General features: G+C 34.6%; 1 protein-coding gene and 1 pseudogene across 4 annotated transcripts; both read right to left on the reverse strand.

Annotated features, from left to right (window-relative positions):
* Positions 1 to 17,110: 17,110 nt before the first annotated feature.
* LOC145283657 (ectonucleoside triphosphate diphosphohydrolase 1-like) lies at positions 17,111 to 118,537 on the reverse strand. 4 transcript variants are annotated; one of them, XM_080132656.1, is made up of 11 exons: positions 118,406 to 118,537; positions 80,763 to 80,896; positions 56,610 to 56,727; positions 50,617 to 50,767; positions 48,906 to 49,077; positions 45,596 to 45,829; positions 38,498 to 38,614; positions 37,168 to 37,317; positions 26,596 to 26,715; positions 21,897 to 22,031; positions 17,111 to 18,268 (listed from the first exon to the last, which is right to left on the reverse strand). In XM_080132656.1, exons 2-11 carry the CDS (start codon positions 80,892 to 80,894, stop codon positions 18,035 to 18,037), a joined length of 1,563 nt encoding a protein of 520 aa, XP_079988782.1. In that variant the 5' UTR covers positions 80,895 to 80,896; positions 118,406 to 118,537; the 3' UTR covers positions 17,111 to 18,034. The 4 variants fall into 4 exon arrangements, with proteins under 4 accessions (XP_079988782.1, XP_079988781.1, XP_079988780.1 ...); XM_080132655.1 differs by having other exon boundaries at positions 37,168 to 37,320; XM_080132654.1 differs by lacking the exon at positions 118,406 to 118,537 and adding an exon at positions 84,788 to 85,026.
* Positions 94,645 to 94,817, reverse strand: LOC145284322 (U2 spliceosomal RNA; annotated as a pseudogene).
* Positions 118,538 to 125,432: the final 6,895 nt, after the last annotated feature.

Here is a 125,432-nt window from a genome sequence, read left to right on the forward strand (position 1 = left end):
GGGTCAAAAACCTAGGGTGATGCCAACCAATATAATGTGATCTACATTCCAGAGTCGACTATGGGAATTTGTGACACAATCATGTGGTATTGTGGTTGGGAATATGTTTAGAAGTGAGGCTTGCTGATCTTCATGATCTGAGAGACTGGTTGGGAATGTGGCTGACTATGTTAGGGAATGCAATACTGCAAAGCTATGTGTGCTGCCATCAACTGCATTTGTGTAGCTCAGAAAACCAAGCTAACTACTGTAGTGGACATTAAAATCCCCAACTACATGTATCTAAGAAGAGTGCTGCATTTATACTGTCAGAAACATAGTCAATTAGGGTACAGTCCTAATTATAGGGAGAACTGTAAAGAAAATAAGTAACTAACAGTGTTGTAAGGCTCATTTAAAGCACATGAAGGCTGGTTACTTGATTCTAGACTGTGCTCTGTAGTTAAGGAGAAGGTGTTACGAATATAGACGCAAAGTCTGTGCATATATCTGTAGTTTTTAAAGCAAAGAAGGCAGAAAGCAGTATATATTTTTATTTTTTTTTATTATTACATTTTCACCCCAAACAAGGCAAATTGCCACTTTGGTGTAGGGGGCTACTATCAGGGGCAACAACTACTGGGGTACTATGTAGGGATTTGGGCAGCAAGATGTCGGTTCACGTTACACTTGAACTTCTGCACGTCAGTACTGTTGGGGAAGCAGGGACCTGGAATGGAATTCCAGAGTCTAGCGGTTCTGGAGAAGAAACTATTGGAGTAAAAAGATCTTTTACATCTAGGGATCTCTACAGTGTGGGGTGGGATTTAGCAGCCTGTCGGGTTTGTCGAGGGTGCTTACGTCGTGGAGGCACAAGTGATTGCAGTTCGTCAGAGCATTCACCACTAAAATACTTGTAGAAAAGGCAGAGGGATGCAACATTTCGTCGATGGGACAGAGGCTGAAGCTTAGATGCCAGTTCAGGGCCTATCAGGTTTGCGACTCTCTTTTGAACCTTGTCAAGGAGCGAGAGACTATTAGCAAATGCACCAACCCAGATGTGACAGCAATACTCCATACATGGGCGAATGGTGGCCTTATAGAGGTACAGGATACTTTCGGGTGTTAGTAGTTTTCTAGCACGGTAGAGAGAGCCCACCTTTCTTGCAGCGGCCCTGGCAATGCCTTCAATGTAATTGTTCCAACTCATGTTTCCTGTGAACGTTAGGCCAAGCAGTTTGAAAGATGTACTCTCAGATAAAGAGTCGTTGGCCATTGCTATAGGTGGTAGAGAGGGTTTCTTGTAATTATTGAATGAAACTAGTTTAGTCTTGGCAGCATTGAACGCGACCTACCATTTTTGTCCCCATTCCACCACAGATTGGAGGTCTTCTTCTAGTGTTTCTGCCATTTCTGTCATATTAAAGCAGTTAGAGGATTTAGGAGTATTCACTTAATATTAGGATATCCCTAGGGTTTACTAAGAGAACAGATTCTACATCACCTAGGTTACTTTTTAGCCCACATATTTGTGAATGCGAGCCTCAAAGGAGTAGGTGAATTGGTTTTGTTTGGATTGGTGTCTGGTTTTAATGTGTTTTTTGCTTTGAATATCAGTTCATTTTTTTTTAATTTTTTTTTTTTTTTTTTTTTTAGTGGGTTGGGTTAAGTGGGTCGGTTTGATGCTAAATATACACATGCAAATAGACTATTAGCCATGTCTTGTCAAAATAGTTTTGGCCCTGAGAAGCTCCACTAAAGATAATTGTAGGGTCCCTGTCTATTTGTGACATATTATTGCAACCATTTCAATAATATACAACTGGTGATAGATGCTGCTCCAAGTGTTACCAAAGAGTTAGGATCCTGTACTGTCAGTCGGAATCAGCAGCCAGACAAGCTGTCAATTCCGTACTCTTAGCCTATCAGACAAGAGCAGTCCAGACTAGTTCCATAGTCATGAGTGGCAAGCAAACCTCACAGAGTTGCTTGGGTTAAGAACAATGGGAAAGAAAAGCAATGGGAGGAAGAAGGGGTTGGTGGACAGCGTTTGTTGTCCTAATCAAGAAACAAGGCCAAGCACTGGGTGGCTGATGAGTCACTGGATTGTACCTCTGCACCTGACTAATGAACAAAGGAGTGTGAAAGCTGAGCGATAGGCAGTCTACCTATTCCTTAAGTAATGTAGGTTTGCAAAATTCATAATTTGTTCAAGTCACCAGCTCTAGGAAGGTTGTCAACCAGGTCTAAGTAGTTTCGTGCAATGACTAGTGAGGTCAGTAACAAGTTTTAGATCAGTTTTCTTTCTCTTAGATGATGACCTGACAAGATTTGCAAGTCCATCACACTGGGTTCTAAATCTATTTCTACGCCTCCACCCCAAGAAAATATAAGTATTTACTTATTATTAGGCCTAAGACAAGAGAATATTCTTTTCATTATTTTGACTCTTGAGAATATATCAGTTAATATCTTATGTTTTTAGATAAAGTGATGTGGTTCTCAATTGATTAACTTTGTCGAATATATACTTGTAAGTTAAAACAATAAGAATATTCTCTTGTCATAGCCCTACTTATTATAGAGATAATTTTAAAATATAGATATAACTTATAGATAAGTATCTATTTAATACAGATATGTATAACTTATAGATAAATATCTACTTAAATGAAGTTTTTCGCTATCTAAAAAAAGTTGAAAATAGATAGAAAACTCCTTCTCATAATTATATAACATGGGAAGCAAACTAATTAGATTTTATTAATTTGGATCAGAAATGATTTGAACTGCAGGACTTATTCATATGTAATATATTGATGTTGGCATTCCGTAGATGCTCATTGTAAATGGAGACACTGATATTATTGTAGCTTTTTTCTTAAAACTGCAAAACTATTTATCTAAGCTAGCAGGAACACCTGGTAAAGCCTGGTCGTAAAGTATGCTTAAATGTGATATTTTAATTCTTGCAGATTTCGTATATATTATTATAGAGTTAATGTTCTATTGATTTTTATGTTAAGAAGTTGCGATTTCAAAAATAAAAAAATATATCCATACTAGCGGGGGTACCCGGCGTTGCCTTTCTGTGAGAAAGAAGTTGCAGGAAAAGAGAAAAGGATATCTCCTATGAGGCTACAAAGTCTATTTTGAACTCTATCCAGGCAGGATAAGTCCTTTCTCGCAGCTCCTGCCCAGATGTGGCAACAGCACTCGATCCTTGGATGTACCTGATAGATAGAGAACTGCATCAGCGGTGATATATCTACTCGATCGATAGAAGGATCCCACCATTTTTCCAGTGGCCTTGGCAACATATTTGATGTACGTGTTCCATTTCAGATCAGGAGTAAAGGCCAAGCCCAGAAGCTTGTTAAAACATGAGGCCTCCCCAAGACGAGCCATTCATTTCAATTGATGCCAGATGGGGATCAGAGTGTTGATGATGTAAAGATAAAAGCTTGGTTTTAGATGCATTAGAAGTAACAAGCCACTCCTTTCCCCCATTGTACCATGTGCTCAAGATCAGAAGAGAGAGAATCCATGAGAACTTTGTCGTTTACGGTCTTAGATGTGCTAACATTGATGGTAGTGTCATCAGCATAAATGTCTACGAGTGATGTAAGGATGTAATTTGGAAGATCATTAATGTAGATCAGGAAGAGAGTTGGGCCCAGGATGGACCCCTGAGGGACTCCAGCATTAATACTGTGAGCTTCTGATTTTTGCCCATCAACTACTACTATTATGAACCTATCAGAAAGAAATGATTTAATAATTGAGAAAACATTTCCAGCTATACCATAGTTGGAGATCTTGTGAAGTAAACCTTTATGCCATACCCTATCAAAGGCCTTTGATATGTCAAGTAGTTTCACTTAACTGCAATTTGTAAGCAAATCAGATTGGGTTTAAATTGACACATGCTATTTGAAACTTAGTAGTTTATGAACATTTTTTTTTTTTTAGTGGTGCCATTTATATCAGGTGTGGGGGGTTTTTAGTGATGTGTAAAATTAAAGCTGAGAAGCATCTCGAAGTTGAAAATGTCAACTGTGTTGTATCCAATATGTTGACATGGATTGTGTTAGGACCATAATATGAACAAGGGAAACTTACTCTTTTTTTTGTATAACGCAATTACCTCCCCTTTTTGGCTGTCCTGGCAATTTTCATGTCTTCACGTGAGAATGGATTAGAGCAACCATTTTTTTATAGCAGTGGCAGATTTCGATTACATGCTACATAGTGTCCTACAGGACTGAAATTAAGTTATAAAGAATAGAATTAGAGAAAAAACTTCAAATTATAATAAAGGACTATTCATAACAACTGATGAATATTTCTAACTTAAAAAAATAAATAAATAATAACCCAAAGCAAGAAAAGTCAGTTTCTGCAGAAGTACTTAAATCCTCGTACAACAGTAAGAAAAATTCAAAAGAGCCCAACTAAATTTAATAAGGAATATTTATAAACATATTTTAATATTTTCTGTTATTTTGTGCTTGAGGTATATTCGATTATGGCATGTGTAGTTTATATAAAAATTCATTTAAGTAGTTATCGCCTCAAATTTCGTTTTAATTTCGGTTCGCTGAAATTATTTCAAATAGAGAGCATTAAAAACTATTTCAAAACAAAAAAAAACATCAACTGAACTTTTATTGACTATGGTAACATTTATTTCTTGTATATTTATTTTTTCGGGTAGTCATTTGTTGGCTTTTCTGCTAAACAATCTTACTAAATAATATCGACGAAATATCGAAAAACAAAGAAACAAAAAGTTTTGTAAAATAATGAAGCTTTACTTACTTTAGTAAAATAATCCGAAACAGCAAAATGGGATATTAAAAAAGTAAACACGTAATTACTTTAGTTTTTTAAAGCAAAGAATCGATATAAATATGAATAAGAAGAAAATGGCGCCCTTTTCGAGCAGAACAGCTTCGTTTCAGTTTTACAGTATTGAACGGTGTAGTATTGCGCCGTCGGATTCAGGGTTGTACTATTGCAATGTAAAGAACAGGAGGAAAGGGTTGTAATCAACTGAATTCCTTCTAGTACACTGACAAAAAAAGCTTAAACAGATATATAAATAAAAAGTTTATGTGAATGTTTTTAAAAAGACACATAATCACATGAGCAGGATTTTTTCCTTCTTTTGACACGATAACAAGTAACGGTCTTATTTTTTATTATTTATCTATTTTCGAAAGAGTGCCACGTCCAAGTGGAGAAGGAAAAAAACAGAGTTATGCAAAATTTGTGTCAAGAATTGTGTAAAGTTCCAACTTTTTTTTGGCTTTCACTTTAATAAGAACGTGAATTTATTCGACACAATATGATTCAACTAAAAAAAATAAGTAAAAGTTAGCGTGAATTAAGATTAAAGTTAAGGTGTTATTGTGGACCCTCACCCCTTTTAAAAAACCTTGTTAAACTTTGTTACATATTTACATTCTATAGAGGTCAGGCGCGAACGAACATCCCATAATTTTATTATACCATATTTCTTCAAACTGAAACATAATTATCAAAGTATACCTACGTAAATAGATATGAAAAGTATTTGTTAAAGTTTGTGTCATATTTCCATGGAGTACAGGCGTGAACGCAGACCCCAGAATTTTATTATACCATCCCTACTTAAGTTGAAACATACTTATCAAAGTATTATGTATATCTATATCAAAAACCCTTGTAAACGTTTTTTTTTTTTTCATTTTTTATTTCCATACTTTGGGGGCCAGGCGCAAACATAGACCCCACAATTTTTAAATACAAATACTTTAAGCATGAACACATTTGCTTGAACACCCATTTGGCATACAGGCATGTGTTAGCTTAATTGACTTCCAAACTAACCAACTTTTCTCTCAAATCCATCTTTATGCTTTCCTTACATGTTGTGCTTGGCCTTCCTCCCACCAACATCTCGGCCATGTTTGTTCTACTCACCTAACGATGACTGACGGATTGGTCACACCAGGCAAATGAATGATACTAAAAGATACTCTTTAGGATGAGCTTGCAACAAGCCCCAGATGTATCCCACACTATAAGGATGCCTGCAAGTGAGACATTAGGGCAAGTGGCATTGACCGAACAGGCTGGGAATCTGTGGTTGAAGAGAGCAGCTACTGGAGAAGAGCTTTTAGGTGTAATACTTAGCACCCTTAATAAAATAATAATAGTCAAACACAAAGCATGAAATAAATAACAAAACCTCTTCTAAAAAGAAAATGAAAAGGTTTATTTGAGCAGCAAAAAGTCGAACTGTGTCCATTTGAGAGAGAGAATGAATAAACAGTTCTTTGAATGTGTAGGTCAGACAGCAGTTCTTTGTGGAGTCCCAGGTTGGCAGCAGTTATTGTCTATGCTGAGGTATCCAGTGGACAGGGATGAAAGAAGAGTCTATCTTTGTTGCTTGCCAGGTTCTCTCTGCTGGCTGACTGAAGTTCCCAAAGGGGCTAAAATAGTTCTTTAGAAGACAGAAATAATCAATGCGCCCTACCAGCTGACTGGTCTTTGTGGGGTCGAATTACTTCCAGGTCAGTAGCAATTATCTTCAGTGAAATTCGTCTATATTGGAGTGTCCAGTGGACAGGTACAACAGGACATGAGAGAGAGGTGTGTTTTTGCTGCTTGTTGAGTTCTCTCTGCCAATTTAGTGAGGTTCGCAAAGGGGCTAAAATGTTTCTTAGGAGAAAGATGGAATTAATGCACTCTGCCAGCTGATTGGTTAGTGTGTGGCTGAATCACTTGGCAGGGGCAGGGTATTGATTCGCAATAGAAAATAAAATCTCTATTGTATTTGTGACTGCAAAAGTTATAAAGAAATGCTCCGTGAGGAGAGGAGAGACTAGTAATGGAATATGAGGAAAGAGTACAGATAAAACAAGACTATAACAGAACTCTTGCAATCAGATACCATCTATGTCAGTGGCAACTGTAACATAGCCTTGCATGGTCAAAGCAGATGTTGCAATTCGGCAATAAACTAATTTGAGGCAAATAACTTCATTATCTCCCAAGATAAACAATACGGTTGTTGGCATTTGTCTATCTCCATGCAACACATATCCTCAACCCTCACGTTAGGTCTTACTTCCATACATTATCACACTTCTTATATAAGCCTGATATACTCTTCTCTTAGTTGAAAGAATGATAATAAAAAATATCCCACGAGGTTTATATATATTAAAAAAGAATCAAAAAGATAATATAGATAAAATATATTTTATTGATTTATATACATAAATCTAAGTTGAAAAAAAAATTATAAAAAAAATCAGACAAAATCAAATTGAAAAAAAAATCATGAAAAGTTACATGAAAGACTTTTGTATCAACCATGTTTCACATTAACTCAATTTTCAAAATTGTTTTGTATTACAATTTTCCTTTCAAGGTTGTTTATGAAGAAAACATATTTGACGAACTTCATGATTCTACTGAAATAGTAATTTTGGTCTTTAATTGCTTGGTACTGCATTGAAAAATACAAAACAAAAGTAGAACAAACGTGATGAAAAAAAACAATGAGAATATGGGTGCTAAGTGATAAAAATGACAACCGGAGAATGTCATTGGTATTATGTAAAAAGGAATGGTCACAGAGTTAAGCTGATTCATATTTGCTGAAACTATTCTCAATCTATATAAAAAAAAACAGACACTGATTAAAAATTAGAATCTTGGCTTTCGTTTTAGCCTCTGAACCAGTTTTATGTATATCATTAAACTAGTTAGCATGTTTGATTTCTTAAGACAAAAAAAAAATCTATTCAAAAAAATATTATTCAGCTAACACACCTAATAGTATTCCTGCTAAACTTTTTTCTTTTTTAAATTCTTAAATTACCTGATGATATTGTCCTATCTTATTAACATTTAATAATCTATTGATATTCATTATTTTGAATAAAATCTGCATAATATGTTGAGTTCAAACTTTATTTGAATTCAGCTTTGAACAATTCTAGGTAGTTCGGTCTTAATGAAAACAAAACTGACATCAAATATTAAATTCCAAGCTTTTACTATAATTTAAGGAATTGAAATTTTTCATCTGAGATTTAAAAAAACTTGTACTTTTAATACTAGCAGTCAAATTTGTATAAACATAAATCCAGTTCAATGGAAAATGTCTATCAATTTTTATTTTATTTTTTCTAATACATGAATTGTATATTTTAACTTTATTTGAAACACAATATGGTCTCTCATTTTTATTACACTAAAACATGTTTACTATTTTATTAAAATGAAAAATTTTAAATTCCAATAAGCATTTCTTTTGTTTTATAGATAATTTTAATTTTTTCATCAATTTATCATAGATTGTTACTTGAAATAATAACCAGTCCAAAGTATACTGTAATAATATTGATGAATTGGAACATTAAAATTTTTACTTTCATAAAAAAAAAAAAAAAAATGGGAATGGGGTGGTGAAGCTAGGAGTATCATATTTTGTGTTAACTTTTGTAATATCATATGCTAACAATCAAGATTTGTTCAAGCATGTGGTTTTAAAATCAACTTACCCGATTGGTTAACACAGTTTAGAACATGTGTATCAAAAAAATTTTTTTCTAAACATTTGTTTTAAAAACTGGAATGTTTAAAGTATTTTATTTTCATATGTGACAAAGAATAAACACAGCAATTGAAAGAAATATAGCTTCATACTTTGAATAAAAGCAAAATAAACACACAATAAAAAAATCTAACTGTAGCAACAAAAAAATCTAATGTAACAACAAAAACAAAAGACTAACTTTTTAGCCCGTTAAAAAACGGGCAGAAGTTGTGTACCATTGACTTAGAATGGGTTCTTTATGCCAAATTGATATCTGAATATGATTAAATTTGTGTTCATTTTTGCATTAAATACCTATTAACCCCTAACTGTGCATGGAAAAGGTACCATAATACTTAATTCGGTACACCCTATCATAACATACAAAGGTCCATAAAAAATTTCAACCAGATTGGCTCAATAGTTTACAAGAAAAAGTAGAATGGACAGGAAGAAAATAGACAAACTAAGAGAAGTATAATATAAAGTAAGGATTTATCAGATTATATTATAGTGTCCTGGACAAAGACACTAGTTTTTTTCTTACTTGCCCTCCCCCAAAAAACAGCATAACATTAAATGTTACATTGAAAGTTTGCAAGGCAAAATAGGTCATAGTCTTTCATGAACAAAAAAAAAATAAATAGATAAATAAGACACTGCACTTGATTGTTTATAAAATTACCAATATTGTCAATCTTTTCAGAAAATTCTTTTTGTCTTGGCCAGTTATCATTCTCTGCACAGTCGAAACAACAATGGTTTATATTTACAAAATTTTCTGACCCAGATTCACCAGGCAGTTGATATGAGTAAAAAGCATAAACAGCTTTTATTAGCACCACAGGTTGAGCCTATTCAAATAGCAGGGGAGACATGCTATTCCAAACAAGCATTGTCTTCTATAAAAGATTTAATTTCTGTACAAGGAAGCAGTAATATAAAAATATATTTATGGAAAGTAAGCTAGTTTGATTACTGTAAATATATTTGTTATCAATACATTTTCATACTACTACTAAACTCTACTCACATATTGAATAATGTTAAACTAAATACTTATATAAGATTGAAGAAAAAGAATGTTTGCAATGTAAAAAGAAAACAATCTCTCATGCATCAATTTATTAAGAAATTGATTATTTAATTTTATTATACAGAAATCACTCTAGACATGGCATGAAGCCACTTGATATAAGGAGCTTAAAAAGAAAAAAAAATACTGTTCAAGGTCAAAAACTAATCAATAAGATGAATAAATACATCTTATTGAATAGATTCCAATGTATAAACAAAGATTCTTCTTCTTTTGTCAGAAACATTTCTCAAGGAACGCGACGATTAAAGGACACAATAAGAGAAGATTAAATTATGAGATAAACCCAGGGCACACTTTCTACTTTACTATTTTTTTTTTCTTTGCCTAATACAAAAAATCCAAAAAAAACAAAACAAAAAAATGACAAAGTCTTTCAAAGTTGGCATCAAATCAAAAATTAAAACACCATTATCCATGACCTTCAAGTTTTCAAATTTGGTCAAAATATCAATTCTTCAGATTTGAATATAAAAATTCTTGACAAGTTTTTTTCAACTTTATTGAATGACTCAAATCGACAATTCTTCAAAGTGCTGCGATGATTTGAAGAAATTGTAGATGGCAATAGCTTCCTTGTAAAAAATTTACTCTGTGGAAATCTTCAAACTACTACCATGCTAATTTCTATAATGGACAAACAAACTTTTTCATTTATATGTAGAAACTAACAAAAGTATTTTGCTAGGGTGATAGATCTAATTGATGCCCCTGTTCAGTCTCAAGAGATAATAGACACCCCTGTAAGGGTAACTGCACATGAAATTGTGAAATTCCAACCACACCTCTCCTGAATTTGCACTGCTTGAGTCCAGTGGCAAGGAAAAGTGCTAGATGATTGGAAACAATACCGAGATAAGCGGAGAGCACATATAGCACTTGGAAGTCCCAAATGGTAACTCATTTTGGTACTGATTATACTCAACATTGCTTAACTGTGGTGATCTAACAGGAACTGGTGTGTCAATGTGATTATGCTGTATATCTGATAAATTCACTCATGATATAAGGGTCATTTTTAACAATAACATTTATACAAATTATTTATTTTAAAACTATATGTTGATACATTATTTATATACACCGCATAATTATGTTGACATACCGATTCCTATTAGATCATTTAAGTTAAATAACTTTGAGCCTGGGCAGTAACAAATGGGCGACTATTTGGAAATAACAGGTGCTGTATGCAGGAGGATGTCAACATATCTTTGCAAGAACTGCAAAAACCAAACATTATCATGACCGGGATATATGTGAGACAGGAGATCGCTTGTGAACTTCATATTTCCTAGAAAGTTTCTCCTTAAGAAGAAGCTGGTTCAATTTGTCTAGGGTGAATTCTGCATTATATTTATAGAGGTTTTGAAACATGACAGAAATCAGAAATCTATGATGCCACATCTAAACTATAATTATTTTGTTAAGGTAATATTTTAAGATAGATTTATAAGCAAATCTAAATAGCTCAGTTTGTAGGACATGAGACTAAAGATCTCAAGATTCAGGTTTGGTTTTCTGGTCATGACTTCTGCTTTATTTCTTTTTTAAATTTATTATTTAGTATTTATACAATATTTTTAAAAGAAATTACGATATTCGCTTTAAAAAATTGTGGTTAACAGATAGACATATAGAAAACACCTATCAAATTATGAGTAGATTTTGGGTATTATCAGATTATCATTAAATTGTCTGTGTATTTGGAATAAAAAATGTCTATGAAAATTGTTAAAAAAAAAAATAAATATCAAAATTAATGTAAAATATATTTATCAAAATATCAATATATAAAAAATTTTCACAAATTTGTTTATGAAAATAGAAAACATTTCCAAGCATAAAATTACTTGTCTGTGCACATGTGAGATCCAATAAAAAGTTGAAGTTTCAGTCTGGGAATCAGAGAGAAGTACTGCTTCCACCTTTAAGAGTGAATATATTGGGAATAAAAACCCCTAAAAAATGATTATTTAGTATCATTAACTTGTTATATTATTAAATTTTAAATGCCTACTTTAGGAATTCTTGCACAAGGTTAGTGATATAAAAGACATTTAAAATAAGAATATTAAAATTATTTTAGAATAAAATTGATTACTTTGAAAAGCAAAATTCAATAAATTTTTTTGTAAAGTAAAATAGACTTAGCTATGTCTAAGGTTGATTCAGTATAGTCTTTGAGGCTATAGAATTTTATTATTCAATTTGAAAATTGAAATGGTATAAAAAAAACTTGAAAAATTTATTTTCCTTTCCATTAGGAAAGAAAAATAACAAAATCTTTCAAAATTAGCATAAAATAAAAAAAGAAAAAAAAAACAAACAATTATTTACATATTTGAACTGTTGTTCTCATCCTGGTTATGTTCATAATGTTTAAAATATTGTACCTATTTCATTTTCTTTCACATTGAAGGAACTCAAGAATAAAAAAAATGTCAACAATATTGGAATGGTCTTCTGCAAGTGATCAAATTCACCAAGAATTAAACTCACAACCTATAAATAGAATTCACACAAAAAAAGAAAGAAAAAAGGAAAAAGAAAGAAAGAAAAAAGGAAAAAGAAAGAAAGAAAAGCAACTTACACATATACTCAGTGGAAACATAACCAAGATGAAGACAACAGTCTTACAACAATACTTTATGTGTCGGAATTTTTTAGATGAAGATTGATAATTTGGATTATTTACTATTCTCATCTTGGTTATTTCAAACTTTAACTTCGGAACCTCTTTATGAGCATTTTTTTTTTTTTAATTTTAAAACCTATACAAAATTCCAAACTTAATCCTATATTTAATTCATGAGGATAGATTGTTCTCATTCTGTCAGCCATGACCAGGTAGAGGTGTTAATGTTTTTAGGTTATTCCTAGTTATTACCTGTAGAAAGGATTGAACATTTAATCTCTAGAAAACTATTCTTTACAATAAGTTGTTAATTAATGTCTTTAATCATTGCATAAGGGGTCCACATTGACTAAAACAAAAGGTTCAGTTTGAAATTTTGTATAAGTTCTCGAGTTTGACATAATAACCAAGTTTAGAAAAATGGACCTGAAAAAAAGGTTGGACGATAAATTGGTTAAATGTTGCAAAAATAACAACCAAGATAAGAAAAGTGGTCTAAATAATCCAAACAATACAAGAATAAAATCATCAAATAGAAAACATGTCAACAATATTTGATCTGAGAACCAGCAAACATAAAAACAATATCCGACATTATTTCTTTGGAAAGTTGTCTGGGGGTGAAAAAAAAAATGGCTCTTCAAGAATACATTTTGATTTTTAAATATTTTTCTCAATAAGATGGAAAAAAAAAAAAAAAAAAAAGGGAATGTTTTTATTTAGCTGACACGAGCATAATATTTTTTTTAAATATAAAAGAACAAATCAAAATATTTAGGTTACCCTCAACTCATCATGAACAAAGTCCAACCCTTCTTTACCATGGTGGGAGAGGGAGGACAATGTGGTAGTGTCAAAACTATGTTGCCTTGAACCACAAACTGACAAGTCTGGCACTAAGTGGTATTAAAGCTAAATGTTCAACTGGGTTCTGGTGAAAATCTAGGCGAAGTTGGCATCATTGTTCATCTTCTGGTCATCTCTGCTTGTGTATGGTGCAGCAAAGATGCATCAGTTGCTGAATCATCAATCAATGGATCTAAGTGGCAACATTGCCTCTCAGAGTTTAGGACATGCAATGACTTCTGTGCCGTGAGCAAGCCATGTTTTGTTGGATATACCATATGAAGGTGACAGAACATGTCAAAAACTTCATTCTTTGTAGGAAAACTCCAAATCCCATCTCTGGATGTAGCACTATGTGAAAAGCGTCTCAGCTGGTTCCAGTATGCCAAGCACAAATAGTTGGTTGATAAACGGAGCCTGTGTCATGGAAGTTGATGGCTTGTCTGATATTAGCTGCTTATACAAGACTCAAGCTGCAACTATCAAGCAGTGTTATGTTATTGACTCCTGGAAAATACTAGCCAGCCTACTGCATAGCTGATTGTCATTCTTAAGGTTAAAAATATTTTAATAACAAAGAAAAGAATGTTTACATAACAGAAACAATGTTATCAAAGCGAAAAAAAAATATTTAAAGATAAAATATTTACATTAAAATTGTTCCTAGGAATTTTAACTGGGGAAAAGAAATTTGAGAAACAAAAATAAACACAGATGACTATGTGACAGAGATCAAATGATGATAGTGTGGTGATACATGTTGATGATGTCATTTGTGGGGGGGGGAGAGTGAGAAACATATAGAAATGAGTCAAGAGTGGGCACTCAGAGGGGCAGAGATAGTCCACTGACCACAATGGCTCCAAGCAAGGGAAACTGTTGGAAAATGTTGATAATAAAAATCCAAGATCAGTGTGCAATGAGGAAACGTCGGTAAATAAAGTTGCTGTAAATACAACCAAGACTTCAGGTCATACGAATCTTAATTTGCAGCTTTTCCAGATCAAGATCAACCCAGATGGATAAAGTATGTCTCTCTATTGTCTGATCCTATCCCGCCCCCAAAGAACTGTATCCATCCCCTATTATGGTAAAGACCGTTTATCATAAATGTTATGTGTCCTGTTTATACATTCATCATCTAGACGATCACATATACACTTCAAATATATATATATATATATATATATATATATATACACACACACACACACACACCCAACATCTTAGATACAATTAAGCATGTCTCACACATCAACCAGAAAATAGACACATTCATATATCCTCTAAATATATGAACACATTATACAGACTATATTACAGTAGGACTTCTAAACAAATGTTAACTAAGACTTGACTAGTTTTACACTTAAAACAAAGATGGCACTTAAATAAACATACAATGCTAGGTCTTCTATTGAATTTCTTTTTCCAACATTATATTGTCATGCATACTTCTTTTTAAGCAAAAATATTTCTATTTATCTGAAGAGTATATGCATGAAATGTTTCGATATTGACATAATAGTAATTGATTGTTTCTGCATAATGAAACAGATCTATAAAAGAAATGTACCAAAGTTTTGATATGCTGAAAGAACTCTTTGTGGTAAGAAAAATAAATATTTAAAACTTGGAATGTAGCTATATTTTTATTCTTTGTATATTATATATATATATATATATATATATATATATATATATATATATATACACACACACTCTTTATTTGTTTTTACAGTCATGAGCAGGATTTGGTCAACTGGTAACTAGCTAACTGAAACATGCTCATGACTGTGTAGCAATGCTTATGTACAAACAAATAAAGAGTATACCCTGCTCTACTTCAGTATTGAGCACTTGTATTAACTTCATTTGGTTACTTAACTTATGGAAAACAATAACCTCAGATTATCTATAAATATAAAAGCGAAAATGTATGTATGTGTGTATGTGCGTTCGCTTTTTCTGTAGGCCTACAAAAGATTTTTTGAGAAGCGGTCGGTCGCCTAACAACTTTTTAAAACTTTTTATATCACATGTAAATCGTAATATCTCAGAGTTAACAATGGAGCTCACCTGTCTATTTAATTTGCTCGACTTCGGGAAGATAAATATTCAACATTTGTCGCTCGCCGCATGTAGATTAGTCTTTTTCCTATAATAAAAGCGACACTAATTCTGGCAGTATTTTCCGTCTATCGGCGGAAATGTCTGAAAGCAATCAGCTTTGATCAATGTGGAAATATTTTCCATATATCAAACAATTGCTATTCAATTTGGACAAGGGGAGCTGTCCCCCCCCCAACATCTTGGGAAAATAAAAATAAAAAAAAGCATTCCCGCAGTAAATGAAATACTATACCGCAGTCAAACTTGACCTCGTTAAGTCATTAAAACTTCCAAATCCAAGTAATTAAATAAATTCAAACGTGTTTCCGTTAGCATCTCGCGGTGGCCCAATGGTTAAAACCATCGCACTCCTTTTTTTCACACTTTAATTTCCAACTTTGCCTCAACGGTTCGGGTTCGATCCTCATACTTACCTACCAAAACATTTTTTTAAAAAAATTTAACCCCCCCCCCCCCCGGGAGTTTTGATTTACCCAAAACCACACACACCTCCAAACACTCGGGCAACGCCGGGTACCCCTCGCTAGTATATATATACAGTTGCCATATTCTTTGCTATATATATATATATATATATATAAGATAAAAGATGGGGACCAAAAGTTACATATATCTTTATTATATGATCAGAACAATAAGGAAAAGTAAATGGGAAAATTAAAAAACTTTTTAGGCCCTGGTATTAGAAAGCTAAATGCTTCTCATCAGAAGAGGGGAAGGTGCAGAATTATAAAAAAAATGCAAATATAGAAAAACTGGCTTAAGAACATTTAGATTTGAAATTAGAATGACGGAATAGAATATGGTAAAAAGTAATTAAAAGTAGATACAACATATAAAGTAAATCAGACAGGTGGTATATATGTAGATAATAGTAAAAAAAAAATAAATAAAAAATAATAATATAGGCCACTATGAAATCATGGGGATTATTATAAAAGAGCCAATAATTACTTCTCATTTTAAAATTTTTCTCTGCTATTTTTTTTCATTATTTAATCGACCTTTAAATTTGAAAGCTGGATCACTCATTTCCAGTTCTATTACTATATATCTTCATATATTATTTTTCTATCTTTAATTCCAGTTCTCGATTTTCGATTGCTTTTGAAATTTCTCTTGAATTTCAAATTCAATTTTCTAAAGGTTTTTTCTCTAATATCGAATCTAAAATCTGGATTTTTGTATTTTGAATGTGTTTAATCTTCGTTCTGATTACAGATTTTCCATTTTGGATTTTATTTAATAAGAACGTGACCTTGCCGGCTTTTGGAATTATTTTACTGACCTCCCTTTTTTCGAAGTGGTATGATATATGCCTCGTCTGATCCACCAAATTTTATATTCCAATATAAATTTTTACCATGACAGGATTGAAACCTACTAATTCTTAGAATTACATTAATTACTTTCCCCTTTCAAGAATTCCTACCTGGATATTACTATTTTCACATCATTTCACAGGATTATACCAGAATTCTAAGGATTTTACTACACTATACAAATATTTTCTGGATTTACGAGGATTGTATTAAGACTTGATGCTCCACACATTTTAACTTTGTTGTATTTGTAAACAGTTGTCATATTCTTTGCTTTCCTGAACCTTAAACCAAACACTTCACCAGAACATCTATCTTTTTATTTTATATCATATTTTATTTTTGAAGTTATTTTGAACACTTTATTTGAACATTTTTCTAATCCCATTTTCTTCACTTTCAGACTGTTTTCTTTTATCTATTTATATATGTATTTCCGTATCACCTATTTACTGTTTCTATCTCCTCTTCTTTCTCCACTTTCTCATCTATCTTCCCTATTTTTTTCTTTCTTCTTTTATTATTGGCTCTTATTTAATGATCCCCATTATTTCAAAGTGACCTTTATATATTTTTTTTGTTATTACCTACATATATACTACCCTTCTGATTTACCCTTATATGTTATACCCACTTTTAATTACTATTTACCATATTATCCTATTCCTCCATTCTCATTTATATCTAAATGTTATTAAGCCAGTTTTTTATATTTTTGCATTTTGTATAATTCTTCCCCCTTTTCTTCTGAGAAGTTTTTAGCTTTGAAATGCCATGGCCACGTTTTTTTTTTCTTTATTTTCACATTGATTTTTCCTTATTGTTCTAATTATATTTATTTATAACTTCTATTCTTCATCTTTCATTTAATATTATTGTTTGTTCCTCTTAATAGTGCTAAGCTTTCTTTATTTTGATAAGTTTTGCTTTGTTAAAGATTTACTCTTTGATAACGCACACACACATATATGTGTGTGTGTTTTGTTCATAAAGGTTATTGTGTTTATGTAATAGTGGTCAATAACAATTAGAATAATATTTTAGTATAAATTTTATTTATACAAACATTTTGGCTACATATGTGCATACATGTTTTGCTTATGATCTTATTTTGAATAAAATTGTAGTCAAAACATATTGACATATGTAGCCAAAATGTTTGTATAAATAAAATTTTATCTATATATCTACATATAATTAATTCTTAACATGCATCTGTATATGAAGGCAATTTTTTAAATTGGTATAGAACAAAAAAAAAAAAAATGGATAATAACTCGATCGATTTTTAACTGTTTGCAACTCAAATTTTTTCTTGGAACAAAACTCAATGACTTTTTTTCTAAAGAAAAAAAAAACAAAAACAGAAAGAAAAATTTCCAAAAAAATAGAAAGGAAGCAAAGTCAGTGAGAGGATTATCACATTAAACTGTATCATTTGACCCATAACTCGGTGCTGGTACATAAAAAGAAGTCTCCTTGCGTTCTTTCTTGGCAACGACAGCGAAGCCAATAGCCAACAAAATGAAGATCACAAATAAAATTCCCAACAACACATAAGTTGTGAGAGAGAAGATCTTTTTAGGACTTTCGGCTGCAATACTGTTGCTGGTGTAGATCATGAAACCAAGGGCCCAACCAAGGTCACTTCCTGATACCTAAAGAAAAATTGAATACTATAAATTTCGTTGAAATATGATAAAAAACAAAACAAAAACAAAAAAAACAAAAAAAAAACAAAAAAAAGAACAAAACAAAAGAACAAAACAAAAGAAAACAAAAGAACAAAACAAAACAAAAACATTCAAATTTTGTTGTTCCAGGTAAGTAGAAGAGTAATTTATCTCGCCTTTAGTAATATCTTCATCCTTATTAACACCACTGATCCCAACATTGTTTCTGTGGTTTTCTTCTCCATCTTCTCTTCTGACCATGTCATCGTTTTTCACATTGGTGAATGTTAAGAGGGGTGCACATAGATTAACAATTATAAAAAATAAAATAAATCTAAACAACAACAACTAAAAAAACACAAACTCAAACACATTCTGTAAATATTGGTTGCACTATGGATGTGTGTATGACACCAACCTTCTCCATACTAAGGTTCATAGTCGTCTGCCGATGCTGTGTTCATCAGTTGATGTTAGTTCATTTTGGTCTCCTCCGAGCCACAACGTGCATTCAACTGGATCAAACTTGCAACTCTTCTCAACTGGACTGTCGTTGACCATCCCAAACCCAAGACTGTCCATAACTGTATCTAACTCACTGCCACAATAAATCGTCCGATCCTTTGTTTCCATTCACTGCCATACCTTGATTAACTATCCTATTTTAGCTTTCTTTTGTGTTACTTTGTGAACACTTATCTATTGCTCTGCTGCTAAACTCATTTCTTCTTTTTTTGTTATTTTTTCTTTTACTTACTAACACTTGTGCGGGGGGAGGTATGTTGATAGTATCACATCATTTATTTGTTGTATATTTACATTCTTTTTATCTCTTTTTTTTTTTGTTTACTGACAATCACAAAAGTATCCAATACATACTTACAGCTTTTTAATAATGAGTTTAGTAATAGTTATAAATGTTTAATATTAAACAATATTCAGAAAAAGAAACATTAAGCTTATATTAAATTATATTAAACATTCCATTAAAATAAAACTATACATACATGCAGAACATTTAGCTATTTAGTAATTTGTACCTACATTCCTACAACTGCGATGTACAGAGTAACAATAATTTTCAGCAGCCCAAATAAATATCAATAGGTATGAAAAGAAAAAAGAAACTGTTTTCCTTCTTTTATTAATTAAATACCATTAAAACAGAAGTAATCAAACATCTCAACAAAAATAACCTTCTTAGTGACACTCAATATGGTTTCCGTTCTGCTAGATCTACAGCAGATGTGCTTACAGTTATATCGCATAGGATTAGCAAATCTCTCGACGGAGGCAACTTTTCTAGGGCAGTTGCTCTTGACGTATCTGAGGCCTTTGATAGAGTGTGGCATAAAGGTTTACTTCACAAGATGGTATAGCTGGAAATGTCTTCTCAATTATTAAATCATTTCTTTCTGATTTTTTTTTTTTTTTTTACAAAGGCATCACCACTTATCAAGGCCGATAGGCCACTCAAGGATAAGGGTTAAAGAGTGTACAGTAGTCAAAAGGACAATATAGTAATCGATAGTAATAGAAGTTCAGTAAATTTGTTAACTTAAGTGGAACGGCTCATCAGAAACTTGTTCACGTTGGACTTGAAGACAACCATATTATAGACAGCTGGAAAGCAGGAAAACGGAAGACAATTCCACAGGCGTGCAGTTCTAAGAAAGAAGCTTTGATCATGGAATCTATGTTTAGGTTTAGGCACAGATAAAGAGTGGGGAGAATTATTGATAGTGTTTTCAGCTAGTCGAGTGTTTCTTGTGAAAGTTTGGTGAGGGGGGACCATAGATTGAAGCTCAGTCGAACACTTTCCATGAAAATAACGATAAAGCAGAGACAAACTCGCAACATCTCTTCTGTGAGATAGAGGTTGCAGCAAAGAGAAAAGGACATCTCCCACCAGGCCATGAAGTCTATTTTGAACCCTATCAAGGCAGGACAAGTCTTAAGAGTAGTAGTTGAGGGGCAAAAATCAGAAGCTCACAGTATTAATGCTGGAGTCCCTCAGGGATCCATCCTGGGCCCAACTCTTTTCCTGATCTACATTAATGATCTTCCAAATCACATCCTTGTAGACATTTATGCTGATGACACGACCATTCATGGTAGCACATCTAAAACAGTAAACGACCAAGTTCTCTCCGATTCTCTCTCCTCTGATCTTGAGCACGTAGTACAATGGGGGAAAGGAGTGGCTGGTTACTTTTAATGCATCTAAAACCAAGCTTCTCTCTTTACATCATCAACATTCTGATCCACATCTGGCATCAATTGAAATGAATGACTCTCGTCTTCAGGAGGCCTCAAGTTTTGACAAGCTTCTAGGCTTGACCGTTACTCCTGATCTTAAATGGAACGCGTACATCAAATCTGTTGCCAAGGCCGCTGGGAAAATGGTGGGATCTTTCTATCAATCCGGTAGATATCTCACTGCTGATGCAATTCTCTATCTATATAAGAGCCGGGTACGTCCAGAGGTAGAATACTGTTGCCACATCTGGGCAGGAACTGCTAGAAAGGACTTGTCCTGCCTTGATAGAGTTCAAAATAGAATTCGTAGCCTCATAGGAGATGTGCTTTTCTCTTCCCTGCAACCTCTATCTCACAGAAGAGATGTTGCGAGTTTTCTCTGATGTATCGTTATCGTCTAGCTGAAAACACTATCAATAATTCCCCCCATTCTTTATCTGTGCCTAAACCTAAACGTAGATTCCATGAACAAAGCTTCTTTCTTAGAACTGCACGCCTGTGGAGTTGTCTTCTGGCCGACTACAATATGGTTGTCTTCAAGTCTAACGTAAACAAGTTCTTGATGAGCCGTTCCATATAAGTTAACAAATTTACCGAATTTCCATTACTAATGATTACTATATTGTCCAATTTCTACTGTACACTTTTTAACCCTTATCCTCGAGTGGCCTCTTGGCCTTGATAATGTGGTGATGCCTGTGTATAAAAAAAAAAAAAAAAAAAAAAAAAAAAACTACTTTTATCCGTTACGCCATGATTCCTCGTGGACAATTCTAGCACAAATTTTGGAACCCATTCTTGTTTTTAGATGTGCAATCTCTCATGTACTTTATCTCATATATGTATTCTTTTGTTTTTTTTTATTAAGTTAAACATTATTATTTAAATCGACTGAAACATTGTGAAAATAACAGTCAAAATGAAAACAGTAGTTTGAATAATCGAAATAATACAAAATATCAATCTTCATCTAAAAAATTCAGAAGTAATGACATTCAAATCTTACTGTTCAATCAAATTAGAAAAAATGAATGCACTATCTTCAGAACAATTCAGAATTTTACTTTTTAACTCAGTTAATAAATAATTTGCATTGTTTTCATCTTTTCGAGATGAGGATTGATAATTTGGATTTGAAATTGTATTTTGCCTGTCTGTCACACCTAAACTTAAAATAGTATTTTTGCCTATCTGTTATACCTAAGTTTGGAACAGCATTTTTATAAATAAATGTACCGGTAGAATAGATACATTGTTAGAATGGCTGTGTTCTTATTCTGGTGTCTCAAAACATAGCTAAATCCAATTCCTATCTTTTTCGTCTGAAAGATTTTATGTAACAAATTTTACTTACTGAATTATTAAAATGAAGTGAGTTCCATGTCTGTTGATCAAAGTGCAAACCTTGAGTTAGAAGTTCCTTTATATACATCGCTTCAATGCACAATTGTTTTTTAATGGAAATTGGTAATCCAGGAACAAGAAGAGCCTGTAAAAAAGAAAGGAAATTGAAATATTAATAATGATTTTTTTTTTTTTTTTTTTTTTTTTACAAATCTGATATATTTTATCCTTTTTATCTTTAAAAAGCCAACATTTCTTCACTGGTTAAAAAAAAAAAAAAAAAAAAAAAAAAGGAAAAAGAAAAAGAGAAAACAAAATTTATTTTTATTTTTAGCATTAAAAAAAAAAAAGTCATGGCATGCAGCATTTTACGATTCCATACTATTATCTTGGCCTAATTAAGCTGACACATCAGTTCTTGTTGGATCACTGAAGTTAAACGACATTGAGCCTGGTCAGTACTAGATGGGTGACTATTTGGGAATACCAAATGCTGAATGTGCTCTTCGCTTATCTTGGCATTATTTCCAGTTGTACTAGACTTCTTGCCACTGGAATCATATAGTCCTGATTCAAAGAAGGTGTGGTTGGAGAATGCACAACCTTTGCTTCACAATTACATCCTTACAGGACATATTCATTGTCTCTCAAGCCTGAATGGACATCATGATTGTTGGTATATATTTTTAAGGTCACAAACATTATTTGGATTATTCCGACTACTATTCTCATCAGATGTTATTTTTATGTTTCAGCCAACGTAACTGCTGATCATAATAATACACATCTAAACAAGATTAGTTGTATTATGGGAGTTGATTGTGGTCAAGTGGTTAACGACATGGACTGATGACTGGGTGTTTCAAGTTTGAATCCACTTCATTCCACAACAATCACTTTCACTTAGTATGCTGGCAATCTTCTCGTGGTCCTTCACATAAGTAACTAATATCTTTCTTGAAAGAATTCTGACTAAAAAATTATTGGGGAAACCAATGCCAATGATAGAAATGTATTCTTGATATTGCCTGCACCGAAGAACGTACAACTTTCAGAAGAGTGTCACTTAGTACAGAATTTTACCTAGTACTTTATCCGTTACACTAGAAGACACTGACTAACACTCAAGATGGGATTAGTAGTCTGAATGATGCAAATTATCAATCCTCATCTCAAAAATTCAGAAATATAAACCAGTAGTTGTTAAAAAATAATCAGGAATTTTTTTTGCAAATTAATAAAGATGTCACAGACTATCAGATATTTACCAATTATTACCAGCAGAAAAACTGTCTATACCAGCACCTGTATGGAATTTTGCGCTAAACCCTTTATGTAATCCATGGAGGTTGACTGTTCTTGTTCAGTCAGCCATGACCGGATATAAATTTTAAGCAACTTTTTTTTTTATGTTCTTAGTATCATTTGAACCGAGGATTGAATCTTCCAGAAGAGCCACTTAGAATTGACTATTATTTAGTACTTAATTGTGTCAGAGGTCCATGATTGAAATGCGAGAATGACAACCAAGATGAGAATAAAATACCAGAAAAATATCAGCATCATTTCTCTAAATTTTTTAATTACATTTTCACCCCAAACAAGGCACAATGCCACTTTGATGTAGGGGGCTACTATAAGGACCATGAGTTGCAAGTATACTATGTAAGGAGTTGAGAAGCAAGATGTCCATTTACATTACACTTAAACTTCTGCATGTCAGTACAGTGGGGAAGCAGGAGCCTAGAAGTCAAGCAGTTCTGAGAAAGAAACTATTAGAGTAGAAGGCTTTCTTACATCTAGGTATCTCTACTGTGTAGGGGTGGGATTTTGCTGCTTGTCGGGTGTATTAACGTCGATGAGGCATAAGTGCTTGTAGTTCATCAGAACATTCACCATTAAAATACTTGTAAAACAGGAAGAGGGATGCAACATTTTGTTGATGGGACAGAGGTTGAAGCTTAGATGACAGTTCATAATCTATCAGGTTGGCAACTCTTTTGACCCCTGTCCAGGAGAGAAGAGACTAGTAGCAGATACACCAGCCTAGATGTGACAACAATACTTCAATCATGAGCAAATGGTGGCCTTGTAGAGGTACAAGATACTTTCAGGCGTAAGTAACTTCCTAGCATGGTAGAGAGAGCCCACCTTCTTTGCAGCTGCCTTGGTAATGCTCTTGATGTATCTGTTCCAACTCATGTTCCCTGTGAACGTTAAGCCGAGGAGTTTGAACAAAGTACTTTCAGTTAATGTATCTTTAGCCATAGCTATTGGTGATTGAGGAGCTTTTTTCCATTACAGACTTCCTCTAGGGTTTCTGCCATTATCTTGGATATATGTTCATCCGTTTTCCCCTCGTGCCTGTTATAGAGCATGGTGTCGTCAGCAAATATGCCTATCTCAGAGACTATTTTATCAGGGAGGTCATTTATGAATATCAGGAATAATAAAGATTCAAAGATCGACCCCTGAGGTACACCCGCATTTATATCATATTGTTTAGATGTACGACCATCAAAGATAACCTGGATTCTTCTTATTTAAGGAGAATTTAATTATGTTAAGTATTCGTTTAGTAATACCATAAGATATGATTTTCATAAGAAGATCATCATGCCATACTCTGTCAAAAGTGTTAGATATATCTTGGGCTACTTCCCTCTCTTCCCTTGCCTTATCCGTTCAAAGATTACAGTTAGGATATCTGCAGTAGAACGGGCTTCCCTAAATCTATATTGATGATTGGACAGAAGTTTATCAACTCTTAATCCTTTGATTTTAACTATACTTTTAGCAGTGCTGTGAAGGTCTCCTTATTAACATTACATTATTATATTTATTTATTGATTGAGGAATGAGTAGTGTGTAGCAAAAACTTTTGTTTTACTTAGCATTGTCTGGGAGCAAATGAATTGTCATTATCAATATTGTTCTCTTTTAACAGTTTGATTTTAACCATACTTTAGGCAGTGTTGTGGACGCCTCCTTACTAACATTACAGTATAATATTTGGTAAGTGAGGCAGGGGAGATAAGTAATATAAAATTTTGTTCTACTCTGCATTATCAGGGATGAATTGTTATTAACATTACTGTACTATATTTTGTAAGTGAGTAGAAGGGGGAACAGAAACTTTTGTATTACTTGGAGTTGTCCGGGAACAATAAATGTAAATTAAGGTATTACCTTTTTATATGTTTGGACTATTTTCATTATCAACATAATTTTTATTCAGATTATTGTGAAAGTAGGTTGAAAGAACAGAATTACCCAAGATCAAGAATGCTATTGCTCCGTTTTACTCTATGTTGTCCAGGAGCAATAAATATAAGATTATAGTCTTACACTTACAAAGGATAGCTATGGTAAATAAATTACATTATTATTTTTTTCAGCATATTAAAACAAGAGAGAGGAATGGATTGAGTTAAAGGGAGGGTTATGAAGAAAGAGAGGACAGAAAAAGGTAGAGGTGGCAAGATAAAGAGAGAAGTTTTAACCCTTTATGACCTAGTTGAACTAATTTGGTCAGTTGTAAATAAACAAATATAAAAGAATAAATAAAGTGGGAATTGATTCAAACATGACTTATACGTACAAGTGACTTATTTATATATAAGTAGTAAGTCCAGTGCTAAGTTATCAATTCAGGACACTTTTGATGATAATCTCCCCTTCCATATTAATGGGTGGAAGTTTGTCGTTATCGATCTCGAGTTTGAATAATGGAGCTTCACCTTTATAATTAAAATCCAATAATTAACTTTTATCAATTCGTAAAGTCGGCTTAATATTAATTTACATTCGAGTTTAGATAATTATTCAAGGTTTTAATTTAAGAGGTTTGTTTTCATAGGTGACTTTTTCTTTGCTAATGTCACTGTATTATATTTCGAATATAATAGAAAATAAGACTAACTATATTAGATGGTTTGATTGGCTAGCCAGGAAGCAAGCATTTTCAATATAGGCAAGCTTGCAGTAATAGTATATATTAAGTATATTACTTAAATAAAGTCCTAACTTTATCTACTCTAATAGAGAAAAATAATTCTAGGCATTTTGTTTTGTTTTTTATCGCTAGTTTCCTTTGTAGCATGGAGGGGGGGGGGTGACGAATAAGACAGGAAAGTAGATACAAATAAATACAAATACATAAAACAAGAAAAACAAATCAAAACGTGGATTCCATGAACAAAGCTTCTTTCTTAGAACTGCACGCCTGTGGAACTCTGTTCCGTCTGCCTGCTTCCCACCTGACTACAACTTGGATGAGTTCAAGTCCAACGTTAACAAATTCCTAATGAACCGCCCCCTTAAGTAAACACTTCATTAAATCTCCACACTAACGTAATGTACTTGCAATAACCCTTATCCCTGAGTGGCTTCCGGGCCTTGATAAGTGGTGACCACTGTGTAAAAAAAAAAAACGTATTAGTTCAATATCTGAGTAGATGCTAGATATCTCCAAATTGCAACTGTCCATTGCTTACATTCAGTATGCCACCATCTAAAATTAACAATAAATATTTTTTTCATCATCTACATCATAATTCAGGTCATAATGGGTTAATATAAAGATGTTATACACTACTTAACTTTTATTTAGGTATTAATAGCCCAGGGCAATGGCGGGTAGCTCTGCTAGGATGAAATATAAAAAAAAATAAAAAATTAAAAAAAAACAAAACAAAAAACAAACAAACCTCTTGCCAAGTTTTATTGCACCAAGTTTCAGCGGCAGATGAGAAGGCTTCAAGACTGAAAGTGTCTGTTTTCTGAGTCAGATTGAGGGAGTGCATCGTCCAATAATAACCAGAAAAAGCCTAGAAATTAAAAAAAAAAAAAAAAAAAAATAATAAAGCTAAAATCAATTTTGCAAATATTTTTAATTCCATTGACTAAAATAATTTTAAATGCTTAGATCATCACCTTAAGTTTTTTCAAAGTTTCAGAAACAAAACTATTCTCATCCCTATAGAAAAACATTCAGTTATTAGAACTCACTTACAAAATAAAAAAAATAAAGCATATTATTTTGGTTATTTAGACTATTTTCATCAAGATAAGTTACAAATTATTGATCCTCATGTAAAAAATTCTGAAACAATATCAATTCTGTACAAACCTGAAATTTATAAAATAAGGGAAACAAATGGAAGAAACAATATGAAAAAACTAGCAAGAATGACCAGCATTACTATACAGATGCTGTGATCTAAAGCTTGCTCCACTTAAAGAAATTACCAGTTAGTTCTAGAACATGAGAGGATGCAAGAAAGTAGGACACGTTCATCTGAAATAGAATCCACATAGAAGAAACATCAATCACGGATCAAATTGACAAGCAAGCTCACCCCTTACTGGAAGGCAACACATCACTGAGCCTAACTAATAAAACAGTTAGTAGACAAAATTTCAACATTTTTCATCAACATTGTGTCCGAGTGTATCATTCTAGGGTAATACACTGATTTCAACACTTCTTTAACAATTCAATGTCATTTTTTTTCCAATATCACTTCTTAACTGAAGTCAAATATCTTTCCTTGGGGACCAGATCTGAACAATGGCTGCAAAAGTAATTCATGCAGTTTTATTACTTTTGGGATCGATTTGTAACACGGTTCATTGTCTTAGTGAAATAGTACTTTCTTCTTCATTTGTAGGTGTTTTTTTTTTTTTTTTTAAATATTTTTTTTTAAATGCATGCATAATATTTACTATTGATTCTTTCTTTCTCAAGGTAATCGATGAACAAATAACCTTGCATATCCCAAAATATGAAGGCCCAAACCTTGCTTTCTAATGTTGTCATCTTTGGATGGCTTTCACTTGTCAAATCAAAAACTAGGTCCCTTATTCACGAAACTACCTGAGTTTTGTGATAAAGGGGCATAACTCTTGTATCCATAATACTATACAATTTCAGAACAATGTATTTCGATTTTATTTTCAAATTTAAAAAAGTATTTTAATGGTATACTTAATACCATTTTAATATTTTAATGGTTTAATACTTAAAAAATAATTTAATAATTTTATTTTTATTATTTCAACAAATTTTTACTGGACATAAATTATACAATTTTCAAGGTCCTTTCAAGAAATTTTCCACAAATTTTTCTATATTTTCAATAATAATAATAGAAATTTTAAGGCAAAAGTCAAAATTCAAGGACTTTTCAAATCTGTGCGAACCCTGGACACAAATCATTTTGATTGTATTGAAATAGTTGCAAACAATGTGCTGAATAGTCAACATGTTGTTTTAATCAATTTTGAGCAAATTCGGCATCAACTTTGAACACAGCTTTCTCATTGATAAATGCTTATGCAAAATGGTGACTACATTCCTTTCCGATATCTTCAGCTCCTCACACAGCTTCAATTTCCAATTGGTTACTAATTGTGGACATTTTTTTATATTTGCCAGAACAATTGCCAAATTTGGATGAATTGAGCTTTCAGCATCATTTGTATCTGTACAACAATGTTTAAAGTCAATAGACTATCCCTTAACCATTGTCACCGACAGAATAGAGTTTGAACAACACATATCAAATTACTTTGCTTGAACTGTATCCTTCCACCCCACCAATCAAAAAACAATGCTTTATCAACATGTGAAATTCCATTTTGTAAATTTGCAAAATTTGCTTCACTTAAAATAACTGCAATTTGTAAACTAATTAATTGATTAAACTCAAATTTTGGCACGTACCATTTGAACGTTAATATTTTAGTGGCATTATCCATATGTCAGGTTTGTGACTTATTAAGTGATCTGTTATTTCACTCAATCATTATCCTAGTCACACAACCGGCATTAAATTCAAAGGACACACTGAATGTTATTGCATATATTTCTTTAATATTCACTTCTTTTAATCAAAATTAATTTTCTTTCCTTTGTCAAAATTTGATTATCGTATTTTTGTACTTCTTTGTTGTCTTGTATATAACACACACGCACATCATTAGTTATCATTCCAAAACCAGATAGATTTACTTCACATTCATAAATTTTATTCATATTTTTTATGAAGTACTTGTTAAATAGTGGAAGCCCACCAAACAACTTTATATGTTACTCAAATGCATGTTTATGCAACTTTATATATATATTAGCGGCGGTACCCGGCGTTGCCCGGGTGTTTGGAGGTGTGTGTGGTGTTAAATAAAAAAGAAACCCTGGGGGGGAGGATCAAACCCGAAGCTCTGAGGCGAAGTTTGAAAATAAAATCGGTCAGCCAGAATGAATTACTGAAAGATGTTTGAATTTATTTAAGAACCAAATTGACAGGTGCGCGCACGGAAGTCGTCGAGTGTTACGACGATGGAAGCTATTCAGCAAATGAGGTCAATGACCAGGTTTGTTTGTTATAAGCGAAGTAAAAAAGGAAAACATAAAAACGAACATTAAAACTTGGGTAGGGGTGGGTAATCAAAACATCGAAAAAAAAACACAAAAAAGAAAACTAACGTAAAAAAGAAAACAGAAAAATGAACACGTGAAAAATGGCTTAAATAAGCCTGTTTCGATATAAAAATTTAAAAAATCGGTGGGTACTCGGGGTGTTTTTAGGTGTGTGGTCGGAGGTGGATAAGCGAAGTAAAAAAAAACAGAAAAACGAACGTTACGTGAAAAATGGCTTAAAGAACACTGGTTCAATATTTAAATTTAAAAAATCGAAAAAAAAAAAGAAAGAAAAAAACATCTCACACCACGATTCGAACCCAAAACGTTTAGATAACGAACCAACGCGTTAACCAACTGACCTAACATGACGTAGATGAAATTTGTTCAGTTTTTCAACTATTTAAAGTAAATCAGGTCATGATGTCATCTGACGCGTGCGTAGAACCGGTCGTCGTCGCGAGAGGACCGTTTTTGTTAACATTATCATATACATGTGTATTATATAATGTACTGTATTTTGTTACTAATTTTCAATATATACTGTATACAATTTTGTTTAGGCCTCACCATATGGCGATTTTACCTTCCCAGAACGGATTAATGCTGTATCCCGGGGTTCTACTGTATATATTTCCTTATAATCATAAGTATATATACATATGTGTGTGTGCTTCAGTTAAAATTTAATATGTTTTATTAATAATAATTTTAATAGTTATTCCCACAATAACTGACAGGTTGCGAATTCACACTAAACCTTTTACTGTAATAGTATTTTTCTCTTTGAAAGTCATCCTGATGTGTGGAACATTGAGATGGTTTCAGCACGTGAAGGAAATGATTGACCACCTTTGGCAACACAGAATGTCAGAGGTAAATACCGCAGCTGACCAAAGATGGATGGCTGGACAACATCAAGGCTGACCTACACGTTCTAAACATCACATAGTATCTGGTCAATGATCATGATGTCAGGAGAGCAGCGATCAACACCAACAGGTAACACGACAAGAAGGTGTTCAATCCTAGGAGCTTGGAACAGAAAACGTCAAACCTTGCAGTAGTAGTAGTAATATTAATGCACCACTTATTTTTGCAAAAAAATTGTTGACTTGAGTATTATGAACTTTTTTTTGTACATTGTCATTCTGTTTTCAAACAAAACTGGAGCATTAATATTTTTGAAACGTTCGCAGCATAATTAAAATAATGAAATTTTGGAAATTGTTTATATTTAAAATTGATTTTTTTTTTTTCTGAAACATTAAATTATTTATTCCATTTTGAATATATTTAAAAATTCATAAACTGTGACACATTTGTTAAAATGCAATTCCAACAGTTACGTACCTTGAAAACAGAGCTATTAAATTTGACATAGTGATATAAGACAAGGAGAGAGAGAAGCAACCTTAGTAAGCAGAGATGAGAGGGAAAAGATAACGAAATACCAATGTCTTATGTACGACATAAAAAGAAATTGGAATTTTAGAAAGATCTTCATCATTCCAGTAATTATAGGAGCAACTGAACTCATGAAAAAGAATTTCAAAAATTATCTGGCAAATATACCCGGTGAACAAAGTGCAAGAGAGATTCAAACAATTGCACTTAAAGGGATGGTTAGAATCTTAAAAACATCCCTCAGTTGGAATGCAGGTGAATGTCTGGCATCCAGTACAATGCCCAATTCACAGCTTAAACAAACTGATATAAAAATTGGGGATAAAAAAAAAAAATTATAATCTTTAATTAAAACATTCTTGCATAACTAAAAACAGAACCATAAGTCAGTCATGAGATTGCATTCCTCTGTCTGGCAATGTAAGGATGGACCAAAGTCTGATCTGGACATTACTTCTCCATATTGTATGAAGTATTATACTATGGAAATATTGATTACTGTTATCAAAAAGCATCATAGCCATACATAGAAACATAATATGGAAACATCGGAAATTGAAATAAGATGCAGAACTTAATTAGCTACGATATAGGGCAAGTTGCAAGTCTATGCTGAACAATACCAAAATTATCAGCATAAGTGCAACTTCCATTTTTTTTTTTTTTAGATAGGAGTCACCACTTATCAAGGCTTGGAGGCCATTTAAGGATAAGGGTTAATGAGTGTACAGTAGTCAATGGGACAATATCATAGTAATCGTTAGTAGTGAAAGTTTGGTAAATTGGATTACTTAAGGCGACGGCTCATCAAGAACTTGTTTACGTTGGACTTGAAGGTGGCTAAATTGTAGTAGCTGGAAAACAAGCAAATAGAACAGAGTTGTTACGGCTTTACCTTATGTGCTACAAAAAAAAAAAAAATTTGTCTTTTTCTGTCTTACTTTCCCTCTCTGTCCTGCTCCAACCAAGTCTACCGACCTGCTCCACTAATCCCAAAACCTCAACATGACAAATCTCTCCACCCCCCAAAAAACACGAATAAACCTAGAACCCCATCCTCCAACGTAGACCCCTACTACCAGGTCTCCTTCTCCAACATCAGGGGTCTACGTTCCAACCTTCCAGAGGTTGAAACCCAATTACAGGAGACGAAACCGGACATAATCTATCTTAGTGAAACTGGCATAGGGCCAACCACTTCCCTAGACGAATTCATAATTAAAGGATACTCTAACTTAACATCTAAATCTGACCACCAAGATCGCATGGAATATGTGCCTACATTAAAGATGGCTTTCCATGTGGTAGGGATATCTCCAGAAAGACCCTAATTTACCTTATATGTGCTTCCGGGTTGCACTTGCTTACACCACCGCATTTATATTTGCCCTCTATCACCTCCACAACAGTGGGGTTACTATCTTTAAGAGCATATCTGAGAAAATTGACCACATTCCGTCTGCTCATCCTTCGGCTAACATTCACATTTGTGGTGACTTCAATATCCATAATGTGGAATGGCTGACCCACTCAAATAAGACAGATGATGAGGGGAGGTTCTGTCATGATTTTGCCATTGCCTATGACCTCACTCAGATTGTTCACGAACCCACCCGTGTGCCTGATACTACTGGTCAGTATGCAAGCCTTCTAGACCTAGGCTATGTTCATGTTCCGTTCTATCTCCTCTGGGATCCTCCGACGACTCTGTTGTAGCAGTTAAGATAAAAATTAAATGTAATAAGTCTTTAAACGTACCTCTCCATCGTACTGTATATCGATACTCTATGGCTGACTGGGATAGCTTCCGAACATTCATATCTGACCTACCTCTGCATTCCATGTTTAAAAAGGATGTGTCCTCTATAGTATCAGACCTGACCAAATGGTTAATTGTAGGCATAGACCGATTCATACCATCTAAAAAATTTCAACAAAACCTAACAGTCAGCCATGGTTCTTCCCTGAATGTGCTGCTGCCATAGTGCACAAAAATCACTTTTTCCATAGCTACCAATGTAATAAATGTACTGAGACTAAAGCTGCTTTCAGGACTGCCAGCAACCACTGTAAAAGAGTAATAAAAAATGCAAGAGAGCTATATTCTCAGTCCGTTAAATCTAAAGCAGCTGAGCAGTGGCTTGGTTCCCACCAGTTCTGGCAAATAGCAAACAGGATCCTGAACAGATGCGTGCGTTCTATCCCAACCATCATCAATGGACCTGAGGTCATCTTGTCAGGATCAGACAAGGCCAAACTATTTGCCAAGAACTTTGCAGCTAATTCTACCCTATGCGGCAAAGGCCATCAACTCCCCGTATTTCCTCCTATAACAAACAACACACTATCCAACATACAAATATCTGTGCGTGAGGTCGCAAGCTAATCAAGAACCTTGATTCCAGTAAAGTAACTGGTCATGACGGCATTTCAGTTATAGTGCTGAAAAAGCTCCAACCAGAACTTGCCCGCATACTTACAAAACAGTTTAACCATTGCTTTAAGGAGAAGTGCTTTCCAACACCCTGGAAAACCTCAACAGTATACCCTGTATTAAAGAATTCAGGTGATAAGTCATCTCCCTCTCAGTACAGACCAATAAGTCTCCTGTGTGTCATGAGTAAGTTGTTGGAATCCATATTAAATAAAGAAGTAGTCAACCACCTCAGCAGAAACAACCTTCTTAGTGACATGCAATATGGTTTTCGCTTTGCAAGATCTACAGCAGATGTGCTAACGGTTATATCTCATAGGATTAGTGAATCTCTTGACAAAGGCTTCCTTTCTAAGGCAATTGCTCGACATATCAAAGGCCTTCGATAAGGTATGGCATAAAAGCCTACTTCACAAGATTTCCAGTTACGGTATAACTGGAAATGTTTTCTCAATCATTAAATCATTTCTCTCCGATAGGTTCATAAGAGTAGTAGTTGATGGCAGAAATCAGAGGCCCACAGTATTAATGTTAGGGGCCCATCCTGGGCCCAACTCTCTTCCTGATCTACATCAATGATCTTCCAAAACACATACTTTAATCATTCATTGACATCTATGCTGACAACACAACCATCTATGGAAACACATCAAAGGCCGTAAATGACAAAATTTTTCTCTAATTCTCTCTCCTCTGATCTTGAGCGCGTGGTACAGTGGGGGAAGAGGTGGCTGGTCACTTTCAATGCATCCAAAACCAAGCTTATATCTTTACATCATCAACGCTCTGATCCCCATCTGGCATCAATTGAAATGGATGGCTCTCATTTTGGGGAGGCTCCATGTTTTGACAAGCTTCTGGGTTTGATCTTTACTCCTGATCTGAAATGGAACACGTACATCAGGTCTGTTGCCAAGGACGCTGGGAAAATGATGGGATCCTTCTACCGCTCCAGAAAATATCTCACTACTGATGCAATTCTCTATCCGTATAAAAGCCAAGTACGTCCAAGGATGGAGTACTGCTGCCACATCTGGGCTTCAGCTGCTAAAAACAGCCTATCCTGCCTAGACAGAGTACAAAATAGACTTCGTCGTTTAGTAGGGAATGCCCTTTTCTCTTCCCTGCAGCCTCTCTCCCACAGAAGAGACGTCGCGAGCCTGTCTTTATTTTATCGTTATTTTCATGGCAAGTGCTCGTCTGAGCTCCAATTTCTCGTCCCCCCTCACCAATCTTTCACGAGAAACACCCGTCTGGCTGAAACTACTGTCAGTAACTTTCCCCACTCTTTATCTGTGCCTAAATCAAAACGTAGATTCCATAAGCAGAGCTTATTTCTCAGAAGTGCATGACTGGAACTCTCTTCCATTTGCCTGTTTCCCATCTGACTACAACTTGGATGTCTTCAAATCCAACATAAACAAATTCCTGACAAACTGCCCCCTTAAGTAAGACATTCTATCAAATCTCCAATACTAATGATTACTACAATACTATCTCATTGATTACTGTACACGCAATAACCCTTATCCCTGAGTGGCCTCCGGGTCTTGATAAGTGATGACCCCCATGTAGAAAAAAAAAAAAAAAAAAAGAAAAGAAAAAGAGCAATTCTCCTAGAAAGGAAGCCTCTGTCAGATATTCGCTAAACCTATGAGATATAACCATTAGCACATCTGCTGTAGATCTAGCAGAACGGAAACCATATTACATGTCACTAAGGTTATTTTTGCTGAGGTGGTTGACTACTTCTGTTACCTTGACCTTTGACCTAGATATTCTAACATTAAATTAGTTTTTCAGTTGGACCATGATTCATCTCTTCTCTATCTTTTCTCTATATATAAAATGAAGTCATTTTTTCTATATATAAAATGAAGTCATTTTTCCCCTCCGATTTTGACCTTAATAGGATTAAAAATCAAACCATTTCATGCAAATGTAATATGCACAAGCTGCAGCACAGTATCTGAGGTGTGTTATAGGCCTATTACATCTCCACTTCCTTGATTAGCGTACATTCCTATATTTTTTCTGGTGAGAGTTCACTGCCAAAATCAGTTAGAATTAATGGAAGTTGTAAAATATTTTCTCTCTAATAAATTCCTCCTTCCACCGCTCCCCATTTACACCGCTGCTAGATCGTTCACAAGGGCCTCTTACGAACGAACACTGATTTCTGGTTTAGTAGTTGCTTACAAAAAACTGAAATGCTTCCTATCGGGTGAAACGCACCACGCTTATTGTACGTTCCTTATTTACCATTTATTTCCCAACATTTTTACGCTGAGGAAAAAAAAAACAAGAATTCTTTCCATTTATTATTATTATTTTTTTTTATTCTTAAACATACATATTTACTGACGAGGATCGAAATAAACGTCCGATTCGTAAACACAAACATTACGGAGGAAAGGGGGGGAGGCATCATATGATTAACTCATATGATGCCTCCTCCTCCTCTCCTTGCTCCGTAATGTTTGTGTTTACAAATCGGACGTTTATTACGATCCTCGTCAGTAAATATGTATGTTTAAGAATAAAAAAAATATTAAATAATAAATGTTAAATATTTATGTTCAATAAAAAAAATATGATTCTTTCCATTTTTATTTATTTATTTTTTTCCATATACGCATAATACACCATTTCCGTTTTCGATTCAATTTTTCCCGTTCCCGTTTTTCAGATTGCTTTAATTTAACAGCGTTATTTTCTTTTTTAACCCAGACTTAAATAATCACTTTCCCATTCTAAGTAATTATACCATCATGATTATCGAATTTATAAATGTAAAATATCAAATTTACACGTAAATCGATTAGGAACAATTCATTTTATTACTGATTTAAAATATTTACTGACAAAGACCGAAATTACTCTATTTTAAAATGTAAACAACTTCTATATGCAACTCTTACCGTTCGATTCGTAAACCCAAACATTAAGGAGGAATGGGGAAAGGCATCATATGAGTCAATCAACGATTGTTTCTCTGTAGACTTACAGATTTTAATATTATACAAAGTGAATGGATTTGGTGAGTTTTTAATTAGAACCCAGGCATAACCTCCTCCTCATTTTTGAGTAGAGGCTGATGATAGTCGGACGTGTTCATTTCAGATGATGACGTCATTATCTTCTGTTATTATAAGGAAGGGGGGGATAGTATTTTACTATTATGGAATAGGGACTGTGCTGTGTGTGATATCAAATCTTTTTCCATCTTTCTTCCCTAATGAAGCCACACGTTTATGGTATGTACGAACACACTACGCAAATCTGCTCACAGAGATACTGAAAATTATTAAGGAGTGGTTGAATCAACATACAGTAAGAGAAGGAAAGAAAAATACATGTTAGTTAAATGAAAGATGGGTGATTTGTTGAGTTAATCACTGATTAGAGCTAATTAGAATAATTAAAACAGAATTTTTTCAAACATAACTCAATCCAAAACCAAGTAATATTTTAGCATGTATTTTGTGTTTATTGAAGTATCTAGGAAAAGAGCCGTATGGAAACAAACATTAATTGATTTAGCTTTAGTATAATAAAAGATAACAATTTAAAAATACCAATTTAGCATAATGGTTAAAGTGTGTGCTAATGGATTGGGAAGCAATGGTTCAATCCTTGATTAAGTCATATTAAAGACTGAAAAAAAAAATATGCCCCTTTGCTTAAATACTCATCATTATGTGGATCTAGAATAAGTGGAGTAATTGTAGAAAAATAATGGCACAATTCCCTACATTTCAGTGAAGTAGTTAACAAAAAGAGTCTTTGGATCAGTTTTGATTATGATCATCCACTATTTTTTACTTTTTTTATGGAAAACACATGCCATAATAGTATTTATAGAAAAGACAGACTAGAAATATCATGTCTGTGGGAGAGAGAGTGCAAAGGAAATAGAGTGAGGCCAATCAAATTACTTCATTAAAAAAAAAAAAATGTAATTTTATCTTTAAAAAAAATTTCTAAAAAGATCAAACAAATACAAAAATTATTTACCAAAAATGTCATGTTTTTGATTGAAGGCTGGAAAACATTATTGAAAGAACAATGACTGTAAGAACAATTGTGAAAGTCAAACAGTGATTTAATGTTCTTTTGGCATTCTTGCAGATTTCCTGTTCCGACAAATTGATATTCTTCCTGCATCTGCTGTAAAAACCCCAAAGAAAAAAAAAATTTATTACAAGGAAACAATGGTGCTTGTTAAGATAGAGTTATAGATCGATTTTTTTCAAACATGTCATTTTAAACAAAGACAATATGACATACTTAATTGCCATGTTGAAAACAGTAATATACTTTCAAATTATGAAAATTCATTGAGTAGAAAGTTATTTATAGCTCAAAGTAATTTTTATATTTTTCTTAGATGGTGAAGAGTTTACACACAGGGGACATAACTCTGAACACACAATTTAGATTACATCATTTTTTTTTTTTACTAAAAACACAATAGCAGTTGTTCTACTCGATGAATTTTCATAATTTTTGGACATATTACTATTTTCGACATAAGTATGTAATATTGTTTTTGCTTAAAATGATATAAAAAAATCGATCTGTTAACTATCTCAACAAGCACTGAAACAATTATATAAAAAAAAATGACAATTAAAAATGTACTAAAACTACAAGGGATAAAACAAACATGCAAACAAAGTTATGAGAAAACAAACATCAAATATTAAAAAATATTTGTTAATCCAACTGTTTTCATGTTTTTAAAAGGTACTTATGCAGAATATGGACTGTGCTTAAATAATAACGTTATTTAAAAATTTACTCTTAACATGAGGATATTATGTAACTATTCTGTACTTTCACTTAACAATTTAATAAGTAAATATATAATGAAAATTAAATTTAACTTGAAAATCCTATTTCAAAAAGTAGCATGATTTGTATTATGCATAGTTTTAATATTCAAAATTTATTTCCAACAATACACAGTATGCTATGCATTAAGCTGCTTTTTTTTTTTAGAGCTATTATTTGCACGTATAATATTACTAAAGAGATAATTCTTTTAGTCTACAGTAAAGAATACCACAAATTTTTTTTGTTTTTTCTTTACTTGGGAGTCAATTCACCTTGTCCTTGTCTTCAACTGTTAGTAGAAGGAATAAGCCAAGATTTAACGACTTGTTGCAACACAATTGTTCATCTAATTCAAATTCAAACTCTTTGATTACTCAAACCAACCACAGACACAAAAATCACACGCATATTGTCATTCCTCTTATTTGTCCAAGATTTTGAATGAAAGAAAAAAATTTTTTTCAAATAAAAGTTGAGAGAAATTTATAGGGAGACAGATAACACTTACAAAAGTATGCGTATCTTTCGTACAGGGAGCCATAAATATATCTGTGGATGAATCATTATGATTAGCGTCCTTTAACCAACAGGGGCTGTTAATATTCACAGATTTTCCGTCATGGTTCTGCAATAAAAATAACTTTTAAATTAAATTTTTCCTTCTCTCATATACAGTGACCACAATTTAAAATTCACAATCATACTGAAACAAAGTTTCAAAATTATTATCATCACTTCCAATGAAGGTCACTTTGACGTATAAAGATGTTACCAATACAAAGATAAAGAAAAGCAACAAAAAAAAAAAAGAAAAGAAAAGGCTTAGTGGATAGAAACAAACAAACAATTTTATTAGGAAAAGAAAAAAAGAAAGTTAGAGCCAAAAAAATATTCACGAGCTGTCTGCTGCTAAGATTTTTCTCTCGGCTACAAAGAAAGAACATTTTGCTCTCAGCTACAAAGAAAGTTCTTTGTGTGGCAACAATTATGAAAGATAGAAAGACAGATTGAGAAGGCCTTTTTTGGGTTTTTTTACTTACTGCTGTAATATGAGATTTCAACCAACTTAGGATTTTATTTTGTAAAGGTCAAAATACTTGCGCAAAGTCGAAAAGTGTTCGCTCCCTTTGTTTGCAATTTAAGCTTACATTTTGTAATGTCTATATTTAAAACTAGCGGGGGTACCCGGCGTTGCCCGAGTGTTTGTTTCCGGGACGGGGGGGGGGGGGGGAGTTTTAAAAAATGTTATGGTAGGATCAAACCTGGAGTCATGAGTAAAAGTAGGAAAATAAAGTGTGAAAAAAAAAAGAAAAACCATCTGCAACGTTAACAGTTCGGCCACCAAGAAAAGTCCATTCCAGTTGTTTAGGAAAAAAAAAAAACGACTACGGTAGGTCGGCGCGAACGTGAAAATATGTGAATTGTCCAGCACGCTAACCACTACGCCACAGAGCACTGCAGCTTAGTTTAGTGATTTTAAATAACTTCACATGAAAGAACTACGAAGCCAAACCGGTGTTCTCTTCTCAACTGTTCCTTGTGAACGATCCCCAAACGGTGTTAAGTGGTGGCAGGGGGAGGAGGAATTTATTAGAGAGAAAATATTTTACCACTTCCATTGATCTTAATCGATTTTGGCCGTGACTTCTCAGCAGAAAAAGTATAGAAATCTAAGATTATCGAGGAATTTGAGAAATAATAAGCCTATAACACACCTCAGATATTGTTCTGCCGTTTGTGCATGTTATATTTGCATGAAATATCTTGATTTTTAATCCTATTAATGTCAAAATCAGACGTGAAAAAATGAGTTCATTTTATTTATATAGAGATAAAAGTCCTCTTGAATAGATTAATTGAAATATCTGCAGACAAAAATAACTTATCTGAAATAATGTTCCCAGAGTGTTCTTTTATAGCAAGGAATTTATTTCATTACCCTGCAGGAACGACCTGAAAAAGCAAAACAAAAAAAAACAAAAAAAACACACAGTTCTTTGTATAATAATGTTCTCTGAAGAGGCACGAAGTCTGGAAAAAAAACAAACTTCCTTGTTCCTTCTTCGAGTCTAGTAAGAATAGAAATGTTCTTTTCTTTTGACTTAGAAAAACTGCAGCTTGAGACGTATCCATTTTCTTCAGTCCTTAGATTTTTTTTTTTTTTTACATGGAGGTCACCACTTATCAAGGCCCGGAAGCCACTTGGGGATAAGGGTTATTGCGTGTACAGTAATCAATGGGATAATATTGTAATAATCATTAGTATTGGAGATTTGATAAAGTGTCTTTCTTAAGGGGGCGATTCATCAGGAATTTGTTTATGTTGGACTTGAAGACATCCAAGTTGTAGTCAGGTGGGAAACAGGCAAACCGAAGAGAGCTCCACAGGCGTGCACTTCGAAGAAGCTTTGTTCATGGAATCTACGTTTTGATTCAGGCACAGATAAAGAGTGGGGAAAATTACTGACAGTGGTTTCAGCTAGATGGGTGTTTTTTGTGAAAGATTGGCGAGGGGGGGACCAGAAATGGGAGCTCGGATGAGCACTTGCCATGGAAATAACGATAAAATAAAGACAGGCTCGCAACGTCACTTCTGTGGAAGAGAGGCTGCAGGGAAGAGAAAAGGGCATCCCCCACTAAGTCACAAAGTCTATTTTGTACTCTGTCTAGGAAGGATAGACTGTTTTTAGCAGCTCCAGCCCAGATGTGGCAGCAGTACTCCATCCTTGGATGTACTTGGCTTTTATACATATAGATAATAGCACCAGTAGTGAGATATTTTCTGGAGCGGTAGAAGGATTCCATCATTTTCCCAGCGACCTGGGCAACAGACTTGATGTACATGTTCCATTTCAGATCAGGAGTAAAGGTCAAACCCAGAAGCTTGTCAAAACATGGAGCCTCCCCAAGACGAGAGCCAACCATTTCAATTGATGCCAGATGAGGATCAGAGCGTTGATGATGTAAAGATAGGAGCTTGGTTTTAGATGTGTTAAGAGTAACCAGCCACCTCTTCCCCCACTGTACCACGTGCTCAAGATAAGAGGAGAGAGAATCAGAGAGAACTTTGTCATTTACAGCCTTTGATGTGTTGCCGTAGATGGTCGTGTTGTCAGCATAGATGTCAACGAATGATTTAAGCATGTGTTTTGGGAGATCATTGATGTAGATCAGGAAGAGAGTTGGGCCCAGGATGAACCCCTGAGGGACTCCAGCATTAATACTCTGGGCCTCTGATTTCTGCCCATCAATCACTACTCTTATGAGCCTATCAGAGAGAAATGATTTAATAATTGAGAAAACATTTCCAGTTATACAGTAGCTGGAAATTTTGTGAAGTAGGCCTCTATGCCATACCTTATCGAAGGCCTTTGATATGTCAAGAGCAATTGCCTTAGAGAGGAAGCCTTTGTCAAGAGATTCACTAATCCTATGAGATATAACCGTTAGCACATCTGCTTTAGATCTAGCAGAACGGAAACCATATTGCATGTCACTAAGGTCATTTCTGCTGAGGTGGTTGACTACTACTCTATTTAATATGGATTCCAGCAGCTTACCCATGACACACAAGAGACTTATTGGTCTGCACTGAGAGGGAGATGACTTATCACCTGAATTCTTAAATACAGGGCATACTGACGAGGTTTTCCAGGGTATTGGGAAGTACTCTTAAAGCAATGCTTAAACAGTTTTGTAAGTATGGGGGCAAGTTCTGGTTGAAGCTTTTTCAACACTATAATTGGAATGCTGTCTGGGCCAGTTGTTTTACTGGAATCAAGGTTCTTGATTAGCTTGGCAACCTCATGCACAGATATTTGTATGTTGGATAGTGTGTTGTTCGTTATAGGAGGAAATATGGGGAGTTGATGACCTTCGTTGCATAGGGTAGAATTAGCTGCAAAGTTCTTGGCAAATAGTTTGGCCTTGTCTGATGCTGACGAGATGACCTCAGGTCCATTGATGATGGTTGGGATAGAACGCACGCATCTGTTCAGGATCCTGTTTGCTATTTGCCAAAACTGGTGGGAACCAAGCCGCTGATCAGCTACTTTGGATTTAACAGACTGGGCATATAGCTCTCTTGCATTTTTTATTACTCTTTTACAGTGTTTGCTGAAAACAGCTTTAGTCTCAGTAAATCTATTACGTTGGTAGCTATGGAAAAGGTGATTTCTGTGCACGAGGGCAGCAACACATTCAGGGGAGAACCATGGCTGACTGTTAGGTTTTTGTTGAAATTTTTTGGATGGTATAAATCGGTCTACGCCTACAATTAACCATTCGGTCAGGTCTGATACTATAGAGGACATATTCTTTTTAAACATGGAATTCAGAGGTAGATCAGATATAAATGTACGGAAGCTATCCCAGTCAGCTATAGAATATCAATATACAGTACGGTGGAGAGGTACGTCTGAAGACTTATTACATTTCATTTTTATCTTAACTGATACAACGGAGTGGTCGGAGAATCCCAGGGGATATAGAACGGAACATGAACATAGTTCAGGAGAAGTTGTGAGGAAAAGGTATTGAAGGCTTACATACTGACTGGTAGTATCGGGCACACAGGTGGGTTCGTGGACAATCTAAGTGAGGTCATAGACAATGGCAAAATCATGACAGAACCTCCTCTCATATTTGTCTTGTTTGAGTGGGTCAGCCATTCCACATTATGGATATTGAAGTCACCACAAATGTGAATGTTAGCCGAAGGATGAGCAGATGGGATGTGGTCAATTTTCTCAGATATGCGCTTAAAGATAGTAACCTCGCTGTTGTGGGGGCAATAGAGGGCAAATATAAATGCGGTGGTGTAAGTGCAACCCGGAAGCACATATAAGGTAAATTATGGTCTTTGGAGATATCCCTACCCACGGAAAGCCATCTTTAATGTAGGCACATATTCTATACCCATGGCGATCTTGGGGGTCAGATTTAGATGTTAAGTTAGAGTATCCTTTAATTATGAACTCATCTAGGGAAGTGGTCGGCCCTATGCCAGTTTCACTTAGAAAGAATATGTCTGGTTTCGTCTTCTGTAATTGTGTTTCAACCTCTGGAAGGTTGGAAAGATAAATTCAGTCTTTCCTAGCGAGAATATTTCCCACATGTGTTTTCTCTCCTGCATGCTGGTATTCTTCCGACATATTTAACTGCCAAGTTCTTGAAAAATTTCTTGGGTTTCCTTAAAGTATATTTCTCTCAGCTAGATATGAATTCTTAAACTTAGACGCAATCACTTCAACATTTTAACATCCTGTTTAGACCGAGAGAAGATAGCATGTCAACACATTTTAACTGTCCAGTCTGAATTGCCAACTTCAGCTTGAATTTTATCACCAAACACAGAAATGCACAGATCAATCAACAGGCAGAAATTAGTTATATGACCAACAACATCAGCAGCAGTGAAGGAAACTTAAGAGGAAGTTATATATACTTGCCCTGGTGTATTAATCGATAAGCATGCCATACTTAGTGAAAGAAATTTTGAATTCAAACCTCATCCCGGCTATAATTATTTTTATTCTGACTTCGTTCCAGAATTAACTGAAACATTTTAAATTACAATATTAAGCAGATTGTTTGGGTTTTTTCTTTTAAACATTTTTCTGTAATTTACAGAAATTATAGCCCCCTGGCAATGTTTGGTAATCATACTAGTTGAACAAAGTTTCACTATAATTGAGAAGAGATGCATATTTATTTTAATTTAATTTCATTTGAAAAATACTTTATCCAGCTAGGAATATTTAATAGATTCCATCACAAATCGTTTATAAATAGTACATTTTCTTTTATATCTACCCGTTTTAAGGCATCAAACTTGGTGCCAACATTTTTTTCTGTCTTCAAAGTTTTTGTTAACTATTTGTTGATGATTCAATGCATGGTTATTCCTACAGGATAATGAGGAAATAAATCCTTTGCTATAAAAGAACACTCTTGGAACATTATTTCAGATAATAAGTTATCTTTGCAGAGATTTCAATTACATGCATAAGCCCGACTGTTCTTTTTTCCTTTTTCTCGAGTCACATGTAAGTTAACTACTTACCAAAAAAGGAGAGTCATAACAGAATGGTGAATATGAAAAATTTGTATCTTAAATATTTGCCTGCTGTTAATGAAGATAGTCAAAGTACATGAAAGTGAAAAGATAAAACTCATTCCTAGTTACTTTGTATATATTGATGAACATTAAATGAAATCAATTGAAATTTTAATTTTTAACACAGAACAATGTTTAATGTTGAAGCAAGACATTTTTATGTAGCTTGTGGTAAAAAAAAAGAAAGCTATAAATAACAAAAGTTAAACAGGGAATCATCTATTATGTAAAGGGTAAATGTTGGTTTGTATATCTAGCTAAAACTTAAAAAATATACACCAAACACCCACAAAGTTGGTATTTATCTATTATGTACAATATCTAAAATGTAAAAAAAAAAACCCAAAAAACTTATTATTTGAGGGTCAAAGGGACATTTATATTATTTGATGTTATTAAAAGATATACACATCTTTTAATGTTATCATGTAAAGGGAAGTTTTTTTTTTTTCAGAGTTATTTCCCTTATGCTGACTTCAGTTCTATGTGTGTATGTCTGAAGAGAGCAATAGGCTTGGCAAAGAAGAAAGAGAGAGGAGAGGGGGGAAACAGGGGAGTGGGAAAGAGTGAGGGATAGAAGTTATGTCACACTTTTGCCCTAGGGAATGCCAGATAGCCCTGTCAGTCTTCATATATATAAGAGATTAGATTCTCTAAAAAAAGACTTATTTGCTTCATGATATTTTTGGTCCCTCAACAAAAGGAGGGTGGACTTGTAAATTCCCCCTTGTCGGTTCGTCTGTCTGCACTTTTCTCAATAACTACGCCTTGGAATGTTTTGAAATTTTGCACAAACATTAGACATGCTATGAGTAAAAAAGTGACAGAACAGATTTTCCGGGAAAACTCCAGTTGCTCCCCTAGTGGTGCCTTTCAGGTTAAAATGGCTAAAATTGACAATTTTGTGCTTATCAAAAAAATAATTCCTTGGATTTTTATAAAACTTTCTGAAAAGTTGTAACTAACTGATTTCTATATAATTTTGTTTGTCTATACTTTGCGATAACTCTTGGGTGTGCCACAGGGGCTATTTTAGGGCTAATAAAAACACTCCATTTTTGGGACTATTTTACCATATTTGTCCAAAATTTTCTGTGTATGTCTATTTAGCAGTTTTGAATGGTACTGAACTCAAAGTTAAATATGTTAAGACTTTGGGGACTTTTGGGGCTAAATAGGGGGGAGGGCAAATGATGGACTTAGTCATTTCTTTTCTTTTTTGCATGGTGCAGAATCCAAATTTACATATATTAAGGCCTAAATCTGCACCGTTTGTTCATTTCATCAGAATTTGACATCCCCTGGCAACTTTTGGGGCTAAAGAGGGGAGAGGCAAATGCTGAACTTAGTAATTTTTTTTTTATACCTCATTCACTGTGCACTCACGAGGGACCATGCATGCTTCACTTGTTCTTTCTTTTAGATGAGTTATACAATGATATTCGAATAAAGTTAGGTATTTTTGTTGGATTCTAGAGATATGCTCACCTTGACAAGATTTGCTTTGTATCTTCGAATTATTTCATTGACACCGTAACATAAAAAGCTGTGTGTATAAACTTCAACGTTTTTACCATAGAGAGGAAAATCCAAAGAAAATTTGTCTGGAATCTTTGTGCCTGACGGAGGCACAAATGTGATTTGAGTGGATGCTCCACCAAGATCCAAGGCGCCAATTGTCAAGTTGCTATTCATAACATGAAGCATTTCAGAATCGGGTTTCTGAAAAATAAAATAAAATAAATGAAGACATTAATGTCTATGATTTCTATTTACATGAATTGATAAAAGCATGCTTATATGTTTGTATGTAGAGAATTCACCCCTGAATTATCATAATGTGGGCTATATTTAGTTTAATTTAGTTTTATGCAAAGGAGCTTAAACGGAAGTGGAATCTTTTTATGAAAATGCAGACAACTTTTACGTACTTCTTTGGGTTTTAAAACAAACCCCAATTTAATTATTTTATTTTAACAAACAATAAAAATGTAACAATGTATTAAAAAACAAAAAACAACAAAAAAAACAACTTAAGGTGTTTCATTATATCCAATAATTGTTTGAGAATTTAACACTGAAACCATTATTTAATTCACTGTAATGCGAGTCTAAAAGACAGGCTTAAATCTGATAGCCTCATCTTTGTTGGCTTGATTACAATGAAAGAATGGATGAAAATGGTTTGGTTAGTAGATGTAGAATAGTTGACGTAATTCCTAACTTCCAGTATAGTGCTACCAGAAGCAGTGATAAGACAAATCAGTTCCTTTGCTTTTTTTCTCTCAGACCTAGATCTCCTCTGTACATGTACTCTTTTTTTGGTACTTGTGGAGTTTAATCAAGATATCAAAAACTGAAATATTGAAAAAAGGCTAAATTGTATGGGATGAAGTTCCCGGAAAAAAATTTTCACTTTATGTCATCAAGTAGATTTTTTTCCCCCCCCAGCGAAAAAACAATTTGTTATGATACCGAGCGAAAGGTTTGATTTTTAGGAAGAAAAGCTAGTATTAAAGATGGGGAGGGAGTGTCAGTTCTTTAAACGGAGTTATCTCCTCATGGCATATTCAAAAAATTCAAAGATGGCTACCTTCAACGCGCAATTTTTTTCCGGAGATCTTCAGTCCAAAACATATGTACAATATAACCTTTTTTTTTTTTTCCCGATATTTTCATTTTTTAATGCCTTCATTTAACTGTACAAGTATCCCTTTTTTTTTTATGTTTTTCTTATATTTTTATACTTTGATTAACATATATTTATTATATAAGTTCAAATAAAAATTTTTTTTTTTTTAAATTTAAAAAAAAAAATACAAAAAAAAACATTTCATTTTTATAATTTCATAAATATATTTCTTATAAAATTTCAAATAAAACAAAAACTTTTGTTTTCTTTTGTTATTAAAAGTGCAAATAAGAACCAATAGTGTTACTTTTATCTGTGTAATTTTGTTAATTTTTATTGTATACTTTTCAATAATGTCCTTTTTGTATATTTTATTTCAATGAATAGCTTAATAATAGAAATACTGAAGAACAATAAAAGCAAGGGAACTGATTTGCTTTGTCATTGCTTCCAGTAGCGCTATACTGGAAAATAGAAGTATGTTAGCTGACTATAACCCAGTTGAGGTAACCAGGTCAGTTGGTACAAGAAGGCCAAGGAAAACGTGAGAAAATGATAAGGCTAGAGGAGAGAAAAAGAGACAATGACCTAGCTATAGATAGGTTACTTTGGAAGTCAATTTCCAAAAACTGTCTAGCACATATCAGTATATAAAATATGCATTAAACCAAATATGACTGGAGTAGATTGCTCTTATTCTGCATTCCATACTTTTTTTTTTTTTTTAGACATTTTGCATCAGTTAGTTTTTCTTAGGTTCCTTCACCAGGCAGATAGGACATCCTTTGGCAGACCCCTTAATAAAAGAAGACGCCACAGAAAAATCTAAGTTTTTGCTTCTTGCTTTGAGCATTCCCTTCTTACTGTTTTATAGAAATAGTTTGTACATCCTTTTTTCGTATGAGAACAATGTATTTTATATGCTTAATCTATGTCTTTGTGGCACAATAAGTTCCTTTTTGGGAAGGTTGGGGGATTCTGCATTAATCAACCTTGTACCAGGCTTCTTCCGTACGCATGGGCAGATGCGCAGATATAGGCAAATGCAGTTATTTCAAAATGTCAGCGCATAACAGCTTGGCTCAGTTTGATAGGTAACGTATACCACTTGTTTATCTAATCAGATTAACAATTTTTTTTTATAGAAATAATTTGTAAATCCTTTTTGCTGTATGAGAACAATGGGTTATAGTCAGCTAACATACTTCCTATCTTCCGGTGTAGCATTACCGGAAGTAGTGACAAGGCAGTTCCTTCACTTTTATTGTTCTTCAGTATTTCTATTGTGAAGCAATTTATTGAAATAAAATGTAAGGAAAGGACATAATTGAAAAGTATACAATAAAAATTAACAAAATTACACAGATAAAAATAACATTATTAGACTTTATTTGCTCTTGTAATAACAAAATTGAAAAATAAGTTTTTATTTTATTTGAAATTTTATAAGAAATATGTTTATGAAATTATAAAAATAAAATTTTTTTCTTTAATTTTAAAAATAAAGTTTTTTATTTGAATTTATATAATATGCTTATGAAAGTATAAAAATAAGAAAAGTAAAACTGGCAAAGCGTAATAAAAATAAAAAAAAGTACATGCACTGGGAAGATATAGGCATGACAGAAAAAAAGTGAAGGAACTGATTTGCCTTGTCATTACTTCCAGTAGTGCTACACTGGAAATTAGGAAGTACATTAGCCAATTATAACGAACAATGTATTCTGTATGTTTAAGCTATGTTTTTATTATCTCATTTACTGCCTTTATAGTTTACTAAAGACAAACTATTAATAAATGAAATGTCTGTCTCCCATGGCTGTTTTAACCGTTTCATTACTTGCTGATACGTGCCTGTATTGTCAACAGATATACAGTGAATTTTAACTACCCTCACGTGCATTAAAAATTAATTTAATTTCTCTACACATGCATTGCTAACTTTATCAAATATTTAAATTTTACAAAAGAACTAGTTAAGACAGACTAGGTTGCTGTGGGTCCTATAAAGGACGGTCAACCTCACAAACGCCCAAAAAATAACTAGAAATGTTTCACAAAAGCCAAAATAAATAAATAACACAGTTGGTAAGGTTTATGTAAAAATCACTTCATCACAATATTTTTGTAAATGTGAAAATAAAAGCAAGAAAACATTTTTCATACCAGACCAAACCTTTCAGATAAGTAATTGGCAGTTATCCAAGAAAATGTTCCTTCCTCGGATCCATTAAGAATACGGACTTGCTGGTTTGGTTTTGGGATATGAAAACTGGATTTCTTGAAGGTGTCTTCGATTGCAGTTATGATTGCTCCTGCAGCAGTTGCATTTGATTGGCTGAAAAGAACAATGACATTTTATAGAATCAGTCACATGGCAAAACAATAATAAAAAAAATATTTTTAATCCAATATAATAAAAGATTGCTTGTCTTTGTAGGTTTCTATATTTTCCCCTCTAAGCTGAATAATGCGTTTTGCATCTCATTTAAGGAAAAAGAAACCCCAATAACATCAATGTTTGGCACATTTTAGGTAAGGAAGACACTATCTTCAGACAGCCTGTTTTGATAGCACATGGGAACAGTGTACAAGATATCCGAGTCAAAAATAATGTTTTAAGTAAGCCATGTTTTAGAATTGCTGTCTAAATGTAATTCTATTAAATAATGAGTTACATTTTTTGGGAGGGTCTGGGAAGGGCATTAAGCAACATAAAGGTTGTCTGAGTTTAAAATACTTCTAATCCAAGTGTGTTGTTACAAGGCAAAGAATCTGGAAAATAGGACAGTGAAAGAAAAGGCATGAAGAAAAGAAAAAAATAAATATGGGTACTTGTACAGTTTAATCAAGACATTAAAAAATGAAAATATCAAAAAAAAAAAAAAAAAAAAAAAAAAAGGCTATATTGTATGTATCCGTTATGGAATGAAATTCTCTGGAAAAAAAAAAAATTTAACTTAATTTCATCAAGTAGTTTTTCTTTTTAACAGCAAAAAAAAAAACAATTTGTTATGATACCGAGCAAAAGATTTGATTTTTTAGGAAGAAAAGCTGATATTAAAGATGGGGAGGGAGTGTCGGCGCTTTACATTGAGTTATCTCCTCGTGGCTTTTTCAAAAAATTCCAAGATGTCTATTTTCAATGTGTTGTCATAAAAACGTGTTTTTCCGCTGTAAAAAGCAACAACAAAAAAAACTACTTGATCAAATTAAGTTAAAAATTTTTTTTTGAGATATCCAGTCCAAAATGGATACGTACCATATAACCTTTTTTTTTTTTCTCTCAATATTTTCATTTTTAATGTCTTGATTAAAACTGTACAAGTGCTGAAATATGGACTCAATAGAACCATAATAATGTATGTCTTTCTTGTTAAGTATAGAAAAAAAAAAAATCTGTATAATGTACGTACCCATGATGAAACAATATATTCTAAAAATCATGTAAATTGATCAAGTAGTTTCATTTTTAAGCAATTAATGGGACTTCATAAGCATTACATTAAATCTAATATGAACTATTGTTGAGTTATTTCCGTTGTTTTTTAAAGATTTTTTATAATCAAAAGGCAGATGAGAGTCAATACTCTGATACTCATTAAATTTGATTCTCTTATTTAAAACTAGTACTTGATCAGTTTATGTAATTTTTGGAATGCAATATTTTCTTTCCACTACAGGTATGTACATCAAACAGATTTTTCTTTATTTTTGTTTTTTAACATAGGGAGAATGCTGGACAAGAACTGAAAAATCAACAATTATATTCACTGTAAAAGATGTTTTAATTCTGAGTGCACTTAAACCTCTTCCACACATTCTATGTATATCAATATTAGTGAAAACCATGTTCAATCAAACAAAGTATACATACTTGAGGAGACGCATGCCTGCACTTGCTCCCAAATATATAGGAGTATCTTTGAACTGACTGGTTGGAATGTTGAGTTCTGCAACCTTCAAGTATGGCTGTAAGACTGCATCAATTTGACTCGGATCAGCACTGAATTTGTGAATACCACTGACTGAATTAAATATAAAATTTAAAAAAAAAAAAGACAAAATAAATAAATCGTTTGAAATAAATAAAATGCTAAGAAATTTGAATTGTAAAACAAAAAACAACAAAAAAAACTTATACCTAAAGATAGTTTACTTATTCATTCACTCTGTGTGTTACATGGAAAGGGCTGTTCCCTTCCCATGCAAATAAGAAGAATACTAGATAAGTGAAAATGAGATTAGGATAAGCCTAGAATCGAACCCTGTAGGCAAAGTTAAGAAATGGAATGTTAAAAATTAAGTCTATTATTAATAGTTAAATATTGTTTATATTGGAAAAAGAGTCAATTGTCCATTCTTTGGAAATCTAGATATTAAATAAGGTCAGTTAAAAGAATGAACAATGCAAATTAAATTATATTGTTTAAAAATAGGTTAGATTAGAATTAAGGATTCTTTTGTTTGTCAAAAGTGTGTTGGACAAACATATGGAGCCATGTGAAAATTAGTCACGTGTGAAAACACACTTCTGACATCATAGACAAAGGAGATTTCTCGATATAGGAAAGGAGGGTTCGAATGTAGAGTCAGTTGAAGAGGAGAGTACCTTAGAGGCGAAGGGTAGAATATTAACCATGTAGATCCAAGTTTGAATTCCTGACGTCATCGACTGGCCGATCAGATAAATAAAGTCATCATTATGTTGTAACTGTTGTCTTGTGTCATCCTTCATCACGAACGAAAGGCAAATGTGTTTTATCATCTTATAATGAACATTGTGTAACCCTTCGAAGATTATGTGTCCTCCCCTCCATCATCATAAGTGAAGTACCTCTCCTCTATATGTGTTAAGAACTTGCTTTATATATCACCCAGTCCGTATTTAATATGAAACCTCAAAGAATTGTAACAGTTGTCGTCATGATGTAAAATATATGTCTTCTCTCCCCCATCATCACTATCGTAATGTCTGTATTGCATGAACCCGTCATCTTTAAATATGAAACACCTACTACACAACATGTGTCCTGCTTTCAATATATCTGTGTGTGTGTATGTGTGTGTATATATACAGATACAAGCACAGAGTGCATTACATCTAGGGACATGTTTTAAAAATAACTCTTAACAGATAATGTCTTTTTACTGAAAAACGTTTTGGATAAAAATAATTGTTTTATAACTATATTCATTAAAGGTTCGTTCAAATTCAATCATGGTTTTCAAGTGAGGTATGAATAATTTTACATTCTAAGATCAAATGGCCAGTATTCATATCAGAATGAGAATCATTTCATTAACCTATTCCCAATCATGTTATATACAGTCATTCAAAATATTTAAATCTAGGAAGCTAGGACTAAGAGGCCAACCGTTAGTGGTCATGTGATCATGAAAATTAAAAAGGTTATTCAGCTCTGATCAAGTTATTTTCCTTCACTTTTTCTGGTGTAAAATGATTGCACAAAACTTGTTTTTGATGTCTTTGTGAACAACATTTCAGATTGTTCCTTATGGCACACAATGTTCTTTCACAAGGTGTTGTACTTGCTAATAAATTCAAGTCTTCTAATACTATCAGTAGGCCGAGAATTTCTCTTACATTTTGATAAATGGTGATACCTTGCTTTCTTAAGTCTTTAACTCTTTATAAACTTTGTCAAGTGATTTTTTTTAAATGGTTCTATTTCTAAATTGCTTTTATAGTCACTGATAATTGTGAAATCTAGAAACTGTAAGGTCAAATATACCTGCTCTAATAAAAATAATGTCCTCAAATATCTCATGCAGCCTGTGTGTATATATCTCCATCTTTATAAAGTTAGGTATATTTATATGCACAGGATTCACTCCTAAACTAATGAACTGGTCATTATGAATTTTGGAACACAGTTGCCAGGTATGCTATATTTAGTTTAATTTAATTTCATAAAAACTATGGCAAGTGCTCAGCTGAGCTTCAATCTTTGGTTCCTCCCTCGCCAAACTTTCACAAAAAACACTCGTCTAGCCAAAACCACTATCAATAATTTCCCACACTCTTTATCTGTGCCTAAACCTAAATGTAGATTCAATGAACAAAGCTTCTTTCTTAGAACTGCACGCCTATGGAACTCACTTCTGATCGCCTGCTTTCCAGCTGATGACAATCTGATTGTCTTCAAGTCCAATGTAAACAAGTTCTTGATGAACCGTTCCCCTAAGTAATTCAATTTACAAAATTCTCACTACTTATGTTTACTATGCTATAATCAAATTGATTAACCCTTATCCTCGAGTGGTCTCAGGGCCTTGATAAGTGGTGATTCCTGTGGAAAAAAAATATGGGCGTGGAAATCCTTCATGAGAATTCAGATAATTGATTATAATCTTCATAAGCAGGTGCAAAAGTGAAAAATTAATTTTACCTTTGTGTGTAGGGGGAAGTGCATGCTAATATTTTTATGAATTAATTGAGTTTTTATTTTATTTAATAAAATGTTTTGAAATTGGAATTTAATGGGAATACTAGTTTTGTTTTTATGCATTTAACAGATAAAGTTATCTTGTAAAATTTTAAGTTGGACCTAAACAGCATTTAAGCTGACATATAAAATTTTCATTCTGAGCTGCTCATTTTTATTCGTTATTCTTGCCTCATGTTATTGATACTATAATAATATAGTTTGTTACAATTTAACAAAACAAACTATGCAGTCCTGTTCAGATGACCGGTAATATCGAATCATTTTTAAATTATGACTGAAAAATCAAAATCATCAAGAGTAGAGTTAGACACAAGGTCACTTTTTAGCGTGGAGGAAATTCAGTTCTCAATCAGGGACACTCTGGCTTAGGACAAAAATAAACATTGCCACATTCTATAAGGAGAAGGTCAGAAAAGATGAAGTGTAGTATCAGGACAGATACTACATTTTGCCCTTAGCTAAAAGGATTCATGACAATCAGTTTAGCCACAGTAAGAGAAATGATTCTTGGATAAAAAATTCTGAGATCCTTGAATTTGAAAATTGGAGGAAAGTGATATAATCAAAGAAAATTTGAACGCAGGCCATCAACAAGGATCTTCAACAATACAATTTAGATAGAATTAATCTTCAAGACCACCAAGCTCCAAAACTAGGATTTCATGCTGCCAGAAAATGAAAGATCCTTGACCAAGGGGGATAAAACAAAGCAGATATCCGCACATTTTTATTCTAATTGCTTCTTTCACAAACTGCTAGCCTTTGAAATTTCCTTCCTACTTCCGTTTGTTTGACTGTATTAACAGGCAGAAATTTAAATGTAATGTGAACAAACATCTCACTACACTCCACTCTCCACTCAGAATGATCCTGTATCTATGGTCCCTAACTCACAATAACCCCTTACATTTCAGTGGCAATGTGCCTTGTTTGGAGTGAATGCAAATAAATAATGATTAAGTATTAATAGATAGCTCGTACAAAAGAATAATTTCGTAACATTAGATAAGAAAATGAAGGAGATATAAAGGATAAAAAAAGTTTGGACTTTTTAAGATTATAATCTTAGTGCAGGTGAGTAATTTAGCTCATATAGAGTGAAGTGACTAAACTGTTTTTTTTTTCTAAATATATCAGCAGACTCAAACTGAAATGAATTATCAAGGAATAAAAGTTCAACTAAGATTGAATAATCACATCTGCTATCACAAAAGAGAGAAAAGGAAAGATGCCTACTTGGTTGATAAAACACAAGTACAGAGAGAACTCTAATGCCTACTAGACACTATCTTCGGGTGTCTGTCTCTCTATACAGAGGTATGTCAGGACATTATCTTTGGCATGAGGCATAAGGATACTTTCCCCTACAAGTAAATCATGACTAAATATTTAAAATTACATAATATTTGCATTCCAGATATTATCTCCTCAGTATGGCTAACCCACATTGACTTTTACGAGGAATGGTGCACCTTCTCCAAGTGATGTTACCTCAAGTAACAGCATGAAACTGGATACTCCACCAGATATGAGGAATTATTGTCCTATAATTCAGTAAGCATACGGCATAATAACGTTTAACACACTGGTTCCCGTCAGATCACCGAAGTTAAGCACCGATGAGTGACCATTTGGGGCTTCCAGGTGCTGTATGCTTATCTCAGCATTGTTTCCAGTTGTCCTGGAATTCTCCTTGCCACTGGCCTCACGCAGTGCCGATTCTGGAGAGGTGTGTTCGGGGATTGCGCAACCCTTGCCACACAATTACACGCGCAGCTGCCCCTACAGGGGGTATCCTTTGTCTTTCGTGACTGAACGGAGGTATCGAATTCAGTAAGATAAGGAGAAAGATATACTATAACATATTTAACAATGGTTAATTGGGGAGAGGAAAATTATGTTTTCAACTTCTTTACTAACTCAGTGTTTGAGAGATAAAGGGGAACTTTACTGGAATATTCAAATATGTATCTCATATAGAGACCAAGTATTAGCCCCTGGAAGGGCACCCCTTGATTTCTGAAGGCTTTGAATGAAACAAAATAAAACAAAGGAGTATCAAAAATCATTGTATGGGACAAAGCTGAACATAGGAGTTTTTTTTTTTTCCTTTTCTTTTAAAACAGTCACGAAAATGTTATATAGAACAGGCATAAAGTGTCTATCCAGATCTGATGATGATGATGATGACAAAAATCATCATCATATTTGATTTAGCATCTGTTTTATATGCTACTATGCATTGAACGGCTTTTAAAAATTGACTTTGAAACTAACCTGTCTCTCAGACTTTTACTATCTGTAGCATTCATCAAAGTCTTAAAATTAGCGTGAAGACCTTCCATGGTTTCACAGATGAGCACTAAATCACCAGGATAAAGCATCTTTTCTGGACAATCGGTAATAAAACTCCCAAGACAATGCTTGATTGCTTATCAAGGTTAAAAAGCACTTCATTCCACTCCTACCCCCTTTTCTTTAAATTTATTATTCCATTAAAAAAAAAAAAAAAAAAAATTATTAATTGGTTGTTTGCTCCAACATCCACCATAGAATCCAACTTCTGTTGAGAATATACTAAGGAAATATTCCAATTGCTTTGGTTAAAACGGAGATACACATACCAAAACATGTAACTCGCCAGTGTTATTCATTACCATCTGAGCTACGTCCATATGCATATTAAAAACCAAATTGAATTTGTTCCACAGATCTTATCCTCTACATATCAAGTTTTAGACCAAAAACTGACAGTAGTTTGGTAGAAACCATTCCGCACACATGCAGACAAGGTCACTTTCATATATATAATAGTTTTCTAATAATAATAATATAGCAAAGGTAACTAACCAACAGAAATGCTTTTTGTGACATAGTAAAATTTGATTGCAGCTGAACTTTAAGCCAAATGATCAATCCAAGCATCGATCATCGTCATATTCAGTTTAATGTCTGTTTTACATGCTGGCATGTGTTGGATGATTTTAAGAAATTGATTAATAGAGTTGGAAGGATGCATCTACACACTGATAGATTGAGTTGAAAAGGTGTTGTGGCAAAGTAAAATGTCAACCATAGTTTAAAACCTCAGAAGAAGTATTGTTCAGAAAACACCAGAACGAAACTGACATAATGCTCATGCAACTGCACTTGTTGAACTGTCCCCTAAAGCAATCAAATGTTGATCATTCTATTTATCATTTCCAATCCTCTTGTAGTATGGTTCATAATCCAACCGACAATCTTTATTGCTACAAAAGAGTATATCTTTATTAAAATACAGTACAAATTAACACCCCCTCCTTAAAAAAAAAAAAAAAAAAAAAAATGAAATTGTTAATTTTTGATGAAGGAGGAGTTGTAAAAAAAAAAAAAAAGAAACATGTTTAAAACTTACCATTTGTTCTGAAAGTGCTAACTTGTCTGACAACAGCAGTGCCATTTCTCTTGGAAGATTCCCAGGAATAAACATAAAGTTGTGTGTGAGAGGAGCCAGCATCAAACACAACGCTGAACTGGAAGATAATGAAATAATTTTTAGAAATATAAAAAAAACGAAAACAAAAAAGAAACATGTTTAGATTTTACTGCTTACTTATATATATAAAAGGCAAAATGTATGTATGTATGTATGTATGTTCGCCCTTTGTGTATGTCTGTAAAAGGCTTTTTTCCGAGGCCTTCTCGGGGGTGGGAGGGGGTCGCTCATTCTTCAAACTTTTTATATCACGTCTAAATGATAATATCTACGACTTAACAATGGGAGTCGCCTTTCTATTTATTTTGCCAGACTTTTACCAACTCGTCGTGTCTTCGAAAAGCAAATGATCTGGCTTGCACCGCAGAACTAGATCAGATATCATGCCACTTCCTCGCACCTGTTTATTTCGCTTTATAAACCTCCAAACACCCGGGCAACGCCGGGTACCACCCGCTAGTCTTCTATAAATATAAAAGGCAAAATGTGTGTGTGTATGTATGTATGTATGTATGTTCGCTTTTTGTGTATGTCTGCAAAAGGCTTTTTTCCGAGGCCTTCTCAGTCCTTAAAACTTTTTATATCGCGTCTAAATCATAATAACTGTGACTTAACAATGGGGGTCGCGTGTGTATTTAATTTGCCCGACTTTTACCAGCCCACCATGTCTTCGAAAAGCGAATGATCTGGCTTGCAGTGCAAAACTAGGTCAGATATCATGCCATTTTCTCGCACCTGTTTATTTAGCTTTATAAACCTTCATTTTACGCACTTATCAGTACTCTCCCCTCGTGGCAGAGATGGTTAGGTGTCTGGATTTTTTCCCTTTCATTTCCACCTTCGCGTCAAGGCTTCGGGGTTCAATCCTAACTTCCTACTAAAACTTTTTTTTTTCTTTTACTCGGCCAACGTTTTTTTTTTTTAACACACACCTCCAAACACCCGGACAATGCCGGGTACTACCTGCTAGTCATTACTAAATAATCTTTGATCAGAGAGAGTATGTTTTAGTGATGGGACAATTCCAATATCATTCCAGATTCCAATTCTATACAAAATCTCAGATTCCGATACAATTACCAATTCCAATTCTTTATAAATCTCTAAATATTTATTTAACTATAGAGTTGTTATTTTTTCATGATTACCATAAAAACACGTTAAATGTGCAGATATTTTTTTTCAAATATAAAAATACATTTGCAAGTGATGATCTATCGATTTTAGTTTTACTGGTAGTTCAAAATCAATAGTCATTTTATCATTACTATCAGAAGTAGAAGATATTGCTTTAAACAAAATCAAATAAAAGAGCTATTTAAAAGAATCGTTTTTGGCATCGGAAAACAGGCACAAATTTTTTTGATTCCAATGTCAATACTGGAATAGGGCCGACCACTTCCCTAGATGAGTTCATAATTAACGGATACTCTAACTTAACATCTAAATCTGACCCCCAACATCGCCATGGGCATGGAATATGTGCCTACATTAAAGATGACTTCCCATGTGGCAGGGATATCTCTAGAGAAGATCCTAATTTACCTTATATGTGCTTTCGGGTTGCACTTACACCACTGCATTTATATTTGCCCTCTATCGGCCCCACAACAGCAGAGTTACTATCTTTAAGAGTATATCTGAGAAAATAGACCACATCCTGTCTGCACATCCCTCGGCTAACATTCACATCTGTGGTGACATCCATAACGTGGAATGGCTGACTCACTCAAATAAGACAGACGATGAGGGGAGGTTCTGTCATGATTTTGCCATTGCTTATGACCTCACTCAGATTGTTCGCGAGCCCACCCATGTTCCCGATACTACAGGTCAATATGCAAGCCTCCTAGACCTTTTTCTCTCAACTTCCCCTGAACTATGTTCATGTTCATGTTCCGTTCCTTCTCCTCTAGGATTCTCCCACCACTCTGTCATATCAGTTAAGATAAAAATGAAATGTAATAAGTCCCCAGACATACCCCTCCACTGTACTGTATACCGATACTCTATGGCTGACTGGGATAGCTTCCGTACATTTATATCTGATCTACCTCTACATTCCATGTTTAAAAAGGATGGGTCCTCTATAGTATCAGACCTGACCTAATGGTAAATTGTAGGCATAGACCGATTCATATCATCTAAAAAATTCCAACAAAAACCTACCAGCCAGCCAGTCATGGTTCTCCCCAGAATGTGCTGCTGCCATCGCACACAGAAATCACTTTTTCCATAGCTACTAACATAATAGATGCACTGAGACTAAAGCTGCTTTCAGGACTGCCAGCAACCACTGTAAAAGAGTAATAAAAAATGCAAGAGAGCTATATGCCCAGTCTATTAAATCCTAAGTAGCTGAGCAGTGGCTTGGTTCCCACCAGTTTTGGCAAATAACAAATAGGATCCTGAACAGAAGTGTGCGTTCTATCCCAACCATTATCAACAGACCAGAGGTCATCTCGTCAGCTACAGACAAGGCCAAACTATTTGCAAAGAACTTTGCAGCAAATTCTACTCTATGCGACGAAGGCCATCAACTCCTCATATTTTCTCCTATAACACAGAACAAGCTAGGTAACATACAAATATCTGTGCATGAGGTCGCCAAGCTAATCAAGAACCTTGATTCCAGTAAAGCAACTGGCCCTGACAGCATCCCAATTATAGTGTTAAAAAAGCTTCAATCAGAACTTGCTCCCATACTTACAAAACTGTTTAAGCATTGCCTTAAGGAGAAGTGCTTTCCAACACCCTGGAAAACCTCATAAGTATGCCCTGTATTTAAGAACTCAGGTGATAAGTCATCTCCCTCTCAGTACAGACCAATAAGTCTCCTGTGTGTCATAAGTAAATTGCTGGAATCCATATTAAATAGAGAAATAGTCAACCACCTCAGTAGAAATAACCTTCTTAGTGACACGCAATATGGTTTCCGCTCTGCAAGATCTACTGCAGATGTGCTAATTATATCTCATAGAATTAGTGAATCTCTTGACAAAGGCTTCCTTTCTAGGGCAATTGCTCTTGACATATCAAAGGCCTTCGATAAGGTATGGCATAAAGGTCTACTTCACAAGATTTCCAGCTACGGTATAACTGGAAATGTTCTCTCTATCATTAAATCATTTCTCTCTGATAGGCTCATAAGAGTAGTGGTTGATGGACAAAAATCAAGGGCCTGCAGTATTAATGCTGGAGTCCCTCAAGGGTCCAACCTGGGCCCAACTTTTGGACAAGATCAAAGTGTAGTATCTGTTCTTCAGATGCTGCACTTCATTTTCTTGTTCTCTTTCGGTGGAGGAGAAATCCTTCACGACTGAGACAATTTTTATTTTTGTACCTTTTCTCCACGTTAAAAAACGACCCTGGTGTCTAACTCTGTCCCGTGGGAAGGCATAGTAAATAGGTACATCAATGATCTCCCTAAACACATATTTAAATCATTCATTGACATCTATGCTGATGACACGACCATCTACGGCAACACATCAAAGGCTGTAAATGACTAAGCTCTCTCTGATTCTCTCTCCTCTGATTTCGAGCGCGTGGTTCAGTGGGGGAATATGTGTGCATCTAAAACCAAACTCCTATCTTTACATCATCAACGCTCTGATCCCCATCTGGCATCAATTGAAATGGCTCTTGTCTACATGCCCCATGTTTTGACAAGCTTTTGGGCTTCACTCTGGATCTGAAATGGAACACGTACATCAAGTCTGTTGCCAAGGTCGCTGGAAAGATGGTGGGATCCTTCTACCGCTCCAGAAGATATCTCACCACTGATGCAATTCTCTATCTATATTAAAGCCAAGTACGTCCAAGGATGGAATACTGCTGGCATATCTGGGCAGGAGCTGCCAAAAACAGCCGATTCTGCCTTGACAGAGTACAAAATAGACTTCATGGCTTAGTGGGGGATGCCCTTTTCTCTTCCCTGCAACCTCTCTCCCACAGAAGAGACGTTGCAAGCCTATCTTTGTTTTATTGTTATTTCCATGGCAGGTGCTCGTCTGAACTCCAATATCTGGTCCCCACTCGCCAATCTTTTACGAAAAACACTTGTCTAGCTTAATCCACTGTGAAAAATTTTCCCCACTCTTTATCTGTGACTAAATCAAAACGTAGATTCCATGAAAAAAGCTTCTTTCTTAGAACTGCACGCCTGTGGAACTGTTCCGTCTGCCTGCTTCCCACCTGACTACAACCTGGATGTCTTCAAGTTCAATATAAACAAATTCCTGATGAACCGCCCCCTTAAGTAGACACTTTATTAAATCTCCACACTAACGTACTGTACTTACAATAACCCTTATCCCTGAGTGGCTTCCGGGCCTTGATAAGTGGTGACCAACTTGTAAAAAGAAAAAAAACCACCCTCAAAAGTTCTTATTTTACAGATTTCTGATTCTGATTAATCGTCCAAACACTAGTATGTATGTTACTTGCTTTTCGATGTTGGGGTTGTGATCTGGATATTTTATTTTCAGACAGATTGCTGGACATTCATGGAAAAAAGGTAAAGAAAACTTAACTTTATTTTGATGAATTTTGCATTCTATGTTCATACACTGATACATTCTACATACCTCTTTGATAACTACAAAAATATGTTTATATTAAAACTTATTTTAAATAATTGAAAGAAAACCTCTGTATCTAAATCATATTTCCTTCTTGTAATAAAAAAAAGTCTAATCTTAGCAACCCCCCCCTCCCAAAAAAACAATTAAAATTTTGCCTCAACTTTGATCTTTGTCTCTTTTTTCTCTGAAAATAAAAAAAATCAAGAGGAAAAGATACAAAATTCCCCTCACCTTTTCCCCATCCATTTTTATTGTGGAGATGAGTCATCTTTGTTCAACTCAAACCTGTGCTATATAACACTGTAATATATTGAAGAATATGAATGTTGAATATCAAGGTAGGCAACATATGGTTAACCCTGATTAATGGAATATACATTTACTAGCGGGACCTATGGAAATTCCACAGAGAACTCATTCATATGTAATATATTGTTGGCATTCTGTAGATGTTCAACGTAAATGGAGACGCTCTGATATTATTGTAGCTCTTTTGTTAAAACTGCAAAAGTATTTTTCTAAGCTAGCAGGGACGCCTGGTGTAGCCCGGTCGTAAAGTAGGCTTAAATGCGATATTTTAATTCTGGCAGATTTTGTATATATTATTATAGAGTTAATGTTCTATCGATATTTATATTTTATAAAAATATATCCATATGACTTGAATGCATCAGCTTCAATTGAAATCAAAACCAAAACTTATGAAAAATAGTAAAAAAATAATTATGACAGCCCCTTTAAGAAATGCTTTTCTTATCGTTGAGCACTTTCTGTTGAATTAAAAAGTCGGTCAATTTAGCTCTTATGCGTAGATCATCGTATAACGATTTGATCACTGTCTGTCTGACGTAATGAACATTTAAATTAAAATGTTTAAAATTCAACGCTATTTCACACGATTAATGGTAGCCGAATGGATACGGCCTCCGCTAATCGAGCCAGAGATGTCTCGTGTCGTGGGGTTCGAATCGTTCGACTGGTAGTAATCGTGACACCCTGTACTGAAGAATCCCGAAAGGATGAAACACTAGTGTCTGTAGGTATTTAATTATTATAGTAAAAAAATAATTATGACAGCCCCTTTAAGAAATAAGTTTCTTATCGTTGAGCACTTTCTGTTGAATTAAAAAGTCGGTCAATTTAGCTCTTATGCGTAGATCATCGTATAACGATTTGATCACTGTCTGTCTGACGTAATGAACATTTAAATTAAAATGTTTAAAATTCAACGCTATTTCACACGATTAATGGTAGCCGAATGGATACGGCCTCCGCTAATCGAGCCAGAGATGTCTCGTGTCGTGGGGTTCGAATCGTTCGACTGGTAGTAATCGTGACACCCTGCACTGAAGAATCCCGAAAGGATGAAACACTAGTGTCTGTAGGTATTTAATTATTATAGTAAAAAAATAATTATATATATATATATATATATTTATTATATACATATGTAAGAGAATGGATTGAGAAAGAGAGGGAGATGTGTAAATTATATTGTAGACACGTTTACAGGAAGTGAGAGTAAGCTGATCGGATGTGTGTGAGTCACGTGATCAGATTAGCTGAATCAGAGAGATTGGTTTTAGACATAGAAGGCGATGGACGGCTTAACAGTCATTCCTTCCCCTTCACTGTGGGGTGGGGGGGGAGGACGCTGATGTGTACCACGCAAGCCAGAGATTCACTTCCATCGTTCTGCAATTGATGTCTGGAGGGTGAAATAAAAACTATAAAACCAATTCCTTGTCTGGAGTGAAATGAATCTTCGTCTAAAACAGGTACCCGTCTCCCCTCCAAGACACGAGATGATTCCAGGTAGACCAACATCCACGACGAATGAAGGTATGTCCTAAAATACATGTACCACACACACACACACAACGGCATATGAACAAATAGACTGGAATTCCTTCAGTTATAATCGAAACTGAAACCAAAATTTATGAAGAATTCTTGGTAAAATTATTTATTAAAAAAAAATAGAAGTCCATAACAATTAAATGACAGTCACTTGGATGTAAGCATGACACACAAAATAAATAAATAACACACGTTATCCTATTAATATATAGATTATTATTGTAATAACATACAAAAAATATGCATTAATAAAATATGGAAGCTGGAAAACTCATTCCACCTGCATATATCTTAATTTGCTTTTTTTTTTTTTTTTTTTTACACAGTGATCACCACTTATCAAGGCACGAAAGCCACTCAGGGATAAGGGTTATTGCAAGTACATTACGTTAGTGAGGAGATTTGATGAAGTGTCTACTTAAGGGGGCGGTTCATCAGGAATTTGTTTACATTGAACTTGAAGACATCCAAGTTGTAGTCCGGAGGGAAGCAGGCAGACGGAACAGAGTTCCACAGGCGTGCAGTTCTAAGAAAGAAGCTTTGTTCATGAAATCCGCGTTTTGATTTAGGCACAGATATAGAGTGGGGGAAATTTTTCACAGTGGATTCAGCTAGACGGGTGTTTTTCGTGAAAGATTGGCGAGGGGGGACCAGGGATTGGAGTTCAGACGAGCACCTGCCATGAAAATAACGATAAAACAAGGATAGGCTTGCAACGTCTCTTTTGTGGGAGAGGGGTTGCAAGGTAGAGAAAAGGGCATCCCCCACTAAACCACGAAGTCTATTTTGTACTCTGTCAAGGCATGATAGGCTGTTTTTGGCAGCTCCTGCCCAGATATGGCAACAGTATTCCATCCTTGGACGTACTTGGCTTTTATATAGATAGAGAATTGCATCAGTAGTGAGATATCTTCTTGAGCGGTAGAAGGATCCCACCATCTTTCCAGCGACCTTGGCAACAGACTTGATGTACGTGTTCCATTTCAGATCAGGAGTAAAGGTCAAACCCAGAAGCTTGTCAAAACACGAGGCCTCACCCAGACGAGAGCCATCCATCACAATTGATGATGTAAAGATAGGAGTTTGGTTTTGGATTCATTAAAGGTAACTAGCCACATCTTCCCCCACTGAACCACGCGCTCGAGATCAGAGGAGAGAGAATCAGAAAGAACTTCGTCATTTACAGCCTTTGATGTGTTGCCGTAGATGGTCGTGTCATCAGCATAGATGTCAACGAATGATTTAAGTATGTGTTTAGGGAGGTCATTGATGTAGATCAGGAAGAGAGTTGGGCCCAGGATTGACCCCTGAGGGACTCCAGCATTTATATTGCAGGCCTCCGATTTTTGACCATCTACCACTACTCATTATGAGCCTATCGGAAAGAAATGATTTAATGATTGAGAAAACATTTCCAGTTATACCGTAGCTGGAAATCTTGTGAAGTAGACCCTTATGCCATATCTTGTCGAAGGCCTTTGATATGTCAAGAGCAATTGCCCTAGAAAGGAAGCCATTGTCAAGAGATTCACTAATCCTGTGGGATATAACCGTCAGCACATCTGCGGTAGATCTTGCAGAGCGGAAACCATATTGTGTGTCACTAAGAAGGTTATTCCTGCTGAGGTGGTTGACTATTTCTCTATTTAATATGGATTCCAGCAACTTACTCATAACACAGAGAAGACTTATTGGTCTGTACTGAGAGGGAGATGACTTATCACCTGAATTCTTAAATACAGGGCAAATTGATGAGGTATTCCAGGGGGTCGGAAAGCACTTCTCCTTAAGGCAGCGCTTAAATAGTTTCATAAGTATGGGAGCAAGTTCTGGTTGAAGCTTTTTTAACACTATAATTGGGATGCCATCAGGCCCTTCAGTTAGTGTTGATGCATTACACCTATACATTGTATTGTATTCTATAAATTACCTTGATATGCACACTAAACAATGCTTCAAGCAAACTACATCAACCTATTATTACATTTATTAATAGCTTGTCTAAACTATATAATACAACAAAGGCGATATACAAGGGAGATTGTACATATGATTAACACAAGTCTCAAACATATTTGAATGCAAAGTTGTAATAAGGTGAGAAACCCGTGCAAAACACAACTTACAGTAGCCCCATAGGATGTTCGTCTGTATAGACCAGGCCCAAATATGGCAGGTATGTTTATTCCAGTAACCAGTCAGCAAATAGAGAAAGGATGATGATTTTACTCTCAGACCAGCATAATCTTGTGAGAGCAGAAACAGGGTTTTGTATTCTCATAAAATTTTCTGATTCCCTTGACCATTCTTCTTTCTTTCTTTTTTTTTCTTTTTTTTTTTAAAGGGCACAACTTTAGTCTAAACGCCTCATTCTCTCGGGGAGATAACTCTGTTATCTCTATAATATCCTCTGAATCTCACCTATATTTCCTTAATTGCGAGTTGTTTGTTATCTCCAGAGAGAACCAGGAATTTAACGTGGGGATCTTTTTACACAGAGTTCTAAACTGCAACTTATAGATGACTCGAAAACCTTCTGGTACTTGTACAGTTTAATCAAGACACTAAAAAATGATGAAAATATATTAAAAAAAAAAAAAAAAAAAAAAAAAGGTTATATTGTATGTATCCGTTATGGAATGAAGTTCTCAAAAAAAAAAAAAATTTCACTTAATTTTATCAAGTAGTTTTTGTTTTTACAGTAAAAAAACAATTTGTTATGATACCAAGCAAAAAGTAGTCATTTTCCACTATAAAAAAAATCTACTCTATCAAATTAAGTGAAATATTTTTTTTTGAGATCATCAGTCCAAAAGGGACATGTATGATATAACATTTTTTGAATATTTTCATTTTTTAATATCTTGATTAAACTGTACAAGTACCAACCTTCTTATTTTACATGATCAAATTAACCAGTTCCCGTTATCTACTCCCATATGAGGTGAAAAGTGAATCCATGGTCTACCTTGTCAATCATATTCACATAACCTTCTGTATTTGAAAATCGTTCGTACACTCAAAAGCATATGATCCCATGTAAAATTCACCATTTTGACCATTTATATATAAACTAAGTAACTGATCATTATGAATTTTAGAACACAGCTCCTAAGCATAGGTATGGGGAATGTGGGTTATATTTAGTTTAATTCAGTTCAATGCTGATGTGATGCTATGCATTGTTCTGGGGTGAAAGTTCATCTGCCATATTTAAGAACCTCTCTCAAAACCTTAGCATCATTTCAGAACAACACAGCATCTAATTTATTAGATGTTCTGTTTAAAATTCCTATTTCTAATATCTTTATATAAACACTGATTATCCTTTTAAAGTGCAGCATTTGTTTAGAAAATGCTTTGCATTCCACTAAGTAAGTAGCAGGCAATATAATTTAATGAAAATGCTCTACCAAAGAATGGGGGGTCTAATAGTCATCCACAGAAAGACTGTTTTGCTGCATCCAGTGCAGCTAAACTACTACACATCCCAAGCCATTATTTTACAACTGGCAAGGTCAGTATCATTCTTACCATTTCTCCCATGTTACCATGGTATTATTCTTACCATTTCTCCCATGTTTCTATCGTATAATTCTTACCATGTCTCCCATGTTTCTATAGTATGATTCTTACCATGTCTCCCATGTTTCTATAGTATCCTTCTTACCATGTCTCCCATGTTTCTATAGTATCCTTCTTACCATGTCTCCCATGTTACCATAGTATCATTCTTACCATGTCTCCCATGTTTCTATAGTATCCTTCTTACCATGTCTTTATAGTATCCTTCTTACCATGTCTCCCATGTTTCTATAGTATCCTTCTTACCATGTCTCCCATGTTTCTATAGTATCATTCTTACCATGTCTCCCATGTTTCTATAGTATCCTTCTTACCATGTCTCCCACGTTTCTATAGTATCCTTCTTACCATGTCTCCCATGTTTCTATAGTTTCCTTCTTATCATGTCTCCCATGTTTCTATATCATCCTTCTTACCATGTCTCCCATGTTACCATAGTATCATTCTTACCATGTCTCCCATGTTTCTATAGTATCATTCTTACCATGTCTCCCATGTTTCTATAGTATCATTCTTACCATGTCTCCCATGTTTCTATAGTATCATTCTTACCATGTCTCCCATGTTTCTATAGTATCATTCTTACCATGTCTCCCATGTTTCTATAGTATCATTCTTACCATGTCTCCCATGTTTCTATAGTATCCTTCTTACCATGTCTCCCATGTTTCTATAGTATCATTCTTACCATGTCTCCCATGTTACCATAGTATCATTCTTACCATGTCTCCCATGTTTCTATAGTATCATTCTTACCATGTCTCCCATGTTTCTATAGTATCATTCTTACCATGTCTCCCATGTTTCTATAGTATCATTCTTACCATGTCTCCCATGTTTCTATAGTATCCTTCTTACCATGTCTCCCATGTTTCTATAGTATCCTTCTTACCATGTCTCCCATGTTTCTATAGTATCCTTCTTACCATGTCTCCCATGTTTCTATAGTATCCTTCTTACCATGTCTCCCATGTTACCATAGTATCATTCTTACCATGTCTCCCATGTTTCTATAGTATCCTTCTTACCATGTCTCCCATGTTTCTATAGTATCCTTCTTACCATGTCTCCCATGTTTCTATAGTATCCTTCTTACCATGTCTCCCATGTTTCTATAGTATCCTTCTTACCATGTCTCCCATGTTTCTATAGTATCCTTCTTACCATGTCTCCCATGTTTCTATCGTATCCTTCTTACCATGTCTCCCATGTTTCTATAGTATCCTTCTTACCATGTCTCCCATGTTTCTATAGTATCCTTCTTATCATGTCTCCCATGTTTCTATAGTATCCTTCTTACCATGTCTCCCATGTTACCATAGTATCATTCTTACCATGTCTCCCATGTTTCTATAGTATCATTCTTACCATGTCTCCCATGTTTCTATAGTATCATTCTTACCATGTCTCCCATGTTTCTATAGTATCATTCTTACCATGTCTCCCATGTTTCTATAGTATCCTTCTTACCATGTCTCCCATGTTTCTATAGTATCCTTCTTACCATGTCTCCCATGTTACCATAGTATCATTCTTACCATGTCTCCCATGTTTCTATAGTATCCTTCTTACCATGTCTCCCATGTTTCTATAGTATCCTTCTTACCATGTCTCCCATGTTTCTATAGTATCCTTCTTACCATGTCTCCCATGTTTCTATAGTATCCTTCTTACCATGTCTCCCATGTTTCTATAGTATCCTTCTTACCATGTCTCCCATGTTTCTATAGTATCCTTCTTACCATGTCTCCCATGTTTCTATCGTATAATTCTTACCATGTCTCCCATGTTTCTATAGTATGATTCTTACCATGTCTCCCATGTTTCTATAGTATCCTTCTTACCATGTCTCCCATGTTACCATAGTATCATTCTTACCATGTCTCCCATGTTTCTATAGTATCCTTCTTACCATGTCTCCCATGTTTCTATAGTATCCTTCTTACCATGTCTCCCATGTTTCTATAGTATCCTTCTTACCATGTCTCCCATGTTACCATAGTATCATTCTTACCATGTCTCCCATGTTTCTATAGTATCCTTCTTACCATGTCTCCCATGTTTCTATAGTATCCTTCTTACCATGTCTCCCATGTTTCTATAGTATCCTTCTTACCATGTCTCCCATGTTTCTATATTATCCTTCTTACCATGTCTCCCATGTTTCTATAGTATCCTTCTTACCATGTCTCCCATGTTTCTATAGTATCCTTCTTACCATGTCTCCCATGTTTCTATAGTATCCTTCTTACCATGTCTCCCATGTTTCTATATCATCCTTCTTACCATGTCTCCCATGTTACCATAGTATCATTCTTACCATGTCTCCCATGTTTCTATAGTATCATTCTTACCATGTCTCCCATGTTTCTATAGTATCCTTCTTACCATGTCTCCCATGTTTCTATAGTATCCTTCTTACCATGTCTCCCATGTTTCTATAGTATCCTTCTTACCATGTCTCCCATGTTACCATAGTATCATTCTTACCATGTCTCCCATGTTTCTATAGTATCATTCTTACCATGTCTCCCATGTTTCTATAGTATCATTCTTACCATGTCTCCCATGTTTCTATAGTATCATTCTTACCATGTCTCCCATGTTTCTATAGTATCCTTCTTACCATGTCTCCCATGTTTCTATAGTATCCTTCTTACCATGTCTCCCATGTTTCTATAGTATCCTTCTTACCATGTCTCCCATGTTTCTATAGTATCATTCTTACCATGTCTCCCATGTTTCTATAGTATCATTCTTACCATGTCTCCCATGTTTCTATAGTATCATTCTTACCATGTCTCCCATGTTTCTATAGTATCATTCTTACCATGTCTCCCATGTTTCTATAGTATCCTTCTTACCATGTCTCCCATGCTTCTATAGTATCCTTCTTACCATGTCTCCCATGTTTCTATAGTATCCTTCTTACCATGTCTCCCATGTTACCATAGTATCCTTCTTACCATGTCTCCCATGTTTCTATAGTATCCTTCTTACCATGTCTCCCATGTTTCTATAGTATCCTTCTTACCATGTCTCCCATGTTTCTATAGTATCCTTCTTACCATGTCTCCCATGTTTCTATAGTATCATTCTTACCATGTCTCCCATGTTTCTATAGTATCCTTCTTACCATGTCTCCCATGTTTCTATAGTATCCTTCTTACCATGTCTCCCATGTTTCTATATCATCCTTCTTACCATGTCTCCCATGTTACCATAGTATCATTCTTACCATGTCTCCCATGTTTCTATAGTATTATTCTTACCATGTCTCCCATGTTTCTATAGTATCCTTCTTACCATGTCTCCCATGTTTCTATAGTATCCTTCTTACCATGTCTCCCATGTTTCTATATCATCCTTCTTACAATGTCTCCCATGTTACCATAGTATCATTCTTACAATGTCTCCCATGTTTCTATAGTATCCTTCTTACCATGTCTCCCATGTTTCTATAGTATCCTTCTTACCATGTCTCCCATGTTACCATAGTATCATTCTTACCATGTCTCCCATGTTTCTATAGTATCCTTCTTACCATGTCTCCCATGTTTCTATAGTATCCTTCTTACCATGTCTCCCATGTTTCTATATTATCCTTCTTACCATGTCTCCCATGTTTCTATAGTATCCTTCTTACCATGTCTCCCATGTTTCTATAGTATCCTTCTTACCATGTCTCCCATGTTTCTATATCATCCTTCTTACCATGTCTCCCATGTTACCATAGTATCATTCTTACCATGTCTCCCATGTTTCTATAGTATCATTCTTACCATGTCTCCCATGTTTCTATAGTATCCTTCTTACCATGTCTCCCATGTTTCTATAGTATCCTTCTAACCATGTCTCCCATGTTTCTATAGTATCCATTCTTACCATGTCTCCCATGTTTCTATAGTATCCTTCTTACCATGTCTCCCATGTTTCTATAGTATCCTTCTTACCATGTCTCCCATGTTTCTATAGTATCCTTCTTACCATGTCTCCCATGTTTCTATATCATCCTTCTTACCATGTCTCCCATGTTACCATAGTATCATTCTTACCATGTCTCCCATGTTTCTATAGTATCCTTCTTACCATGTCTCCCATGTTTCTATAGTATCCTTCTTACCATGTCTCCTATGTTTCTATAGTATCCTTCTTACCATGTCTCCCATGTTTCTATAGTATCCTTCTTACCATGTCTCCCATGTTTCTATAGTATCATTCTTACCATGTCTCCCATGTTTCTATAGTATCATTCTTACCATGTCTCCCATGTTTCTATAGTATCCTTCTTACCATGTCTCCCATGTTTCTATAGTATCCTTCTTACCATGTCTCCCATGTTTCTATAGTATCCTTCTTACCATGTCTCCCATGTTTCTATATCATCCTTCTTACAATGTCTCCCATGTTTCTATAGTATCATTCTTACCATGTCTCCCATGTTTCTATAGTATCATTCTTACCATGTCTCCCATGTTTCTATAGTATCCTTCTTACCATGCCTCCCATGTTTCTATAGTATCCTTCTTACCATGTCTCCCATGTTTCTATAGTATGCTTCTTACCATGTCTCCCATGTTTCTATAGTATCCTTCTTACCATGTCTCCCATGTTTCTATCGTATCATTCTTACCATGTCTCCCATGTTTCTATAGTATCCTTCTTACCATGTCTCCCATGTTACCATAGTATCATTCTTACCATGTCTCCCATGTTTCTATAGTATCATTCTTACCATGTCTCCCATGTTTCTATAGTATCATTCTTACCATGTCTCACATGTTTCTATAGTATCATTCTTACCATGTCTCCTATGTTTCTATAGTATCATTCTTACCATGTCTCCCATGTTTCTATAGTATCCTTCTTACCATGTCTCCCATGTTTCTATAGTATCCTTCTTACCATGTCTCCCATGTTTCTATAGTATCCTTCTTACCATGTCTCCCATGTTACCATAGTATCATTCTTACCATGTCTCCCATGTTTCTATAGTATCCTTCTTACCATGTCTCCCATGTTTCTATAGTATCCTTCTTACCATGTCTCCCATGTTTCTATAGTATCCTTCTTACCATGTCTCCCATGTTTCTATAGTATCCTTCTTACCATGTCTCCCATGTTTCTATAGTATCCTTCTTACCATGTCTCCCATGTTTCTATATCATCCTTCTTACAATGTCTCCCATGTTACCATAGTATCATTCTTACCATGTCTCCCATGTTTCTATAGTATCATTCTTACCATGTCTCCCATGTTTCTATAGTATCCTTCTTACCATGTCTCCCATGTTTCTATAGTATCCTTCTTACCATGTCTCCCATGTTTCTATAGTATCCTTCTTACCATGTCTCCCATGTTTCTATAGTATCCTTCTTACCATGTCTCCCATGTTTCTATAGTATCCTTCTTACCATGTCTCCCATGTTTCTATAGTATCCTTCTTACCATGTCTCCCATGTTTCTATAGTATCCTTCTTACCATGTCTCCCATGTTTCTATAGTATCCTTCTTACCATGTCTCCCATGTTTCTATAGTATCCTTCTTACCATGTCTCCCATGTTTCTATAGTATCCTTCTTACCATGTCTCCCATGTTTCTATAGTATCCTTCTTACCATGTCTCCCATGTTTCTATAGTATCCTTCTTACCATGTCTCCCATGTTTCTATAGTATCCTTCTTACCATGTCTCCCATGTTTCTATAGTATCCTTCTTACCATGTCTCCCATGTTTCTATATCATCCTTCTTACCATGTCTCCCATGTTACCATAGTATCATTCTTACCATGTCTCCCATGTTTCTATAGTATCATTCTTACCATGTCTCCCATGTTTCTATAGTATCCTTCTTACCATGTCTCCCATGTTTCTATAGTATCCTTCTTACCATGTCTCCTATGTTTCTATAGTATCCTTCTTACCATGTCTCCCATGTTTCTATAGTATCATTCTTACCATGTCTCCCATGTTTCTATAGTATCCTTCTTACCATGTCTCCCATGTTTCTATAGTATCCTTCTTACCATGTCTCCCATGTTTCTATAGTATCCTTCTTACCATGTCTCCCATGTTTCTATATCATCCTTCTTACAATGTCTCCCATGTTACCATAGTATCATTCTTACCATGTCTCCCATGTTTCTATAGTATCATTCTTACCATGTCTCCCATGTTTCTATAGTATCCTTCTTACCATGTCTCCCATGTTTCTATAGTATCCTTCTTACCATGTCTCCCATGTTTCTATAGTATCCTTCTTACCATGTCTCCCATGTTACCATAGTATCATTCTACCAATGTCTCCCATGTTTCTATAGTATCCTTCTTACCATGTCTCCCATGTTTCTATAGTATCCTTCTTACCATGTCTCCCATGTTTCTATAGTATCCTTCTTACCATGTCTCCCATGTTTCTATAGTATCCTTCTTACCATGTCTCCCATGTTTCTATAGTATCCTTCTTACCATGTCTCCCATGTTTCCATATCATCCTTCTTACAATGTCTCCCATGTTACCATAGTATCATTCTTACCATGTCTCCCATGTTTCTATAGTATCATTCTTACCATGTCTCCCATGTTTCTATAGTATCCTTCTTACCATGTCTCCCATGTTTCTATAGTATCCTTCTTACCATGTCTCCCATGTTTCTATAGTATCCTTCTTACCATGTCTCCCATGTTTCTATAGTATCCTTCTTACCATGTCTCCCATGTTTCTATAGTATCCTTCTTACCATGTCTCCCATGTTTCTATATTATCCTTCTTACCATGTCTCCCATGTTTCTATAGTATCCTTCTTACCATGTCTCCCATGTTTCTATAGTATCCTTCTTACCATGTCTCCCATGTTTCTATAGTATCCTTCTTACCATGTCTCCCATGTTTCTATATCATCCTTCTTACCATGTCTCCCATGTTACCATAGTATCATTCTTACCATGTCTCCCATGTTTCTATAGTATCATTCTTACCATGTCTCCCATGTTTCTATAGTATCCTTCTTACCATGTCTCCCATGTTTCTATAGTATCCTTCTTACCATGTCTCCCATGTTTCTATAGTATCCTTCTTACCATGTCTCCCATGTTACCATAGTATCATTCTTACCATGTCTCCCATGTTTCTATAGTATCATTCTTACCATGTCTCCCATGTTTCTATAGTATCATTCTTACCATGTCTCCCATGTTTCTATAGTATCATTCTTACCATGTCTCCCATGTTTCTATAGTATCCTTCTTACCATGTCTCCCATGTTTCTATAGTATCCTTCTTACCATGTCTCCCATGTTTCTATAGTATCCTTCTTACCATGTCTCCCATGTTACCATAGTATCATTCTTACCATGTCTCCCATGTTTCTATAGTATCATTCTTACCATGTCTCCCATGTTTCTATAGTATCATTCTTACCATGTCTCCCATGTTTCTATAGTATCATTCTTACCATGTCTCCCATGTTTCTATAGTATCCTTCTTACCATGTCTCCCATGCTTCTATAGTATCCTTCTTACCATGTCTCCCATGTTTCTATAGTATCCTTCTTACCATGTCTCCCATGTTACCATAGTATCCTTCTTACCATGTCTCCCATGTTTCTATAGTATCCTTCTTACCATGTCTCCCATGTTTCTATAGTATCCTTCTTACCATGTCTCCCATGTTTCTATAGTATCCTTCTTACCATGTCTCCCATGTTTCTATAGTATCATTCTTACCATGTCTCCCATGTTTCTATAGTATCCTTCTTACCATGTCTCCCATGTTTCTATAGTATCCTTCTTACCATGTCTCCCATGTTTCTATATCATCCTTCTTACCATGTCTCCCATGTTACCATAGTATCATTCTTACCATGTCTCCCATGTTTCTATAGTATCATTCTTACCATGTCTCCCATGTTTCTATAGTATCCTTCTTACCATGTCTCCCATGTTTCTATAGTATCCTTCTTACCATGTCTCCCATGTTTCTATATCATCCTTCTTACAATGTCTCCCATGTTACCATAGTATCATTCTTACAATGTCTCCCATGTTTCTATAGTATCCTTCTTACCATGTCTCCCATGTTTCTATAGTATCCTTCTTACCATGTCTCCCATGTTACCATAGTATCATTCTTACCATGTCTCCCATGTTTCTATAGTATCCTTCTTACCATGTCTCCCATGTTTCTATAGTATCCTTCTTACCATGTCTCCCATGTTTCTATATTATCCTTCTTACCATGTCTCCCATGTTTCTATAGTATCCTTCTTACCATGTCTCCCATGTTTCTATAGTATCTTTCTTACCATGTCTCCCATGTTTCTATAGTATCCTTCTTACCATGTCTCCCATGTTTCTATATCATCCTTCTTACCATGTCTCCCATGTTACCATAGTATCATTCTTACCATGTCTCCCATGTTTCTATAGTATCATTCTTACCATGTCTCCCATGTTTCTATAGTATCCTTCTTACCATGTCTCCCATGTTTCTATAGTATCCTTCTAACCATGTCTCCCATGTTTCTATAGTATCCATTCTTACCATGTCTCCCATGTTTCTATAGTATCCTTCTTACCATGTCTCCCATGTTTCTATAGTATCCTTCTTACCATGTCTCCCATGTTTCTATAGTATCCTTCTTACCATGTCTCCCATGTTTCTATATCATCCTTCTTACCATGTCTCCCATGTTACCATAGTATCATTCTTACCATGTCTCCCATGTTTCTATAGTATCCTTCTTACCATGTCTCCCATGTTTCTATAGTATCCTTCTTACCATGTCTCCTATGTTTCTATAGTATCCTTCTTACCATGTCTCCCATGTTTCTATAGTATCCTTCTTACCATGTCTCCCATGTTTCTATAGTATCATTCTTACCATGTCTCCCATGTTTCTATAGTATCCTTCTTACCATGTCTCCCATGTTTCTATAGTATCCTTCTTACCATGTCTCCCATGTTTCTATAGTATCCTTCTTACCATGTCTCCCATGTTTCTATATCATCCTTCTTACAATGTCTCCCATGTTTCTATAGTATCATTCTTACCATGTCTCCCATGTTTCTATAGTATCATTCTTACCATGTCTCCCATGTTTCTATAGTATCCTTCTTACCATGCCTCCCATGTTTCTATAGTATCCTTCTTACCATGTCTCCCATGTTTCTATAGTATGCTTCTTACCATGTCTCCCATGTTTCTATAGTATCCTTCTTACCATGTCTCCCATGTTTCTATCGTATCATTCTTACCATGTCTCCCATGTTTCTATAGTATCCTTCTTACCATGTCTCCCATGTTACCATAGTATCATTCTTACCATGTCTCCCATGTTTCTATAGTATCATTCTTACCATGTCTCCCATGTTTCTATAGTATCATTCTTACCATGTCTCACATGTTTCTATAGTATCATTCTTACCATGTCTCCTATGTTTCTATAGTATCATTCTTACCATGTCTCCCATGTTTCTATAGTATCCTTCTTACCATGTCTCCCATGTTTCTATAGTATCCTTCTTACCATGTCTCCCATGTTTCTATAGTATCCTTCTTACCATGTCTCCCATGTTACCATAGTATCATTCTTACCATGTCTCCCATGTTTCTATAGTATCATTCTTACCATGTCTCCCATGTTTCTATAGTATCCTTCTTACCATGTCTCCCATGTTTCTATAGTATCCTTCTTACCATGTCTCCCATGTTTCTATAGTATCCTTCTTACCATGTCTCCCATGTTTCTATAGTATCCTTCTTACCATGTCTCCCATGTTTCTATATCATCCTTCTTACAATGTCTCCCATGTTACCATAGTATCATTCTTACCATGTCTCCCATGTTTCTATAGTATCATTCTTACCATGTCTCCCATGTTTCTATAGTATCCTTCTTACCATGTCTCCCATGTTTCTATAGTATCCTTCTTACCATGTCTCCCATGTTTCTATAGTATCCTTCTTACCATGTCTCCCATGTTTCTATAGTATCCTTCTTACCATGTCTCCCATGTTTCTATAGTATCCTTCTTACCATGTCTCCCATGTTTCTATAGTATCCTTCTTACCATGTCTCCCATGTTTCTATAGTATCCTTCTTACCATGTCTCCCATGTTTCTATAGTATCCTTCTTACCATGTCTCCCATGTTTCTATAGTATCCTTCTTACCATGTCTCCCATGTTTCTATAGTATCCTTCTTACCATGTCTCCCATGTTTCTATAGTATCCTTCTTACCATGTCTCCCATGTTTCTATAGTATCCTTCTTACCATGTCTCCCATGTTTCTATATCATCCTTCTTACCATGTCTCCCATGTTACCATAGTATCATTCTTACCATGTCTCCCATGTTTCTATAGTATCATTCTTACCATGTCTCCCATGTTTCTATAGTATCCTTCTTACCATGTCTCCCATGTTTCTATAGTATCCTTCTTACCATGTCTCCTATGTTTCTATAGTATCCTTCTTACCATGTCTCCCATGTTTCTATAGTATCATTCTTACCATGTCTCCCATGTTTCTATAGTATCCTTCTTACCATGTCTCCCATGTTTCTATAGTATCCTTCTTACCATGTCTCCCATGTTTCTATAGTATCCTTCTTACCATGTCTCCCATGTTACCATAGTATCATTCTTACCATGTCTCCCATGTTTCTATAGTATCATTCTTACCATGTCTCCCATGTTTCTATAGTATCCTTCTTACCATGTCTCCCATGTTTCTATAGTATCCTTCTTACCATGTCTCCCATGTTTCTATAGTATCCTTCTTACCATGTCTCCCATGTTACCATAGTATCATTCTACCAATGTCTCCCATGTTTCTATAGTATCCTTCTTACCATGTCTCCCATGTTTCTATAGTATCCTTCTTACCATGTCTCCCATGTTTCTATAGTATCCTTCTTACCATGTCTCCCATGTTTCTATAGTATCCTTCTTACCATGTCTCCCATGTTTCTATAGTATCCTTCTTACCATGTCTCCCATGTTTCCATATCATCCTTCTTACAATGTCTCCCATGTTACCATAGTATCATTCTTACCATGTCTCCCATGTTTCTATAGTATCATTCTTACCATGTCTCCCATGTTTCTATAGTATCCTTCTTACCATGTCTCCCATGTTTCTATAGTATCCTTCTTACCATGTCTCCCATGTTTCTATAGTATCCTTCTTACCATGTCTCCCATGTTTCTATAGTATCCTTCTTACCATGTCTCCCATGTTTCTATAGTATCCTTCTTACCATGTCTCCCATGTTTCTATAGTATCCTTCTTACCATGTCTCCCATGTTTCTATATCATCCTTCTTACAATGTCTCCCATGTTACCATAGTATCATTCTTACCATGTCTCCCATGTTTCTATAGTATCATTCTTACCATGTCTCCCATGTTTCTATAGTATCCTTTTTACCATGTCTCCCATGTTTCTATAGTATCCTTCTTACCATGTCTCCCATGTTTCTATATCATCCTTCTTACCATGTCTCCCATGTTACCATAGTATCATTCTTACCATGTCTCCCATGTTACCATAGTATCATTCTTATGATTTCTCCCATGTTACCATCGATCATTCTTACCATTTCTCCCATGTTACCATAGTATCATTCTTACCATTTCTCACATGTTTAAAAAGGATGTCCTCTATAGTATCAGACCTGACCGAATGGCTAATTGTAGGCATAGACCGATTCATACCATCTAAAAAATTCCAACAAAAACCCAACAGCCAGCCATGGTTCTCCCCAGAATGTGCTGCTGCCATCGCGCACAGAAATCACTTTTTCCATAGCTACCAACGTAATAGATGCACTGAGACTAAAGCCGCTTTCAGGAACGCCAGCAACCACTGTAAAAGAGTAATAAAAAATGCAAGTGAGCTATATGCTCAGTCTGTTAAATCCAAAGTAGCTGATCAGCAGCTTGGTTCCCACCAGTTTTGGCAAATAACAAATAGGATCCTGAACAGAAGTGTGCGTTCTATCACAACCATTATCAATGGACCTGAGGTGATCTCGTCAGCATCAGACAAGGCCAAACTATTTGCAAAGAACTTTGCAGCTAATTCTACCCTATGCGACGAAGGCCATCAACTCCCCATATTTGCTTCTATAACACAGAACACGCTAGGTAACATACAAATATCTGTGCATGAGGTCGCCAAGCTAATAAAGAACCCTGATTCCAGTAAAGCAACTGGTCCTGACGGCATTCCAATTATAGTGCTAAAAAAGCTTCAATCAGAACTTGCTCCCATACTTATGAAACTGTTTAAGCGTTGCCTTAAAGAGAAATGCTTTCCAACACCCTGGAAAACCTCATAAGTATGCCCTGTATTTAAGAATTAAGATGAAAAATCATCTCCCTCTCAGTAAAGACCAATACGTCTCCTGTGTGTCATGAGTAAGCTGCTGGAATCCATATTAAATAGAGAAATAGTCAACCACCTCAGCAAAAATAATCTTAGTGACATGCAATATGGTTTCCGTTCTGCAAGATCAACCGCAGATGTGCTAACGGTTATATCTCATAGGATTAGTGAATCTCTTGACAAAGGCTTCCTTTTTAGGGCAATTGCTCTTGACATATCAAAGGCCTTCGACAAAGTATGGCATAAAGGCCTACTTCACAAGATTTCCAGCTACGGTATTCCTGGTAATATTTTCTCAATCATTAAATCATTTCTCTCTGATAGGCTTATAAGAGTAGTGGTTGATGGGCAGAAATCAGAGGCCCACAGTATTAATGCTGGAGTTCCTCAGGAGTCAATCCTGGGCCCAACTCTACATCAATGATCTCCCTAAACACATACTTAAATCATTCGTTGACATCTATGCTGATGACACGACCATCTACGGCAACACATCAAAGGCTGTAAATGACGAAGTTCTCTCTGATTCTTTCTCCTCTGATCTCGAGCACGTGGTTCAGTGGGGGAAGACGTGGCTGGTTACCTTTAATGAATCTAAAACCAAGCTCCTACCTTTACATCATCAACGCTCTGATCCCCATCTGGCATCAATTGAAATGGATGGCTCTCGTCTAGGAGAAGCCCCATGTTTTGATAAGCTTCTGGGCTTGACTTTTACTCCTGATCTGAAACGGAACACGTTTGCCAAGGTTGCTGGAAAGATGGTGGGATCCTTCTACCGCTCAAGAAGATATCTCACTACTGATGCAATTCTCTATCTATATAAAAGCCAAGTACGCCTAAGGATGGAATACTGCTGCCATATCTGAGCAGGAGCTGCTAAAAACAGCCTATCCTGCCTTGACAGAGTACAAAATAGACTTCGTGGCTTAGTGGGGGATGCCCTTTTCTCTTCTCTGCAGCCTCTCTCGCACAGGAGAGACCTTGCTAGCCTTTCTTTGTTTTATCATTATTTTCATGGCAAGTGCTCGTCTGAGCTCCAATCCCTCGTCCCCCCCTCGCCAATCTTTCACGAAAAACACCCGTCTAGCTGAAACCACTGTCAAAAATTTTCCCCACTCTTTATCTGCGACTAAATCAAAACGTAGATTCCATGAACAAAGCTTCTTTCTTAGAACTGCACGCCTGTGGAACTCTGTTCCGTCTGCTTGCTTCCCACCTGACTACAAACTGGATGTCTTCAAGTCCAATGTAAACAAATTCCTGATGAACCGCCCCCTTTAGACATTTTTATTAAACCGCCACACTAACGTACTGTACATGCAATAACCCTTATCCCCGAGTGGCTTCCGGGCCTTGATAAGTGGTGATCACCTTGTAAAAAAAAAAAATGTCAGCATAGTATCATTCTTACCATTTCTCCCATGTTTCCATAATATCATTCTTACCATTTCTTTCGATGCAATGCATATATTCAACCCTCGCTGGCCAAGTTTCATTTCCATATCATCACACGAAATAGTACACATGCCTCGAGGAAAGCACTATGTTATACTCAGCATAATGAAACTACCAATCTAGACAGCAACATTTGTAATCACAATCAGAATTGTATTTTATTTAGTAATTATTAAACGTTTTACTTACTTTCTGAATATCTTTGTGTTGTGTCTCCCATAAATAACTAATGACAATCAATCCAGCACTGCCAATTAATAAGCTGACAGCAACAAAATACCACCATTTGTTACAGTAGGAAGAAAATGACCGGTCAGCCATACCTAGAAAGGGTGGTGAAGAAACAAAAATGAAAGAGTAATTAAAAGAAAAGAGACAGCAAAATAAATATTGGACAATGTGTAAATTCAGCACACTGACGGTAGTGTAAATTTATGTTTAACCAGACATCATATCGGATATGGCACAAAAAACCATCATATCGGATATGGCATGATAAAAACATAGAATGCATATTTTCATAGCTGGATAGATAAATATCAAATGAATAATAAAGCAATTCATACAAAAATCTTTTCAGTTTTAACATAACATACGAAAATATAGTGAAGGATTTATTTCTGAATTCAGATGGTGGAGCGATGCCAGACTTGCTATGTGCTTTCTGCTTTTCTTAGAATAATGTAACAGAATCTATATAAGCGCCAGGTACGTCCAAGAATGGAATATTGTTGCCACATTTGGGCAGAAGCTGCTAGAAAGGACTTATCCTGCCTTGATAGAGTTCAAAATAGACTTTGTAGCCTCATAGGGGATGTCCTTTTCTCTTCCCTGCAACCTCTTTCTCACAGAAGAAATGTTGCGAGTTTGTCTCTGCTTTATCTTTATTTTCATGGCAAGTGTTCGGCTGAGCTCCAATCTATGGTCCCCTCTCGCCAAACTTTCACAAGAAACACCCGTCTACTAGAAAACTATCAATAATTCCCCCCACTCTTTAAACCTAAACGTAGATTCCATGAGCAAAGCTTCTTTCTTAGAACTGCACGCCTATGGAATTGTCTTCCGTTTTCCTGCTTCCCAGCTGACTACAATATGGTTGTCTTCAAGTCTAACGTAAACAAGTTTTTGATGAGCCGTTTCATATGTTAACAAATTTACCGAATTTCCATTACTAACGATTACTATATTGTCCAATTTCTACTGTACACTCTTTAACCCTTTCCTCGAGTGGCCTCTTGGGCTTGATAAGTGGTGATACCTATGTAAAAAAAAAAAAAAAATTGAACTGGTTTTGTCAGACAGCTTGAAAAATGATTTTTTTTTTTTATTTGCATGAATTTTTTGTGACAAAATGGGATATATATTAACTTATATGTATTTGTATACAACTAAATACACAGTCAGTCAATATCATAGAGATATGGTTCATCACAGGGAGAAGACACAAAAGTCAAGACTGATACCAAACCAAAATGGATTACTTTCTTGGTTCTGTGAAAAACATAAATTTTCAACAATTTTACTTACCTTGTGAACGCAAGTTGTTTTTTGTCAGTTGACAATATGCATGCCAATATTTTGAATAAACCCTTTATAAACTCGGTCGAGTAGACCTTTTATAAACTCGTTCGTGCTAGTTATAAGTGTGTGTCAGTGGAGTGATATATGATGAAATGATTGACAGCGTTCACACGGTCTCGTGAGGAGTTTGGTTTGTGGCCCATCAAATGGATGCAGAATAGAGGTGCTGACTATTAACAGAAAGAGCATAATCAGCAGGGGAGCAACCAAGGTCAATTTGCAGGTAGATAAGAGGATCCCTGTAGTGATGGAGATGCTGACCATAAATGGACATCTATTGGGGCTTGATTTCCTGCTCTGACTTGATGTCATTTGCCTGCTGGGCAGTATTCATATAAATAAGCACGACGAAACCAATTTCCAGAACAAATTTTCACTGTGTCGGCGTTGCTGACACAGTGAAAATAGAATGACTCGACTTTGATGTCGTATTTGATTTTTCTGAAGAAATTTGTACTCTGATTTGGAAGTGATCAAAACAGCTGATCAATCTATAATGAAAATATAACAAATAAATGTTATCAAAGGCAAGATAAGTTACTTTTCTACCTAACTGTATAATTTTTTAGTGTTTTTATTTAATCTAGCATGTTTATTCAGCCCGAAAACATAGTCTTTACCGATGTAGTGGACAATTTAAAACGGCGCTGGACTCTGTTGAACACGGTAAATTAATGAAAATGAGTTTAAAATAACAAAAACTAAAAATACTGTTAGATACTCGCTCAATATATGTTACCATGACATAGGCTGATATATTCGGTGGGTTTTTAACAGTATTTTGTATAATTTTTTTTTATTTTTAACGCATTTTCCCAAACTTACCGTGTTCAACAGAGAGTCGGGCGCCATTTTAAATTTTCCAATACATCGGTAAACACTGCATGTTTTTTGAGCTGAATAAACATGTTACATTAAATAAAAACACTAAAAAATTATCCAGTTAGGTAGAAAAGTAACTTATCTTGTCTTTGATAACATTTGTTAAATATTTGTTTTTTGACAACTTCTTTGAATCTATGCATATAGTAATAATACAAGCCCTAGAATGACAAATAATTTAAACAACTTTTATTTTTAAGTTAAAATTTAGTTTCAATTTAAAATGAAAAATAATTTTTGTGGAATGAATGCATGCGATGCAGCAAAAGATTTCACTGAATTTATTGGTGCCACTCGCTCCCTCCACATAAATTCATAAAGATACAAACTAAATTAACTTTTTACATAAAATGATTCCCCATGTAATAATGTTCAAGATGAGAAACATTTTTAAAACCTCATTTTTCTCATATCACCCACAAACCATATCTAGCGACATTACCCCTTGTTTTGTCTATGTATGCAGAATACGGAGTGTGCTTTTTTTTCTTTTTTTTTTTTTTTACACAGATGTCACCACTTATCAAGGTCCGGAAGCCACTCAGGGATAAGGGTTATTGCAAGTACATTACGTTAGTGTGGAGATTTGATGAAGTGTTTACTTAAGGGGGCGGTTCATTAGGAATTTGTTAACATTGGACTTGAAGACATCCAAGTTGTAGTCAGATGGGAAGCAGGCAGACGGAACAGAGTTCCACAGGCGTGCAGTTCTAAGAAAGAAGCTTTGTTCATGGAATCCACGTTTTTATTTAGGCACAGATAAAGAGTGGGGGAAATTTTTCACAGTGGATTCGGCTAGACGGGTGTTTTTCGTGAAAGATTGGCGAGGGGGGACCAGAGATTGGAGTTCAGACGAGCACCTGCGATGGAAATAACAATAAAACAAGGATCGGCTCGCAACGTCTCTTCTGTGGGAGAGAGGTTGCAAAGTAGAGAAAAGGGCATCCCCCACTAAGCCACAAAGTCTATTTTGTACTCTGTCAAGGCAGGATAGGCTGTTTTTAGCAGCTCCTGCCCAGATATGGCAGCAGTATTCCATCCTTGGACGTACTTGGCTTTTATATAGAGTGCTGAAATAGTAACGTTATTTAGAAACCCATTTTTAACATGGGGAGGGGAGAGTGTTTATTTATTTTTATTTTTATTTTTTTACTATTCTGTAGTTTCACTTAATAATTTAATAAACAAGATACCGTAAAAATTGAATTTAACTTGAAAATCCTATCTAAAAATAGTATGGTCCGTATTCCTAATAAGAACCCGATTTGATTATAACAGTGATTTTAGTGTTATTCATTAAAAATTAATAAAATGTTTGGGAGCAGGAGCACTACAACCCTCCCGAGACCCATTTCCCTGTAAATAATGTTTGGCTATAGTTACGAAATAATAAGCCCCCCCCTCCCCTCAAACAACCAAAAAACAAAACAAAAACAAAACTACTTTATCGACTGCAAATTAATCCAAACATTTAATCAAGTTTTAAGAGATCAACTATTGTTATTCTAGCATTTAAATGAGTGATTTAATGACGTAGGTTAAATATAATGTTAAAAATTTTAATAAGTTAGAATTAATAATCCAACAAGAAACAGGTGTTCTTTGTTGTTGTTGTTTTGTTTTTTTCTAACGAAAGAAAAAGGTTTAATCTTTTTCGCAAAATAATAAAATGTTTTATGAGGTTAAATTTAGACAGTAATTAGGATAGATTTCATTTTAATTAAGAACCTTTCACCTGAGCAATTACTTACTTGTTAGATTTTTTTTCTCTACTTTTTTATCAGAGTCGGAGTTCGTAATCATTGGTTGTGTATCGTCATTACCATTTGTTGATGCCATTTTTATGTTTAAATTGAAACAAAACAAGAAGTTTGAAGAAAAAAAATTAAATAAAATAAAATTATATTTCTTTGTTTATGTTTAAAAAAAAAAATGGGAAAAAAAATCCGATTTTGCTTTTTAAAATCTTTGTGTCGCCGTCGGATATCTTAACGTATACATGTGAACTAACTCCCTCCGTCGTGTGCAAATCTTTTTTTTAATTTTATTATTTATCCGTAATAAACATTACGGCATTTTGTTGGGTATTTCCCCCCCCCCCATATATGTTTTTGTTTACTTCTGGTTTCCAGAATAAAAAGAAATAATAAAACAACTTTTTTTTTTTGTATGTAAACACAAACAGGCAACTCCAGTTTATAAAACACGCACGCACAAAATGTTTTCTTTTAACATCCGCCTTTATTTTTGGATAAATTTTATTAGGGCGTAACATTTACCATTGATTTCGTATCCGTTTTGCTCGACTGCTCGACAGTAGAAGCCGGTTTCTGCTAGTTTAAAAATAAAACTGCTTGATCAGTTTAAATAATTTTTTGGAATACGATATTTTATTTTCGTCACGTGTACGTACATCATACACATTTTTTTTTTATTTTTTTCATATAGGGAGGACTCTGTACAAACACCTTAACATCTTCCTTTTCTTATAGGTTGTCATAGAAACGGTAGCAGTATCAGAATTTTTGTAGGAATTTTTGACACCCCTAACACGAAACTGCGAATACAATATAAAAATCTCGTAATTTCTCTGTTAAAAGTGGGTTATTTATTTTCTTTATGGATTATACTTCCAAAATAAACTATTACAGTTGTTTTAAAAGTAATAAAAATATTTTTTTTTTTTAAAACAGTAATGAATTTTCCGAACTCAATATTTTTCAATTTTTAAACTTTAAAAATCTATCAAAATTTTTCTATTGATTCTATTTTTACGATATTTTCAGGGTCAATGTGAAATTTTATGTTCTTTCCAATAAACCGAATATAATATTTTAGACAAACGTTTTTTTTTTTTAATTCACGCCCCCCAAGTGTCACCCATTTTCAACTTTCTCTTAAAAAGTAAATAATTAATTTATGTCGTGGAGTTTTATATATCACAAATTGAAGAGAAAAGGTCAATAAATAATATATTCAAATTTAAAACAAAAAAAAAAATCCCTTTTTTAGAAATTTACCTGTAAAGTCCGAAGTTTAAAACCTTATTTTATAAGAACACATTGTTTTTTTTTTGTTGTCTTTTTTTTTTTTTAATGAAACCTTGGTCCTTGCTCCTTTGATTGAAAAAAAAAAAATTAGGGCTTGAATTACATTTTTCGAGGAGTTATAAGCTTGGAAAGACAGGGGGTCGAATAATTCACGCCTCTCATTTTAAAATGTCTATTAAAAAGTAAATAATTAATTTATGTCGTGGAGTTTTATATATCACAAATTGAAGAGAAAAGGTCAATAAATAATATATTCAAATTTAAAACAAACAAAAAAAAAATCGCTTTTTTAGAAGTTTACCTGTAAAGTCCGAAGTTTAAAACCTTAAAAAAAAAAAAAAAAAAAACACATTGTTTTTTTTTTGTTTTTGTTTTTTTTAATGAAACCTTGGTCCTTTAATTGAAAAAAAAAATTAGGGCTTGAATTACATTTTTCGAGGAGTTATAAGCTTGGAAAGATGGGGTGGAATTATTCACTATTTTCACGAAATTTCTGACACTTACATGATAGATGTAAGTGAATATCTTAAAAATAAATAAAACTATAAATGCATTTTTTTTTCATTTAATATAAACAAAAACAAAATTATGAAAACATACAATATCGTTTTATTAAATTGTTAGGTGCAAATACAGAAAAGATTTAAATCACACAGTGTGTAACTAAAAGATGTAGCATGACTAATTTTGTATCTGTATGTTTTTTTAATTGTGACTATCAGGCGGTTAACGTCAGCCCAGATGAAAACGTTTACCTCCAGCACCCTTACTAGTGACATGGCCGCAAGGATAGACACAGAGAGAAAATTTCCAGCATCTCAGACTACTGTTCACAAAGTACTACCGACCTGGGAAGCAGCTTTTTCTTCACCTTTTGTTAGAAACATCACTCATTAGAAATGAGGACTTAGGGACAGAAAAGGAGAAGAGAGAGTTACTGGAGCTACCGATAACACATCCACTGCATTATCTACTCTCCATTAAAAAAAAAAATAATAATAATAAAAAAAAAAATATCTACTTAGACTAAGCCCTTTGCCTCATTCCCCAGTTTAGGATAGTACTTGAAGATAGTTTCCCTTCCCATGTTAATCCGTGGAAGTTTTTTTTTTTTTTTTTTTTTGCTTTAGATACCTCGAGGTAGAACCTTCGAGCTTCACCTTATAATTAAGTTCCAATAATGGGAATTGTGAAGTCGGCTTATGTTTTTGGGATTGGAGAATCTTATTTAAGGACTGGTTTACAGTAGTACTAGGCATATTTGACAAAAAAGATTTAAAAACAAAATAGCAAAACAGGATAAGTAAAGTTTAGGTGTTTCGAGTTTTAAGTCAAAATTGCAATAAGAAGAAAAAAAAAAAAAAAGAAGCATATATATATATATATATATATATATATACTAGCATGGGTGCCCGGCGTTGCCCGGGTATGTGGAGGTGTATGCTGAGCAAAAAAAAGGGGGTAATTTTTTAAACTTTGACCCCTATTATGACCCCTGAAAATTTATTGTTTTGGGCTCAAATCAAGTTATTAAGTTAGATCCATGTCCACGGAAGCTATATCTAAAATTTCAAGTGTGTAGACCCAAAATTGTCGGAGAAGTTTGGTAGAGTTCTCAAAGCTCAAATCGTTGAACTTTGACCCTTTAATCGCCAAATCTCTGGCTAAAAACCGATCACATAGATTTTTCCAAATCTCAGTACCCTGTATATCAAATTTCGAGTCTGTAGACTAAAAATTGACAGAGTTATTTCGTAGGGAAATGTACACAGACACACACACACACTTTCACTTTTATAGATATATAGATTTAAAATTTGAGTCTGACAGAATGACAAAATTATATTGCAAACCGATATATTAAACAAACGAACTTCAAAGAGACAAATGAACACATAAGTAAAAACAATTTGTATTAGAAAACATTTATTATTCCACGTCTTTTTTTACAGACCTGACGACTGAGGTTCGCTCTTAATAAAAATTGTTTTTTATAGTCTTAATTTTGACTTCCTTTTTCATAAAAAACTAAAAAAAAATCACGAAAGAAAAGAAATTTAATTTTATTTTTTCATTAATTTCTTTCTGTGCAAAGCAATTCTTTCAAACTTACTCTGTTTCCAAAATGTTTTTATTTTATTCCCCTCCCCCTTCATTCATTTTCCTCCGCATCCTGGCAAGTATTAAAATAAACCATTTATAATATTTATTTATGGATTTATTTACTTATCATTTCTTTTGTATCGGTAAATGAATTCCATTTAAAAAAAACTGTAAAAGTCACGTTAAAGGTGATTAAGTTGGAAAGTAAGTAAAAATTTACCCTTTTTACTTTTATACGATTTCTGATCACTTTGAAAAAGGTGTGTGTGTGTGTGTTTTAAAAATGTTTTTTAACTGCTATAATCTCATTTATATATATATATATATATATATATATATATATATATATATATATATAACAACGTGAGTATTCATATCGTGGGTTTGTATTACTGTACACATAGATTCGAAAAAATAGTCAAAAACAAATATATAAATAAATGTTATCAAAGGCAAGATAAGTTACTTTTCTACCTAACTGGATATATTTTTTGTGTTTTTATTCAATGTAATATATTTATTCAGCTCGAAAAACATACAGTGTTTACCGATGTGTTGGAAAATTCAAGATGGCGTCTCACACCCTCTTTAACACCGTAAGTTTGGGAAAAGGTGTTATAAATAAAAAACTATACAAAATACTATTAAAAACCCGCCGAAACATATATTGAGCGAGTTTTTAACAGTATTTTAACAGGGCACATCGTAAAAACTGACCCATTAATTTTCCTGAAGTAAAAACTATATAGTTTTTAAACTTTTAAAACTGTACATTATAAAAAGAAAACTGTTCGAGTGATTTTTTTTTTTTTACATGGGTGTCACCACTTATCAAGGCCCAGAGGCCACTCAAGGATAAGGGTTAATAGGTATACATTAGTCATTGTGATTTTAGCATAGTAAACAGTGGGAATTTTGTAACTTGGTTTACTTGAAAAAGAAAACTGTTCGAATGATTGAAAATGAAAACAAAATAACAATGTAAATATATTGATAAGAAAAAAACAAAAACAAACGAAGTTTCCGTTTCAGGAACCCGAGTTTAATTTTATGTCGTAATCATTCAACTCGTTAGCGGTTTTATTCAGCGATTAGGGATAACCATACGACATATCTAATTACCAAAGCGATTTTTTAAAAAATTTTTTTTTTATTAAAACTAAACCTGTTTAGTTTTAATGAACCAATTTTTTTAAATCCAACACTTTAGTTATTTTGAGAGCGTGCAACTGCACCCGAAAGGTTGATTAGGAAACTCCAAATCCTTTTATGACTCAAAAAAAAAAAAAAAAGGGCTTTTTATCGGCTTAAATGATAAACTAATGTTAAATATTAGTATTTAATATAATGAGATATCAATCTACACAATTTGCCATCGATTATGAAATAAAATGAAATCCTGACATTGTGATCATTTTTGCAGGTGTTATGTGCCAAATATTGAAATAAGAATGTTTAAATTCAATTATTGTAATTTAAGTCTTTAATTTTAAAGTCGATTTTATTTATAAAATATCTTTTTAGAAATCAATCTCAAAAACAATTTGAACAATAAATCTCTTTTGTTATGGCTAAGTTTTTGTCAAGGGTAAAAATTATAATAGACAAGTATTCATCCATGATGACATTTTACCGATTTCCTGGTTTACAGGTATTCTTGCTAAATTTCTTCGAAAGAATAGTTTAACATTCTGTCAAAGTACCTTCCGTTTTTGTTTTTTTGTTTTTGTACTTCTGCAGAGAAGGTAAAAAACCGATAAAAACTGGATATATTTTTCGTGTTTTTATCCAATTTAACATGTTTATTCAGCTCGAAAAGAATATAGTGTTTACCGATGTGTTGGAAAATTCAAGATGGCGTCTCACACATTCTTTAACACCGTAAGTTTGGGAAAAGGTGTTATAAATAAAAAACTATACAAAATACTATTAAAAACCCGCCGAATATATGTCAACCTATGTCACGGTAACATATATTGAGCGAGTTTTTAACAGTATTTTAACCGGTTTTTTATTTATTACACCTTTTTCCAAACTTACCGTGTTAAAGAGAGAATCGGCCGCCATCTTGAATTTTTCAATACATCGGTAAACACTGTATGCTTTTCGTGCTGAATAAACATGTTAAATTGAATAAAAACCCGAAAAATATATCCAGTTTGGTAGAAAAGTAATTTATCTTGCCTTTGATAACATTTATTTGTTATATATTTGTTTTTTGGCAACTTATTCGAATCTATGTGTACAGTAATACAAACCCGAAATGAATTTAAGACCACGAGTGAAATGAGAAAATGAAGAAAATCACATTTACTGTGTGTGTTTACTGTTTATGTAGTCAGCGGGTTTGGTTGCCATAACAACGTGACGGTAGTGAACGTGTGTGTGTGCGTGTGTGCGCGTTTCGTGTAGTTTAGTTTCGTATAATAGTTTCGTATTTTTTTAATTTGTAAATAACAAGTTATTAAAAAATTAAACCCTTCCAAGATGGACAATAAATAAAGCCATAATATTTTATGGTAAAGGTAAGAGCGTAGAAACCATTGTTTTTTAGGAGATGTGATTATTGGATTAACCAATCAGAAATCGTCTGTGGCACACACATCTCTGTTTTTATAGATATATATAATATAATATAATATATAATATAATATAATATAATATAATAATATAATATAATATAATATAATATAATATATAGGTCGAGGTAATTAGTTAAAGAGATTTAATATAATGTGATATATAGATAGATAGATTAAATGTTAAATAGATTTTGTAAATAGCACAGTTGAAATGATTAGAATATTTCCAATATGTAATAAGGTCGAGGTAATTAGTTAAAGAGATTTAATATAATGTGATATGCAAATGAGCATAAGTCATTCGATATGGGGGTGGTTTGTAGAATAGTATATAAAGAAATTAGGCAAAGATTCTGATGTCTCCTATAACAGAAACATCCTAAAATGGGTTCTAATGTTTCTCTACCAGGAGAGATCTACCCTCTTACCTCCTTTATATTTCGTTGATGATGGAGAGCTGTACACACAGACAGAAACACACGAACCCTATTACTTTATAAAAATATATATATATATATATATATATATATATACTAGCAATCGGTGCCCGGCGTTGCCCAGGTGTTTTGAGGTTAATGCTGAGAAAAAAAACGGTCAATTTTTTTAAACTTTGACCCCTATTATGACCTCTTAACATTTATTGTTTAGGGATCAAGTAAAGTTAATAAGTTAGATCCATGTCCAAGAAATCTATATCTAAAATATCACGTGTTTAGACCCAAAATTGTAGGAGGAGTTTGGTAGAGTTCTCAAAGGTCAAATCGTTGAATATTGACCACTTAATCGCCAAATTTCTGTTGAAAACCTATCACATCGATTTTCCCAAATCTCAGTACCCTGTATATCAAATTTCGAATCTCTAGGCTTAAAATTGACAGAGTTTTAGCGTAGGGAAATGCACACAGACGCACAGACACTATCACTTATATATATATATAAACATAAACATCATATATATAAGGATAATAGTACGCCATATATATATAACAAAAGACCATTATTTACTCAAGTGAAAGGAAAACCCGGGGGAACTTTACCCAAAAATAAATCTATATTTTTTTGTGTGTATTGATAGTCTTATAAGCGAGTAATATATAAATCAGCCACCTTGATTCTTAACCAAACAGAAAGTTCTAGTTGGGGGATTTCCCACTTTTTTTATGATAGCGAGGCCAAATTTCGCGAATTTGGCCTTTTTTAAAAGCAGTTTGGCCTTCAAAAGTTCTGTTTGGATGAAATCTGGAGACGCAACGGGAATTTTCGGAAAAAAAATGTTGTTACTATGCACATCTATGTATTGAAATACAATTTGTGGCAAAATTTCAGGAAAAACTAATGGATGGTTCTCTCGAAATAGTCCGGACAATTCGCTAAATTATCTCGTCAAAACCTTAAATCTCGAATTTTTGTGCATTTTTTTTTGGGGGGGGGGGCTAATTTGGCATAATAGTGTCCATTTAATAGTATTATCTTGAATAAATAAAAAAATAAGGAAAATTACCAAAAAAAACAAACAAGAACAACAAAAGTGTGCCGTATTTTTAAAAGTTTTATTGCGTTGTTTTTATTTGCTTTTTTTATTTCATCGGTGAAGAAAAAGGCCAAACAGAAATTTTGAAGGCCAAACTGCTTTAAAAAAAGGCCAAATTCGCGAAATTTGGCCTCGCTATAAAAAAAAAAGGGGAAATCCCCCTACTTGAACTTTCTGTTTAATTAATAATGACTCGCTTGTAGCGTTGGTTTTTTTCTTTTTTCGCTATAAAAAAATAACTACTTGATGAAATTACGTGATTTTTTCTGTAGGAAAACTTTATCCCATGACGAGTACGTACAATATATATATATATTTTTTAATATTTCCATTTTTTAATGTCAATGGAAAACTGCACAAGTACCCAAACCCGAAATGTAAAGACCATGAGTGAACGCGCGTTTTTTTTTTTGTTAGTTTAGTTTCATAATGGCGGCCGTGATGTCGGAGGTTCGATTGTTAGATTGTAGTTTCGTATTTTTTTAATTTGTAAATCGCAAGTTAGGAAAAAATTAAACCCTTCCAAGATGGACAATAAATAAAGCCATAATATTTTATGGTAAAGGTAAGAGCGTAGAAACCATTGTTTTTTAGGAGATGTGATTATTGGATTAACCAATCAGAAATCGTCTGTGGCACACACATCTCTGTTTTTATAGATATATAGAATAGATAGATAGATAGAAGATAGATAGAATAGATATAGATATATAGATATATATATATATATATAAAATACACAAATGTGGACATTATTAAGACAAAAATAGATTAACGGTTATGGATAAGAATTGTTTAATTTAGCTCTGCAGACACCGACCCTGCCTTCCTGAGGTCATCTCGAAAAGAAGGAAGCTAGCAGGTTTGTTCCTGGTACTTAAAGGGTATGGTGGGGGTGGGTAGTTAATACTTTTATTTATCTTCTTTTTTTTGTTTTAGAATACCTCGAGGTAGAACCTTCGAGCTTTACCTTATAATTAAGTTCCAATAATGGGAATTGTGACGTCGGCTTATGTTTTTGGATTGGAGAATCTTATTTAAGGACTGGTTTAGAGTAGTACTAGGCATATTTGACAAAAAAGATTTAAAAACAAGAAAAATAGCAAAACAGGATAAGTAAAGTTTAGGTGTTTCGAGTTTTAAGTCAAAATTGCAATAAGAAGAAGAAAAAAAAAGCAAACAAATATATATATATATATATATATATATATATATATATATATATATATATATATATATGGGCAGGTCATATATATTGCAAGCCTAATTCAAGGCCCTCAAAAACAGGTTCTAAATGGTGAGCTGTCCAAAGGAAAAAGAACCGCAGGAGGACAGCGGAAACGATTCAAAGACAGTCTGAAGGTCTCCCTCAAACAGTTCAGTTTATATTCTAACTCATAGGAATTGCTAACACAAGACAAGACAGATGTTCCTGGCATGCCACAAGCCACAAAGAGCTACAATTGTGGAATCCGCATGCAATGAAGAATGCAAGAGGAAATGTGACATTAGAAAAGGCAGCAGTCAACACTTCTACAGAATTATCTCACCGGTGCTCGCCCAACATACAGGAGATACCCCAGAGCTCAAATTGGTCTAACAAGCCATCTCCAAACTCAGAACAATTGCATGATCATGGTCATTTTCATAAGTGATGGACGAACATCATTTATCCCTCATGTCCATTTTTATCACTTCCTCCGAGGTTTTCGTTGGACTGAAAATGCTCCCTCAACTGTTTTACAACTACTAACCCAAGAATTATTTTCCATGCTTTCAATGTAGCCATACCATTGGTCTACTCTTCTGCACATACCCTCTATACTATCCAGATTTAATCCTTCTTGAGATAATCAGAACCAACCTTGTCTTTAAGATTCACATTACACATCCATGGATCATTCTCATCTTTTCTCTCCATAAAACACATGTTCCCAACCCTTACTGGTCAGGTTTTAATTCTATAGATAATCACATTGTGTACATATGCCTGACAGACTCTTTTCTTGGTTGTCAGTGGTAACACTCTGCTGGTTAGTAAAGACAGAAACTTTCTGAATATATTCTATTCACTCCTAAATGTTGCAATCAAGCTAGCACCTGCTCGACCTTTTCCTCCGATGTTATCACAAAGATAACAAATATCATTCTACAGATATTTAAGAGTTTGTGGCATTAGGAAAATCTTCTCAGATTGAGAAAGTTGACTGGAAATTTATATCAAATCCGGTTTTAATCATTGGCATAATGTGATACTCATTAAGACCCCATTCAAATTAGTCTCTAAACAGACTGCATAAAGTTCCTATTTACTTGCTTCCCCATAAGGGCATGGTTAGACAAAAGATCGTTTTTCATGTGGGAAAAATCCAGCACCCCAAAAAAGAGCATTCTGGATAGGAACAAAAATAAAAATTACCTCAGTCTAGAAGGATTTCTACCCACGAGGATGGTGAAGTGAAGCATCAGAACAGATACTACACTTTTTTCTTAGCCAAAAGGCCAAGGAAGCTCAAGTCAGAATAAGTAAAGTTATGTCAGGTGATGACGCACATAAGATTTGCCCTGTTGAAAAAAAGCCAACATCCATAGAAGGATCTCTTTTCTTTTGAGTTATCAATTAATCATTTGGATCAGACATCAGACCCCTCTGAAGAATACACTCATCATCATATCATATGAATCCAAAGATTTTGTTGATACTGGTTTCCCTGAAATTTTTCTAGTCAGAATTCTTTCTAGAAAAACATCAGCTATTTATGGGAGGGACTATGAGAAGGTTATCAACATCTTCAGCAAGAGTGAGTTTTGTGGAATAAAGTGGATTTAAACTTGGAACACCCAGGTTGTTAGTCAGTGTCGTTAACCACTGAACCACCATCAGCTCCCTGAAGAATATATTGACTGAGGGGGATTTTTCTGAAATTCATGCAGATATGGTTTTTGGAACCCAACCACTAACCCTATTTCTAGGCCTCGTAAAACCCTGAAGATTGGTGATAAGTATATAGATTATTTGTGGTATTAAACAAACATGCATTTTAGTATATTTGTTTATTTATTTGCGGACTGTTATCCTCATCTTCATAGTTGTTGTTTCACAACATTTCGGACAATTATTCCTATGGCTGTCATCAGGTGGTTAACCGCAATGGGATAAGAATGCTGAGTCTTAACTGTATCCTTAGCAATTACTGCCTTTCATAGTTGTTGTCATCTTACCATGTTTTGGCCAACTAATCCTCTGGCCGGCTTTAGGTAGGATTGAAACTGCTATCTTCAGACAATGCTCACCTGGCACCTGGAACCGCAGAGACTCAATGCCTCTATTTACTGCGCGATGGGCCCTGAAGTAATTACTGAGAATACAGTTAAAAGACTCAGCATCCCTATCCCATCATGGTTAACCACCAGACAAAGGCAAGAGGAATACATGGCTGAAACGTGAAACAGCAACTATAAACATGAAGATAACAGTCCTCAAATAAATAAATAAATATACAAATTACTCATCTCAAAGGATTCCAATAAAATAATATGTAGTTTAGTGATTACTGTTCTTTGACTTTGAGGGGCATGGTCGATGATCAAAGCACCTTTTTCTTCAACCTTCCAGGTGTACATTCTTAACTAAATGTTCCTTTCCTTTATTGAGAATGGTGTTAGTGAATTTTGTTTTTTACTCTCATTCCAAAAGTTTGGGAAATTTTATTTGACTAAGATTTATAGAGTGGAGGCCAATATTTGTTCAGAGTTCATATCCATTTTGATAGCAGCACATAAAAAAAAAAAAACGGAGGAAGATTGTTGTTTTGTTTAATTGCCCGAGTAGTATGTGAGGAATACTGGATATTTTGGCACTGATTAGAAGAATAAAGGGTTTAAGCTCCATTGCCTTGAAGACAACATAATTATTTTATTCTCCAAATCTACTTATGTTGGTATAAAAGTAAAAGTGGTCAACTCTAGTCGAGGGCAACTCGAAGGCTCCCTTTTCATTAACTACTACATCAAGATGTAAGTAAAGGCACTACTCCTTTCTCAGGATTACTTCACTTATCCTTAATTCTCACCTTATAATGCTGAGTGTTTAGGGGGCATTAAGTATCACTTTTTTTGAGTCTTTGGTATGACTCAACCAGTTATTGAAACCTGGTCTCCTGAAAAAAAAAAAGTAACCATTAAAATATTAGTCAGGGAACTACCTTTTTATTTCAGTACAAGTTTATTTCTATGACTCATTTGCAACAATTTTCGCTTTTTTCTTTTCTTTCTTTTTTTTTTTTTTTTTTTGAAAAATATCTCCTCTAGGACACATGAGCTGTGTTTGAATAAAAGACAGTTGTCGGTGTGTATGTACAGCTAAAATGAAAAAATACAAAACAAATAGCCGCAAAATTGGTATATCACTGATCAGCAAAAATTGAAAAAAAAAAATTATTCTTTGGAGGTCAACTAGTCCAAGTTTTATCAGAGTGGGAGGGGGTCTTTTTAGCCATTTTATGTATTAATTTAGAAAGAAAATGCTAATTCATTCCATGGGGATATATTATTAAATAAAATAAGGTTGTAAGTGTGTGTGTATGTTCAAAAAGGAATAGGCTAGGCAAAAGAGAAAGAGGGAGTAAAGGGAGGAGGAGAGCAAGAAAGGTAGAAGTTTTAATAGAAATATGTTTGATTCAAGCAATCCAGAATAGCCATACTAGTTTTTTCTTTTCTTTTTTTTTTTTTTTTTTTTTTTTTACAAGGTGGTCACCACTTATCAAGGCCTGGAAGCCACTCAGGGATAAGGGTTATTGCGTGTACAGTACATTAGTGTTGAGATTTGATAAAGTGTCTTACTTAAGGGGGCAGTTCATCAGGAATTTGTTTATGTTGAACTTGAAGACATCCAGGTTGTAGTCAGGTGGGAAACAGGCAGACAGAACAGAGTTCCACAGGCGTGCAGTTCTAAGAAAGAAGCTTTGTTCATGAAATCTACGTTTTGGTTTTGGCACAGATAAAGAGTGGGTAAAATTTTTGACAGTGGTTTCAGCTAGACGGGTGCTCCTCATGAAAGATTGGCGAGGGGGGACCAGAGATTGTTGCTCAGACAAGCACTTGCCATGAAAGTAACGATAAAACAAAGACAGGCTCGCAACGTCTCTCCTGTGGGAGAGAGGCTGCAGGGAAGAGAAAAGGGCATTCCCCACTAAGCCACGAAGTCTATTTTGTACTCTGTCAAGGCAGGATAGGCTGTTTTTAGCAGCTCCTGTCCAGATGTGGTAGCAGTATTCCATCCTTGGACGTACTTGGCTTTTATATATATAAAGAATTGCATCAGCAGTGAGATATCTTCTGGAGTGGTAGAAGGATCCTACCATTTTTCCAGCGACCTTGGCAACAGACTTGATGTAAGTGTTCCATTTCAGGTCAGGAGTAAAGGTCAAACCCAGAAGCTTATCAAAACATGGGGCTTCTCCTAGACGAGAGCCATCCATTTCAATTGATGCCAGATGGGGATCAGAGCGTTGATGATGTAAAGATAGGAGCTTGGTTTTAGATGCATTAAAAGTAGCCAGCCACCTCTTCCTCCACTGTATCACGCACTCGAGATCAGAGGAGAGAGAATCAGAGAGAACTTTGTCATTTACGGCCTTTGATGTGTTGCCATAGATGGTCGTGTCATCAGCATAGATGTCAACGAATGATTTAAGTATGTGTTTTGGGAGATCATTGATGTAGATCAGGAAGAGAGTTGGGCCCAGGATGAACCCCTGAGGGACTCCAGCATTAATACTTCGGGCTTCTGATTTCTGCCCATTAACCACTACTCTTATGAGCCTATCAGAGAGAAATGATTTAATGATTGAGAAAACATTTCCAGTTATATCGTAGCTGGAAATCTTTGAAGTAGGCCCTTATGCAATACCTTATCAAAGGCTTTTGATATGTCAAGAGCAATTGCCCTAGAGAGGAAGCCTTTGTCAAGAGATTCACTAATCCTATGAGATATAACCGTTAGCACCTCTGCTGTAGATCTGGCAGAACGGAAGCCATATTGCATGTCACTAAGAATGTTATTTCTGCTGAGGTGGTTGACTACTTCTCTATTTAATATGGATTCCAGCAACTTACTCATGACACACTTATTGATCTGTACTGAGAGGGAGATGACTTATCACCTAAATTCTTAAATACAGGGCATACTAATGAGGTTTTCCAGGGTGTTGGTTTTATTCAAAAGAATAAAAAAAGGGTTAAAAAAAACAAAAAAACAGAATATTATTTAAACAGAAAACTGTTTTTGAATGAAAAAAAAAAACAAAAAAAAACGTGTTCTTCACAAGACTGATATTCCCATCCGAAGAAAAGAAAAAGGACTTGTGAAAAAGAAAACGAAAAAGTTAAGCAATATTGAGTCTAGTCACTACCAAATGGCTGACCATTTACGAATACTAGGAGCTGTACGTCATCTTTCCTGACAAAGATATACATGCAACTAGGAGACATGATTTAAATAATCTCCAGAAATTTCCCTTTCTGGTGGAAGCCGGATGCCGTCCAGGTCGAATACCACACCAGGTATTACCAAATATATATACAACAGTTTTTTTTTTTTTTCTTTTCATTCCCTTTCTGTATTATACTGTTTTCATTTTTTTCTCTATTACTGAATTATTGTTACTTATGGACACATATGCAGCTAATCCAGGTAGCTTCATGCCTTGTGATTTCTATATATATAAAAATGCTATTACTACTCCTATTGTACACATTGTATTACATGGTAACTTGGATCTTTTGTTTTATCTTGCTTTTATTCAATAACATTTGCTTGTTACATTAAGCCAGATTTTGTTAATGCCTGCAAAATTACAATAATCCGTGATTTTTTTCACACTGTTTAAAACATTTTGCCCTACTTACTAATGATACTTTGTTCAATGATGATTACTGACGAGATAAAGCCATTGAACTAGTTCAATGTTCATTTTCAATATCATCATGACCACCCCCATTCCTTTTAGAAATTATTTTTATTTTATTTTACTTTTATAACTGTTGAATAAAACGAACGTATATTTTATAAATGGATTACCTTCCTTGTTTTCTAAGACGCTATTTATAGCTTCACAACATTAAAAATCCATTTTTTTTATTTTTTATTTTTTTTATTGCATTTTCACCCCAAACAAAGCACATTGCCACTTTGATGTAAGGGGCTACTATTAGGGAAGCAGGCTACAGGGGTACTAGATGGGGAGTTGGGCATCAAGATGTTGGTTCACGTTACACTTGAACTTCTGCATGTCAGTACAGTTGGGGAAGCAGGAACCTGGCAGGGAGTTCCAAAGTCTAGCGGTTCTGGGGAAGAAACTACTCTCTTGCATCTAGGGATCTCTACTGTGAAGGGGTGGGATTATACTGCTCGTCGGGAGTATTTACATAGAGGGGGTATAAATGCTTGCAGTTCGTCGAAACATACACTGTTAAAATACTTGTAGAACAGGCAGAGGGATGCTACATTGCATCGATGGGACAGAGGCTGAAGCTTGGATGATAGTTCAGGACCTATTAGGTTGGCGACTCTCTTTTGAACCTTATCTAGGAGTGAGAGACTAGTAGCAGATGCATCGGCCCAAATATGACAACAATACTCCATACATGGGCGAATGGTGGCCTTATAGAGGTACAGGATACTTTCAGGGGTCAGTAGCTTTCTAACACGGTAGAGAGAAACCTATCTTTTTCGCAGCGGTCCTGGCAATACTTTCAATGTAATTGTTCCAACTCATGTTTCCTGTGAACGTTAAGCTGAGGAGTTTAAAAGATGTGCTTTCAGATAAAGAGTCTTTGGCCATTGCTATAGGTGGTAGAGAAGGTTTCTTGTAGTTATTGAATGAAACAAGTTTAGTCTTGGCAGCATTGAATGTGACCATCCATTTTTGTCCCCATTCCACTACAGATTGGAGGTCATTCTCTTGTGTTTCTGCTATTTCTTTAGATATGTGTTCATTTGTTTTCCTGTCGTATCTGTTATAGAGCATGGTGTCATCAGCATATATACCCATCTCACAGACAATTTTACCAGGGAGGTCATTTATGAATATTAGGAATAATAGAGGTCCAAAGATAGACCCCTGAGGCACTCCCACATTTATATCATATTGTTTAGATGTACAGCCATCGAGGAAAACCTGGATTTTTCTCTTATCTAAGGATTTATGTCAGTTAAATCTGTGGTACACGTGCTGCCTTTGCGCGATGGCAGCTGCACATGTGGAAGTAAACCATTGGGGAGAGTGGGCTGTTTGTCCTGAGGATGGCTCTCCATATCTTTTCAGAAAGACTTTTTTATTTTCATTTTTTTTCATAAAGAGAATAATATAAGCAGCATATCAGGGGGAAACTCAAAGTTATTTTAAAGAAAACCATTTTTTTTTAAGTTCAACTTCAAAGGTTAAAAAATTAATTTCTGCTCAATAATGATTTAAAATTTCCTAAAGATTCAGATAGTGGCTAAGTGGTTAATGACAGACTTAAAACTTAGGTGTGCCAGGTTAGAATCAAGTTCATTCAATAGAGATACTTTCATAAAACCAACACTTGGCACAATCCTCTACATGTATAAGAGCCAAATACACCAGAAAATGGAGTACTGTTGCCACATCTGGGGAGGAATTGCCCCGAGTATTCTATCTTGTCTTGACAGTGTTTAAAACTGGCTTTGAAACCTAGAAGGCGATGCCCTTTTCTCCTCCCTGCAACCTCTTTCCTACAGAAGAGATGTAGCAAGCTTGTCTCTGCTCTACCACTATTTTCATGACAGTGCTCATCTGAGCTTCATTCAATGGTCCCCCTCACAGCCAACTTCACAAAAAGCACTTGTCAATCTACAAACCATGACCAACAAGTTCCCTTACTCTCTATCAGTGCCTAAGTCTTAATGCAAATTTCATGAACAAAGCTTCTTTTCTGGAACTGTCCTATTGGCCTGCTTCCCAGTTGACTACAACATGGTGGTAAACAAGTCATGAATAACAAATTTGATAGAGACAAAGGTTTTTTTAGGATTTCATTCACTAAAGTTTGTTAATTTGGATTTGTTTTCTGAGAGACAACTTAAAACCTTATGATAAACCTTATGGTTTTTCGTAATTTTTGGATATGTTACTATTTAAGATCTGACAATTTACGTAGGTACAATTTGTTTCACTTGAAATTCAATAATTTTTTTATTTGTATAATATAGAAGTGCCGAAAATGCTATCAAAATAAACAAAATATAACAAGTTGGAATTAAAGGGAATGTCACTATATTTACACATTTCTGCATTCTAAACTAGGCTGTTTTTTTAATATCTAACTAGTGGGCAGTGGGGGTGGAGCGGCACCTGGCTTTGCCTGGGCATAAAATACGCTTTAATATAATATTTTAAGTTGCCAAGATTTCATTATAGAGTTGTGATTTCAAAAGTTTAAAAAAAAAAAAAGTATTTGGGTGCAATCAGCTAGAATCGAAACCGAAACTGTAGCATTCAAAACTGACACGCATATAAACCGATTAAAAGTTTTAAACAAAGATGAATGTACAAAATGTTCAACGATTTTTTTCAATTTTTACCCATTTTTGACCCCTTAAAAACAATTTTAACTGGTTAAAGACCTATAAAAGAACGGCCCATAAAAAATTCAATCACTTGAAACTCCTAGCGCCCCTTTGCAACTTTTAGTTTGGAAAGGGATAGAGTTTGAAAATATGGAGACCGACCAACATATGGCCATTTATATATTAGATTACAATAAAATTTCACAACATAATGAAATTAAACTCAGTTGTTGAAGTAAATCTTATTATAATGGAGATTGTGTGTCAGTAAATAAAACTCCTTAGTTTATAATTAACTAGTACTTATGAGACATAAATTGTTCTTATTTAAGTTAAATTTTGAGGGGAGAAAAAGATTATCACATTTCAGTTTTTAGTACTTTCAATACTTGTGGAGAGAAAACCAATATTGAAGTACAGAGATGTCCCCAAGGCCGTCATTATATAAAAAAGCGTTTACTTTTCTTTATCTTCTTGCCCACCCCTACTATTCTAAAATAAAAAAATAAAAAAAAAGACAAAAAAAGCGCTGCCTGATTAGTCAAGGTAATTCTCCCGAACCAATCAGTAGACACCCTATTTGTCGGGCTGAATGCAAAAAGACCCTATTTTTCCTCTTTCTGAATGCGAAGCCGTCCAGTCAACAAGTAAGGAAATCTTTCTTCTTTAATTTGAATATGACTACTTAAATTTAAACATTCTGAGGGCCATCTGTTTCTTAGATGTAAAAATTGGACTTCTGACATCGCAAAAATAATCAGTTTTACAAGGATTTCTCTCTCTTTTTTTTTTTTTTATTTTTTTTATTACATTTTCACTTTTCACCCCAAACAAGGCAAATTGCCACTTTGGTGTAGGGGGCTACTATCAGGGGCAACAACTACTGGGGTACTATGTAGGGATTTGGGCAGCAAGGTGTCGGTTCACGTTACACTTGAACTTCTGCACGTCAGTACTGTTGGGGAAGCAGGGACCTGGAATGGAATTCCAGAGTCTAGCGGTTCTGGGGAAGAAACTATTGGAGTAAAAAGATCTTTTACATCTAGGGATCTCTACAGTGTGGGGGTGGGATTTAGCAGCCTGTCGGGTTTGTCGAGGGTGCACACGTCGTGGGGGCACAAGTGATTGCAGCTCGTCAGAGCATTCACCACTAAAATACTTGTAGAAAAGGCAGAGGGATGCAACATTTCGTCGATGGGACAGAGGCTGAAGCTTAGATGCCAGTTCAGGGCCTATCAGGTTTGCGACTCTCTTTTGAACCTTGTCAAGGAGCGAGAGACTAGTAGCAGATGCACCAGCCCAGATGTGGCAGCAATACTCCATACATGGGCGAATGGTGGCCTTATAGAGGTACAGGATACTTTCGGGTGTTAGTAGTTTTCTAGCACGGTAGAGAGAGCCCACCTTTCTTGCAGCGGCCCTGGCAATGCCTTCAATGTAATTGTTCCAACTCATGTTTCCTGTGAACGTTAGGCCAAGGAGTTTGAAAGATGGACTCTCAGATAAAGAGTCATTGGCCATTGCTATGGGTGGTAGAGAGGGTTTCTTGTAATTATTGAATGAAACTAGTTTAGTCTTGGCAGCATTGAACGCGACCAACCACTTTTGTCCCCATTCCACTACAGATTGGAGGTCTTCCTCTAGTGTTTCTGCCATTTCTTTAGAAATGTGTTCATTCGTCTTCCTGTCGTGCCTGCCATAGAGTGTAGTGTCATCAGCATATATACCCATCTCAGAGGCAATGTTGTCGGGGAGGTCATTTATGAATATCAGGAACAATAGAGGTCCAAGGATAGAACCCGGGGGCACCCCCGCATTTATATCATATTGTTTAGATGTACGACCATCGAGGACAACCTGGATTTTTCTCTTATCTAAGAAGGATTTAATTATGTTAAGTATTCTACCAGTGATACCGTATGATCTGATTTTACTGAGGAGACCCTCATGCCATACCCTGTCAAAAGCCTTAGATATATCTAGAGCTACCGCTCTGCCCTCCCCCGCGTTGTCCAGTGAATGGTATATACGTTCAGAGATCACAGTTAGGATGTCTGCTGTGGAACGGGCTTGTCTAAATCCATATTGTTTGTCAGTCAGTAGTTTAGCATCTGTAAGATGATGGACTAGAGCATGGTTAATTATGGTCTCAAATATTTTGGCAAAAAGTGGGAGGAGGCTAATGGGGCGATAATTTGATGGGTCTGTCCTTTCGCCAGAATTCTTGAATACTGGTACAACAGAAGCAGTTTTCCAACAGACCGGAAAGCAAGCTTCATTAAGGCATTTGTTGTAGAGTTTGGAGAGAACTGAAGCTACTTCGGCTGAGCACTTTTTTAATAGCACAGCTGGGATAAGATCGGGTCCACATGCTTTTGAGGTATCAAGGTTTTTTATGATAGCATGCACCTGAGCAGGGGTGGTTTTCAGATCGTCTAGTGTGGCGTTTGTCCGCATAGGAAAGTCAGGTAGGGGGTGGTTGGAAGGGTCCAGTGTGGAGTTTGAGGCAAACCGACTGGCAAGCATGTTAGCCTTGTCGGTTGCTAAGGAGACAACCTCTTTATTATTAATTTAATAATTTAATATATATATATATATATATATATATATATATATATATATTATCATTATTTCAGTCTTGTGTCTTCTGCATGTCTTTCAGCATTTTCCAACTTCGGCAAGTGGATATTGAAACACTCCTTTGCCAAAACATTTTAATCCAGGAGTACGCTTTGTTTTGCTGCAGCCAATGAGCAGAGGGATAATTTTTTATCCAGCAGTAGAGGAAAAAATAAATAGGGATTTATTTGAAAATAATGTTGGAAATGGAGTTAAGCACTCTCTTGTCAAAACATTTTATCATACTTGCTGAAGATCACTTAGCACTCAATCCAACATACATGCATGGCAGTTTCAACCCCTCTGCAGTTGGAAATAAGTTATCATATGGCTCCATCCAAGAATGTGCTCCTTCCCAAGAATTACCTCCTCTCTTTCAGGAGGTGTTGGTTTATTGAGGATTGCTTCAGGCGTCCTTACTGGATATTTTTGCAGAGCCAGAATGTATTGACTTATTCCCTCCAATTTCTGACCTTGGATTACATTTTTTTTAAAGGGAAAGGAAGTAAAAACTCGTCTAGTTACAACCACTGTAAATAATTTTCCTTTCTTCCTCCATGTACCTAGATCTGAAAGGTAATCTCAGTTGATTACAACCTGATTGTATTATTCAAATCCAATGTTAACAAATTCTTGTCTATCCCTTCCCTTCCTCTCTTAATCAAATTCTGCCTAGTTTCAACCAGGGTCTTCATTCTTCAAATCATTGTCAAACTCATTAATTCTTATCCTTGAGTGGGTTTTGTGTCTTGATAAGCAGTGATTCATTAGTACAAAAAAAAACAAGATAGAATAACCACTGATTTTCTATAAAAGCTACAACTTGGTGATTAAATATTTATTGGATACTCATGTACCGTGGTCTTATTTCAGACTAAGCCAAGTTTAGTAATATTGGCAACCAGGATGTTTTCCTCCTCCACACATATACACATTCAAGTCAATATACCGAACATGCAACAAGATATTTTATTGGGCAAAGGAGGGTGGGGGGATGTTAAAGATATATATAAAAATGCATAAAGTTAGTTTTAATTATTTTAGCCTAGATATTTTATTGGAAAATAAAAAAGAAAAATAAAAAAAAAAGACTTATGTTAGAACACGAGACTACACTCAACATTTTAAATATTTTAAAATTGATAAGAAATGTAGAAGGAAAGAAATGTCATCGTTGGCCACAAGCACATAAAAATAATGCAGGAAAAACTATTAAAGAATAATAAAAAAAAAGATTTATTAAAAAAATATGTTCAACAATTATGACTTAAATCTAGTAATTAAGTGTTCGTCGTGATCGTTTCAATTTACCATAGCACGTATACATTATTATACACTTATTGATATTGCGAAACAAGGTTTTTGATTCTCTGTAAATATACTCACTCGGACACCGAGGTTTAGTTTTTATAAAAGGTTTATTAATACAGACAACTTGGAACATTCATAGATAGTGTGTCTTGTTACATTTAGCTACACTGTTCAACCACTCCCATGTAGGTTCTTTGGGGAGCGACCCAGTTTTGTGACGTTCTGGTTAAGTTGCCAGCTGAAAATGAGATCTCCCTTATTCCAGAAGTCATATCATTAACTAAATGTTAAATTCTGGGTCCTGGATATGACCTTAAACTATATCCAGTGGTGAGGCCCCAGCTTGCGGGCTTTGTGGAGTGTGGAGCCACCCTTTAACTGCCATTGCTCCCAGGTCCACTCTGAGGCAGAGTGGTAGTACCTGTTAGGGTCCCAACTATGGGTTAAATAGAAACCGACTTGAAAACGACAAATATATTCTATTAAAAAACTGTTTCTTCCGAATCTTTGGATTCGGCATTAAATAACCTAAAAAGGGTTGATATGCCGTAAAACAAAAACAACCAATCAACTTAAATTCTGACCTCTCATCTATCAATCACTCCTTCAACAAGTTTCTTTATGCAATAATATTATAATAGAGTTCAAAACAACTTTACAGAGTTACACCAAATTTGGCAGATAGCATCTTTTAGATACCAAGTGCATCTTGTTGTCAGCCAAAAGTCAATGGGAAGTGGCTGTCGTGATAACACAAATTCATTTGCAAAGGTTATCAAAAGAGGTGAACAGTACCGGAAATCTTGGGAGATTTGTTGTCACCCAGATTCTAGGGAACACCACTGGCTGTTGTCTGAGTAATCTCTGATGGCGACCTGTGTGAGAACTCATAGCGAATACAATTAAAAACTAGTGGGACGACGTTGAAATTTCAGTTGCTTTCTTTACTTATTTGCATAATTTACTGTTCATAATATTAACCTAAATGTTTGTTAGTGTTAATAACATAAAAAAAGTCTCAAATAATTGTCATTGCTAGTTAAATATGCTTTAAATAAATAAATGAAATATATTTAGTGTTGTGGTTGCAAGGTTGAACAATAATTAGTAAGGAAATACAATGAAGACGCAAACAACAAGATAACGCAATAATAAGTGTATTAAAGAAAAGGTATATTTACAATATGTACAAATGACGGTGTCGAGTCAGAGAGTCTTGGTGGGAGGACATGTACGCTCTTCGGCGTCACTTCCGGTGGCATTTGAGTAAGACACCCCAAGGCCAACCTAGGCTTGCCATTTATAGTGTTATGTTATTCGCATATGCAAATAAGTGGTTGCCACCACAACATTTAGTTTGTAACAATTTACATCTTTTGGAAATAAATATTCTTTTTTCCTACTGTTAGCTGTGACGTTTTTGTTCTGTGGCTTTATTAAATACTAAACGGTCAGCAGGTTAGCAACATCAGATGAATTAGATAAAATATTTTTTTCAATGACTCTTGAGCAAGCAGGTGATCACATCTGAAACAAGTGGAGCATGCATGGTCCCCCATACAGGTGATCCCTTCTTAAAAAACAGAGGGATTGGCAAGAACGTATGTATGAACACAAACTGACTTGGTGTCTATAATATAAATCTCACCTGTCTGTTTAAATGTATGTATGTATGTATGTATGTATGTATGTTTGTATGCCTACCTAAAACTTTTGACAGAGGCAACGGACTTTCACGAGATCAGTATCGTTTTGAAGCTCAACTCTTCAGACGATAAAAATTGAAAAATTGGCTAAAAACATTAATTTCTTCACCCTCAATTGGGCACTTTTCTACAGGGAGAGGGTCGCTTTTTTGCCGATATTTTCAAAAGTCATCCCCTCTTTTCAATTGACTAGCTTTAATTTAAACCTTCACTACTTCCGGTTTGGCAATGGATGCAACAGCAAAGACGTCATGTTTTTTTTTTCACATTCTTTTTCTCCTTCATGGTACGGGTTCAAGCCTGCCTGCCTGCCTGCCTACTACCACTTTTTTTTTTTGCTCAACACACACCTCCAAACATCCGGGCAATGCCAGGCACCCAGGCTAGTGTTATCATATAGACAAAATTGTATAAATACTCAAATGCATTACAACTCATAAAACATGAATGTGTATGAAAAGGTGCGGAGAGGCATCAGACATAGTTTGGTCGCATTTTGAGAAGCATGAGGATTTTAAAGGTTGCAGCATTTCTGCAGCCAACAATTGATACAGCCAGTTTGTTCTTCAGCAATTTTGTGCTTCAGCAATTCTGAGCATGAAAAACATGTTTTTGAAAGTCATGAGAACTGTGCTGTGCAGTAAAGGGTTAAAATAATACTAATATGAATACTTATAACACTATTACTAATCTATATAAATAAAGCAGTAGATGTATGTCTGTCTGTCTGTAAACATTTTACCGATAATCTTTTAAAACTAATGGTCACATAACACTGAAATTAACAGGAAATAGTAATCATACACCAAGATTGGTTTATAAGTAAAATCTTTGTTTGGATGGATGATTAATGCATACAGAAACATGTTGGCAAGTTGAAATGCAAACTGTTCATTTTAACTTGCCAACATACTTCTATTTCTTCTGAGCATGTGCAAATTCATTCAGAGTTTAAAATGGTTTATTTAAAATTTTTCTTATCTATCTGGCGATAGCTCAAAAAGTAGGGAATGCATCTGGAACGCTAAATATTTTGATTCTAACTGATGGCACCTAAATCAGTTTTTTTTAACTCTTAAAATCAGTACTGTATATTAGGTACAATATAATATTCAATTGAGAATTGGCTTTGTAATAAATATGCAATTTGCATGAATTAAAATATATTTAAGCATATTTTACAACCGGGTATTTGAGATTTCCATAAAATTACTATGGAAACATGTAAAACAGGTTGCAATTTTACAGTACCAATGGAAAATAGTGCTCCAGTTTAGTGGTCTTGCACCAGACAGAGAGGGCATTTGCCCCAGCATGACAGCATCTCAGTGAAATATTTGTGATTTTCTTGCAAGATTCTCTGAATTTTAATTTCTTCTTTAGACCCCTTAAGCTTTAAATTTTAGACATTTTTTAAAAAATCAAAATCATGTAACAGATTTTGATCAAAACTGAAATAAGGATTCTAGACATAAGGTTTAGTAGCATACTATATTGATTTTAATTTTTGTAAAGGTGCAAAAATGTAATCTTTGTAAGTGGTGCAAAAATGGTTTTGCTTGGGAAGTTCATTTTACATGTCCTGGGACAGGTATTCTTCTAGTTTATACTAAAAATGAAGAAAAGGTTGCAAAGAGAATTAAGAAATTATTTTTGTACTGATATAAAAAAAAAACAAAAAAAAACAAAAAACAGAAGAAACCCAAGTAGGGCGAAAGACCATCTAGTAGAAATAGTAACAAAGTGGAGGAAGAAGACAAAGAACGAACGTGCAATGATCCTCTACAGGATTTTTCCCTTTTCACAGACAAAATGTTCAGATGCGCATTTTTGCCACTGCTGAGAAAGGTATCAAATTACCAACTATAGCATCAATAAGCAGAGAATAAACTCAACCTTTATTTTTTATGAACTATAGCAGCAATGGTTTTTTGGTAATTTTTTTATAAGAGAATAGTTGTATTTTATAATGTACTAGTGAGGGGTACCCGGCGTTGCCCGGGTGTTTGGAAACTCCGGAGGGGGGGTTAAAAAAAAAAAAAAAAGTAAGCATGAGGATCGAACCCGAACCCGAACACTAGAGGCAAAGTTGTAAATTAAAGTGTGAAAAAAAAAAGTGCGACGTTAATCATTGTCTCACCGCGACATGCTTACAGAAACACGTTTGAATTTATTTAATTACTTGGATTTAGCAGGTGCGCATTTTAATGAGTTAATGAGGTCAAGTTTGACTGCGGGATTTCATTTACTGCTGAACCCCCCCCCCAGATGTTATAGGAAAAAGACTAACCCACATGCGGCGAGCGACAAATATTGAATATTTATCTTCCCGAAATCGAGCAAATTAAATACACAGGCGAGCTTCGTTTTTAAGTGTGAGATATTACGATTTGTATGTGATATAAAAAGTTTTAAAAAGTTGTGAACCGAGCGACCGCTTCTCTGAAAGAAGCCTTTTGTAGACACACAGAAAAAGCGAACACACATACACACATACATTTTCGCTTTTATATTTATAGATTGTAATATATTTTATGATGCATTGTAATATATTTTATGATGCATTGTAATATATTTTATGATGCATTGTAATATATTTTATGATGCATTGTAATATATTTTATGATGCATTGTAATATATTTTATGATGCATTGTAATATATTTTATGATGTATTGTAATATATTGTATAATGCATTGTAATATATTTTATAATGCATTGTAATATATTTTATAATGTATTGTAATATATTTTATAATGCATTGTAATATATTTTATAATGCATTGTAATATATTTTATAATGCATTGTAATATATTTTATAATGCATTGTAATATATTTTATAATGCATTGTAATATATTTTATAATGTATTGTAATATATTTTATAATGCATTGTAATATATTTTATAATGTATTGTAATATATTTTATGATGCATTGTAATATATTTTATGATGCATTGTAATATATTTTATGATGCATTGTAATATATTTTATGATGTATTGTAATATATTTTATGATGCATTGTAATATATTTTATGATGTGGCACTACGCCAAAAGAAAACGAAAAAAAAACCAAAAAAACTTTTTCTATGCTTGTTTAAATTAAGTTGATTTAAAATTTTTAAATGAATATTTATTTAAAAAAGTAAACTCTGCATTGTATTGGCTTCTTAAACTTTTAAATTAAAATTTACATAATGCTTACACCAAGGAAAAAATCTCTGATTTAGAAAATTATTTTGTGCAAATAGTAACGTTTTTTGTTTTTTGTAGTCATTTCTTAATTTCCTTTCCAATCTTTTCCTAGTTTTTATTATAAACTAGAAAATCACCCGTCACAGAATATGTAAAATTAATTCTCCGAATGAAATAGTTCTTTACCACTTATTCCAATTTCAATAAAAATCAATTACATTATTTTGATTTTAGAAAATGTTTAAAATTTAAGGCTTAAGTTTAAGAAACTGAAATTGATGTCTAATGTGTCTAAAGACTGAGGATTTAGATCCGATGCAAATCTGAAAACATAAGATAATCTTTCAAATAGAAGGTTGTGCTAATATGTCCTTTAAAATTCCCCAAAGAAACTGAAATTAGAGGAATATTTATTAATTTCTAATACACATTGTTAAAATTACATAAAAATTTGAGGTATCTGAATTTAAAAGCAAATTGATTCACAAGATAAAGAATTTTTAAATCCTTACTCAAAAAATCTACTCTATCATTATTTTTGTGGAAGGTGCTTTATTACTTTCTTATAATGGTTGCTGGCAGTCCTGAAAGCGGCTTTAGTTTCCATACATCTATTACGTTGGAAGCAGTGGAAAAAGTGATTTCTGTGCGCAATGGCAGCAGCACATTTTGGAGAGAACCATGGCTGGCTGTTAGGTTTTTGCAGGAACTTTTTCGAGGGGATTATACTATAGAGGACACATCCTTTTTAAACATGGAACGCAGAGGTAGATACAATATAAATGTACGGAAGCTATCCCAATCAGCCTTAGTGTATCGATATATTGTATGATGGGGAGGTACGCCTGGGGACTAATTACATTTCATTTTTATCTTAATTGATACAACAGAGTGGTCGGAAGATTCAAGAGGAGACAGAACAGAAACTGAACATAGTTTAGGGCAAGTTGTGAAAAAAAGGTCTAGTAGATTTGCATACTGGCCGTCATTGTTGGGCACATGGGTGGGTTCGTGAACAATCTGAGTGAGGTCATAAACAATAGAGAAATCATGACAGAACCTCCCCTTATCATCGGTCTTGTTTGAGTGGGTCAACCATTCGACGTTGTGAACATTGAAGTCTCCACATACGTGAATGTTAGCTGAAGGATAAGCAGATAGGACTTGGGTCAATTTTCTCAGATATGCTTTTAAAGATAGTAACTCCGTTGTTGTGGGGGCAATAGAGAGTAAATATAAATGCAGTTGTGTGAGCTAATGCAACCCGGAAGCACATATAGGGTAAGTTAGGATCTTCTCTGGAGATGTCCCTACCACATGGAAAGCCATCTTTAATATAGGCACATATTCCATGCCCATGGCGATCTTGGGGGTCAGATTTAGAAGTTAAGTTAGAGTATCCTTTAATTGCAAACTCTTCTAGGGAAATAGCCTGTCCAATGCCAGTTTCGCTCAAAAATAAAAGGTCTGGTTTAGTCTCCTGTAATTGGGTTTCAACCTCTGGAAGGTTAGAACGTAGACCCCTGATGTTGGAGAAGGAGACATAGTAGTAGGGGTCTACGTTGGAAGTTGGAGAACCGGGTTTAATTGTGTATTTTTTCTTGAAACTTGTCATGATGAAATTTTAGAATTTGTGGACTAGGTCATCAAATTTACTTAGAGCAGGACAGAGAGGGGAAACTAAGAGAGAAAAAGAAACAAAGATTTTTTTTTTTTTTTTTGTAGCACATGATAAGGTAAAGCCACTAATATGGCATCGAGAGGCCCCACCAGAAGCTACTGCATGGTCCAGAATCCATTCACCAAATGGCAATACAGCAGCCTCAGTACTTTGCACCTGCTGATAGGACAGCCTCCTTAGTGGTTAATCCAAGGTTCAGGTCCCTGACTATCAGGCGGATGTAAGCCCAGATAAAACGTTTACCTCCAGCACCCTTACTAGTGACATGGCTACAAGGATAGACATAGAAACAGAAAATTTCTGCCATCTCTGCCAACTGTTCGCGCAAAATACTGCCAACCTAGAAAACAGCTTTTCCTTCTCCCTTTGTCATTGTAAGAAAGTAATAAAGAACGCAAGAGAGTTGTATGCTCAATCTGTTAAGTCCAAAATAGCTGAGCAGCGGCTTGGTTCCCACCAGTTTTGGCAAATAGCAAACAGAATCCTGAACAGAAGCGTGTGCTCTATCCCAACTATCATTAATGGACCTGAGGTAATCTCGTCAGCATCAGACAAAGCCAAACTCTTTGGCAAGAACTTTACAGCTAATTCTACCCTTTACGACCAAGGCCGCCAACCCCCAATATTTCCTCCTGTATCAGAAAACACGCTATGTGATATACATATATCTGTACATGATGTTGCCAAGCTAATCAAAAACCTTGACTCCAGTAAAGCAACTGGCCCTGACAGTATTCCAATTATAGTACTCAAAAAACTTCAACCTGAACTAGCACCCATACTTACAAAACTGTTTAAACGTTGTTTTAAGGAGAATAGCTTCCCATCACCCTGGAAAATTTCATCAGTATGCCCTGTATTTAAGATCCCCACTCTCAGTACAGGCCAATAAGTCTCTTGTGGGTCATGATTAAGTTGCTGGAATCTGTGTTAAATACAGAAGTAATCAAACATCTCAACAAAAATAACCTTCTTACTGACACTCAATATGGTTTCCGTTCTGCTAGATCTACAGCAGATGTGCGTACAGTTATATCTCATAGGATTAGCAAATCTCTCGACGGAGGCAACCTTTCTAGGGCAATTACTCTTGACATATCTAAGGCCTTTGATAGGATATGGCATAAAGGTTTACTTCACAAGATCTCTAGCTATAGTATAGCTGGAAATGTCTCCTCAATTATTAAATCATTTCTTTCTGATAGGTTCATAAGAGTAGTAGTTGAGGGGCAAAAATCAGAAGCTCACAGTATTAATGCTGGTGTCCCTCAGGGGTCGATCCTGGGCCAAACTCTTTTTCTGATCTACATTAATGATCTTCCAAATCACATCCTTACATCATTTGTAGACATTTATGCTGATGACACTACCATTTATGGTAGCACATCTAAGACAATAAACGACCAAGTTCTCTCTGATTCTCTCTCCTCTGATCTTGAGCACGTGGTACAATGGGGAAAGGAGTGGCTGGTTACTTTTAATGCATCTAAAACCAAGCTTCTTTCTTTACATCATCAACATTCTGATCCACATCTGGCATCAATTGAAATGAATGGTTCTCGTCTTCAGGAGGCCTCAAGTTTTGACAAGCTTCTGGGCTGGGCCATTACTCCTGATCTTAAATGGAACACATACATCAAATGTTGCCAAGGCTGCTGGAAAAATAGTGGGATCTTTTTATCGATCCAGTAGATATCTCACTGCTGATGCAATTCTCTATCTATATAAGAGCCAGGATACGTCCAAGGATGGAATACTGTTGCCACATCTGGGCAGGAGCTGCTAGAAAGGACTTGTCCTGCCTTGATAGAGTCCAAAATAAGACTTCGTAGCCTCGTAGGAGATGTCCTTTTCTCTTCCCTGCAACCTCTCACAGAAGAGATGTTGCGAGTTTGTCTCTGATGTATCGTTATTTTCATGGAAAGTGTTCGACTGAGCTTCAATCTATGGTCCCCCCTCACCAAACTTTCACAAGAAACACTCGTCTAGCTGAAAACACTATCAATAATTCCCCCTACTCTTTATCTGTGCCTAAACCTAAACGTAGATTCCATGAACAAAGCTTCTTTCTTAGAACTGCATGCCTGTGGAATTGTCTTCCGTTTTCCTGCTGACTACAATATGGTTGTGTTCAAGTCTAACGTAAATAAGTTCTTGATGAGCCGTTCCATATAAGTTATCAAATTTACCGAATTTTCATTACTAATGATTACTATATTGTCCAATTTCTACTGTACACTCTTTAACCCTTATCCTTGAATGGCCTCTTGGCCTTGATAATGTGGTGATGTCTGTGTAAAAAAAAAAAAAAAGGTGCTCGATTTAGCTCCAATCTCTGATTCTTCCCTGCAAAACATTCACAGCAAGAATTCGTCCTACCAACGCTGCAAAGAACTTTTTCTTCTTTTTTTTTTTTGTGTCTAAAAGTAAACAGAATTTCCATGAAGAGAGTTTCTTTCCAAGGACTCCCCCATCTGTGGAACACATTACCACAGGACTGGTTTCCCTGCAGACTAGAACATGGTTATCTTCAAGTCTAATCTCAACAAATACTTGTCGAGCCATCTTCTTAAGTAGTGTTAGAAATTTGATAATTACATCATGCCTCCCATTGTATTGTTTTGGACCAATCAAATCAGTCGATTATATTTACCGTGTAGTGTTTCGCGGGTTTTTTGTATTGCATGCTTTTCTTTTCAGTCTCATTCAAGCAAGCCATACAAGAAGGATATTTGAAACTGTCGTCTCTTGAGACATTTTATTTCAAGCCGAAATAATAAAGCAAATTCTTATTTAAGTCCGCTCGAGACTTCCTTTTTGGTCTGAATTGGCGACCTGACATAAACATGAACTTTGGCACTATCCTCTCTGTGCGAGGATTGGACCTTCTTACATCAGAAGGCATCATATCGACCCCTTCAACAGCTGCAAACTAATATCTTGAAGACAGATGAACCAGCCAGTAGTTCTTGTCAAAGGATTCAAAGACTACCACCTTTCGAGGTCGTTAACAACTTTACTTACAAAGGCAAAAATGAGCATTCCTTTTTTGCAACCGAGGATCAAATAAAACTTTATTTATAGAGGAAAATCAGATTTTAATGAAATTGATCGTGTCGCGTCCATCTTGCCTATTTTGCGGACGAGGAAGAAGTGCCTTTAAACGAAAAAGTGATTAACAAAGGACAAAATTAAAAGGGGATTTAAAAATGGGCAGAAAAACTCTGTAAAATAAATAGAAAAAAAAATCTTAAATGTTTATCTAGGCATTTTTTCTGCCCATGTTACAAAAATAATTTCGTCAAATTTTGACAAACTAAGCGGTGATTGGACGCCCTTCCTCGTCTGCGAAATACGCAAGATGAACGCAACACGATCGATCTCATTAACATTTGATTTTCTTCTGTAAAAAAAAAAAAAAAAAAAAACTTTATCAAATGAAGTGATTTTTTTTTTTTTTTGCATGAAAACTTTATTCCATAACAAGTACGAACAATATATATTTTTTCGAATATTTTCATGTTTTAATGCCTTGATTAAATTAAACACGTGCCAAAAATTCAAATGTATAACAACTAAATTTTACCAATGGCAAGAGAAGTTACTCTTCTAATTACCTGGATAGGTTTTGTGTAAAAAGCGTATATTCGGCTAGAAAAACAAACAGTATCGAGATCGTTAATTAGACCGGCAATAAAGATGGCTGACGAAAACACGCCGTCTCCGGAGCGTTAATAACGGCTTAAAAATTTCAGAATTAAACAAAATATCCACCCAATAAGTGTAACTGTTACTTACTGAATGAATTTCTATTAGTATTTTGTTAAGTATTAAGAAATTTTTTATGCTTGTTAGCTTTTCTGCAAAATTCCTCTCAAAACGATATCGTCAAACTTGAAAATACTATTAAAAAATAGCGCGGTATACAATAAGTGCATAAGCACCGATATTCTAATGTGTTTCTCGTCAGTTTGTGTGATGTAACTTATGAAGAGCAACACAATTTTTTTTTTGGTACTCATGTAGAGAGTGATCCGTGCTGAAATAATAACGTTATTATTTAAAAAACCGCCATTCTTAACATGCGGAAGGGAGGATGTTTTGTACCTATTCTTTACTTTAACCTTACAATTGAATAAGAAAACAAAACTTTAATTAAACGTGGAAATACCATTTAAAAAATAGCGCGGATCACTCTCTGCATTAGCACCGTTTTCTTTTTTTTTATTTCAAGAACAAAATTATTGCGGAGAAGTTTTAGAATAAAAATAATAGATAACTAACACTGGACTGGCGCTCTTTTAAAAATGCGGAATCAATAATGCAATGCATTGATTGCGCGTTTTTAAAAGAGCTCCGCTCGCTCCGCCCCGTTCCACCCATTACTATTACCAATATAACTTATTTTAAAGGAAATATCGTTGGTAAATTAGTCAAAAATAAATAAATTATTTTGCTTTACTTACTCGTTTGTGACAGATTAAATTTTTCTGAAGTTAAAAGCATTTTAAGTTCCGTAAATATCGGATCTGAGCAAAGTAAACATCTTTGTTTACGTTACTGACTAAACGCAAATGACAAATTAGTAGATTGTGGAAACTAGTTCTCACATGATAAAGCAAAATCGAGTATATTTTACAATTCACAGAGATCCCCCCCCCCCAAAAAAAAGTGGTCAAAATTCAAATATATATCAAATAAATATCAATGTTATCAAAAGCAAGGTAAGTTACATTTCTACATATCTGAAAAGTTTTTAGTGGTTTTACTCATTCGAAAAAACATAGTGTCAAGCGTTACGCGAGAACAAGAAAAATGGTCGAGAATTGACACCTAAATATTTGAAGTCTTGAAAATGACTTAAAAATAAAAATTAAACAAAATGCTGTTAGAGACCCATCCAGTCCACTATATGTCACGGTAACATGTATTGAGGGGGTTTCTAACAGTATTTTGTATAATTTTTTATTTTTAAGTCATTATCAAAACTTTAAATATTTAGACGTCAATTCGAGGTCATTTTCTGGTATTATTATACAAACACCGTGACAGCGTTAGGGTTAGGATTAGGGTTAGGGTTAGGGTTTAGGGTTAGGGTTAATTCGCTGTCACGGTGTTTGTATAGTTTTACCCATTTTCTTGTTCTCACATAACGTTTGACATTGTTTTTCGAACTGAATAAACGTTTTAAAGTAAAATCACAAAAAACTTTTCCAGATATGAAGAATAGTAACTTGCCTTTGATAACATTGATATATTTTTGACCACTTTTTCGAATTTCTGTTGATACCCGCAAAATCAGTCTTTCAGTTAATTTTCTGGGTTTGTATTACTGTACACATAGATTCGAAAAAGTTGCGGAAAAACAAATATATAACAAATAAATGTTATCAAAGGCAAGATAAGTTACTTTTCTACCTAACTAGATATATTTTTTGTGTTTTTATTCAATGTAACATGTTTATTCAGCTCGAAAAACATTCAGTGTTTACCAATGTATTGGAAAATTCAAAATGGCGTCTGGCCGTCTGACTCTCTCTTTAACACAGTAAGTTTCGGAAAAGGTGTTATAAATACAAAACTAGACAAAACACGGTTAAAAAACCGCCGAATATATGTCAACCCATGTCACGGTAACATTTATTGAGCGAGTTTTAACAGTATTTTATCCAATTTTTTTCTTGCCTTTGATAACATTTATTTGTTATATATTTGTTTTTTGACAACTTTTTCGAATCTATGTGGACAGTAATACAAACCCTGTAAATCTTGACCGAAGATAGCAAAATAAATAAAAATTAAAATTTACTTAAAGCATCATTTAAACATTGGGTATTCGAGATACACACGTGAAATATTTTCATTTTCTCCCGGCAAATTGATAAATTGCTTTTAAGATTTATATAAATGATTATTTTCAAGTTCGACAATTGAAACAAATAAGAATATATATTCATGATTTAGAGAGAAAAAAAAAACGGTTTTGAACATACCTTCAAATTTTATTAAGAGATAGCTATCCGAGACTTTTGAAGGGCGTAAAAACTTGTGATTTCACGTGTTCGTTTTTATTCTGCTGAAAGGCATGTAAAGTAAGAGAAGATAATTCAACAGATTTATTATAGTCAACAGAGAGTAACGTCCCCTGGTTTTCTTAATTATAAATTTGTCCCTATTGTCCAGATAACTCGTGACTAAAACGTGTGACACAAAAATAATAGAAAATCATACACCCTCCCCATTGACATGGATGATGAGGCGACAATATTAAACACTAAACTTGATTGTTGTGTGTTTAAAAGAAATTCAAATTACCATAGATGAAAATCTAATAATGTAATTTTGTAATGAACTTCCTGTTTTTAAGCAACTTATTTTTAATTAAAGCATGTTTAATATATATATATATATATATATATATATATATATATATATATATATATATATATATATATATATATATATTTAAATAGCATAAATTTTTCGGAAAAAGTTAAATCCATAGCAACATATGACTTTAGCACTTTGTATACAAAAATACCACATGAAGAACTGATTAAAAAATTAAATAATACTGTAGATCTAACGTTTCTGAATTTTTGAGATGAGGATTGGTTATTTGTATTATTTGGATTCATCAGACTACTGTTCTCATCTTGAGTGTGATTTTCACAACATTTCGGTCGATATAACCTCCGACCTTCTTCAGGTGTATCTTGAACTCGGGAATGTTTCTGTCGAACTTGGGAATTTGGACGGAATTTTGAGCGGAACACTTTATTTACAATTCAAAATCTGGCAAGGAGGACTAACCACCTCACATTCCTATGCCAGTGCCGTGATCTTAAGTTAGTACCACCAGGCTTAACATTGAAACTGCCAGTCAGCTCCAGACGGACACAAAAGGTCGCAAAACGAGTAGGGCATGAACTCGTTCGAGACAGAATCTACAACAGTTGGTTGAAGAAACATCAATTACAGACCGAAATTTCAAACAACCTAATCCCATTCCTGGAGAGTATATCTCAGATTGATGAAAAAACCTGCATTCAAGAATACCTGGACATATCCTATAAGAAAGAATTTAAGGAGGTTAACTAATAAATAAAGAAATTAGAATTTAAGGAGGTTAACTAATAAATAAAGAAATTAGAAAATCTAAAAGCTAAGGATGTAAGACTCCGTGTCCACCATTCACCAATAAGAGCCATTATAAACCAAAGTAAACGTGAGCTAACTCCCTCTGAGGAATCAGTGCTAAACAAAGGTCTCAACTTCACCACAACCATAAAGCAAATTCCATACTTAGATATGATAGCTCCAATAGTGGAGGCAGCCTTGAATAAACCCAAAGCACAAGGAGATTAACAAAGGTGGAAAGTGAGATAAGCATTCGAGAATTCAAAGCCCCCAAAACCGAACCTCTCAAAGGAAGAAGTATTGGCTATGACGTCCCTGCACGGTGACAATGATATCATAATACTACCAGCAGAAAAAGACAATGCTACAGTGGTAATGGATAGAGCAGAATATTCCAAGAATTTGGCAGATTTAATAGAATCTGGTGGCTACTGTAAAGTGAAAAAGAATCCAACCCTGAAAACGGAAAGGAAGCTGTCACAGATCCTCAGTAAGAACCTTATACCACATGCAAAATACAGAAAGCTAGTACAACATTATAGCATGCTACCACACCTATACGGCCTAAGATTCACCATTGTCAGTGCCCGAAGTTCAGCATGCCATCCATTGAGCCGATTTCTGGTAGATATAATCAGCCCAATCATAGGTAAATCTCCATTATACATCAAGAACTCAGCTCACTTTGAGGAAATAATAAACAATGTTCCCATTCATTCCAACCAGATGGTGAATCTAGATGTATTGAGTCTGTTCACGAAAGTACCCACTGATGAGACTCTGACAGTGGTATGGGATAAGCTGACATCGGATGCCTCATTGGAAGAACGCATTTGCATCCCAATTGACAATATAATGGAGATGTTGACTTTCTGTGTAGAAACTACATACTTCATGATGGGATCTGATATATATCAGCAGGAAGAGGGTTTGGTGATGGGATCACCGCTGTCCCCGATACTGGTAAATGCATACATGGAATACTTTGAGGAAATGTCATTAGGATCAACACCACTAAAGCCAACAATATGGTTGTGATATGTAGATGACACATTCATACTGTGACCCCATCAGGAAGATGTTCAAACGTTACTACACCATGTGAACTCGATCTGTCCGACTATACAGTTCACGATGGAAAAAGAAAATAACAATAAATTTTCGTTCCTAGATGTGCTGATAACTTGCACAGGTCAACGGTTTATGTCATCTGTATACCAAAAGCCAACTTTCACAGGACAGTATCCAAACTACAACTCTCACTATCCCTATAATGTAAAGAAAGGAATCGTCCGTTGCCTACAACACCGAGCAAAAGCAATATGTAGTAATATCAGTGTATATCAAGAGGAGATGGACAGTTTAAGAGAAACCCTTTACCGAAACAATTATCCAGAGAGCATGACATCAGCTCCAAAAATCTGGACCAAACACAAAAGGACACTACTCAGAAACTCACCACAGTTTGTATACCATATATGAAGGGTTTGTCAGAAAAAAATCAACGATTATGTAATCCATATGACATCAGGATAGTATTCAGGAGTGATTCAACTCTCCGAAAACAGCTTGTGAGAGTCAAGCCCCTTACAGAAAAAATCATGACTAAGAACTGTGTATATAAAATCCCATGTAAATGTGGAAAACTATACAGAGGTGAAACGTGTCCTCCTTTGAAAGTATGGTTAGAAGAACATTGAAAAGCCATAGTATGTGGAGAGACTGAAAAGTCAGGTATAGCTGACCATATTTGGAAAGAAAAGGGAAACCATCTACCATTATGGGGCAAAGTAAAAATTATAGACAAAGAGGAATGGTGGAGAGTAAGACGACTGAAAGAAGCAGCACATATGCTGGGGAATAACCAACTGCTTAGTAGAGCTAGTATAAAATTCAATACAATGTGGGAACCAGTAATTATAAACAATAGATAATATATACAAGTAATAAGTAAAAACATTAATATATACAAGTAATAAGTAAAAACATTAATATATACAAGTAATAAGTATAGAGATAGATATACATTAATATATAGTAATAATTAGTAATAAATGGTGATATTTACAACTAAAAATCAAAATCGATTTAAAGCTCCTAAAATTCGTACTACACACACACACACACACACACACACACACACACACACACACACACACATTAAAACAAACTTATAGTAAGTTCCACCATACATATGAAATGCTGAAATGAAAAGAAACACAGTACTGACGAATTTTATGGTGAATGCATTTAGGTATTTATTCCAAGATCCTAATCATCTATCTTCTAGTAATGACTTCATTTTTCTTAAAATTATGGTGGCATTATTGGGAAGAAAAAGTAGTTCATATATGTTGTACAACACCTGTCGAGAGTACGCTAAATTGTTTCATATATGTATTTACATTACCCGCCCGAGAGTGTTGTACATTATCTGTCCTAGGGAATGTAAGATTATTTCATATACCTGCTGTACATTACCTGCCCTAGGAAAAGTACAATTATTTCATACGTGTTGTGTAATACCCATCCTAGGGTAGGTAAAATATTCTTTTTATTCGAGATAGCAAATGATTCATAGACATAAAAAATTTCCTCATCCTAAGACTAATAGGTATGTTCAAAAGCAACTTCATTTTTCTCATTGTTTTATATGGTTCCGAGCAACGCCGGGTAGCCCTGCTAGTTAAATTATATAGGGAAAAAGTTCAGGGAAGCAAATGCTGATTAATGTATTTTTCTATAGCAATGAACAACTGCAGTTTTCTAATTCGCCTCCTTTTGCTTTTTTCACATTGGCTCATACAAATAATCTGTCACGCCTCAACGTGAATTCCTGCATGTTAGTAAAGTCATGAAAACAGGAAACAGGGTGTAAATTCCGAAGTCTAGCAGTCGGAGGGAAGAAACTATCAGAGTAGAAATCTTTCCAACATGTAGGGGGCTTAACAGTGAAAAAGTAGGATCCTGCTGTTTATCGGGTTAGTCGAGAATATGATTGCCGAGGGGGCACAAGTACTATGAGTTCATCAGAGCACATTCCATTAAAATATTTGTACAACAGTCACAGGGATGCAACATTGCAACGATGGGGCAGGGGTTGGAGCTTGGCCGATAGTGCTGTCTGTTTTCATATATTAAACATATGTCTGTATACCATGTTTATTTGCAACATGTAAATATGTACATTACATCTCTGTTTTATTGTGTATCTTTAACATTTTGTATGTTTATCGAATTACTATCTATTTTTATGTTATTATCTGTTTTTATACATTTAACATATATCTGTATTACATGCATGTCTGTATTATCTTTAAATCATCTTTAGATTGCAATTGATTTTATCGTAGTTGTAAATTACTTCTTAGACTAACATATATATATATATATATATATATATATATATATATATATATATATATATATATACTAGCGGGGGTACCCGGCGTTGCCCAAGCGTTTGTTTCCGGGACGGGGAGGGGGAGTTTTAAAAAATGTTATGGTAGGTAAGTAGGAAGGATCAAACCCGGAGTCATGAGTAAAAGTAGGAAAATAAAGTGTGAAAAAAAAAAAAAACAAACATCTGCAACGTTAACAGTTCGGCCACCAAGAAAAGTCCATTCCAGTTGTTTAGGAAAAAAAAAAAAAAAAAAACGACTACGGTAGGTCGGCGCGAATGTGAAAATATAATGTGAATTGTCCAGCACGCTAACCACTACGCCACAGAGCACTGCAGCTTAGTTTAGTGATTTTAAATAACTTCACATGAAAGAACTACGAAGCCAAATCGGTGTTCTCTTCTCAACTGTTCCTTGTGAACGATCCCCAAACGGTGTTAAGTGGTGGAAGGGGGAGGAGGAATTTATTAGAGAGAAAATATTTTACCACTTCCATTAATCTTAACCGATTTTGGCCGTGACTTCTCAGCAGAAAAAGTATAGAAATCTAAGATTATCGAGGAATTTGAGAAATAATAAGCCTATAACACACCTCAGATATTGTTCTGCCGTTTGTGCATATTATATTTGCATGAAATATCTTGATTTTTAATCCTATTAATGTCAAAATCAGATGGGAAAAAATGAGTTCATTTTATTTATATAGAGATATATTATATATATATATATATATATATATATTATATATATAACTACTTCATTTACTCACACAAATTTAATATACGAAAGTATAGATTTATGCGTAAACTTTAAGTATTTACTTCAAAAGTGCTCAATACGTAGGTAGAGCTAGTTAGTAATTTATAAAATATATATGGCGATTAAGCTACACTGAATATTCTGCGTTTCATCCATTGTAGGATTCGTCAGGCTTATGCGCGAATTTTGTGGTTGCTTCTTGTTTTTATATATGTTGAGGATTTCTAGTTATCCAATCAGCTTTCTAGTATCCACCGCGCCCCCTCCTATCAGCCAATGGGCATGCATTTTATCGAACAAAGGATCTGTTTTAGAACTAGGTTAGTGGTTTAAGGTGGATCTTTCCCTCCTTTTTTTTTTATATATATGAATATACCTATGTGTATTTTTTTTTTTAATATATGAATATACCTATGTGTACACACACACATGCACACATATATACATATATATATATATACATATATGTGTGATCGTTTATGTATATTCATGTTTATTTAATTTATTTATTTGTTTGTTTTCTATTGTTATTGTTAGTTTTAAAGCTATTTTGTATCTCTATCCTAGAGTAAGTTTTATTTTGTGAACACAGTTGTTTGTTATTTCTCGTCTACAGTTTAATAATCTTCAATAAAAATACCTTGAAGTTATCTTACAGTTGTTGCGAAAATTTAGAGATGATAATTAAAGCACATAATAACAAAATACTAAATGAAAACAATGTAAACAACAACAAAATAAACAATAAAAAAAGTAGACACCATGACAGAAATAAAACCAACACTAGCAGAAATAATAATAATAATGATAATAATAACAATAATAATAATAATAATAATAACAAACCAACCCCGGACAAGAACAACCATACCATAAATAATAATACTAATAACGATCAAGATAAATGCAATTGTAGACACCGCACAATTTGCCCAGTCCAAAATAAATCTCTAACAAAAAGTGTAGTTTATCAAGCAACAATATTTGCGAAAGAAAACCCGAATAACAAGAAATATTACATAGGCATGACTTCCTTAGATTTTAAAACCCGATACTATGACCACAAAAGTACCTTCAAAAATAAAAAACACCATATAAAAACAACACTAGCGAATAAATACTGGGAACTCAAAGAAAGAGGACATTCACCGGTAGTTGAATGGAAAATAATGAGACAAGCTACCACGTGCAGACATTTAGACGACCCATGTAAATTATGCCTCCATGAAAAATTTGCTATCCTGTACTTTAAAGAACCTCAAAATCTATTAAACTGTAGACGAGAAATAGCAAACAACTGTGTTCACAAAATAAAACTTACTCTAGGATAGAGATACAAAATAGCTTTAAAACTAACAATAACAATAGAAAACAAACAAATAAATAAATTAAATAAACATGAATATACATAAACGATCACACATATATGTATATATATATATGTATATATGTGTGCACGTGTGTGTGTACACATAGGTATATTCATAAAAAAAAATACACATAGGTATATTCATATATATAAAAAAAAAAAAAAAAAGGAGGGAAAGATCCACCTTAAACCACTAACCTAGTTCTAAAACAGATCCTTTGTTCGATAAAATGCATGCCCATTGGCTGATAGGAGGGGGCGCGGTGGATACTAGAAAGCTGATTGGATAACTAGAAATCCTCAACATATATAAAAACAAGAAGCAACCACAAAATTCGCGCATAAGCCTGA

This window comes from Euprymna scolopes, chromosome 8, assembly GCF_053919585.1.
Source record: "Euprymna scolopes isolate OS-2025 chromosome 8, ASM5391958v1, whole genome shotgun sequence".
Lineage (NCBI taxonomy): Eukaryota > Metazoa > Mollusca > Cephalopoda > Sepiida > Sepiolidae > Euprymna > Euprymna scolopes.

What these genes read in the sequence shown, in the direction of transcription:
- LOC145283657 (XM_080132653.1), bottom strand. Translation starts at nt 84,875, where the DNA reads ATGGCATCAACAAATGGTAATGACGATACACAACCAATGATTACGAAC. An exon ending in TATCTGAAAGGTTTGGTCTG is followed by an intron (nt 45,830 to 48,905) that starts GTATGAAAAATG and finishes TTTATTTTTCAG; the next exon opens with AAACCCGATTCTGAAATGCT. An exon ending in CGAAAGATACGCATACTTTT is followed by an intron (nt 37,321 to 38,497) that starts GTAAGTGTTATC and finishes GGGTTTTTACAG; the next exon opens with CAGATGCAGGAAGAATATCA.